We start from the raw sequence: 144,179 nt of genomic DNA, 5'->3' as shown, positions 1-144,179 counted from the left end.
AAAACCCTCAGTATTTTTTTTTCCTCTCTTCGCTTTAGGATCATCTCTTGAGCCTCAAAATGTTGTCTCAGCACCACTTGAGTTGCTTTGTTTTCTCTTAAGTATCCATTCACTATTCCCCTCCCTCTTCTTCCCTTCTTATCCCACCCTCTCATCCCTGCGTTGCCCTCCTCTCAGCATCGTGCCGCGAATCTGAGACAGTGACAAACTCTGACAAGAAAGCCAGCGATCTTGATACCTCTCTGCATCTCAATAATGGAGCAACTTGATATGAAAGCCTTGTTATCAGGGCCCTCTTGGCTCACTGCGTGTTGCATCCCATCCGTCAATAGAGAAACAGGGGGGAAAGGAGTGGGGAGACACAAGGGGGAGAAGGAAGGAGGGAGGGGGCTATGGTTCGGTTATCACAGCAATGGGATTAATGGATGTGTGGGGTTTAAATTGGCTCTCGATGACAGTGGAGGCCTCACCGTGTTTCTATCAGTTATCGGCAGGTTTCCCCCCATTACTCAGTCTCTTTCTCTCTGTCTCTCTCTCCCCTTCCTTACTTCTTCTCCCTCTCCCTGTAGCTGCAATTTATTTCTAAACCTCTTAACATTTCTGTCTGAACCCCCCACACATCAATCTCCTCCCCCCTCTTCTTCGCTCTTTGAATCCAATACTCCAGACAGCATGATGTCCAAATTAAAGAATGTGATGGAAGCCAGTAAAAGTACATAGTCTGGTGCAGTAAGTCAACTGCATAAATGGACTAAATGAGCTTTTTCAATATTTGATAACATCACATTTGATAATATTCTGTTGAGCAGAGCCAGGGAAAATATATTAGGATAGTGGTTCCCAACGTGTTTTGTCAGATGTATTGCCACATCCCTGTCAGATGAACTTAAGTAGATACCCCTTCACCCCCTGACACCACCTGGCATGTTCCAAATGTGTAAAGTCCAATAGTGGATATTGTTACACCATTTTTTGTTTCATACAGGTGGATTGTCAGTTAACAGTTACTCCATTACTTTTAGCTATCAGTCAGCTGTTTATCCTTCCTAGCTTAGCTCAGCATTTGAACTGTTAGTCTGCTACATCTTGCCTGTTCTTTCAGTTGTTTATACATAACTTTTAGATGACTTTAAATTGTTTATAGATTGATTGTAGCCAACTATTTCCATTGTTTACAAATTACTGTTAGTCAACTATTTCAGTTGTTTAGACAACAGTAGCTATTTCAAGAATTTTCTGTTACTTTCACCTCACCATGTCAATTGTTACTTTTACCTATCAATTTCAACTACTTAATTTTAGGTATTCAACTGTCTATGCATTACTCTCAGCCAACAAGTTCGACTGTTTACATATTACTTTTAGCTAGCTATTTTAACTCTTTCTATATTAATTTAAGCTATTTTGTGCCTTTCTGCATTATTGGTAACACTAGCCATTGGTTTATCCATTATATTTTCAACTTTTGATGATTTCAAATCTTTATCATTTACGTTTTACTAAATATTTCAGTGACATTGCTTTTCTTGCTAACCTGATCTCATGCTATGTCTTTGGCAAAACATGGCTTTAACTGTGCAACTAACTTATCGTAGCTGGTAAATTTGAAATTCTAATCTGATGTTGAATTTCATATGATATAGTATATTCCTAATCAAATCACAATTCCTTAGGTTTTTTGTTTTTTTTCATTAGTTGAGCTACTCCACAGTGTTTCCACATACCCCTGCTGAAGTATCCCTTAGGGGTACAAGTACCCCTGGTTGGGAATCACTGAGCTTGGGCATATATGGCTTCAACAACGGCTGAGTAGACACACACCACCAGGTGCAGTGCCATATTATTTAATTTTAAACTCTTCTACTAAAGCCAGTCTTACACTTCTAAGAGTGCTTGCTGTATCAGTTAGTAAGAAGGACTTTGACAGAGATGTTTATTCACTACTCACTTTGGTTCAAAAGGCTTATTCATCTGAAAGAAACTTATGCTCATGGCACCAGATGGGCTCGGAAGGAAGAAACACTACTATCAAAAAACTCCTTCCAACAGCCTAATTACTCTTCACTCTTGTCACTGTCAGTGTTTTACATTGAGAGAAATGGAGGAAGAGGCTTTAACATGGTAAAACCAAACTCCATTTGGGGAGAAAAGAAAGACCCAAATACAGCCATTTTGCTGCTACAGACTTGGCTCACAGTTATAGACTCTGCAAACTATGAGACATCCTCAGTCTTCATAGTGGGGCCTGTGTTGATCAGCTCAGTCCTCCTTTTGTGTGCTTTTTTTCTTTATGTCCCACATCCTCTCCATCGCAAAAGTCCCCTGTAGGTCTCTATTATCCTTTGCGAATCCTATCAGTTCCAAAACACACACAGGGTATTGCGAAGATGTTTGGAAGTGGTTGATTCAATTTGCTTGTTTTTGTGGCAAATAATGCGAGCAGGGTACGCCATTCAGACATCCACGTGGATTCACAAACATCTGCTGCTGATGGAAAAGATACCAAAAAGATTGACGGAATATGGAGAGAAGGTTACCTGGTGTGAGCAATTTACTGCTGTCAGTTACAATGCTGACTTTCAGGAAAATGGCTGTATTCTAAGAAATAAAAAGCATAGTTGTCTTTTTTTCCTTTTAAAAACTATACAGGTGTTCATTATCTAAGTCTTTCATGCTAGAATGATATTTTAGTTTCCCTCAGGCCATTCTGCTCAAGTAAAAAAAAGAAAAGAAAAAAAAATCTAAGTTACAAAGCCTCTATCTGACAACAGTGCAACAACATGTGTCATATCTTCATTGAAGAGTGTTTGCAGGCTTTCAAGATTGCGGCACATTTTGACACGTAATAGAGCTGAGTGCATGGCAGTGGAAGCCAGTGTTTGCTCTTTGTGTTGTGTGTCTTGTTGTGGGAATGGGGTGAGCTGCATCTTTACACATGGCTTCTCCTCAGTGAAGGCGAAATGAAGGGGAGCCCTCGGGGCACCCACAAAGACAGCAGGATCTGGAAGAGTTTTAGATGAGCATAAACACACAGACACACAACAAACACACAAATAAACAATGAGCACTTGAGGAAACGATAAATTCACATTCACACACACAGGCACAGAAATAATGAGTGTCTTCAGTTGAAGCACATGGGTAGCTGTCCGGGCCTTTTCAGCACCACGGACAGCTGCCACACGTGTTCAGTGGAGGCCACTGTTACAATGTCTTCAGCACCATGGACAGCAGCCAACCCGCATGTATAGCACAGCATATTCAGTGGAGGCTGCTGTCCAAATGTGTTCAGCACCATGGACAGCTCCCTTCCCTTCAAATACAATATGTAGGCTATATACAGTTTAAACAAACTTAAAGGGAAACTAAGGGTAATAATAATTGTCTTTCTTATTTCTGTCTCTGCTCATTTGTTCCTCTGACTGACATTCTTGCCAGTATTACTTATCATTATTGCTTATTATTATTATTATTATACAACAGAGCTGCTTCAAAAATGTGGAAGCAGTAAGTATCAGAATCTTCTCTATTAATAGTTTTTTAAAAAAAAAAAATCATATGTAGTGGCTTATTACGTTGCTTATTTTAGGTATTTTGTGTGTGTTTATGTGTTTTTTTGTTTTAATATGTGGATGCATCTTGGTTGACTATGTTATGACTACTAGTATTAATAATGGTTTACGGGATTTAACACATTTTCTTTGAATTGTGATGCCCAAGTCCAAAAGACATTATTCTTAATACTTGCTATGATTTTAATTTCTGGAGTAGGGATGTGTCTGGAACACCATTGGAAAATATTTATTTATTAGGATTTGTTTGTCTAAAAATCTGCTAGTCTGCATATGTCTAGTTAGGGTTGCATCTTGCCACTATAAAGAACGAACTCAGGCACCACCAGATTTCTCCAGACACAGAGAAGGGAGAGCCCTCTCTTATCTATTTTCCTCTGAGCAAAAAGTTGCAAGTAAATTATCTAAACTTTCCCCCATAGCAAACAGAAGAAAATGTACTTTATCTGCTCTATCATTATTTTTGTTTGTGGATTTATTTCTCTCTGTCACCCCTTCATCCCTCTGCTGATGATTTGTTGCGATTTCAAGAGACAAAACATGGAAATTGCACAGAGGGGATCAGGAATTTACTTCTTGATAACATCTGTTACTAACTATTCTGCTCAGCATGCAGAATCAGTTTTCCCTGTAGACCCATTTTCCCCCTTTATCTTATTTATTTGTAGAAAGGCTTATATTGTCTCATACACCACAAGGTGCACCTAGGAACCTCTGTGCATGGCTAAACGGGAACTTTTATAGCCGTCCCTACCCAGAATGGCAATTAGCTGCGGTAGACTGGGGAAAAACACAGAGCGGAGTTGGTATGCAGAGAGCTCTGCAAAGTTAATGGACTTTTAAATCGACACTGTGAGCCAAATTCCCTCATTAATGCCATCCCTGGTCCCTGCCTACGCGACCGTTTGATTTCAAAGGTCAACTCTCAAATGTCAACATAGGAACGGTAAATAGAGTACACTTTTATGATGCATGCACTGGGTGTTGAATGTATGTGAAGTAAAGGAGTGGTGGGGTGAAGAGGGGCCCTACTGACATGTTTTTATTTTACTATTTTACCTTTATTTATCTTGCTATATATGGGGAATTCAGCCCTGAACTACTTTACATTTGGAGGGTTCACACATTATGGTTGTGTCACCACAAGCCTCCTCTGTCTTTACTTGTTACTTTTTTATATCCACTTGCCAGATTCTTTTAGCCAATTTACGGATGTGGATTGGTTTGCTATTCATATATGCATTACTAAAGCTGAGTCCCACATCTAAACTACACACCAGAAGAATTGACTAAATATGGTATACATGGCATGCTTACCCAAAAAACTTGATTTATAGACACTATTCTACAATAAAATGCACAAAAGTAATAGAAGAAAAACTAATTGTGACTAGTGGAGAAACAGTCCAAACTTCAGTAATATCTCAATAAACAATTCCATTTTTGTAAAGTGTAAAATTGGACTGATGTGGCACACATATTGTATCATTTTCTGTTAGTTAAGTGCAAGTTAAAAGCAATTCATATGTTCTCAATAACTAGCTACTTTAAAACCAAATTGTTAGCTAGCACCATGAGGGAAATGTCTTAATATGCTAATCTAATATCATTTGGTTTGTTACTAGCATACCATTGCATACTTTGACTTACTGTCATATTTTTGTCAGCTCTTTGTAGTTCCTACATCATTATTAACCACCTATTTTACAGTCTAAACAGATCAAAAATTAACTAGCTAACTAGCTAGCAAGCTAACATCAGTTTTGTCCTTGGTTTAATTAGCCATGCAAAAGTTACACACGTTACATGCTGGATGTTAAAGTGTTGGAACGACGGATTTCTGTTCAAGTGCTAGTTTGTGTGGTGAGACCGGTTTTAATTAAGTAATGTGTAATTTCTGTTTATTTACACTTACACTATAACCAGATAAGTTTGAACTTATGAAAAACTTGGGCAAATAAGTACATAAAACTATATCCTACCAATCCCAGTAGTCCCAGACCCACATGTACTATAATGAATTTAGGTTTGACTGTTCTCAAAGGGGCTTAGGAACTATATATCTCATCTCTGTTGGGTAGCACTACTTAAGTGTGCTGACAAGCACATATAGCTAAAACTTCAGTGGACATATTTCCATGTTATTATTTCACATTACTTATTCATGAACACAGTTCTTTGTCAGTGAAAATTCAAATGAGTGTGATATAAGATTTCAAAGTGTGATCTGATGTCACTCAAATATCATTAAATGCCTGTGGTAGCTATTACTGAAGCATAATTGCACAAAAACATCCAGCAAAGTATAGGCAGCTGACACTCAAATCACAAGTGCTTCACTTTGGGCGCCTTACAAGATTTCATATAAAATAGAACAAATATCAGTCTTGGGAGAAAATCACTTTACCTATGAGCAATTTGGTCCAACATGGAACACAAAATGTTCCATGCACAGTTAAGATTGGTTTTAGAAAGACTTCCATATTTCTATTCTTGATTGTATTTTTCTTACTGTTTTAAACCGGGGATCAGTTGAAGAAAGGTGATGTCACATGAGTCGGTGGCAAGTCACTGTCAAATAAAATTTGACCAAACTAAAGTCACGCAGTCCTGCTGAAGCTGATCATTTTTGAATGTAGGTAATAAATAATGACTAACATAATTTATACTTTGATTTAGTCATTAATGTTTCATACCATGCAGATATTTAAAGCTATTTTAATGACAGCCCAGCATAACTAGTTTTATCTGTCTGTAGCTTTTTTAGATGGTTATTTTACAGCTTTACTGAAGAAATTGAGCCACAGAAGTCTGAATATACTGCCAGTTTATGACCCTGAAGACTAAAAAAAAGGTTGAATATGTGAATACAAAGTGCAGGGGTGCTGCACTAAAGCCCCATCAGTGGCGGTGTATTTGAATAGACAGATATATTTCTGTCTTTTTCTTAATTCAGTTGATGTGGACTTAAAAAGGCAAACTGTACAGGACTGTGGGATTCAGTTGCAGGCCAGTGGAGGTGATCCAGAGGAAGAGAACCAGCTAGTCACAGAGATTTCATGAATGATGATGGACAATAATAGTAAAGGTCGCCATGAAGAGATACAGTAGGAGTCATGATGATGGACATCTCATTATGGAGACTGATACAGTGCCCTGGGTCTGGCTCCGCTGGGTTTGGAGCTGGAAGGAAGAGTATATGCCATACTGCAAATCTTTACGTCTAGCCTGAGGCTACGAGCTGTGAGATTTGACCCTGTGACTTTGACGGACCGCGGAGCAAATAACGCCACGGGCCACAGTGGCTGGACAGAGACGTGTGTAGTATAATGGAAACCACATCATTTTGGCTCGTGCACACACACACAAAAAAATCCTCATAGACACAGATCCATTAATCTGTTGAAGTAAAGATGTGCCATGAAAACGTGCCTCGGTATTGATTACACTGGTGTTGCTTGAGGTGTAGAGGGACACAGGAACAGAGTTAACAGAGTAAAAAGAATAAGAAATAGAGGAAGGGAAGGGGGGGCAGGCGGAATTTAAACATGGCCTCCAGCAAGCAGACTGTATCTGTCTATTTTAATTTGCTTTCATAATTATCTGATTACTGCCTGTGCCTGTGGATTCATTCCCTTCTCTAAATATAGGCCCAGATTGTTCCAAAGCTCTGCTCACAAATTCTCTTTGATTGTTTGGTGGTTAAAAAAAAAAAAAAACCTTCCACACAGTGAAGCTGGGGCGGGGGGGCTCCAATTCTAGAGCCCCCTCCTCAATAAAAAATGGGCTTCTCTAAGATTTTTTAAAGCATTTGTTAATATGCCCGGAAGGCAGAGGAGTTTTCATCTCCTGGCCCACTTGAAAGGCCCTCATCAGACTTTCCAGATGTTTCCCTCTGCCCTTTCATCCGCTCGCTTTGTTCTCAACAAAACAGCAAAAGTTTTGTTTCATTAATTATTGTTTGCTCTCCGCCTTTGTGTTCATGTGTCTCAAATGCCATGTTTGGCGCTCCATAATGGGAGCTATGTTGTGCATTCATCTGGGCTTAACGTGGAGGGAAAGTACAAAAAAAGAGAGAGGGGAAAATGGAGGAAGGGAAGTGTCAGGGTGTGGCGAGAGAGGGAAATACGGAGAGACAGAGGGAGAAAAAGAGGGATATTAAGAATGCAACCTGCTGGTTATCAGGTTGAGGGTGACAGGGGTGAGTGTGTAAGTGGCAGCTGAGAACGCTTGTCAGAGGAAATTTGGGTCAACATGCCGCTATCTCCCCGGGACATCACTGCAGCCGGGAAAAGAAGGAAATCCACGCAGCTTAGATTATACATACGTGTCAGATTCCTCCAAACATTCGCCCGCGCATCGATTTTCCCGTTCTTCCCGCTTGATTGATAAGCCGGGCCACATTCATCTATTAGTTTTGGTCCTCTAAAGCAACTACTCAAGATGAAAGGGATGGAATGCAGCGAGAGTCTGCATGTGTGCGCTGAAGTGTCTGTGTGCTCGGAGGCAGCTGCCTGTCTACCATTGTCTAGACAGAATCATGTGCCTGCATACTGAGAGAGGAGGTGACATGCTGAAAGCTGCCTGTGTTGATAATTCTCCACGACACTCATTTGCTGTGACAGAGACCTAAAACTTAGTTGCTGCAGAACTTAAAAAAAAAAAAAAAAAAATTAAAGCAGTTCAGGGATTTGAAGTGAAGATCAGCTTTTCAGCATAAAACACTCAACAAACATAACAGCAATGAGTTAAGGGGATTATGATTATAACGCTCGCAAAGTATTCAATACAATACTATCAACTGTATGCATACCCCACTGTGTCTTCTTTGGGTGTTTTCCACCACGCCAGGCAGAACTGATGTCATAAACTGCTCATTATTCACTGTGTAAAAAAAACATACAGTAGAAATACTTTCAGTTTCTCTGCATGAAAAGTCCGACACACTCCCTGCCGCAGCTTCTGAATCCTCTGCATCTCCTCTCCATCTTAAATGGAATCACCACACACACCATTCCCCAATCAGCCCCCATAACGCCTTAGCTGTCTGTATGCCCCCCGGTTATGGCTGTGCCACGCTATAATGGCTCCCCCCCACCCCTTATCTGACACACAGTTATGCAAATATTAGGTTCCACCCGAATATCTGGTGACAGGAGTTTCTCTCGCTCTCTCCCTTCTCCTCCTGATTATGCAGCGATAGGCCCCGCTCGGCCTGGAATAGACTACTCGCGTATAATCGTGATTAGTCATATCTCGTGTTCGCAGTGATGTAAAACCCATCACCGCCTGGGCTTTATTGTCGACGTGCGTGTTTCTGTTTGTGTGCAAGACATACTGATGGACAGCCAGAGACAGATGGAAAATTCTTTTCATGCCACTGGTTTGGATATAGTATGTAATTTGCTATGCTCCTTGTTTGCTAATGATGACTTGTTGATGCTAAAAAGCTCAACAAGCAGTCAGCCATTTCTATCCTCTCCAGCTGATCTACTTCTCAACCAGAAAGCCAGGCTCACATTCAGGTAAAGTGATAATTAATTAGCTTTATAGGGCATTTCCCTGAATGCATAATTGAACTTTAAAGGCACTGCTTTAGCTTTTGCTTGCCTGCTCTGGTGAGAGCCATAATGTAAAATGAAAAGACACTCACCCACAGTATGACACAAACCCACACAGTCAGAGCTGCAGTTATAGAATGCCATGGTAAAGAAAACTTAACCATTAGTTTTAACCCATGGCTCAGTGGGGCTTCAACTTCTCTGACAGCAGTCAGCAGTCAGGTTATAATGCACAGTGACATGTCATGTCATGGAGACTGACTGCAACCCAAATGAAAATTAAAGACAATGCCCAAAAAAAGAAAAAATCATTCAGGATGTTGCTGCCTTCGACTTCATGACATTAAGTGACAGAAAGTGACATCTCTAAAGTCTAGATATGTTAACTGTAAAACATGTATAATGGTCTATAGCTCAAATTCCCATGGGTCATGTAATTATATATTGTATGTTTATACTTCAGCAGGTGAGTCTAATCAAGACACCGAAGCCATTGTATATTTTGACTTGGTTACCAACATGATTTATTGAAGCTATAGATAAAAAATATTCAGCAAATAAATGCTAAAGCTGCATAAATGGGTTTGCCAGCTACTTTGGGGAACTTTGGCAAAACAGGCTATGAACACAACAATCACACTGTAAGGTTTAGCAAGCCTGTTAACAAACATAGACCAACATCAGCATTCATTTAGAGTCAAGTTCAATATTACTTTTAGCTCTGTTTTGGTCTCCACCAACCTAAATGTCCCAATATGCCCACTAGAAGCTAACTTTCCTATTCCTGCCATTTGTTGTTGGGCAGGTCACCTACTGGGAGTTTATTTTCACTATAAAAATCTGCCTACTGTGGCTGTAAATGAAGAGGGCCAGAAAACCAAAACAAGCCGCTAAAGGACACTGAAACGCTGTGTGTTGCCCAGGGAAACTTCAGAGTCGGGTGATAATTCTATGTGGCTTTGTCACTACTAGCAACACCTTTTACTTTACACATAATTATTTGATCCAGTGTTTAAATAAGAATATTGGTAAGTGCAGCTTTAAAGTTTATTGGTAACTTACAACTAAAAACAGATCCTATCTATGGACAAAAGGGGCACAGAGCAATATGAACAGTATGTGTTAACATGTTGCCTGTAACTGGCTTTATATATTCAGGTAATGTGCTTATGTGACTTTAGTTGGTCAGATGAAGCACTCATATGGCTTGAGTTGAGCAGATAATAGTGCCAAGCGAGGCCGTTGACAGCAAGACTGAAGGAAGTAGGTGAGAAGTACGTGAGTAGTAAGTAAAATAACAACCAGCTCCTTCCTCTCTCACATACACAAACACACACACACACACACACTCCAAGCTCTCTCTCACACACAAACTCCATCTCCCCGAGGGGTAGTGATCTGTGACTCCTCAATGTTCTGTGCACATCTGAGATGACAGCACACGCAACACGGCCAGCGCTCCAGTCTGGGTTCCACGTGATCACCCACAGCAGTACTGTACAGCAAACAAGATACAACCACAGTGTGTAGAGACAAGGAAACAGGCCAGGACTTCCACTGAATCCAACAGTGCCCCATTCAGAATGGGCCACACAGTTTGTACAAACATGGTTTGTGGTTTGCCTTGGCCTTCTTTGGAGGCAGATGCATAAGCTTTGCTGCATAGTAAAATGAAACAGCTGTTTGTCATTCACATATGAGTTTATGTCTTCAGGCAAGACTCTTATTCTCTTATCTTATTCTGCATGAGCTTTCCAAGATCCTTTTGACCAAAATTCAACCCCGTTACTGTTGAAAATATGAAGGAAGTACATGGGCTAAATTAAGCAAGGGGAGAAATTTGCTTCCAGTTTTTGATCTAAGAGACAAACTACTGCGATGATCAAGGGGATTCGGTTAAAAGAACAAAAGTCTACAATATTATTATTTTAAAGAATGCAGCAAATCAAAATATAAATGCAGCATTTGGTTTTTGGATAAAAACTGTAATTTATGTCAGTTTTTTAAATTTATCAGAGAGAATCAGTGTAACCTGAAGATTCTGGCACTGAGATCAATTTTTCATAAACCACCACTTTGGCTCAGATTTGATGGTGAGAATAAATTTGTGTCAGAATGCTTCTATAAAAGAGTCCCTGTGATACTCATTACAATGTATGAAAAATGCTGCGATGCTGACTGCTAAAGGAGATGTGAATTTACACTTAATTCTGGCTAATTGTATGGAAGCACTGGGAGAAGCTATTCTCCACAGATATGATCAAGTGTTTCATGAAACATGTGTATCGTCTGCGATTTCAGTCGTGCCCCAGATGTAAATGTGTACATTTATATCTCTATAATTTAAAACCTGAGACATCCCCCTCCCACCCCCTTATTATCAGCTGAGGAAGGAGCAGACCAGATTCAATTTGAGGAGAGGTAGTGGATCATGAAGGCATTTCACCATTCGGGAACAAATTTGATATCCGTCTGGAAGTCAGGACCCAGAACGGTAGTGTTGTCAGAAAAAGTAAAATGTTGCTTTATTTGCCATTCCAACTCCGATTTCACATCACTGCTCAAACTTTTCTGATCTTATCACTTTCTCTGACTTTTTCTTACATTTTTACTCCCACCTCGCTTTTCGCCGCTTACCAGTAAATCCTCAATGGATCTGCTTAAATTTCATCTTATGAAACTCAGACCAATTGCACTTACAGAATTTTTTACAGTATAGTAGATGTCCAGTGATGAAGACTCAAGAAAAGGGCAAACTCTGATCTTATTTCATCTTCTCTTTTTATAAGATGACAAGACAAGTTTTTGGCATAATAACAGCCTCTGCAATACTGTCCTGCTGGTATTTCATTACTTTTTTCACTGCAGCTTGCTGCAAACAGTGAATGGGTGAAACTGAATAATATTGATAGGGTCTGTTTCATCTTGGTCATCAATAACGGAATTGTGTTATTCGATGTCCAGCTTCCGTTGCTGATAATAATTGCTGCCAATGCGAGCGCTGGCTGCAATAAAGACAGTATTGAATTTCCCCACAAGTTTTTCCAAATTATGTTTTTTCCCATATTCACAAGTGAGGAGAATGAAATAAAAAAGTTGACTTTTATTTTTTTTATCCAGGCTTATGGCTTGTCACTTACTTCTCAAATTTATGAAGCATCAGCTATTACACAGTGGCTTTAGAATTACTACTCTTTCTCAGCTGTGCACTTTTGCTAAAGCTCTTTGGATAAAAAGCCAAAAATTAATGAATAAAAAGATACCTTTGACCCATGGATTGTCTAGACAATATGAGTTGCTTACGAGGCATAATTTTTATTAGACGATTGCAATGCTGGAATTGCAGGCCACATCTTAGAAAGAAACTAAACAGGGGCTCCCTCCTGCTCTTAAAGACATCCCTTTGTTCTTTTAGTCAATTGATGTTTGCTCGAAGACTTTTTTGCTCTCCCGTGTAATGAATAACCTGTCTCTCTCTGTAGACCTGTAAGTTAACTCTGTATTCTCTTATTCAGCTTTTTATTAATAACCTCACTTACTTAAACACACCACAAATTAAAGTTTGGATTTTCAATTCTTTTTTTATTTAAGGAAATAAAACTATAACAATATTGTGACATTATATTTATTACTCTGATATCCTGCATATACTGATGTCTGTAGTGTTTGCACCATTAGTGATTAATAAGTGTTTTGGTTTAAACTGTCCTTTATAATACTTAAGAGATATACAGTCCTGTTACTCTGATAAGTTTGTATTTCATCTGGAAGTGGAAGTTAGCAGGTTAGCTGGAGGAAACATTGTAACTTAGCATCAACTTCATTTGTGTACTCGCGAGAGCTGTCTCTAGAGGGAAAACACAAAGAAAATGTTAACTCATTATCCAGTCTGCTCTCAGTCCAATGAAGAAATAGCGCTCCAAGAAGGTGTATTGTATCCTATTGCTTTGTAACACAACAATGGCTGAAGCTCCTGGTAAGTAAACATCTGTTAATGCTAACACTGCTATGTAGTGATAGAAAAACTTATATAGCACGCATATAGCACCTTTAAGTTACAGAACAAAATCCATGTCCTAAACACTGTGGGGAGATGTTACTGCAGAAAAATAACTAAATTTCTTCATTATGATAATTACATTTTGACAATGTATGTAATCTATGTACACAATACATCAGAGCCATTACCAAGGATAAATACATCGATTTCTTAGAAAACTTTGGACCTGTGTGGCTACTTTCCCCTCTTTTCCCCCAACAACAGGCCTTTTAAATCTGTCTTTGTACCTGCCTGCCTGCATACCCTCTGTAAAAACTTGTGAAACCCATGAATTGTAAGAGTTGGAGTGGAGCATCAGGTTGGCACAATGCCTGGGAAACAGAGAAGTAGAGAAAAGATGGAGTGAGAAGAGACAAGGACGAGTGAAAAATGTGATACCAGTGAAGGTACCAGTGGGAGTCCGATGATGCAAAATGAAAGCCTAACAACAGGACAGAAAGCAAGGGAAGGAAGAAGGAGCGAGTGAGTAAGATGCGTTTAACTGCAGGAGTTTGTGTAGGAGTGATGGGAGACCCCACGGGGCCCTGAGGTAATCTGCAGGTTTGTGCGCTAGCTCTCCAGGACCTCGCAGGTGTGCTGCAGTGGAGATGTCACAACTGTTGTTTTTTATTTTTTTTTTACACACACACACACACACACACACACACACACACACACACACACGTATAAACACGTGGGCCTAAAGTTCCACTGCAGACTGTAACCCTGCGGTCAGCTCCTCACCTTGTCATCTCAAAATTTACCTATTTCAATGAAAAACAAGCAATAAAAGCTCATTCTTTTCTCATTTTCCTCCTTTTCCTCTCTGCTCCTCACATCCATTTTTTGTCTCTGGCTGTGCTGGCTAGCAATATTAATGAAATATCTTTGTAGCAGTGTCATAAGCAGAGACCTGTAAACACCATCTCTCATTAAGATAAACAATACGTACTGTACAGGCAGCAAGCGCCAGCCAAATGTCCTTGGCTGTCTGTCTTCATGCAGTTTAGACTATTTCATCAGACGCTGCTGTGTGAACTGACTGACTGTGTTTTTGTTTACCCTGATAGTCACACACACTTCACTTGCAATCTCTAACAAACTTCTATGGAAAAGACTAACATTTTTATATACATTCCTGCACTGTGATGGGTCCTCATTCTCTCTCTCCCTCTCTCTCTTGTCTCTTTCTATTGCTCTGAGAGAGATGAAAAACAATGAGATTTAATCATCCCATTCTCCTTTTGCAAACAATTAGATTATGGCTTTGTTTTCTTTCAATTTGATAAGAGAATCTGACACCATTCTTCCCTGCAATCCGCAGTCATACATTATGGAGACGGCGGAGCGTGCTTCTGTTAATAGGAATTGACAGGAGCTACTGCAGAAATAACAAGAGCAGACTTCTCTGGAGTCTCGGGCCCCACCCAAAACACTGCGCTTCCACACACACACACGCTGACGTGCACATGCACACACACCACCATCATTGCACAACAGCAGTGGGACATCCACAAGACATCCTCATCAATTATGAAGGAGCTCTGAGTACCATCCATTACACCCAATCAGCTGGAGAAATCACTGTTTTACCACCATTAGCATTCCTCTATTCATTAGGAAACCACACACACATACACACACACACATATGCACACGCATGCAGACAATGCGCCCGATAAGCCGGGATGAATATGGAGGAACTAAACAGTTCTCAGAATGCAAAAGAAACCAGTTCCAGTCCCTAGTTTATTCATGACCTGAATAGCATGCCTGCACAAACAAGCCCCGACTAATGTTAATTAAGCAGAAAAGAGGCTCGTTAGAAAGGGGGAGAGAAAATGGATTAATCCAAGGACGGCTGGAAGGAAATGTTCGATTGGAGTTGGAAGTTATAAAAAAAAACATTGGTGAACTTTCATGCTTCAAAGAAAAGGCAAGTTTTGAGGAAACAAAAGGGTAAAAATCAGCCGATGGGAGGATTTAGTTTTCAATGAGCCACGGTCAGGAAACGAGCAACACTAGACAGCTTGCTACTGTTTGATTAGTGCACCTTTAAGCAGGGATTCCCAACTTTGGGACTCAGGACCCTCAAAAAGTATTGGACAAAGACAAATCAACAGAGAAGATTAAGGCAACAGGAGAGAATGAAAAACTGCATAGTTTCAATTTCAGGCCTCTAAAACTAAACTAAATAATGAAAGAATAATAACAAAACACTGTTTATCTAACACTAGCCACCATAAGATACCGGTCATACCCAGTGTTGGGTAATGTTTCTTTTAAAATCTTGCCATATCGCCAGTGAGCGTGCACTGACACACTGTAGGACAGGATACCTTCCACTGATATGCTAGCAGTTGGAAAGAAACAACTGTGCAAATGCGAATGAATTAGCAGCGTGTTACATTCAACAAAAAAGTAATCCAAGTACTCTAACGCATTCATTTGTAGGGCACTATCCCCACCACTGGTCATACCAGACCAAGCAAGCCTGTAGCTGCAAAACCCCTGATTGGATTGAACTGAGAAATGGTGTGCTCTGTTGCTTATGAATTCTGCTTTTCAGTTGTAAGGGGATGACTGTGTTACTTCTACTTTTAAAATGTAATGCCTAGCTATAAGGAAACAGAAGCCAGCAAGGTTAAGAACCACAGAACTAAAGCATACACAACACCAAGACAGGATCCATTTGGAAGTCTGATAACATGGACAGATGTTTGGCAACCGCTCTATCTCTAACTGTTTTCCACTGTCTAATCCAATTCCCTCCAAGGCATCCCTATCAGATACTCACTTGTAAACTGGTCAGAAAAATAGAGGATCAATTAAAGAGGAGAGTCGGAGCTAAAGGTAAAGCAGCGGGAGCAAAGATGAAAAGATACCAGATGGGAGGGAGTTCATTTTATAGATGTTCCTCGAAGCAGAATTGAAGGCCAATCTACAGGTGTGCATCAACTCCTCTGGTGAGCTGTCAGGCTGCATTTTTGATGCCGCTGCATTGTGCTTCATTATGCATGCCATATTGAACCAAACCAATAGGTAATCAAGGTGAATCAAATATTCATTGGGACACATTTCGCTGGAGGCCACGCAGATCCCCGGTCAGAGTGATGGGGACACATCAAAGGCAGCAACTCCTGTCAGTGTATGGGAAGCAGAGCACAGACAGAAGATTTAGTTTAGCCTGAGAAACATGGATTCAGAGGGCAATGGGCTCAGTAGGCATTACACTGCAGTGCAAATGACAGCAATTCTAAGATTTTTGTAACTTTACTCAAAAGTCTGAGGAGAGAAACATTTACTGTAACAACCTTTTCGTCTGAGAAACTCATTCCCCTTTTAGCAACTCTTTGCATCTCCTAGCAACAGTGAAAATACTGCTTTGTGTGGTTTTGTATTACGCTATGCTTTTTGACTATAATGTTGCTGTGTCAGATGTGCTTTTTTCCTTTCCTTCTTTTGCCAGACCAAGATCTGTAATACAGACATCCACTGGTCAGGCTAGTCAAGGAAGGTGTCTCTCTGCTAAATGAGTCAATGCTGGGTTGATAAAAGAAAAACTGTTGATGCCTATGAGCTGGAACGACTCTATCATCGCTGCCTTTGTTTTCATCCGTCCCTTCTGTCTCTTTCCTTCTCTAACTATGTCTCACTAGAGCACTTGCCCCTCACCCTTGGTCTTTCTCGATCTCTTTTATATCCTCTAGTGGGAAATCAACCACATGAACGTAAACAAAGCTACGAGCTTCGCACACACAGGTGCTCGCGCGCGCACACACAGGTGCTCGCGCGCGCACACACACACACACACACACACACACACACCATTTTGCAGCACCATGGGGCTGAAAGAAACTTCTATCAGCACAGCTTTGTCTTTCAGGTGGTAATTAGCAGTCATTGTTGTTGTTCTGCTAATCAGAAATCTCACACACCAATGAGGGTCATTATCTCGCCATCAAGAAAAAAAGACCAGCCTGGCTCAGGCAAGATGCAGAAAGATGTTTCTGTGTATGTGTGTGTGTATGTGTGTGTGTGTGTGCTATGTGATATGTATTATAGCGTTCAGAGCCTTATCAAATAAAATGGTGAGATTGGATCTTTTTCAATCATTTGGATATAGAAGGGCTTAATATCAATTATGAGATGGGGTTCTGTGATTGTTTCTTCCTCTGGCTAATTGCACCTTGAGATTTACAGGCACATTACTGTGAAAAGGCTTTGAGGCTAGCTACAGAGTGAACAAAGAAGTGCTGAAAATGACGTAGTTCAAATGGTTTAACAAAGCTGAATACAGTTGGAAATGAAAAGGTGTATAAATAATCCAATGGCCTCCAACAGCCAAAGAGAACAAACAAATTCAGTCAGTTCTGAAAAGGGCGATGTTAAAAATCAAGCTGAGATGGAAATTGATAGCAGCCAAAAGAAATTTTTAAAAATGGTTTTAAGGCTGCTATACATGAACGGGCTGAAAGCAACACATACTCTGCACCAAATTTCACCTGGAGTGTCTCTTTCATTTCCTCTTAAACAAACAAAACCCCATGCTGCAAGATAACATGAAGGACATAATAACACAAAACTTCTGCATCATTATTATGATTATGTAACTTTGGCTGAATAGTGGCCATTGTAGCCACCACAAAACTGTGAAAATAGTAAAGACTAAAACAGATAAATGCTAACACTGCAACAAAAGTAGACAAGTTATAAAGTCACTAAATTATAAGTAACTAAAGTTTGCAAACATTACCCACCACAACAGTCATGACAGAGAGCAAAACCCCTCATTGTACTGATAGAGTAAAAAGAGGAAAAATATCCCTTCTCTTTTTTTAAGAGTTAAACGGTGTCCATCTTTAAGATTATGCAACTTTCTGTGGCAGCATTTGTCATTTCTGAAAAAATGGTAAATGCTAAAATTTAGTGTAGCACAAGTAGAGGTCAGTCTTAAAGTCAGAGAACATTCTAACTAATGTAACTTACACAGCAATATCTGTCTGATGTTTGCTAACATTGGCTAACATTAGCCTCCACGGGCTACTGGTCATACTAGACCATGAAAGGGTGTAGCAACAAAACTGCTGAGTAAACTGACTTAAGCAAGAGCATGTTTCATTTCGTTTGAATTCAGATAGTCGTTTCAAAGAGGAAAATGGTTCTTTATTCTCTCAAAAGTTACATGGTCCCACTTTAAATTGGCAACCAAAACAAGTTTTTTTCACAGCTATGGAAATAAGTCAAATAATAAAGTGTGGTGTGCCAGTGTTTTGTATGAGAAGTACTATACAAATAAAGTCTTGATTGATTGATTGATATTGACTCACTAAAACCATGCAATTACTTTAATGCAATAATGATGAGATGTCTGAACTCTGTGATTGGTGGCTTGGACTGTGTATATAGACAGTAAGTCTGATATTAAGTATATCAAACACAGACCAAGGACACCTAAACTTCAGAGGACGACTACCCTGCAACTCTATAGAAACTCTATGCATCTTTAACAAGCAAACGTTAAATCCCTTCCAGTTTGCCAGTTCTGTACCCCCCTGTGTTGATAACGTAATTTAGAACAAACAATCTTGAGATGAAGGTTACGGTGGAAAGACTGGCATTCTAGATTAGAAAAGGATAAATAAATAATGGACTCAGAATGAGGCTACAAATTATGCTAGTCTCCCCAATTCAAATCAATGGTGTTCAATCTATATCTGTGTCCTTGGGATGGTGTGGTTTGGAGTGCTGGGGGGCATGATGGTGCACAACAAATTGCTGACTGTCTTATGTGGTGTGCTGCTGGTCACTCAAGGGAGCCCGCCGCCTGCTTTAATAGGGTGGTCAAGGTCCTACACATGAACAGAAAGCCAATACAGGAACTCTGAATTCAGGGGTCAGGAGATCGTCAAGCAGTACCTCTCTCTTGCTAATGCACTTTCTTTCTTGCTGTGTTAAATGCTCAGGTATGCAATCTTGCCATTTCCATTAGGCACATTATTCTCACTCATTTCCTTCTACCTTGTTCTTCTTCTGCTTACGCCTGCCCACTCCTGCACTCGCCCCCTCACTAGTGAAATACGCCAGCCCATTGGACGGCGGTATGCAGGGGTCGGCTCGGCCTCGCTTCTCATTCCACCTCTGGAGTGGATTACTAAATGGAAATGACCGCAGGGTTCACAGGCCCACCCTGATCAGCTCACAGCCCCTTTCCTCTCGCTCTGGCTGCCTCAAACCCTCTCTCTTTCTCAGCATACTGAACCTTCACCAGGTCCCAAAGACCCACATATACAGCTTTCCAGCCTGTGGTTGTTTGAATCTGCCAACTATAGTTCTATCAATATTAGAATCATTCTCTTCCACTGCAGTGCACAGTATTCACAGTGGAGAGACAGCATTTCTATGTGCAGAGATTAAACCTCAGGATTTATTTTTCATCTTAAAGGGCTACTCCAGAGGTTTAGTATTGGACTTATAGAAAGTCAGGGGACCTGCAAGAGACAGTTTTCTAATATAGAATGGTCAAAAGCTGTGTAGCAAAGGCTGACATGTCCTGACTTGTAGTCCCTAGACTGAGTCAAGCTCTTAAAATACTGGATCCTACAATTTCCATACTGCAACTACTGCAGGCAATGTATTTCATACCCAGTAAACACCCTCTTTCAAACACAGCACCAGCTTGTAATGCAGGCTTTCCATTAAAAATTGAAGTCCACATATACAAAAGTCGAGATATCCCAGATGACATCACAAAGGTTATTTCTGTATAGATTCCTCCAGAGTCACAAAAGATACTGAACAACTGTTTTCACAGGCTGAGTTCAATGATCCATGACAAGCAAACCGATTTTCCTGCATAAAATCAGGAGTCTGATTCCAGACACATTTCACATCTCAGATTCAAACAGATCTGGTGTTGTGTTAATTGACAGCTGCTACCACAGAAGGAAAAACAACCAAACCAGTCGCAGGTTTGTAGGTAGAATTAAGAGGACATCACCTTCTTTCCTGTGGCAGGAGCAAAAAAAAAAAAAAATACAGACAAAAAAGAAGCCTTTTTACAAATTACAACCCTTAAAGGGGAACTCCACCAATCTTACACATCAAAGTGTGTATACTGGTCTCAGGGAGTACTGCTACATACATCTCTGCTTGAGGATATATTAGTAGCATAGCACAACCAACCAAAACATCTCAGACAGAACTGTTGGCTTTTGAGTTGAATTGTGGGTAATGTAGGCACCAGGTTTTGACAAGTAAGAAGAATTCCTGGGAGTAAAAACAGTAACCTTTTAACAATTACCTTCTAAAAAACACATTACATCTTGCTGCTCTGTCTTCTGAGTTGACTGGAGCCACAAGTGGTGTGTTATCACTTTAAGCCCATGAGCAAGACTTCTGTGGAAATGGTGTGTGTATGTGCTGGTGTGTTTGGCTCAGAGTTACTAATAACTCGACACTACGCCCACAGTCATATGCAAATATGTAAAACAATTTGGGAATAGGCTTCAGTTACAGACAGTGAGGTTACCACTCAAACAAACACAGCGTTATCACTGAGGTGACCATCTGGCAACATTCCCATAATTCCAATAATGGAAAAATATGAAAATGATCTACAGCCTTATTCTTCCGCAGTGTTTAATTGGAATGTTTAACATTCACTTCTTTATTAGCTCTGCGGTGACTTGCTCCCTCCCTCAACTGGGGTGGGAAAAAACTGATTGAGGTTTTAAAGACTCAATCCCAGTTGAATTGCAATTGCAGAGGCTTTTAATTAGATAAAGCCTGGCTGGTTTGAACATATACTTTACAGCCGTGTCAGGCTAAAAGGGTCCATGTGTCGTAAATATCACCCGAGACATTAATAGAATTGAGATTAGAGGGCAGAATGTGTGGATCAGCGTAAAAAGGCAGCCGGCAGTGGGACGAGTTCATGCGGTGAGCTATTTATAGCACCTAAAATGGACGGCTCCATTAATATAAGGCTTACCCTTTCTGGAAATGTAAATCACCGGGGCCATGGCTCGATGTGCATGTTATACAGCTGCAGTATGTCAGAGTTAACAGTACTGTCTCCCTGATTTACAGAGGTCTGGGATAAAGCAAAGAAGATAGCTTCATTTTTGTGTATTATCCTCATGGACATCTGGTGTGCTTTAAGTCAATATGGTATCTTAGCAATTTTTTCCTCTCTGCCTCAAAATATGAGTAAGCATCTAAGATAAGGCATATGGCTGCAAAGGATAATTGCATGCCTGTTTCTGAAAGGAAGCGCGAGGACAAGCTACTATTCCTCAGCAGACTGGAATATAGATGTAAAAAGTAGTATTAGAGCCATGTTGAGACCTGTCACTCAGCTGCTTTCTTTCATTCCTGCCCTTGATGTTTATATTATTCACAGATGGAGACAAAGCGAGCAAACACCAAAGATGGAGAGAGAAACGGGGAGAGATCAGACCACTGCCTCAGTGGACACTTCCGCAAGGCCGAGGGCTGATCAATAACCTCCACATTTCAAAACTGCATCAGATTGAGTCCAACACCCCTTGTGTTAAACAAACAAATAAATAAATAAATAAACACAGACTCTGGGTTTAATTGAGAGGCATCTCACGTCGAATCAGAGGGCTCATGTCTGTTCTTTTGAAATAACTTGTCATTTTCTCTCTCGCTCTTTCTCCAGCATATCAGCTCGCTCCTTTTTCTCTCTAATCCCCCTCCTCCTCTCTGTCTGCCATCACTGCCTATGTGAACACTACATAACAGCTCAGGTGCTCTGCTACTGTACACCTCTGCATGCATGTACTATATGACTCAAGGCACACAGCTAACCACTGCTGGAAGATTTCTTTTTTTTTTACTTACTCTAAGTAGCAATGTAGCAATAACACAATGTAGAAGACTCCATTGCTAGTAAAGGTAATGTGCTTTACGTCAGTATTATCAGCCAAATATATTTAAAGAACCATACCCATGTGTTTTCAAGGTTCAGCCTCCTAACTGCAAACCACGTACGGTTTGTATTTTTGACAATTAATTTTCGAATACATGCTGCACAGTTTTAGATTTTGTTGATCCCGACTGTTCCCAGCATCTGTTTCTGTATTGTGTGGAAATCAATTAGCTTCCTCTTAAAACTTGTTTGAGTTATTTATTCCATCAAGTTTATACCGACTTTGGTCAAAGTTCAGTTATTGCTGCCTGGCACCAAAGTTCAAGAGTTGATTGAATCGAAAAAGTCTGCAGGGAATTACCATAGAATAATAATTAGAATGTAACTTACACAAAAACAGACAAAAATATATGCCGACCTGATGTTCTCTGTGATGGATTCCACAACTCAAGCATTTTCAAGAGTCTGCTAGGTCAATTTATTACTTTACAGAAATGAATGGAAGCAAAACAGATGCTTAGACAGGGGAAAAATACACTCAAATGTCATACTGCCAGAGAGTTTATGCTTAGTATAGTGTAGTCACTGGTGTTGTGCTGGCCTGAGCTATACTAAGAGGTGTTTCTAATGTTTTGTCAACCCCTTTTACATAACGTACAAGAGGGTAAGAGTCAATATAAAATTCCACCTTTCAGTTTACTGCACTCAGCTAAAGCTTGAATAACTTCACCTTCAATAATAAACGTACAGTATAGTTCAAATAAAACTGCCAGTTTCAACAAAACTCAACATTACAAGCTTTGTAGAGGTAAAAGTTTCTGTAGTAGTTCCTGTAGTTCTGTTATATACAGTCCAGACAATGAGTATTTTTGTTCTTCAGGCTCTGAGCTTCGGCACATTCAATTTGAAATAAAATAATGGATACCACATTAAAGTGCCAAGTCTCAGCTTTAATTCGAGTGGATTTGCATCAATATTGAAAGAACTGTGTGGGAGATAAAGCCCTTTTATCGCATAATACACAAAACTTATGGGTTCAAAAGTAATTGGACGGAGACACATTTAGTCAAACAAAATCATCATATTTAATTTAAGTTAGAAAATCCTTTGCTGTCAGTGACTGCCTGAGGTCTTCAACCCACAGACATGAGCAGATGCTTTGTATTTTGCCTGGTGGTGCTCTCCCAGGCCTTCACTGCAGCCACCTTCAGCCCTCGCTTGTGGGGGTGTCTCTCCCCTTAATCTGGCCTTCAGCAAACAGAGATTAGGCCACTGGCTCAGCTGGTCAAAGACATTCCACCTCTGCTCCCTTTGGTTGTTTGGGCTGTGTGTTTAGGACTGTTGTCCTGCTGGATGATGAAATGTCGTCCATTGAGTTTTGATGGATTTGGTTGAGTTCACAGTATGCTCCTGTACAACTCTAAATTCATCCTGTTGCTTCCAACAGTGGTGAAATCATCAATATAAGCCAGTTCCATTGGCAGCCATACATGCCCAGGCCAGAATGAAACCAGCACCATGTTTGACTGATGAGGCGGTTTACTTTGGGTCATGAGCTGTTCCTTTTTTCTCCACACTTTCCTCTTTCCATCATTTTGACAGATGTTGATTTTTCTTTCATCAGTCCATAGAACTTTGTTCCAAGAACTCTGCTGGTTTCTTTTTGTATGTTTTTGTGAACTTCAACCAGGCCTTTCTGTTTTTGAGGCTTACCAGGGATTTGCATCTTGTGGTGAACCCCTCTGAGGTTGCGGTCATAAAGTCTTCTCTTGATCGTTGACAAAGAAACGTGTTTTCCTACATCTTGGAGAGCATCTTTGGCTTGCTGTGTAGTCATAAAAGGGTTTTTCTTCACCATGCAAATAATTTTCCGCTCATCCTCAAGACTTGTGCTCCTCAGGCAAACAACCTGGTTGTTGTTTGACATTTTATAGTCTTGCTCTGCCAATCTGCTTTTTCAGAACGTTACCCAACTGTGGAAAACCAACTACGTTTGATATCTCTGACAGATTCTTCCTTTTTTTTTGGAGCCTCATTATCATCTTCTTCACTTGCAAGGCCACCTCTTTACTCCTCACATTGACATACAACTCCACCTCAATATAAATGGCAATTTTCAATCAGCTCTAGTCCACATGTGAGCTCTGTTGTTGAAACAGCACAGAGCTGCCTCAGAAACATTCAGAAGCCAAGTGTCCAATTACTTCTGAACCCTTGAAATTTGAGCACTATGTGTTAAAATGGCTATATTTCCCACACAGTTCTTTCTATACTGATGAAAACCTACTCAAATTAAAGCTGAGACATGGCACTTTAATGTGGTATCGATTGTCCCTTTATTTTAAATTGAAAGTGCTGAAGCACAGAACATGAAGAACAAAAATCCAAATACAGTCTGGACTGTAGCTGTATTGGATGGACAAAGATTATAACTTATGTATGGAATTAATAATTATATATATATATATATATATATATACACTGGATGACATCATTAAATTGTTAATAGTGATGCATCAGTGTGTAAGCAGCATTTAACTGTTGTGGCTGGTTGAGGTGGAGCTAGTTTTACCTACTTTATATGAAGTTGGGGAGGGGATTTGACCTCTACAAAGGGTCACAAGATAATTCTGAGGGGCCATGAGGTGATTAAGAAGGTAGAAAATAATAAAGTTCTGCTATATAAATTTGTATTCAGCTTTCAGACTTTCTCTAGTCTTTGTTTTTTATGTGAAATATTGGGTAATTTTACCTCTTTGTGCCTCAGTTACTTAAATGACACCAAACTGACATCTGAAGCATGACACTGAATGCATGCTTTTTTTGTCCCAGGTCAACATGATTGGAAACCAATGTTTTAATTTTTAAAAATGTATTGTGCTTTTTAATTTGTACATCTTATCTGTAAAGTAGTAAATAATTCTGCCTGTCAACTTATTGTAGTGGATAAAAAAGTACTAAACTCCTTCTGAGAGATTAAGAATAATAGCTGAAGATGGAAGTAAATAAATATACATTTCACTATTGAATCAGTGAATGTGAAATGTAATGTACTCACCACTGCAGCCATTCTTGCTTGTAAAGACATGGTGAATGTTGACGCATATAATAATCTTCATGACTTTGCAGAGCTTCTCACTGAACTCTCTTACACCATATGGTGACCCTCATACACTGTAGGCCTCAGAGGGGATGGCAAAAATGCTGGGTTATAGAAACGCAGAGGACAACAGAGGTAAATATACATTCCATGGAAAGATACAGAGGACATAAAAGGTGGTACAGCATTAGTACAAGTCAATTTGGTGAAGAATTTTAAAAAGGTTGTTATCTTCACTATCCTCAAGCAAGTAATAATGTGATTTTGAAAGGAAAGAGATGTTCAGAACAGTCAAAGGCACATATACTGTATTATCACATGTCAGATCCAAGAGGATATACTGAAGTCTGTTACTGGTAGAAGCCAAGCTGTTTGGAATAAAAAGGACTCTCAACAGGCCAATTAGGTAGGAACGTATTCATTTCTACTAGTGCTGTGAACATAGTAATATAATTAATACAGGCGTTAGAAGAAAATACATATTTGTACAGTGCAAACAAAGCCTTAATAAGATATGCTCAGACCATGGGTGCACAAATGTGGCAGCTCCATGATTAGAATATAAGGACATGAAACAAAGGACAAGCAGCTGGTGTATGAGGCATAATGAAAATAAAATGTTAATATGAATTTTTCATGGAGGAACCTGTGTGACAATTGCCTACGTGTGCATTTTCCGACTGCTATACATTATTCAACAAGAGCGTGTGACTTGAGATTGGGGGTTTTCTTCTTACATTTCACTCGAGAAAAAAGCAGAACTGGATGAAATCGATGAATAAAATAATGACATAATTATATACAAATAAGTCAAAGATGGAAGACAAAGTCTTTTTCAAGTTGAAATCCACAGCAGAGCTAAAGCTGCTCAATGAGGACTCCATCTCTGAAATCTTGCAGATATGTTCACAGAACACAACAGAGTGTACAGAAGAAAATCTATTCAATAGAATATAAAATCCCTATATACTGAGCAGATTTACCTGGTGGGGAAAAAAGCCTGTGAGTACATTATTAACTATATCATATACAGCTGCGGAGAGCAGATGCAGCATTAAAATAGAAATAAAACACAGATTAAGAGAGCTCTTAGCAGTCTTACAGAAAAAAATCCAATCATGATGATAATAAACCTGAAGGGGATGGTGGTAATTATCATTAAGCAACACTGACGTTTATCACTTTTTGGTTTACCACATTTCCATCATAATATAAGGAATTCTTCATTTCCATGTTATTTGAATGGTTTTACAATATTTTCACAAACTGTAATTATCTGATGCATCCAGTGTGTAGTTGTAGTTTCATTGCTATAAAAAGTATAAAACTTACAATTTCCCCAGAAAATCAATTTTCTGTGTGTATCTATCTTTCTGTTACACACTCCCACACTGACACCTCTACCATCTTCCCACCCTCTGCATTTTCCTGTGAAGGCACAAGAAAGGTAATTTTTAGCATATTTTCAGAATGTTTGGCAAAGATAGAACATTTTTAATTTGCACTACACATTGGATGCACCAGTAAGTTTCTTCTCAATTCATCAATGATTTTTAAGTGAAAGCCTTCAATTAAGTACTGACAGAGCCCAAACATGCCTTTAAATTTAAGGTTTTTCATGAAATATTACATATATAGTTAAACACAGTGTATACTTAATTACATTTCAAAGGGGTGTGAGGTGGCAGACAAACTATATTGTTGATGAACACTTTCTTTCAGTAATAATCCTAAATATCATCCATTTTAGTGGATATGGTGACACCTGTGGTAACCTGCAGTCATTTCAAGTCTGTTAAATAATGTACATTTAAAATTTTCAATCAAAAAGAAAATGTTTTTTCCCTTGTTAATTTTTATGTATTTCTGGTAAGGATATTTTGTTGCTTCACTGTCTTCAGTGTCTGATGACAGCAACAATGCTGATCAACCAACAAAAACATTTCTTTAAAAAGGGACATTAAGTAGAAATCTCAACACTGTGAGTCTTCGGGAAATTATCACTTACTCCTGCTTATATTGTGGGGTGTACTTTTACCAATAGTATGCAAAAAAGCCTACCAAACAGAGGAACTAGCTAAATTTGGATACTGGCTAATGTTTAGCATAAATAGTTTTATTATTGTGACTGAACTAAACATGAAGGTACAACATGCACTAAAATGTTAGGCAAACAGAATTAATGTATCATTAAAGATTTACCTGTTAAGTAAGACAGCATGTTAAAGCATTTTGCAATCTTTATTAATATATTCATACTGTTCATTAAAATTAAATTTGGTGGCAGCCAGTGCAATGTCTAAGATGGTGTGCCACAGGGTGATATGCTAAAAAAAACACTGTTAGTGGCCATACAGATTAAGGTCACAATGATAACTGCTACAAAAAAATTAACAAATAATTACAAATAAATACTTACACATGAGACTGCCCACTATCTCATGTCTATGAACATATATATTAACCACTTTGGTTAGTGGGCCCTAAACTTGCTCCTCTCTTTTTTGTATTGGGTATGCACATATGCATAATTTTCTTTGCATTCTTGCATATGACTATTTTAATTCTTTGTGTAAATGGCGGACCCCATCACTGACAATTAATAACGTAAGGGGGATAGCTATTCATTCATTCATTATCCCTCCGCTTATCCGTTAAGGGTTGTAGTGGAAGGAGGGGGGCTGGAGCATATCCCAGCTGACATTGTGCAAGAGGAGGGGTACACACTGGACAGCTCGCCAGTCCATCGCAGGGCCAACACATTTAGACAAACAACCATTCACACTCACATTCACACCCACGGGAAATTTAGAGCCACCAAGTAACCTAATGTACATGTCTTTGGACTGTGGGAGGAAGCCGGAGTACCTGGAGAGAAGAGGGAGAAGCCCTGGGCGAACTGAGGCTCGAATCCAGAACCTTTTTGCTGTGGGATGACAGTGCTACCCACTGCACCACTGTGCCACCCAGACTGCTACTCAATGTGTGCAAAATTGAACAGCTTTTGTAGTAAAAGTGCTACCAAGGAAACAGCTAAATGTTACACTGAAGATTGAAATAACCACAGTACTTTCAGATGTGGACATAACAGCCTTTTCAAAGTAACTGGAAACATAAAAGCATGAAGCAAGCAGTTTGGAGTATTTCTGGAAATTTCTGGGGTTTGACAGCTGGAAATATTTTTGTAACATTCTCGGACTTTAGAAGAGCGGTATATAAATCATTTTGTAGTGCTTGGGTCAGCGCCATGTCCAGCTGAGGTCTGCATGACCTCCAGTGTCTCCTGCACCTGTTTTCCACATCCCCTTGTGCATCGGCATTGCTTTATATATCCAAGTTCAAAAGCAGTCTTCAGGCTGTGATTCCCCCTCATGAAAGCAACTTACTTAGTCTTCATCTGCATTGTGTGGTCTTTCATTGTCAGCCTCCACACTTCTCATCACTCAACCCTGTGATGTTTCGCTTACCGCTCCAGTTGACCGCTCTGAATACCTTTCTTTCTCCTGCTTACTTCTCTTCCTGCCAGTCATTTTTCTTGGCACTGCGACCAGTCTTGCTCAGCACCAAGTTCAGTTCATTCAGCAGATTAGGTGGCATCATACCCTCGCTGCCCAGGGCAGGTTTCTTGTTGGTGGTTTTGCAGCCACTCTTGGGAGGAACAGGCAAAGGCATGGGCTGTGAGTGTCTGGACGGGGACGGGCAAGGGAGCCGTGGAGGTTGGCTAACATCCAGAGAAGGTCTTCTGAATGGGACCTCTGGGGCCCTGAGCAGGTTGTTGTTCTTTGGGAAGCTGCCTATGGTGTTGGTCTTAGGGACGCCAACATCCATGTTGGTCCCCTGGTTGCCACCACCAAGAGAAGCCCTCTTGTTGGTCAGCTGTGGGCAAACCTGGCAGATTAAGATGAATTGCAGTAGATTGAATTCAAGTCAACTACAAAAGCACAGGGGCCAGATTAAACAAATTTGCCATCTTTGTGTTCTGAATGTAGCATTTAAAACCATAAGGCATTTGGAAAACTGATCCACTGCTTCCTCAAATGTAACATTAACTACAGCAGAAACACAAAAAGAAGAAGCCAAAATAAGCAGAAACTAATACTGCCACTGCTTTCCTCACCTGTTTGCTGGAATTATGGTTGTGTGGTGGAATCTTGGGGACCTCAGTCACAGCTCCCCTTCTGGAGGATTTGTGATCTGCAGCTTCTTTTAAGTTATCGGTGTTTGAACAGAGGTCAGAACCGTACTGAAGACACACAGCCAACAGCAGACATTAGGAGTAGTGTAATAATAAACCAATTTGTGATGGATAATGAATGTGGCTCATGCTGATTATTTATTTATTTTCTCCCCACTTAACCAGAAACAAACATGTAGACAGTAGATGAGGGGAACATAAAGTATCCAGTAGTCAGCATTACAAAAAATAATAACTACTATAAAGAAGAAGCAGTGAAGCATAGGATGTGTAGGTATAAACTGCTGTTTTTGGTCAGACTAACACAAGCATCTTTTAAAATGAAGGAAAGTCAGAGGGTGACGCATTTGTATTCCATCGCAGCGGTCCAACTGAGTTCTGATCTCTGGCTAAACTTTCTCTTTAACAATGTCTCCTTTTATATCACTGTGACCCCCCACCCCCCAGACCTATAGAACTGTCTCTTTTTAACAAATCCTTATTTCATCACTGCCACGACCTGTCCTTGGGACCTTTACACCCTCCAACACCACCACCACCACCCCATTCCACCTTGTTTCAAAATGAGGCCCTCCATTGCTAGTTGCTATGGAAACTGTTGGAGCACAATGTGCGCTAACAGGTAAGAGAAAGGAAATCAAGAACACTGAAGTGCTCTCTCTCTACTTTCTCATCTGCACTTTCTCTCTGCCCTTCCCACAATTCTTGTGTCCTTCCCACAAGCCCCCGTGTTGGAAGCTGACAATCCTGATATTTAGCAGATTTGGGAGGAGAATCCTAATATTTTTAGCCGGCTCCAGTCTGCTATAGATTTAGTCGCTGCAGAGCTGAGGGCTTCTCCAAAGAGGCGAGAAAAGCCACTGAGCCTGCTGAAATAAACACCTTGAAACACATAGAAACAACAGACAAAAATTGGCTTCCACTTCAGATCAATCTCTCCCTGACAATGTTGCCCTTTTTACTTGCTAAACCAAACTAAGGCACTAAAAGGCTTTTACAGTAAGCACCCGTGATAAACAACACTGTGCTGCAGACGGGTTCCCACAAAGGAAGACGAGCAGCAGGCTAATACTGATGAAATGTGCTGAGCATACAATACAGAGCTGGGAAATGTTTGTTTGATCTTTTGGTTTAAGATGAGCGCGATGTTCAAGTTATATTCATTTACTTGAAATGAGCAGAACACATGTATTAAGTCTAATGAGGAAACTAAGAAACTAAAAGAAAGCAGCAATGAATGTGAGAGTGAAAAATAATACAAAAATATGACACATCCATTGTTGCTCTCCCTGTGTTTGCTTTGTCTTGCATTATTTATGTCACATGCTGTGTCAGCGACTGACAGTGACAACACTTAGCTGTATCTGGGGGCTAAGTACCACAATGCGATTGTTACAGTCGCCTTGACCTTATTCTCACAGCTTTTCCACATAAAATGATTTATGTTATTGCTGAGTGACCTCGAAAACTTTACAGTTCTTTCCCTGTTTATGTATTTCATCTGCCTAACAGCACAATGGAAATGGATGATTGGAGAAAATATGATTTATCATATCTCCTTGTTCTGAGATATGGATTGTAAAAGATGATTTATTCTGGCTGTAATCGAGCATATTTTTCATCCAAATAAGGAGAGAAGGATGTATCCACAATGTGCATGTCACATTCACTGATATTTTCGGTTTTGCAACACAAAGGTGAAAGGGTTAGAGGAAGGAGACGCATACTTTTCCTCCACTCCCAAAGTCACCGCATGCTTGAGCTTCTACTTATTAAACTACTTCACTGCATGAGTGGATTCCTCACTCCTGCTCCAACATCTCCGTTGCACATCACCTTACCTTCATCCTGATTATGTCCGTCACCCAGCTGACCTGCGCCTCCTTCTTTTCACAGCACAAATGCCTGAGGAAGGAGAGCTCGCTCACATCAGTCACTGATTTCCACCTTGTTATTTCCACACTAATTTTAAACAGGTGACAGGATTTGGTGACACTGCACTGGACACAGTTTCTTCTGTGGGGACAGTTCATTAAGCACTGTAAATTGAGTTGACAATAGGTGGGCTGGCTGCCATTACCTATGATTACATGAATCTGCAGGGATAAAGTAACAATCTAGTATGATGGTTTAAATAATACCTGTCATCTATTCAGGTTTGGTTTGAGCTATTTCTGGTGTCTGCTAATGTGGTCATGTATGATACTGTATTGTACTGTAGGTATGCTATCATTAAAGCCCCTTGATGAAAAGCTGTTATTTGTGAATTTGCGCTACATAAATAAAAAGAACTAAAACTGACAATGTAGCAAGTTATTTTTTTCTTTAGCATATACTAGGCACTTGTAGGCACTTGTTAAGTAAAAAATATTCTGTCAGAAGACATCAGCACCATATTGTAAACATAGATTAAAAAGTGACTACATTTAAGCTAATGAGATTAAGAGTCTACAGCTATGCTAGCAGCCCTGTGAGGCTGTATTTAGCCACAGCAGTGTTTACAGCTAAAACATCAATAATGCTAACATGCAGATATTTAACAAGTACAATGTCTACCCTGGTCACTATCTTAGCTTGTCCGCAAACATTAGCTAATTACATTTAACCAAAGTAGCAAACTGATCAACCAAGGGCCTTGTTGCTAGCATGGCTAAACAGATAAACCTAAGCATTCTCTTAACATTGTTTTCAGTGGTGTTGTTCCCTGAACATTTTTTTTATCAGAAGAGTTCCCATCCTATTCAGAAAGGTCTAACTTTAAAATAAATTTCAATAAGTTTATACTGATATCCGTGATACATGTTTGCAAGGTATACAGTATGAGTAGCTAGCTAACCTTCACCAAGGAACTGAATTTGCCACCTTGGAGGGTAGCTCTTTATGTGCGACACCGGATAATTGGTTTAGGGCAGCTGAAAATAGAACCTGAATAAAAAAGAGCAAATTATTGTATATTATTATTTCCTGACTGTCGACCCGACAGCAGCCTCTCACCATGTGACCATCATTAATATTTTTCAACTGCACTGATGCTCCCATCAGTAACCCACTTGGATCACTACAAAGTGTATTAATGTCAACTTTTTAACTCTCTGCCACTTGATTCTAGAGATATTTTAAGTGGAAAGTGTAAAAGTCACACTCATCAATGATTGAACTGCAGAGCTTCTGCACGGTACTCACCACTGTTGTTTATCAGCGTAGACTGTGAAGCCCCAACTGTTGAAACAAGAAGGACATGGGTGAGATTTTGCTTCTGCAAACTGAAACTTATCATGTCTCGCGCGGTGATTTCTTTTGGAGACGGAGGTGATAAACATGTTTTTGTGAAAAGGACGTGGAATTCTTAATTATCCAACTTGGTGAGAAAGTAGTGTTAAAGATAGCAGCAGGTCAAAACCTTTTCATTAAAATGCAAAGAAGTTCACTACAAATGCTAGGTGCTAAACAGTGGAATTAATTAAGGTAATCAGTGCAGTTCCAGCTCACATGTTTATGCATGGGCATACCTCAATATGCTCTGATCTTAAGTACACAACAAACTGGGCACATGCTGTTTACCTATAAGGCTTAAAGCTCAGTTTGTAGCAAAAGATGCAAGAGATACTGAATCTCTAATATGTAGATTCGCAAGTGAAAGAATTCACCTACTGCAACATTAACTTGCATACATAGTAAATGATGACATATGATGCTGCAAGCTCTTCCCACACTCCAAGATTTTTGCTTGTTTAAAAGCGTATGTATACACATATACTGTGTATGTGTGTGTTTGTGTGAATTAACCTGCGCAGAGGTAGAATAAGGTGAAAAGACCACCTTCCTGGAGAATATACCTTCACTGAAACCCTTCACAGCTGTGGCTGAACAGGAGCAGAGAAGTGGGGGAAGAACAAAGCGAAAGAGGGGGCAGAGATAGAGAGCCCGCTGCCTGAAGCACCACTCCTGTGAGTTAAGGCAGCCAATCCAACCCCGCAGTAGGCCGCTCACAGATAGACCTCTGCCTAATGAGGTACTGGAGCACTGCCTCTCCTAACCCTCTCACTATGACTCCCTCCGTTCTCCTCAGCACTCTGTCTTTATTTCTTTATTCACTGTATCACTTCTCCCACAGCCCACTCAACAGTATATCTATGATACCGCGCTGTATCATTCTTTCCTTCTGTCCCTCTTTCCCTCTCGTGCTTCATCTTCCACTTCTTCTCCCTTATCCAGTTTTTCTCCCCTGAAGGACTGCGTAATGCAGACAATTGCTTGCTGGACTCATTTTTCACGCTTCCCCAGACTCGAAATTCCGACATGGGGAAAATTATGAGGAATTATAATTGGGTAATGTGAAATATAGGTTTTGGTTCTCAAAAAAATCTCCTCTTTGTTTGACCAACAAGAGCTGCTGCTGGTTTGGCATGTGTCATAAATTATAATAATAGAAAATCATTAAAAGAAAACAGTGGCAGCAATGTTTCCTACCCCCAGAGGCAGAGTTTGATAATTTGTATTTGTTAAAATGCAATTACATTTAATCAGATTCATTACAATGAAAAATAAGATGGGGTCAGGAGTGGCGTGAGTATCCCCCTGGTATGGCAAAACTTTGAGGGAAGAGAAGGGGCAATATATCTTTCATAGCTTAGACACAAACTGTTGAGTATGTGCACACGGTTAAGAAAAAATACACCCAAGAAGATGGCAGCAATACTAAATAATCACAAGTTCATATTAATAACACATAGCTAAGCATTTGCTAAGAATGTGCAGCTGCTGTTTTGTCTTAATGCAGTATTTACTACACCACAAAATATGCAAGGAGGGAATGGAAGTAGCCAAAAAAACTGGGCCATAATTGTTGATTGACCACTGAGCCGGAGGCAGTTGCATCAGTGATTTAACTTCTACGAGAAGCAGATGTAAAATTTGTAGCGTTGTCGAAACAAATGTGTATTTCAAGTGTGGGAAAGTTCAATATTGTCCATGGGAGCAGTCGTTTTACATGAAAAACACACAACCTCTTCCAGAGCATTTAACTGCATCTCACTGTCTCCCACCGCACACTGAGTTTGCTTAGTTGCCAAGGTGATAATGTGACAAAAAAGCTGATAAATGAACCTAGAATTTTATCACCTTACTGTTTACACATATATATATATATATATTTCACTCCTGATGTGTAAAAAAATAACAAAACCTTCCTTGATTGATTTTTCAGGATTTAAGAAGGCCTTTTTAATTCTGTCAGTGACCTTCATGTTGAGCTGAAAGCATATTTTTTACAGTCTTTTCTTCTTACAGTGAAAAGAGTGCACAGTTGATATTTGCAGATGCCTGACGTTTATTATTTTCTTTCTTTTTAACTTATGGTCTGCAGTACATTTAAAATGAAACAAATGTGCTCGTTTACATCAACACTATTAGTGAAAACTTAAATGTGGAAATGCAGGAAGTGGCTAAGATGATTAATTTGGATAGTTTTATTAAATCTACTGCAGAGATTTGAATCCCTCTCTCATTCATGTACACTCATAGATTTATGGAAGATGTTTTTAAAGAAAACACTGGAGATTTATAATGCATGTGAGTGCAGTTTACCTGGTTGGAGGTTTGAGCTTTCTCTTCAGGCCTAGGTAACATTTCACAGACTTGAGCTGGATCGCTTTCTCTGCTTTAGTGCTCTGAAATAAAAAAAACAAATTGAATATTTTGGATGAATAAATGAAGGAAGTGCGAAAACACATTAAATTCAACTTAACTAAATAAACCAAAATAAAACAAAAATGCCAACAAATGATCTGTGCCATTTCACACCATCACAACACAACAATCAATTTGAATCATTATCAGCAAACCTGCTCTTCCAAGCAACAAAGAACAAAGTAGGAGAGAACAAAGCGAACAAAATCAAAGTTATAGCTTGCCTCTGACACCTACACATCACAACTCACCACCCATTCCCTGTTTCTTCTGAGATAATTTGCACTAAGTATAGACCTGGCAATAATTGCAGAGGCCAAAGAATATCAATTAAATTTCAGTAACACTTCTAATTTCCTTTGCATTCACACAGTAATTAGCCGCATTCTTGTGCAACCTGATATTTTAAAAAAAGCTTTCAGTGAAAGCCCCCCCCCCCCCCCAAAACACACCCCCTCTGTACTGCCAGAACTACTGCACCGCCATCAATTATTAACACTTCTTCTCACTCCTTTACGATTCCCATGTTTCAGCTGCAGAAATGTGCTGAGAAGAAAAGCCCTCCAGGGAGTAACCTGTATTTTTCATTTTCAAGCCAGTGTGGGAAGTCCACTGCCATGAGTATGTTTTAAATTCCTCCTTAATTTGAAGATTTGGAAGCCAGAGATGGACATGTCGCCAGGGATATGAAGCAGAGAGAGTTTGGGTGGAGTTCGAGCTATGCAGTTGAGGTCACGTAGGCTCTATTTTGACGCATTTTGGTTCTTAAGCAGCTCTACATGTGTTACAAGGCACGCTCTGCTCTGTTCGCCAGTTTGCATGCAAAAACCCATGGCACCAAGTGTTTACAGTTGATGTAGCAGTAGATCAAGCTGAAAATAAAAGTATACTGACTTTGATATCTCTGTAGAGCAGCAGCTTCTCTGCACGTAGTACAACATATTTGTCCTGGAATTTGTGCCCCGACAGCAGTTTGGAGGATCCATCGCTGAATTTCAGATAGTCACCTTTTATAAACTGCCTGTGGTGTGCTGTAAAACAACAATGAAATCGATTAAAAGGGAATGTTTCCTATCAGCCCAAAACAGAAGCACTAGACTATCAACTGGTGCTGAAACAATTCGTCAGTCTAATCAATGCTTTGATCAACATCAGTTTTGATAATTGATAAATCATCACAAGTTATTTATGAAGTAAAAATGCTAAGAAACAGCTGCTTTCAGATTTGTAATGGTTGCAATGGTTTAGCTAGTTATTTAATTTTATGTTTTCTGCTGTTGTTTCAGCTTTAGAACATCTGAAGTTATCATCATCACTGGTTCTTGAAGCTTGTGATGGGCAACTACCACAGTTTTCTCACATTATTCACACAGTGGCCTCAACCTTTTTTCTTTCTTTCTTTCTTTTTTTTGGTCCACACAAACTCCAAGGACTGGCTAATGAATTCGAGTACCACTTCCATCAACACCACCAATCATGCTAATTTGCTAATTTGAATTGATTGTACTGATGTTATCTAACGCTATTCATTCAATTGTCACAGTATGTTTTTTTTCACACACAACTTAACCAGTGCTTAGGCTGGTTTGGTCAGGTTTGCGGTTGTTACTACTCAAAGTCACAGAATTTGGACGTTTTGTTTCATCGATTTCTTTAAAAAAAAAAAAAATCTGCCCAGAAATAGTTTAGCTCTCTATTTCAACTATTCATCCATTATATTTAGATAATTAAACTGTTTATGTTTATTTATTTTGCTTTTAGCAAAAAGCAGCTTTTTCAACTGTTTATTCATTACGGTTTACTCAAACCATAAGCTAATCCAACTGTTTACACTATCCATTGCTTTTAGCTATCCATCTCTTTTAGTTAACTCTTTTAACTACTTATCCACCACTTTTAGCTAACTATTTCAACAGCTACTTTGAGCTAATGGCAGCTATTTCAAACTTTTATCCATCCATCAACTTTTATCTATTTCAACTATTTACAGTCCCTTTTGACATACTATTTCAACCACTCAACTTGCTACACAGATTTCATGCACACTCAGTCACAACACATGGTATTCAGGTGTTATAGCTGATTCAATATGGTAGCACTTTTAGCAATACATGTTTTTTTTCAATCATTTTTGTTCAACAATCTTTCCATGTACCACTTTTGCCCCTAGGGTAAAAGTTAATTGGGAATTGCTGATACACACTAATCAATATTTTAACAACAATTGAACATATAATGACAAAAACAGTTGCAATCCAACCATGAACAATGACATCCAACCAGTACACATACAAACATGCTGTATAAAAATTAAATACTGGCTTTGTACCATCAGCAGCATTCTTTACCTCCCCCATGTGCTCTTTTGGCCCCTGCAAATTTCTTTATAACAAGAAAAGCAGAGCTAGGGCAGTCCAAGGTACTCCACTCCAACACCTGCTCAAGAATCTTCTCACTGTGGTGTAATGGTCGTTCTGTTAAAAATAAAAGACATTGAGTCAAGGGTAGGGGGATGATTAGTGGGTAAATCTACCTGGAAACAGCAATGGTCAAATAAAAATCAGAAAAGTCAACCACCCACAACAAAGCCACTCTGTCTCCTGGTTTTACATGAAGAATAAATGCATAAAACAAAATCACAACCTCATATCATTAAATCCATGGCTAATTCTGCTTAACCAAATAACAAAAGTATGTTGTTGTCTCCCCATTTTCATCACAGAGTAGTTTAAATTATCTCCAGCATATCAGGACCTGATTATAAAAACACACTCATGTGCAAAATAGACCTATTATCTCTTCCTAATTGGTGAACAGGGTACATGCTATCAGCCAAAAAAAAAAAAAAAAAGGCGGATAATTTGTGTACCACCACCCCTGCTCTGATGCCTCCATCTCTACACTCCCCTGTTTTTCATAACCGAAGGAGGTAAAAAGAGCCACAATGGCATAACTTATTCATAGCAGTGGGCTTATCTTCTCTCTGGAATCTCTGCAGACCCAGGCCATGGAATTAGTTCCTCATTTCCCAGCAAATATTAGCTCCCCTTTTCTGCCTATTGTCCTCGATAACGGTGTTTATCTGTAGCTATCCCCCAAAATGGCTAATTAACGCACTTTCTCTCCCTTCTTTATGGTTTTATGAGCAAAACCTGTCACGCTACCGCCTTCAAAATAGCTTGACTGTTTACTCTTCCACAGACATATTGTCTTGGCATAAAAAATATGCTGAACCGTCAGCAAATATATTCAGTATTCAACACACCTTCATTTTTAGAAGAGGACGGCGTGTCCTCTGTAACTTTGTGAGGAGACAAACAAACATAAGAGCGTGGTGTAAACTCTCAGTGAACTGATGAAAAGTGCACAGGGACCGCCAGCTAAGCAACTTCGCGACAAAGCTCAACTTTGACTTCCCCTTGCTCGCTGCTTCCCGAGGTATGTTCAAATGCGGGTGGGTGAGGCAAGCTGCGCCATCAGCGCATATTAATGCAAGATGAGGTGGGTCAGCTCCCTAGGTCGATCATGCAAGGGAAGATGAAGGCAATTCATGACATGTAATGGTAAAGATGATTAATTAATGTGCATATCATCAAACCGACGATGCTTGTCTAATTTCTCAGTGTGCTTCCATGTTCACAGAGACTGGTTCATTAGAGAGATAGCATAATCTTCTAATCACAGGGTCCTCCGATGAGAGGAAGTGTGATCTTTGTATATGCCCTGCATGAGAATAGCCATTTCAATGGTGATGTGACACATCAATCACTAACTGGATGTACTTTAGATGTCAGTGGAAAGTTTAGAGCAGTTTAGAGCAGAGTTTTGACTCACAACTCCTTTAAACTAATCTACAGAAAACTTCATTTAGTTGTAATCATCCAACAGGTGTCTAATGATGAGAAAAAAAATATTCAGTAGGCTTAAAATGAGCAGAGGTCTTTCAGAAGTGTTCATCCAATGGTTGGGTTTTCCCATAATGGAGTTAGAGCCACAGCTAATAATAGTCGATTGAAATAGAGACTAAAACATATGTAAAAATATATGTAAAAACAAGAACATTACTTATCATGATAATAGTATGATAATGTTTGAAAATATGAGCTAATTGTATATACTGCGAAGATTCTCCTGTAGGTCATTTGAAACAAAATGCTTGTTTGATATCTTCAAATCAACTCTAAGAAAGGATAATGATGTTTATTTTGCAGATTATGGTTACAAATTGACATTTTAATGTTATGTTTATATATAATGTCATCATTAGCTGTGTCTGCAAAATATAAAAGAGTTACTCTTAAAAAGGGCAAGTGCCAATAATGACAAAGAAATACTTCCATATCAACTGCCAGTTTCTAATGCAAAGCAGCTGCATATGAACATACTCTTTAAAAGGTTGGCACCAGCCACAAAAACGCCAGCAGAAAACTTTATCAGTTTGTGAACCTTTGAAGCAAAGTAATTTACTTTTAAGGTTTGAAGTAAAGTAAGCAGTGTAACCAAAGAGTGATGTTCCTCTCTCTGATTTTGGAGGCATGAAAGAGAGATAAAACTAACCATCCAGTATTTGGCAATGAAAAAGCAAAGATTAGAGAAAAGTTGGGATAAAAATCAACATAATATGTGTAGCAGAGATATATTTCTTCCATTCCTGTCTTGTTAATCATCTCTAAGAATTATCTTAGAGGTCTGTGACCTCCAAGGGGATAACTATTGGTTCTGTTCTATCCAACACAGGTCTTTGAATCTTTTCGGTGATTGAACGCCGGGGTCATCGCTGTTTGAAATGTAGTGTTTTCAGGGATGCTTTTGTGATTTGAATCAATATCATGAGGCGGATGGTGGGAGGAGGTGAGTCTTTAACTGGGAAATCCTGCATACCCAGCTCTCCGTTCTCAATGACTTCAAAGGTGGTCCAGAAGTCATCGGCAGTTAAAGGCGACGTTCCTCATGCTCAGCGCAGTTTCTGCGAGCTCCGTCGACCTCATGCTGGGAGAGACCTGCCGCAAACACAACAACAGAAAGAATTTTAAAAAAAGAGAGACAATCAAACATCCTGAATATAAAAGCTCAGATCGTAAGCTCTCTGGGTCGATACAGCTGCCTTCAACCATCTCTCCCTTTGAAGAGCCATTTAATATTTAACATGTAACATTTATTGCGCAGATATTTGACTTGCAGCCATGTACACGGAGCGCTGATTAAATACTTGCTTCTTTGTCAAGTTATTAGATGTACCTGAACAGGATTGAACTAAGCAAATCTGCTACCTTATTCCAGAGAGAGAGAGAGTGGGTATTAAAGTCGAACTGTGCTGCTGAGCATTCCTCTTTAACCCCATCCCTTTTCTACCGACCTGTGAAAGGAATCCGTAACCTACGGCAGCCTGCGTGCCTCGTAAAACGCAATTACTCACACAATTAAATCAGACATTTCTTTGATTAGTTCGCTTTTGATTTATTTCGGTGGCGGTAATCCCATCAGGTTAAACCACCAATGTCTCGGCCCTATTCTATCAACCTCTCCACCTCTCATTCTACCCAACCTCATCCCTCATTCTTTCTCCTCCCTCACCTGCCTTCGTCTCTCTCTCCCCCTCCTTCCCTCTTATTTCACCTTAACCACTGTGGGGCCCACGGGAAAGCAAGTGTACACACAGATGCACATGACCTCATGCTGAAAAGTACAAGATGAACACATGAACACACACATACACACTCTTATACCTTGATTAAACAGCAGTTCTCCGGCTGTCTCTTTTCCAGATACACCTCGAAGATCAAGTCCCCAGCTGGAGAGAACTGAGGAGGGAGAGAAAAGGGGAGAAAAAAATTTGGAGTGAGACAGAGAGATCAGTTGAATTACAAAAACAATGCAGCTGAATTAATTGGCTTTTCTGCTAAATTCCTTGCTCCAGTGTGGCATGAATCTAAATGGAGAAAAGTGAGAGAAATGGTTGAAGGATTTACGAAAACCAAAGGTTTTTCAGAGCTGAAGGCAAAATGAACCCAACAGTGATAATAGAATGCAAAAACCAGGCTAAATAAAGAGAACATGTGTGAGACAGACACATTCGTAAAGGTGGAAGCACAGGGTGCATGTTTCACCCTCCCTTAAAACTGAAATGCCTTCATCAAGTGTTAACCTTGTGTGATGTCAGTTTAAAAATGTTTTTCAGACGCAGCTAGAAAAATGTCCAGGGTTTATCGTGGCACTGGAGGAAAACTTAAAGCAAAGTGCCAGAATGAACCCAGTGGAGACGCCAAAAGAGCAATATGGGTTCACTGTAACAGTATTAGAAGACACACATAAGACTACACTGCAGAGAAGGAAAGATTTTCTTCCAGAGTTAAAACTTTTTAAAAATGTTGCTTTTCTGTAAATGAAATTTGAAATTTTAAAACCATAAGGGCTTTGATTTCTGGTCGTCTACTGTTTTAACATTGTGAGCTAATCTGTGTAAGCCCTTTAGTAAAACAAAAATGTTCCATGACTTCCTGAGGTTTCTAAACCTTTGTGACAGTAAACCATTAATACGCTAAATTGTTCTCTTGAGAATTGTATGAGAAAATTGATACCACTTTTATATCTGTCCAACAAGTATGATGCTAGAGACAGGAGGCAACTAGCTTAGCCTAGCACTAAGACTGGAAGTAGAGGGAAACAGTTACCTTTGTCCTTCCCACGAAATAATGAATAAACTTATGGGTTAATCCATGAACAAACAAAAATGTAAAAAAAGGATTTGTCTAGTTTAGAGTACTTCTTGTATATTTATCAAATAAAAACGATTTAACATTAGTGCCAACTAGTGCCAAGCTTTAGATGTGTTAAGCCAAGCTAAACTTTTAACCTAAACACAGGCGGGCTAGCTATTTCCCCTGCTTCTAATCTTCACGCTAAGATAAATTAAATTAAGCTAAATTAAGCTGAACTTAAGCTAACACTTCCTTGATAAGCTCCATGCTTAACACAAAGATACAAAAGTGCTAACAATCATCTTGTTTAACTCTCACAAGGAAGGAAAAATAAAGAAATGAAGCCATCATTAGAATCGGACTGAAGGTGAATGATGGGGGTTATAATCATAAGTCAAGATAATTCTACAGCTGCTATTTGAACTTTTCACTTGCAAATCAACAGACGATGTCAGAGAAAACAGAATTTTCTATCTAAAGGTAACCTTTGTGAAATTAAAACGAAGACTTTTAAGTGGCCTTTCTGTCTGACATTCAGGAGGTCAAGTTCCCTAATAATATTCCTTGTGTCAATGCAAATCATGGCACCTTTCTCCATGTGTTGGAGCAGTAATCCTCTCTACTCCCAATTAAAAACTTGACTTTTTTTGGTGTGAAAAACCAGAGAAGTTAAGTGAGAGAGTGAAAATGTAACTTTTTTTTTTTTTTAAAGCTTATTCAAGGCACTAAATCCAGATTTCAGGAAGTCCAAGGGCAGTGGTAATCTAGCTCTAGAAAATGAGCAACTGTGTGAGCACGAAGAGGTTTCTTTTCCTTTGGCTATCTGGAAATTACAGTTACTTTTTCTTTGTCATTTTAATGTGTAGGTGAACTGAGGTCCATTATTGGCTTGAGCTGGGAGAACTATCACAATGATAAAAGGGAGGAAGCCACTTCTGACTCCTGTGGCCCTAAAATGACACAGAAATTACAGTCATTCAAACCAATGGAGCGAAAGCTGTAATTGTGAAAATGTCACACACAGATAGTGCAGTATAGGGCCACGGTTTGCTCATTACACTCCCCCTCCCTCCCTTTCACTGTTACGTGATGGGAGGAAAACCTGGCACGCTTTTGTCGCGTTTGTCGAGTCAAAAATAAAGACAGGAAATAAAGATTTGACAACTTCCTGGAGAAACAGGCAAATACAACAAAAATAAGCGTTCAATTGTTTTACAACCACCAAAGTCATACTCTCTCTGCACTCACCCTGGCTGTAAATGCAAGTATTGATTTTGAAGTGTCACTTCTAACTTAGAAGGCATGACATTGCCTTGCACCTCATTATATCACTGATTTACTTACTCCCTAAGTCTAGCCATACTCTCCGCTCGCAGGCTGCAGGCCTCCTTGTCATTCTCTGCCTTTAAAAGGAAACAGATGAGGTCAGAACCTTCACCTGCAGCGGCTGAGCCCTCTGAGACAAGCTTCCTGCAAATGTCAAAAGCGCATATTGTCTTGGTATTCAAGTGCAGACCCGAGAACTGTTTGTTCAGCAAAGCCTGCACCTCCTGTAACTTAACTCCTGCCTCACTCTCTGTTTGGAAATGGATAGTTCAATAGTTCGACTGGAAATATTTTTGTGTTAAATGCACCACTTTAGATATTTTAGCTTTACTAAAGTTATGGCTCCAGGGATGGTAGTGTCAGTGTCAATTTTATTATAATTATTTATTTATTTTTGTGGCTTTAGTTGGCACACACACTGAGTCCAAAAAAACATTTTCTCTGGAGAGCCAAGCCGTATATTTCTTCTGAACATAGCATAAAAAGAAACAGAGTTGTGTACTTTGTCAACACGTTAACACGCTAATATTAAATGCTAAACATGAGCATGCTGGCAGTTATTGTGAGCATGCTAGCATGTGGACTCTTGGCCTTATTTAACAGTACCAACCCAAATGAGTTTGCTTAATTTCGCACAGCGATGGAAGCGGAAGTAACTGACATTCTTGACTCTTCTCTAAGAGGCAAACATCTACAGGTTGAATGTTGATGAGTTCAGAAATGGTTTCACAACCATCCAGTATCAAGATCTCAAGACTGAGTGTTAGTGAAAACATGTTGAAAAGGAAATATATTTTTGCTCTGTCTCCAACAACCTAGACTATTGAAACCTGTACTTTACATCAGTCTAATAATCCACTGAATGAAAAACCACTTATGTAGCTTTTTTACATGACAGCTTATATAAACCTGTGCCATACACCACTATAAATAAACAGCATGCATATATAAGCACCTCAAGTGCAGCATTTATGAATATGTGGTGTTTATTCTTCATATTTCTGACTGAATATGGCAGACATTTCAGGTTTCTATTTTACCTTGCACTTCCAAATCAGTAATTACCATGACTGGGTTCAGCTGCTCTGTTGCTTAATAATGTTTTCAAATGATGATTTTAAATCATCCTTAAAATAAGCGCACCCATTATCTCAAGGGAGAAGTCTTCCCCATGCTGAGTCGTAATTACGCCAACTGATTGTTTTAAATGAAAAAAACTAATAACTTTCTTTTTGTCGACCACAATTTTCCTCGGTGCAAGCCATAAAACCCTCAAATTTGTATCCATAACCAAAATGTTGTCCCAGTTTTCACCTTCGACAGCTTTATAATAGCACTGGCTTTCCACTGAGTAACCCTCCTGCCCCACAGCAGCAGACCTGTTCTAAAAGTCTCTGGACAAGTGGTGGAAGGGAGGTGGGTGATGAGGGGGAGCAGAAAGGAACGAGCATAAACAACTTACTTCATATTCCAACAACAGCAGCGGCGTGCAACTTAATTCCCCACCCCCCAAGTTATCTGAACCAAATATTTTTCTCGGCTGAGGCACCCAGGCATAAAGTACCCGCTGTAAAGGTTAACAGGAACAAAGCCCTTTTTTTCTCACCCGCCTCCCCTTAACTCCCTACTCCCACCCCCTTCATTTTTGCCAGAAAAACAGGAAATCTGTTCAAATGAATCCCTGATTTTTAGAGACTTTGACAAATCAATACAAACACACACACACACGCACACACACACAAACAAACACAACACCCGTTGGTGATTTCCATTTGGGTTCTGCGGGTCGACTTACTGTGGTGTCCTTCTTTTCGTTCCAGCGTGTGATGAAACTATTCTCTCTCTCCATCTGTTGCACCTGGTCTTCATTGACCTATTGGAAACATCACAAAAGCACACACAGGTACACACCAACTCAGACTCTGGATAAAGAGAAACTTTCTGATGGAGTAAACTGCACCGGAGGAGCATAAAATTGCTCGCTAGAATCATAAAACCATTTTCAATACTGATATTAATTTCAGCACTTAAGCACAACACACAGAAGACCAGATTAAAGCAGGAGAAAGGTATCATACGCAAACTGGTATCATACGTCGTTCAGCTGACACTTCTGAAACTAATTTCGAAGGAGGAAGTTAGCTGCGAGTGTTTGACACAGCTCAGCACCGAGTGAATACTCTTTTCTTTCGCAGAGCTCTGTGTGGGAAATGACATCTTTTATTCCAACTTTTTTTTAACATCATTATCATTTTCAGAGAACAATTTGCTTTGTTAGAGTCATACAAATGGCAGAGAAGATTGGTGGAGGGAGAGAGAGGGAGAGTAAAAAAAAAAAAACTCACAAACTCATCGTGTGTGTGTGTTTAGGCCTGATAATGGGCCCCGTCAACGACATCCAGCACAGAAACTGGCGCTTTAATTAGCGAGACGTCTCACTCGTTTTGTGTCACAGCGTGTGCATTCGCCGCTATTGGGCTCATGATTGGCTGAGCTTAATGGCTATTTGTCATGCGAACAGCGGCGTCCCGAACCGATTTGGAGTGAATGCTCCTCCTTTAGCGTCAGAACAAGAGGGATCCTAGGCGTTCCGCTGGGAATTAGCAGTCGCTCGGCGCCGCGTATCCCATAAGCCAGGCGGCTCTCCAAGGGTAACATTGATCCCAAACCCACCAACCCCACCCCACCCCATCCACACATCAGCAAAGTCAAGCCTATTGTGGAGATTTGGCAACAACAGTTCTACTCCCCAGATGGCTGAAGTAAGAGAGTGTAAATAAAGTCATGCCTGCAGCCTGGTTTAGATATGCAATATGGTAATATCTGACTGTTTTTTTCATCAGTCATTGATCAGTGATTGGAGAGCCATTCAAATCCAGTGGGCCCAGTACATGAGATTGGCCATAGTACCTCATTCCTATAGTTGCATATAAGCATAAATATCATGTGGGTAACTTGGCCAATACTGATAGGAGTTACATAAAACAATTTATCTTTAATTTTGGATGGTATTTGTTTAAAATATAACATGTATCTCTTGATGTTCTTTTTACATCAATACAGTATTGAGAAGAAACCAGAAATCCTATACTCACTTTGGTAGTAGTAGAAGTAGTTTTAGTGATGACGTTTACCAGTTTACTTGGCCCCAAGGGCATAACTCAGCCTGTGAAAACACTTGTATAATGTCTTTTCTGGGTCTGAAGGGAACTTTCTGAAGTTGAAAAAACAGAAAGTAAGCCCTTATGATTTTACCCTGGTTAGCCCAAATGGTTCCTGAGACTTGAAATGTTGAACAGCCTACACACAAGTGACAAAGTTGCAGTCACCACATCTCAATACAACTAAACACCTGTAGGAGATCTTGGACCCAAATGAGGGAATATACTTTGGGAGAATGGTCAAGAGTCATCAATGAAAGGAGCACTGAGGCCTTTGTGGTGGCTCGTGGTGGCCCAACACCTTATTAAGACACTAAATGTTGACTTTTTCTTTAGATATATAGATAGGTAGAAGTTTTTATATGCCATTGTTGTTTTGTACAGTACTTACAGTAGATGTACTTTATCGAAGCTAACATTTGTTTAATATTAAGGCAACAAACAAATAAAGACAAGGATACAGCTCAGTCACATGGAGGAAAAAAAATCTGATTTTTCCATCACTATATCCTTCTGCTATCAAAATGGCCCCTCACATATAGAACAGTGTTATAAGTCTGGTCTCCTTTCGCCTCAAGCTAAAGATGTCCTGGACACGAATCTGCTGTTATTTTTTGTTCTAGGTGACCTGTTTTTTTTTTTTAATATAATCTCTGTGTTTTCTGGAGATGTGAGCCGTCTGTGTGTGCAGAGCAAAGTCGGCGAAGACACCGGTTTCCATATTTGGCTGTTAATTCTACCAGCAATAACCTGAGCAGAACAGTACCAAGTATACTGACTTTTTTTCTTTTTCTTTTTTTTTTTTAACAAATTATGTAATGTGTGTTTATGCAATAAAATTCGGATGTTATCTAACTTACAGGTGGAGGATATCATGTAACCACGCTCAGCTCAGCCTTTTATCAACTTCACTGTTTCCCAGTCAGCTCCTCTCCACTCTCAGCACTGTAAAATGGCAAAAGGGAAAAAAAACAGCATTTTTGACTTACACTGAAGAGTGTAATGTAGTTGTTGATGAGGTCGTGGACCACGTTAATTTCCTGTGGGGTTTGTCCGCGGGTCTGGAACAAGCAGGAGGAGAAGACCGAGGCCAGTTTTTCGCTCGGCATGTGGTTGAGGTGGGAGCACTGCTGAATCCTGAATCGCAGGGACAGTGACGTTTAGAGAGAGAGAAAGAGACACAGAGAGAGAGAGAGAAAAAAAACTCAGTCTCTCATGCCCACACGTACAGTACATTGAGTACACAAACATGCACAGGACTTAATGAAATGCTAGGCCTCGGTCCAAATTCAGCAAAGGGACAATTAAGTCCTCTCCAAACAATTTACATCATTAACATAATGCAGCTAAATTGCAACTATCCACCGCAGGTTTCTGAGGGAATGAGGTGTAATGTGAGTCTCGGTGAAGGAGCCATCAAGACAGCAGTGTCTGTATCCGAATGCAATTGCAGGTAAGAGACGGCTTGTGCACCATGCTGGCTACATACTATTGTAGTTGAGTATGTCAAGGGTTTCACTTACATCTTGAGACAACTGTGTCTTTGCTAATTGCCTGAGTTTTCAGGCCACTTGATTTGTCTTGCTTGGAAAATTCCAGCAGGAGGTGTAAATAATACGTAATTGAGTCATCCTTTTCAACCCAAGGGCGCTGCTGCTTCACTGACAAAAAAATGGCCTTTTCCTTTTCTGCCAGGAATCTGAAGGACCTGCCACCATCTTCACTCCACGTGTGAACACAGAATCCCTGACTAAAGCTAATTTGACTGATCAGAAGAAAGAAAAAAAAATTGCACAAATAGCAGAGGGCAAAGCGGGTCACTGAATAAACAGAGGGGGCAACAGGCTAAACAGCAGGCGACAGCAACATGAGGGCTTCTCAGGGCGCAGGACCTTTGAGTCTCTGAACTTGTTGCGTCTGTGATCCAGTGTGGCATCTGTAGAGCTACACCTGTTACACCAGTCCAAAAACACGATGAAGGCAAAGACTAGTTAACACTTCTGCTGCTGTTTTAATAGTCACAAAGGCTGAGGCTGTGTGTAAATAAAGCAATCTGTTGGATCTTAGAATCTCATTGAGTGCTGTCAGGTTGCTGGAGAAGCGTCCAGTGGCTGCAAACATTAGGTTAGTTTTCAGATGGATCACAGTTAGCCCTGGTGTAGCAATGGGCAAAGGACCAGAAAAATGTTATTTCCTGGTTACAGCAGAACAAAAAAGAGGCATAAGAAGAGAAGAGAATTAATGCTACACACAGGTACAACATAAATGCAGGAAAGTATACAGTAAATAGAAAGACAACAGTACAATCAATCAAATTAGACAGCTGTACCCAAGGTTTTAGAATAAAAGATTAGTCAAGGATCTGTTGTGTTGTCTGCATAATTTATCGTGTTGCCCATTTATTCATATACAGTTCATCATGTGAACTACACGTTGTTTTGGCATTTTTATGTCCTGTTTTTAACATTTTAAACACACTTCACAACATGAGTGCCACTTTCAGAATATTAAAGTTTACCTCGCCAGGGACCTTGACCTTGAAGTAGCCTCACTACTAAAGCTCTAAAGCTCTAAATGCGTCTCAAGGTGGAAGCTTGTGTGTGTGTGCGCATGTGCGTACCTGTACAGATGTTGCAGCAGAGCTTCGAGGGTAGACCTGTTAATCTTTGGCAAACTCTCGATGAAAGTGGAGTACTTCTTCACTCGCTGCCTCTCGTCCTTCTCATCTGCAAAACCACACAGATGAGAACTACTTCAAATAATGCCGAATACAACAAACGACGACACGGCTGTGGACGCGATGAAGGAGGTCAGGGTCACACTGTACTTTTGAAGTTATTTGTAAAGCAAAGGTGGATATATTTTTTTTCATCTGTGATTATAAAATCATGTCTCTACTAAAAGACCTTAAATCTAATTTTACAAAGCATAAAACATGGACCACATTACTTGACTATCACCATAGTTGACTTAGTGTTTCTATATCTTTAACACTGGCTCACTGTGACCCCACCTAGAGCCGACACCCAGTACGGATAGAGTTCCTTGGTCAGCAGCGCGTCCTCTGCTTGGGATAAGAAGCTCTTCAGGGTGTCCGTCACGTCCTCCAGCTGGTGCTCCTTCTCCCTTAGCTTCACGTTGCGGGCGTTGTGGGTGAAATCCTGAAGAAGCAGGGAGACTCGACCAGGGTCCCCAGGCCTCTGGTAGACCCCCTCCTGGCACAAACCTGGTGGAAAAAGACAGATGGGTGATTCAAAACTCTGGCATCTGGCATCTGAATATTTTTTTTTGTCACAGTCTGATGATTAACACCCTCTAATGTGTAGTGTCTGCAACAGCAAATAAAAGTACATAGATTTCTATATGACTAAATACAATTATAGGGCAATAACCAACCTTATGGACACTTTGAGTTGTGGGATTTAACAACGTTACATAAGCACATTTGAATCTAAATTGCAGGTAGAATAAAATTGTCAGTGCAAAGTATATTAACCTTCTGTACCACTTTACAGTTGCATTCAAAGTTAACTTTAATGCAGTCCTCATTACACTGCACACTATACTTATCATGGTGTAAGTCCACTTTGTGCATTTATGAAATATTTCAAAGGCAACAGGCTCTATGTGATAGATTTTCTGTGGTGTTTCTGTTTTTTTGGAGCAATCCCCCAGTCGTAGCACTGAAAAGTCAGACTCCCATTTAAAAAGAGCGATAGGATAATGTCACAGGCATTACGCTAGACAACATTAGAAAGCATGAAATTCTCATCACGACGCAGCAAGCTGGATGAATCAGCTCCTCAAGGGGACAACATAATAACAGTCCTGTGGAACTTTTAAAAAAATGAATAAATATAAATAAAACTTTTCAACCCATAAGTTTAATGTAACTCACCATACTGAGTGACAAAAGCAATGCAACTGTCGACTATAATGGGGACTCCATTTTTAGTCAGCTGTTGGTCACTTAGGGCCTTGCCATCTGTGCCGGCAGCCAGAGTGATGGCGGAGTGCCACAGTGTGAAGTCAGTCTTGGTGAAGCCATGGATGTAAACTGTTCTGTTTAAAAGAGTAAGTAAGACTGGTAAGTCACTACATAAACAACCAACAAGATTAAAGGAATTGGAAAGAGCTTCTACAGAACACACATCCATAAACAACCAGCCTGTTTCCCACGAGGTTTGATCAAAAACACACAAACGAAGAGCAATTAATGGAGTAAGCACAAAGTCTTGTTGCATTACTCTAAAAAGGGAGGCCAAAAACTGTCAGCTTGTGTGAGGGCTGCGACGTGTTACGTGCCATCTCACCTCAGCTCCCTCTCACTGAGGAAGGCAGTGTAGAGGGACTTTAATTACCACGGATGGTTACAGTAGGTAAAGTGCATTCGGACTAACAAGACAAAGGCAGAATCAAAGCTAACAGAGCTGCATAATGCATAGACTTGCTGTATCACAAATACGTTGCCAATTAGCACCCTTTTTTTTTTTACTCTCAAAGACTGACATACCTTCCACCCTCCACCATCAGCAGGACCTGGATCTTGTCCTCACCCTCGGTATGCGTGGAGACAGCTAAAAGGGGGGAAAGAAAGGGGGGGGGGGGGGGGGGCAACAAGCTGTGGTAAATGCAGCCTTGGAAACTGTGTACATTCAAAGCAGCAACACGTTCCGCACTAATGCACTGTAATGTGTTGGGAACAGTTTAGATTTGACATTTGCAGTTGTTCAGTCTCCGTCAAAAGCACGAACACTTAGAAGCTTTCGCCATTGCAACCTGGAAGTCGATGCATCCATTACCTGTCACTGAAAAGGTCCCCGCGCTCTTAAGCATTCATTTATGTTTTAGGGGCAATCACGGCAAATAATACACTGCACAATATGTCTAGACATGTCTTACTATTCTTTTCAAATGAGCAGACATACAGTGGGAAGAGAAGTGAGTGAGCAGTGAGGGAGTGGAAAATGCCAAATGCATCCTGTTGGACTTAATAGCATTTTCTTGTTGTTATGGGAAACATGAATCCAGTTTTTGTGTTAGTGGCTGACTAAAGGTGGTTTAAACAAGAGAGGGAAGTAGGGCATAAACACTATTGTCATTAGTCATCAAGCTTTACATAAAGTTAGTTTAAATACAACCAAATAAGACTGCACTGAAGGTAGTATTTAATACACAGTAGAAAAAAAGGCAGTCTTTTCAAAACGAAACAACGGTGCACAGATACAGACGAACTGGGCTGAGGGACTTGAAGGCTCTGCCATAATCTCATCTGTGGGTTCAAACAGCTGCTTGGATCACGGCAACAATCTCACACACACACACACACACACACACACACACACAGGAGGAAAATATAAAAAAAAGATATGAGGCTCTGTAGTTCAAGTCACAAATCTCCTTGTCTGGTACTTTCATCACACTCAAGTTCCCACTGGTTAAGCTCAAATACTGGATGTACATTTAAAAAAAACAGGACTTTTTAGAGATTGTTAGCTCACTGAATAACTACCTGTACAGTATAAAATGACTACACAATGCTAGGTTTAATAAGCAGGGTTAGGAGTGGTTTACCATTTTTAGAAATGCTTTCTTTCCAAGAAACAAGTGAGCAGATTATGTCTGCATGGTAGCTGGTTAGCTCAACTTAAACTACAGTATGTCTTTTTCACACTGTTTCCTTTGCCTGCGTTAAAGAAAGAAAATATAACATGTTAATTTGTGAGTTTTAGATGTACGTTCACAGTTTTTATGCTAAGCTAAGCTAACCGGCTCCTGGCGGTAGCTTCATATTTTCATTTCCCCAGATCCCATGATGTGATTAAGTGGAAGGACACTGTATATCTTAAACAGACCATTTCACAATTATTAGATCTCAGAAAAACAACCTTTTCTGTTTCTTCTACCAAAGACCACAATCTCTGCATCCAGGTCTTTAGTAAACACGCTGATAATCTCCACTGACAGAGAAATATTTGATTGTTGTTTGAAGAGGAGAAGTGGACTGGTAAAAACATTTCACACAAGAGTGTTATTTTGGTTAGTGGACCCTTTGTATAGGCCTTTGAATGTTGAGTTAAACAGCAAAAACAATTAATTCACCAAAGTCTCTCTTAACAAATTATTTGCTTTTTACTTTCTTTGGCAGATTTTCAAGGGCACAGTATTTCATTCTGATATTAACAACAAGAGAAAAACGCGGAGAACTTCAGAGATTGATATTGACATGAGAGAGGTTTATTAACAGTGTTATCAGGTAAATGCAACACATTTGTCATCGTTTGTTCAAACAAACACACAGCAATCCTCTTTTATCCATCTTGCAGCTCCGTGGGATTTTTTTTATTACTTAATATGTTTGTGCGATAAGGAACGAAGTCTGCGGCTTTGTTTTCTTCAGAATTTGTACTGGGCGTCCTATAAGAGATTTTCATTATGTTTTTTCCTTCTAAAAATCAGGGGGGATTTAGGTTGCTGGTGCATATTTTCAGTGGACAGGTACTGAGGTGATAAACTCCCAATACAACCAGACCTGTTGCCTGTGCAGAGACCTAGGTTCAGTTACCAGCATGGATCTCCAATGAGCACAACTAGCCCCGTTCATGGGTGGGAAGCAGTTGAGGGATCCAGCGTTTTTTCTCCCAGGGTAAGGAATGTAAATACGATGTGCTGCCACAGAAACACTAATGCTCAACAAATACTGATACTGACATAACAATTTATCAGCTGATAATCGCTTTTTAACATAAATGCAGACATACACATTTATGATAAGGATGCCTTTAATTTTGTTATTTAAAAATATGACTGAGATATATAACGAATGGGAAATGTTACCATAGAAAAATGTCTGTCCTCTTTGCTGGACAAACTATATATTGGAAAATAATTAAATAAATAAAATAAAATCATTGTTACTTATCTTCTGAGATACATGCTGATATTGATGTATCTGTAATATGATGATATGATGATCATCCAGAAGCTTTATGCAGGCTTCCAAATACTATGCGGGGTGTACACCATACTGAAAACTAAATATCCCATAATGTCTCTGTCCTGTGAAAACTACGAATCTCCAAAATATCATCTTTTTATGAGCTAGGAAAAACAATCATATTCATCTTTCAGGTAATCCAGAGGGTTTTAAAAGCTTACAGCCCACATAGGAACACTTAGTCCCTAATTTTCCACCAAAAGTGGAAATACATGGAAATACCACTGTTGTCTCCCAGGGTAACAACTAAAAAACTAAGGCTACCTGAAAGGAGCTGGAACACTCAGCAGAGTTATTGTTTAATGCAGACGACTATAGGACTCTATTTAAAGTGCAAGTTGAGCTCTTTGATAATCAGTCATAAAATATCTTAGCAACAGTGGGATAGTTTTATCAACTTTACTGCACTCAGAGTGTGTACTCTGCAGCTGTGGACTATCACAAAAAGTTGGAAAATATCAATCAGATCGGGATTGGGCGTTGGAAGTTACTCCTCTTGCTGTGTTAGCTGTGATATCTGAGCTATGTATCTAAAAAAAAAAAAAATCTAATTTTGACTTTAAATGAACCTCTGTGTGGACACTGAAATTTGACTGCTAAATATGCTGGACTGCAGTCTTGTGCTGACGCCTATCATAATTTTCAGATGACTGAGCAGAGCAATGGGATTAACTTTTTTTTCCCTCTCTATTTAGCCACTGCCTTAAGAGAAATCCACTGAGAAAATTGCACTGAATGAGTTCAAAGTTAATGTGCTTATCTTGTTTGAAAACCTTTCATTTTGGAAAGTTCTGGGTGGGAGGGCTGATTTGTGCACAGTGACAGGTTAATGATTATCCAACTGTATCTGTCATTTTCCACTCATTTTACTTTGGTTCTAGTTATTTGTGTGGCAGACATCTTGACACGCGACATCACAAAAAGATCAATCCTCTCTCAAGTACACAGCTAAGCGCCCGAGAAGCCATTTTGGGAGGTAGTGCACTCTCTTTGGAGATAGGATTCCTTCTTTTGTTGTTTGTTTGTTTTTTTTATTTTTTTATTTGTGAATTATTTTATTTATTTAGCACTTTCCAAAAACAAAGTTGAAAAGTGCTTCATAGTCAAGAGAAATTAATATTGAGCAATTGACACAGATCAATAAAACATTTTGAATGATTAGCTTCAGGCAATAAAAATTGTCTTAGTCACAGGGTGGAGACAAATGGAGATTAAATGATAGACAAGGCAATTAAGGATAAAATGAATAAAAGCTAAAGATCAGAGCTGCCACTTTACCTTCAATAAGAAAACCCTTTTGTAGAGTTTTGAGAAAATATTTTGAAATGATCAGCCTGAGGCCGAAAAACCAGCAACAGACTGCATCACACTCACAATGAACTCCTGATGCAGTACGAAGTGCTGCATGTTGGAAACGTGTAGCGATTTTAATTGAAAAGTGTATTTATTTAATCCCTCGGTGCTACACGGGGCCACTTTTCATGTGGCGGTGTCACTGTTAGAGAAAATAACAGTTAATCCCATGTCACAGACTGTGATTCCTAAAGGAATCCTTTCAGTGCACCAGAACCCACCATCCCCTGACAAAACACAGTCCCTCGTGGCACTGACGGCTCCCCGGCTGTGACAAATATGGTTTGAGAAAGCCAGGAATAAAAATGAGCACCGCTGCAGTTCTTTATCCCGCCCGAGGTGAGTGTATGGGGCGGCACTTTGCGCAATTTGATCCACGTCGAGCTGTAAATGGATTAAAAAGATCCAATGATTCTCCCCTCCTTCTGTTCGCGCACATCACACTGGCGCAATCAATTGAAATGTTCCAAAATCTTTATTACCTGCCAAAGTGTGAGTGAACTTTTGAGCCTTCAATCTCTACTGGCCGCCTCCCCCCATTTACTGTCCTTTAAGTAACTCCTATTTGCCATGTCAAGTGGAGACATTGGCAAAACTCATGAAAACATATATCCAGGTGTCATTTAGCACCGTTTACACTGCCCGCTAACATAACAGACTGAGTGAAACCTGAGTATTATCCTGACTGATGCTCACTTGTTGATGTATTATGTAATATTGACTTTTACTGACTTCATATTAATAGATCTTCTCACTTACTGGCCCATGGCACATCTTTTCTCTCCTCCAGTCCCCTCCAAGCATGGCTTTTATAATGGAAGACTAAGCTAGCCAATTAGCAACTGAACCAAAGTGTGTAATGGTGTGAGACGCTAAAATGTCTTTAGACAGCAGCCGCTTGCATGCATCCTCCAACATCATTAAGCAGTTATAAATGCAAGTAGTAGAAGGGTGTTATGGATTGGTAGCTTTTTGCAAATTACAGAGAGTATAGGAAACTAATGGGAATACATTTTAAAAAGCCAGAAATTACTGCAGCTGACCACTGACACTATCAACTATAAACATGGTAACTTTCTGCTGTGGGTTTATAGAAATATGATTTATTGTCGATTAAAGCTCCACTAAAGCAATTTAAGATTGGGACAGTTTGGTCATTTAAACTGTGGCAATTTGGGGCAGAGCTATGGTAAATGTATTAACCAAAAACTGCATTAAAATTAGTTTAATGTGTTTCTTTTATGTATATTTTAATAGAATAGATCCGTATCTGAAGAAAATAACTAATTTCAATGAATATGGCACAATCAATAGAATATGCTCACAGAGGTAAAGTACTGCATGGTATAAAACATCTTAAAGTACAAAAGTATTACATTTGAAAAAATGGGGACCATAATATATATATATTCAAGGATTAGCATTCATGTCTTCACAGCACTCTTCGAATGTTACACAATGGGTTTTTTGTAGTAGTGCAAGACTATGGAGTTTCTTTGCCTGTTCAGAATGTGGATGTTTTTTAAAAATTAGCCCTAAAGGTTTTTTAGGAAGCGCTAACCTTCAGGGGTTTTCTGATGGGTTGTGTAACTTGTTTTGCAGTAACTTTAGACTTTAGACAGAATCATCTGTCAAGCACCCAAAAATCTTAAGTCAAGGACTGTCATGATGAGGAGGAAAGAACAATCAGAGAAAAGCATTTCACCCACTACTAAGAGGAGTGGAGAGTCCACAAGTACATGACTCAAAACATAATATAACAAATTAGCCGCTCTTGAAAAAAAATACTTGGTTACACAAATGTGAGATTGTCTTGTGTTTCAGTGTCAGTGCAAGTGTCATGTTTCACTTAAACTTAGGAAAAACAGAGGTTTTGTAAGATGAGACAAAAAGTATATTGAGGAAATGTTTCCAACAGGACTTAGTTAAAGGTGCTTTATGTACGTTTTTGCAATTGCTACATACCCAATGTTAACATTAACAGCTTTTTACTTACCAAAAGCATCAGCCATCATTGTATTTACAAGAAAAGAGGTTAGAGTACACCCTTGGTACAGCAATACCTCTTCATCCTCTTATATTGGACTGAGGGCAGACTGGACGCTAAGTGGAATTATATGACAGGATAGGCCGGGCCTAGCTGGTTAGCATGCTAACTTCAGAAGAAGAAAAGAAGTGATAGAAATAGAGGCAAAACAAGAACATTAACATTGGGTTTGCTTTCCAGACAGCTCTTGGCAAGTAAAGGAATAAAGTTTATATGCCAAACATTTCTTCTTGACTGGTAAGTAGCACTAGCAAAAACTAACAAATAGCACCTTTAAAGTGTTAATAAAAGACAAATATAGTAAGTTTAATTTTGTTGAACTGAGCTCCCAGAACTAAGATAGTTAGAAATGGAAAATAATAATGCAAATAAGCAGCATTCTTACTGAGCTCCTGTAGCTGTTTAAGTTGAAGGACTTCCTCCTCTCCCTCCTCTTCTCCCGAGCTGAAGTGCAGGGCAGAGCCTTCCAGCATAAACCAGCCCATCCTCCAGTGGTACAGGTCATGGCCCTCTTTGTAGTGGAGTCTGCCAATCAGCTCGCTGTCTTTCTGCACCAGTCCCTCGACTTTAGACGGGACGAAACACTGCAAGTCAGACAAAGCGAGAGCAGGCTTGCAAGTTAAAAACTTTCACAATTAATGGTGTGAAACTTCACATCGTGGTGTGTCACCTCAAAAACAACACAAGCAACACAACATCTTCTTGAAGGGATAAACCTTTGCACAGTGTCTAGTCCTCAGCTGAATTATTTTCCAAGTACATATCCCTCCCTCCTGCTCGGCTCTGCCTGGCCACTGTTCTGTGATTCAAATTGAAATACGGAGGTGTGGAAGGGCCTATGGTACCAGATGAAGAGACATATGAACTAATGCTGCTACACCTCGCACTATCTATGACTGGGTTGCCTGGGATTAAAGAGATAAAAAAGGGAATTGCGGACATATTTATGTAGGGTGTTAATACAAGATCCTGTCAGCATATGGGGGAAAAGATAGCAAGACTACTTGTCTTGTTGAAAAAAGCACAAGCACCAAGGGGCTCACTGAGGACAATGAGTGCAGCTGTGTGTGTGTTGCAAAGCAGCAGAGTGAATGAAAAAGTATGAGGTGGATGTGCTGTAGTTCTGCAGGCACATTCACAGTTACTTCTTTGTAAGTTAAGTGAAAAACAAACTTATAAAAGGAAACAATGACAATAAGTGTGTTTTTGCTTGTGTGTGTGTGTGTTGTATGCAAAGTGTGTCACCTTTGTTAGTGCCTGGATCCAGTCATGCTGCGTTTCCTGTGTTTCAGCTCCGACAATCAGCACTCGCTCTGTCTGCAGGTACAGCTCTACAGTAAACACAGCCCTGCCACAGATGCACAGCTCACTATTAGATATCTGGAATGGAAAATGTCCTTATGCACAAACAGGAAACAGGCAAAGAAACATCTATCTGTCTACATTTGCAAACACAGAATAAAAACACACATTCAGTTTACACCTTAAAAACAGTTTACACCTTAGTTTCACTAAGAGCTTTAGCTATCATTGTGTTTACAATACAAGAGGTTAGAGTTCTGGACGTTACAGTTAGTCACCATTCAAAAGCAATGAGACAGGCCGGCGAGGCTGGGGCTGGCTGGTTAGCATGCTAACTTCAGTAGAAGAAAAGAGGTGATAGAACTAGAAGCAAAGCACCTGCATCGCTTTCCTCCACTGGAGAAAACACTTGGCAAGTAAAGGAGGAGGTCTGGTGATGTGTAGTGACTTACATAGCCAAGAACTTGAGTAGCACTGCATTTTGGAAAATTACTTTACTACAGTACAGAGAATATAACCAGTTGAACATTTTAAATAACATTTATTATTAAAATGTATTTCTTTGTTGAACAAAAAGCATACCTTTCATTTTTCAATACATCTGTGTATGAAATTTAAGTGAGAGGCAATGGTTCTAGTTCACCATTTAAAAAAAAAAAAGATTAATTAGAGCAGCAAAGTAGGCTTTGTTTATCAATATACAGTAGCTTTGTTCACAGCATTTTAGAAGGTAATGCCGTTCAGATGTACAGACTTAAAATTGTCATGCTTGCGAATTTCAACAATGTGTCAGTCAGTCAGTGAAGGACTTGCACCCACCAGGGTTTGTATTTGAACATTAAACTGTATGCATTTACAGTATGAAACCCATAATCCTTCAAAAAGAAACGGATCACACGTTTACTCCCACACTCATTCATCTGCACACACACACAGACACACACTTGCAGGCAAAATCCTTGCTGTCAGAACTGAAAAGGCAGCTATTAATCTTTGTTGGTCTGTCTCCTCCCGTCGTCTCAGCCTCCACCCTCTCTCTATGTCTCTCTCTCTGTCTCTCTCTCACTCTCAGAGAAGGTACAGAGGTCAGAGTATCACTATCTTAATGGTTTGAACACACTGCCAAGCGGTAGCTCCTTTTTCCATCAGCGCGCTACGGCGAGGGAGGCTCTAAATGCTACAGCGATGGGTGTTTAAGGTGCCGTGTCACCAGGGGTCACGGCAGCGCTGAGTCGCTTCTCTTCTCACGCGTGTCAGGGGAACAGTCGAGACACGGGTGTTTGTGTGCCCTCGCGTGACCCCCGCCTCCCCTCCCCTCCCCTCCTCTCCTCGCGAAACCCCTCTCCCACTACCTTCTCGTTGGCAGGTGTGCGGGAGCTTGTTAAAAGGTGTGGGGGTCCCGGAGGAAGAGATCGAAGGAGGGAGTAGCGGAAGGGTACGGCAACATGCTGGGCAAATGGTATCATAATAAAGGAAGGACAAGAGGAATAGACAGAGGAATAAGAGATGAACGCTGCATTATGAGCATCCCAGAGGGAGGGAGTGGCTGGAGAGAGGTGGGGGAGAGAGAGAGAGAAAGTGAGCTAGAAAGACAGAGAAAGAGTGAAAGGTGTTGAAATAATAACATCAAATTAAAAAAGACAGATCACAGAGCCATCATCACACAGTCGCATTTATGAGATTCTATACATCTACTTTGTATTCACCAGCTCTTGTCTTGCTTTCTCTTGTTTATCCTATCCAACATTACACTCCTGCTCTACGCAAGCAAAAACACAGCTTACTGGGGGGAAGTAGGCAAGACCAGAAGGTGGTTACTGCAAAACCTGCATCAATATGCAACTGGTCAGGGATCAGACTTCTCCCCTACCACTACGCTACTGGACCACTGAACCAAACAGGTGTATTTTAGCTGCGTCAGAGATGAATACTCATGGTGCAGTGAGAGAGCAGGTTCTGTTGTGAGAGAGCACACCGGTTTACCTGTGTGTGTGTTTGTTTAATCTTACGTTTAAATAGCTTTATCAATCCATGCACAGCAACAAGAAGTCAGACAGTTCACACAAGTCAAATGCAAGACTTTTCAAAACCATTTAGAAGAAAATGTAAAACATTTTTCATGATCATTGTGGCCAAAGTATAAATCTGTGATGGAAAACCAATGGGCACAATATGGTTGACACTTTTCTTCATATGACACTTATTCAGTACTTCTCAGGATGGCAATGATTCTTAATGATATAATTTATTAAATTAGTCACACCTGGACCTGGTTAAGTGGCAGAACATAAATGGATGGATTCATCAATTAAAAATGATTAATTTATTTAAGTTTTGGTCAAATCAACACCTGAGACCATGAGTTTCCTAGCTACTACAGGTCTGATGATGCCGACTGAATCTCCACAATAAAAGTATTAAGCAGCCTCTCGCGTGCACAATCCACTGTCACAACAATCACAGTTTTTAGTTTATGGCTGTGTAACATCTTCTTTTCCTTTTTTTTTTTGGATTAAGGAAACTGAATTCAGTGCTTTTTAAGGACTGTAGATACCTTGCTATTAGAAACTGTTGGAAACAATGTTACAACAACAACAATGTTTTTGGTAGATGAGAGAATTTTCTAACTGTTTTGCAGCACTTCCTAAAATCTGTCATTTTCTTTTCTATTGCCTGGTATTAATTTTATGTTGGGGAAAAAAAAAAGAAAAAAAAAGACCAAAGCAGCACTAGTCATTTGCAACCAGATGTACTCTCTACAGTTCACACCAACATTGTTGACATGGGCAGAACACAACACGCAGTGGACTTGATACTGGCTGAGAAAGAGGAAAAGAGGTTAATTACTGCAGACAAGATTAAAGTTTCCAATTTAAGTACGCTTAAATTGTGCGCTTGTGCACTTATTCGAGTGTGCTAGAAAAGTACTTTTTGTTGCTGAGTAAAATTTGACAGAGCTTACAGACACTTTTCCTTGTGGAGGAGTCTGCTGCACAAGATTCACCTGTGGTTTCAACATGCATTAGTTATCTATAGTATTTCTGCAGCTTTTTATATTCTCCTTAAGGCTTTTGTGTGCTCAGAGAAAGTCTTAATTCCCCAGCCCTCATATATATAAAGCCCATCTCACTGGCAAAGTTAGCACCTGAAAGTCTTTAAAAAACTGCTATTTTTGTTGCATGTGAGAGAGGAAGACAGTGAGAAAGAGAGTGACAAGAGCGAGTGAAATGGTGCAAAAAGCAGCCAAAAAAGGCAAAAAAAAAAGAAAAACAGGGAAAGAGCAAAAAGGTTTGTTTCCAAGGTTTTTTGTTGAATTTGAAGGTCAGAATTGACTTGGAAATATTCCTGTTGAAACAGGCAGATGAGTCAAAAAAAAGTCCCTAGAAAACCCCAACTTATCACCAGCCAACATACTGCCTTTGCATTAATTCCTTAGGAGAGGGTTTGTAATATTCATACAACTTTAGCGAACGTATGTGTCGGGGCCACACTATAATTCACGGTGTCCTCTGCCACGGTGAAATTACCCAAATGCTGTGTTTAATGGAAACGACACCTACAGCCTCCTGTAGAGCAGCGATAGGCTGCTGGTGGGAGTGTGTCATCTGCATACGTTAATATTCATGAGCGGCAGACAGTCAAAAGGTGAGGCGTCCCCGCTCTCTTGGTGCGCGCGGGCATGCTGGGAACGCTGGGAGTTGCAAAGAGGGAGAGGGAGCGAGGCAGAGTTTAATCTAGTGAAACGCACGGGCATTATGAGCGTTGGCGACAGAGAAATAATAGCGTTTCCGGGGGCGATGGCCTGACCTGTAACTGGGATGTACGTGCTAAGTTAAAAATGGTACATGTCACTGTTGGTTTGTAGAGATAGAGCACACGCAATGGTATCATTGTCGCCTGTCACGGCAGTGTCTATGTGTTCACCTCATTAGAAAGGTCATAGTTTTAGCTGGCCAGATGTGTTTCTAATAGCTGTATAAATAACATTTACAAATAAAAGCATTGTTCCCACTTCATAACATCTGCTGCTGTCATTAAGGACCAGGCTTATGCTTTAATCATAAGCTATTACCAGACTCCTCACTAAGGAGCTGGAGCATACACACACACATACACAAACACACATACAGTACGCTCCAGTGGGAGCAGGGGGGGGTAGAGAGGGTGAAGAGGAAAGGATCGAGACATCTGCTTCTTCTTTGTGTGTTTGTAACAGTTCCAGAAGAAATAAAGAAAAGTTTGTCGCCAGAGCAACTTTTTTTTTTTTTAATGCCGAATCATAATCGGAGAGAAGAGCGAGGTGGAAGCGATACGGGAGGTGGCACCAGCACTGCGAGCGGAGGGAGGGCAGTTAAAGACATGTCGTTCGCCCCACGTCTCTGCCTAAGTAAACAGGAAATATAGCGCTCATAAAGCCTTGAAAGGTTCTGTTAAATTGAATAATGCTCAAATTCAGATTATGCTAATGAGACATATGACAAGGAAGAAAAACAACTCCTGAGTTTACACATGTGTGTTTATGTCCTTAAACCAGGTTGACACTGTAATATATGAATTACATGAGCACGACATTGTAATTTAGTCAAATAAAAGAGAATAAATCATTTAAAAGGGGGTTTGTGTGTTTATGGCACACGTGTCCTTAAAGCAGGTTCAGCAGTCACATATAAATTATGATTTAGCAGAGGGGATGCAAATTAAGTATTTCAAATGAGTGTGTGTGTGTGTGGGTGTGTGTGTGAGTTTGAGAGCAAATTTCAATGCTGTGAGATGCAATGAGTTCCCTATAACCTGGCTGAACAGCTGTAAAGTTTGATTTATATGTAAATTACTGTTTAATGCACTGGATTTAGATTAATATTAAATGTTATCTATTAATATTCATACTCTAAAACCCACTGTAGGTTTAATTTTGGTGATTTTAAAGGTTTCACTTCAATTTTGTAATTCTGTAGTTTATTTGATATCTCAAAGTTTAGGTGAAGGAAATATTTTTATGAAATAACTACAAAAACAAACCTTTTCTGATCTTGCCTCAAAGATTTAGAGTCGATTTTGGAGATACAAGGTTTTCACTAAACGACGGCAATATATGCATAGTGTGTTAGTGCATTTATATCTGTGTGTTCATACCCAGCTCCAGTCATTGTCTCTGTGTTGCTGACAGCCAGGCTAACCACCATGGCAACATCCACCCTGCCGATGGCCGATGGACTTCGCTCGCTCTCATAGTAACTCAGGAAGCCGCCCTCCAAGGTACACCACCGACGTACCATGTCTGAAATACACACATAATCACCCATTCATTAGAAATATACAGAGATTACACACATTCTGTATACTTACTCTTACAAAAGATGAAATTTATCAGTATATTCAAAAACATACCTGTCCATTCACCTCAGTCATTCAACAAATGTTTGTGGTGTCAGCTAATGGTTGTGCTCCTTTTTGTTTAGCTAGAGGACTGGTATGTAGCCTGTATTAAGTTGTCCCTACACAAGATTTAATATGTTAATCACTTTGTTGAGGTGCTAGTAGGTAGGTTTTGTTACCTTTGGACAGAGCCAGGTTTGCTGTATCTTCCTGTCTCTAGTCTTGCTGAACTTTAACTATACTGATCTAAGATCTGTCTTTTCATCTAGCACTTAGCAAAAAAGCAAATGAGCACCCTTCCCATAATGTTAAACTATTCCTTTCACATTATTAAAGGGCTAGTTCAGAGCAGCTGATGATACATTTTAGCTTAAAGCACCACTGTGCCTGAAGACTCGTTTTGTCATAAACCCAGTGAAATGTCATGCTGTGATGTGCTAAAATGTTGTAAACAGTAGCATAAAAATAGAGAAGAATTATAAAAACAGAAAATTGACAGCAATATCTATCTAAAGTTGGCTACCATTAGCTAAAATTAACCACCAAAGGATACTGGACATACCAGATCTAGTAAGGTTATAGCAGCAAAAAAAACCCACATCATACTGAAATGAGCAAAGGTGTCTTTATTACTTATAGATCTAACATTTCAAGTGTGTTATTTCCTATTTCAGAAGTCAGAAGGCCCCACTTTAAGTGCCATGTAGACAGTCTGCTATTTTTTTTTTTTTTTGCAACTTGATCTGATGTTAACTTCACACAATTTGTTGCTCATTTCCTTATGTACTTAGAACCCTCCAATAAGTCTGGTGCCACTATTGGATTACTACTGTGGAACCGCACATTTGCATACTGATAAAATTGAACAAATTGGCTATTGTTTGTGGAGTCAGAAAAAGAAATTAATTAGAGCCTGCAATGTTAGTGATTGGTCTGTGAACAATTAGCACCACTCCAACCCCATTTAACACAGCTAATGACTCTCTACAAGCTAACACAGCACAACCAAGAAATCGTTTAAAAGTTCGGAGATAAGACACTGTGCATTCAGCTGTCACACATGGATGGATGTATGGAAATGCAGCAGCGTCAGCAGCCTCTACTTTTCTTCTTCTTAAGGGTGAAGTTGACTCAAAAATCAAGTTTTTTTATGTGACACCAAACCAGGTGAATGTAAAAGATCATACCACCTGAAGGCCAGTATTTCAAGCTAACATCCCTCCAAAATCAACATCCAAGACACAACACTTTAGAAAAACAACATCTGTACTCTGAAAATACAGTCTAAAGATGACAAGTCATAGCATGCACCAAACAAAAATTAAAACTTTTCTGCTGAGGATCACAAGATTTTGTTTGCATCCACATTGAAATTAAAGCATTCTGAATAAGTACTTCATCTTTTTAGTCCATTAGAGGACAACTGAGTCAAGCAAACTGTATGTGAGGGCACATGCAAAGAATTAAACAGAGTTAAGAGACTCCAAGTACTGAACAGATTTCAATCAACAAACATGATCTCAGTGGAAAAGCTGGAAAACACACAGCATTGTCTTTCATGACTGTCTGACTGTGCGATTTACATAGCCAATGAGCATGAAGTTCATGAAAACATACCTAATTTTGGATTTTCAAAGTCACCGTGCCATCTGCTTTTTTGTTCCGCAACAAACACACAAACACGCACACAAACACACAAACAGCCCCCCACCCCACCCCCTGTCGCTTGCGACTCCAAAGTTTCCACTGTATTCATCTCATGAATATGCTAATTGCGCATTCCTCTGCCAACTGTGTGATGTTTCTGAAGGAACAGATATAGTTCCAATAAAAAAGGAAGTGTCTACAACTGGCTGTTAAAAGAAAAAAGATGTGATAAGCATAGGAAAGGAGGATGTCAGTTTCGCTCTATTCACCCTTGCGCTGCCTCTCTGTATGGCTCTTTATGACTTTTTCTTTGTCTTTATTCTGAAAAAAAAAACAAAAAAAAACAATTTGGACATGATTCTCCAAACAGCTTTAAAACTGCAAAATGACTAATATCTAGTTGCTTACTGTGGCATTTAAAAATAATGTTCTTTTGACCCCACTTCTCTTCAACAAAAGAATTATTCCAGCAGCTGAAGAATCATCATCATCCCTATCTGAGACCAACCATGCATGTAGCAAGATTGTGTGAGTGTGTGAGAGTGTGTGTGTGTGTGTATGTGTGTGTGTGTGGGTGGGGGGCTCACTCTGGTATTTAAAGTCATTACCAGTCCAATCTATCGGACAGGACGCAGTGTTGTCTAGGTGACAGAAAAGAATGTAATGCACTTCACTTCCGCTGCAAATGTGTTAGTGGATTGCTGAGGTTTTTGCAGAAAATGTCATGTCCATCATTTCCCACCGGAGGATAGTTAAATTCTTGTTTTGTGCCATATTTTCCAGTAATTTTGCCTTTCTTCCCCGCGTCCGACCTCTAATAGGGTAATAACTGAACAGTTTCATTTGCACAATCTGAAACCCTCACACAATCATCTTCTTAAGAGGCACACTTGATTTCCTGGCTGAAGTCAATTGCCACCATAAGCTGCTAGAACGCCGTAATGTCATTGATTATCTAGACGTTTTGCTTTATAATGGTTCCTGTGGTTGCAGAGGTTATTAGGCTGTTTAGCTTATGTGTCAACTGATGTAATGGCAAGTACAAACAGATATTGTCTGGGGCCAATGGATCCCAAGCAGGGGCCACAAGATAAACAGGACAGAGAGGCGGAAAAAATGTAATCTCCCACGCATGCTTATGTTGTTTTAAATGTGTTTCTTTAATCTTTTTTCAGCCAACCTAGAGGCACTGCTCTATGGATGGCAATGTCACTGAGCCAGTTAATCCAGACTGTGCAACTGTTGGATACATTGCAAGGAAATCTTATACAGACATTCATGCCCCCCTGGAGGATAAAGGTTACCAACTTTCGTGATCACTTGACTTTTGACTTTTGTTGGCATTTTGAGTGAAACATCTCTACAATTATTGGACGTATTGCTATTAAGTTTGATATAAACATTCATGGTGCCCAGAGGCAGAATCGCAATGGCTGACTTTAAGTGATCCAGCACCTCCAGAAGGTTAAATTTATTTCAAGTATCCAGTGAAATATCTCAATATCTACTGAATGGATTTGTTGGCACAAATTTTGCTAAAGCCAATCATGCTACCCAGAGGATGGCACTTAATGACTTTGGTGATGCCCTGACTTTGCCTCTAATCTCACCATGAGGATCATATTTGTGGTTCACAGACTTTTGAATGGATGGCCATTAAACTTGGTACAGTCATTCATAGTGTTTGGGAATTTTCATGACTCCTCTGACTTTTCATCAAGCACCATTGTTGTACAAAACTTTTGTTAACCTAGCTAACAGTTTGGTTTTCCTTACAAAGACCATTTCAGCCTCTCAGAACCTTCAGCCTGGCTGCAGTTAATGGTTAAGTTTCTTTTCAAACAAAAAAATCGACATTCTTTTGTGTCAGTTTCTCAATTTTGAAGATTTGGAGCATTTCTTTGTTTGTGATGGTAAAATAAATATCTTTGGATTTTGGACTTTTGATTGGACAAAACAAGGACTTTGAAGGTGTTACCTTGGGCTTTAAGAAATTGTAAAGGACGTTTTTCACTTTTTTTTTTTTTTTTTTTTTTTTTTTAGAGAAGAAAAAAGTTGTACTAGATTAATCTATCCCTAAAAATTGTCTACATAAAACAAAGATTTTAAAGCAATAGACATATACAACCATTGACATGGAGCGGGCAGGACACAGGGTTTCATTTTGAGGGGTCATGGGTCAAAACTGTTGGGAACTGCTGGTCAAGGGCGTGTAAAGTCCCAAACGGTACAGACCTTGAAATATGTATATGAGGGGACTCTTATGTCCTAATACATCAAAAATATTAATAGATTTCATTCTCATCAGGATCCTGTCTCCTTGAACGAATAGTGTCTGACAAAATCTTTCATCTACACTGTAGAAAAGGAGAAAAAAATGTTTTTAATCTGCTCTCCATTCCAAGGACAAAGACACTAAAAATCCCACTGCGAATCCAGGAAGCAAATTGCTGCGGGATCCTGGGTCCAGACTGCATGGACACATGAATGGGCTCACTTCTCAGCCAACCAATTTTTTGAGGAATTATCCTAATAATGGCCTGCACACCCACAGGTACAGATGCCCACATAAGGCCAGAGGGTTAGGAAAGGACAGGGAATTAAACAGGGGGCAAAAGGTGAAGAAATGTTTGACAAATGTAATTTCAGATACAGTTATCTCCCTCGGGTTTCAATTGTGAATTAATAAAAGGGATTTGGTAGATTAAGGAGAGGACAGAAGGAGCTATGAGAGGAATTACACATTTTCATGGAGGCCTGAAGGTAAAAGAACATCTCAAACCAGAAAAAAAAGTACTAATATGACCCTAGATATAACCAGTACCAGTGGTATGACAGCCATTTCAGTACCATCATGACTACAGTGTAAATGTGGAATAGCTGTAATGTGTTTTACTCTGTTGAATGTCACTATTATTTTGTTATGTTGCAATCTGTGGCACAAGTTGCTTCCTCGTGCAGCAGTGAATGCCTTTCCATTCCTTCAAGATATTCCACCAGGAAACTGGCTTTATCAAAAACCTGCACATCACCGAATCTCAAGCATCCTTCTTCCGTCTTTGTTTGTGGTTCAACATTTCCTTAGCGAATGGGATACCACTAGCTTCTACACAAGCACCAGTGCAATGGGGGGAACAATAGTGCTTGATTTACAATCAAGCAGCTGCGTCCATTGCCAGCTGTTCCCCACACACAGCAACGGCCCCGTGGCCCAGCCGTTCTCCACGGGAGTCCGCAACCAGCCGCCAGAGACAACGCTAGCGGAAGCCAACCGTGGTACATGCCTCCACCAGCTAAATTAGGCCAATTAGCTCGTATGCCAAGAGTGCTTCCCGTGTAGCATTTTCCAGAGGAAAAAAGGCCTTTAAATTTACAATGTGGACTTTCTGTCTCTCTTTTTCTGCCTTTTTCCCCTCACCTCCTCTCTCACTTCTGCAATTTGTGAAACACGCTAAATGCTCCAAGTATGCAAGATGAGCAGGTTGATTAGACTAATCAAGTCATCAATGAGGCAATTAAACTGACTTATTGTTCATCAACTGAATGGACAAAGTTATAGAAACATATTTACTCAAAAGTTTTGACTGATTGTGTCTCAATCTTTCATTTTAACTGCATTCTTCCACATTTACCCAATGTCCCCCTAAACTCTTTATCGACATGGCACAGACACCCATTTCAGTATGCATTGAAAACAGCAGGCTGTGCCCCTTTCCACTGAATCACCCTCGCTCACTCTCCCACCTCTCCCCCCTTTCCGCCAATCTTCTGCCTATCTCGCCATCAGACTAAAATATCTGTGATGAAGACATCTGCTGGACAGCTTGTCAGGGGGGCTGGAAATGGAAATCGAGAAACTGAAGGGATCTGAACGATCTGTCTGTGCCAGAATTACAGCCCACTTCATTACAGGGAGGAATGAACAGATATGGCATACGATAAAGAAAAAAAAACCTCTATCTGCCATGTATTTTTGGCTTTAGCAACAGCACTACTCACACATTTAGACAAGTGAAGGCGCAGTAATATGAACAAAGAAAAGCTCTGAAAAGCATATTAGATTAAGACAAATTGTTTAAATAGGCTCTGTGTACTTCTCATAAAATATAAAACAGAATAACATAAATGTGACTACTTAGAAATTCCAATGATTTAACATTCTTTGACAACTAATTCTCAATGTACACCAGAAAGAAGATTGGGTTTATTATCAAAAACTTGACTCCAGCTTTGTAGCTGCAAATAATTGAATTGTTCATATGGGCTCAGATTTGTGTCCTCAATAAAACTGTTAACACAATTCTACTTCTCTGCCCGCCCACCCCCCCACACTCTCTCTCTGGCAGTGTGTGAGTTACTGTCGTGGGTGAAAAAAAAAAAAGCACCGCTGATGAGGAAAAGATAAAACTAATCAGAAATTAGGGGTGCCATTTCCCTGCTGCCACTCACCATTTCAGACAGTAACTGCCTACTGTCGCCCTTCTCCTCCCAAAGTCTCCCGCGAGCACACAGAAACACAACAGGGGGAAATGCACAAAGCAAGTACACACTCTTTAATGTGAGTGTAGCATGAGTCACTCCTCTGAGGGTCGGGTGGGGGTGGGGGTGTGGATGGGGATGGTGGTGGTGGGGTGACTTCATTTACGCTGGAATCAACTGTGTAAACCGGATATGGAGAGGCGCTCCACAGAACAGCAAATAAAGTGGAGAATAAACCAGTTCAACCTTGATTTAAGCACAAATAAAACAAGGAATATTGTTTTTGGAAGCCTAATCTACATTCCCATCTAGACAGGAGCACAGTGTTCCTAAACGCACAGCAGCACTGGATTTTGTGTCATTATGGTGGACCAGGACAATGGTCCCCCCATGCCACCTCCATCAAGGCCATTACCAAAATTGCTTGCCAAATTAATTTATGTCATACTCCGAATTTAGTTCCCATCAGTGGAAGTATAAAGGTCTATTGGAGTTGGTCTCAAAAAAAAAAAGGCGAAGTTTAAGAAACTGTGGCAGAGTGCTTTTATTAAGCCCTGAGCACAACCTATGAATTATTAAGAACTTGGGTGTATCTATAGACCATCAAACCATTAGCCTGGGAGCGAAAGGCATCCTGGAGTACATTCAAAAATACCTCATCCCTGCGTGCTCACAAAGTCCTGACAGCATTTCCTCATGATTGAAGAAGTTGGAACGCATTGAGTTTTAAACCCAACCCCTCTGAATTTTTCAATAGCTGCAGCTGCAGTTAAAGCGCCATTAAAGCACAAAAGCCAAACTCTCCATAATAGATGAAATAAAAAGGTATTTATCGGCCGAAATATTACGAGCACTCACCCGAGGGGAGATGACTTTGGAACTGCGTGGTGTCTATAAGCGGTACAAAATGTAGAACAGTGGATAAAATGGACCCATACAAAATGGACACCTGTTGTGTTACTCCATCTGAAGTCAAGAACTCACTGCGCTGTGGGTAGAACAAACCACTCATTGTACTACCAATTGGCTTCTGTAAGAACAGCAGCAGGGCTCTTTTTCTGCAGTTACTATAGCATAAGGAGTCATGCTTACCTGAACAATGGTTATTTAAAGCTGCTCTTAAATCTTTTGCAATGTGAAAGCTGAACCCACAGAGAATTCTCACCAGATTCTTCAGTTCTTTTCAGCTCTAAAGACCATTTTAGAGTCATTGCTGTGGTTTTGAATCCTGCAGCATTATTGTTTTGGTTGACTCTCTCAGCTCTCATCAACATCGTTACGTGTCCAGTTCTAAACATCAAACAAAGTTATTGGCTGAACAAAGTGTAGCATTTAGCAGGAAGATGAATTTATAAGATGACATTATGTCAGTGTTGATGTAGCATTAAACTTCAGAATGACATATGTTTATTTCAGAAATTAATGTTGCCATTATAGTCAATTAATGTATTCATACAGTCATGTCACATAGTCATGTCTTTAGCAGTTGTATTCTGTAAAATATTTTCTGTTTAGGGAGGTGAAGGATAAAGTGACATTAAGTAACATTTCATTTATTTCCAAACAACTTTACTAAGTAATAAAATGTCAGTCTTGGATAATTAGATTTATTAAAATGTGGGTCTCTCCTTTTATAGTTTACTTTTATAGTTGCCTAATAGTTTTCTGTTTAAACAGTAAAAATAATACTCTAATCACCAGGCTAATTGGTGGGAACATGGTAACATTTCTAAAAACAAGTAAGATGGGGCAAGAAACTCAAACTACTTTACAGGCTTTGAGAGAAGACAACAATGGTGAACATAATTTGTCAAGGATTCATTAGCTGCATTTCAGGTACACTCACTTTCAGGTTTACCAAAGTATTAAGTGGTGTAGATAATTACAACTTATTCTAAACCCAGCTGATTGTCTGACCACTTGACCCATTAGACTTCATGTTCCCTGAACTCAGCAATTACTTTGGTGGGTGCAGTATTTTCATAACCAAAAGAAATTATGCACAAGAACTATGAAATTAAGACAAGGGTTGAACTATATTGGGATTATCCTTTAACAGATGAAATGAAAATGAATTCCATTTGTACAGATAATGAGAATTCCAATTGACACTCATATAAATTTCCCCCCTATCTCCTCTAAGGGGCAATTTCCCAGACCTCAGTCCTGTTCATTAGCCAGCATGTACAAGCACCAATGAGAGTCCAGCATGTGTGGGGTGATGGAAATGGAGATGGATGTCTTGCCCAAGATGTACGAGATTCAGCCTATTCAAGTGGCAGGTAGCTACAAGCTGTCAGCCCCCCACCGAATTCCTCCTCCATCCTCCCCCTCCCCATCCTCCATCCTACTCCTCCACCTTCCCAATAACCCCATTCCCCCAGGGGAAGCATCCAAAGCCGGCTCTTTCTCCTAATTACCCATGGGCCCCTGAAACGCTCCAGCTGTTTGGAGAAGTGGGACCATTGCAGAGCAGGAGGTGCAGCAGCAGCTGAGGAGTCTGGGTGCGAAATGGAGCCTGATTAAAAGTTTCAAAGTGCCGTGGAAGACAAAAGAGGGAGAACTCAGAAGTTTTGGAGGAAGCTTCTCTCAGGTAGATTGAGAGAGAACTTGTACCAAAATTATAATATTTATTTTTATTTCTTATCCTGACCCTAATTTACCCTGTGCTTCCGAAGTGCATTCACTGCTGGGTCATCTACGAACATGCTTCTGTCTGACAAGTATTCCCAGAGGACTGATGCAGAATGCATTTGAAAGACAGATTCATTGATCGTTTTGACTGGACTGTTTGGTGTAGGGATTAAACGATTGGCAGTTTGACAACTGACAAACTGACACTGATTGATCGATCAGCGCTTAACTGGAGTAGACCTCTGACAAACATGCAGTTTAAATTGCTTACAAACGGATTGACTGATTGATTGGCCTTGCCGGGGGTTTCGCAAAGCGGCATTTACACTCACCATCTCTTCCGCGGCGGTCCAATGTCGACTTGGCGGGGCCAGAGGAGATGTAGAGGAAGCCATCCATGAAGAGGGAAGCATCAGACAGGGAGGGGTTCTCCGACCACTGCTCGAGTCGGGGGAAATCTACAAAGGGGGACAGAGACACAGTCGATGAGCAAGGAAATGGTTTTCCCCAAAGAATATAATGGTGGCCGTGTACCATTCTGTTCCTTTACTTGCATGCCTGTGTAACCATTTTATCTCCACCTGCATATTTTTAAATACAATTTTTACTGTCCTCGGCCTCCAGTGAATCCTGGTATAAGCACTATCCAATGGCAACCATTCTGGTTGGTGATGTAGACAATTTCAAATAAACTTAAAGATTATTTGTCCCATTATCAGTTGAGACAATTCTCATACCTCTTCATCTCTTAACTTAAATAAACCATTTAAGAACCCATTGGATTATCTGAAAAACGCATCATCACATGGCTCAAAACAGATCTGTTATCATTAACAATGTTTTGGAGATACATGGGTTTCACAGGACAGAAGAGTTATATACCTTTAAGGCAACATAATAGGTATACTAATTATATTTAGGGCTGAAATTATTATTACTATTAACTATTTTTCTGATGTCAGGATCTGAGGAGTTTGGAGTCCAAGTCAACACCTTGGGCTCTTTGTCATGTTCCTCAAACCATTTTGCAGTTTCTTGGTGCGGTGGGAGCATTGCTCTGCTGAGGGAGGCCCCTGCCATTGGGGAGTGCTGTTGCCATTGGTCTACAACAACATTAAGGTGGGTGGTATGTGTTAAGTAACAGCCAGAACAATGTCAGGACACAAGGTTTCCCAGAACAACATTCCATTGTAACAAGATAGTCAACGTTATTCACTTCATCTGTTGGTGGTTTTAATTTTCTGTCTGATCAATGTATGCACTCAGTAGCGAGTTTATTAGGTACACTTAGACAAAACTAATCCAGTTGAATATAGTCCTGCAATAAATCATGCAAACACGAAGGTTATGGTCAGTTTTTGTAGAAGCACGATTTATGTATTTATAGGAGGATAGGCTAAATAACAGAAACATCTCTCTCTAAAATGTAATGTAGTTCAACAGCACCTCAAACTACACCCTCCAAAATGGTTGTAAATTTCAATCAACTCTTATTTAGTTTCAAACTTTGCCGGACAGAATATTATGCCTGTATTACTGCAACAACTGCACATATTTTCTAGATATTATCTCTCAAGTTATCCAGCTTCTATCACATGCCTATACTATGAAAAACAGGTCTGGATTTGGAATGTGGGAATGTTCCCAGATTAAGATAGCGCTAATCCCAGATGTGATTCTATGTTTGTCTCCCATCCATATTCACGGAAAATCCCTGACTACAGAGATTGTCCTTCAACCAGAAAACATGCATTCATGGCCTAGTGTTGGCATGCTGCTGCGCTGTTGAAGTGTCCCTAAGCAAGACACTCAATCCCCACCAGCTACATGATTGCTCTTCTTCAACCTGCACTCTGACCTCCATGTGGAGAGTATTTCTCCCTGTGGGCATCAATAAAGAAGCACGGTATTATCCTTTTTTCCCCACAAGCAGCATAAAACATGATTATACAAACTCCTGTTTATTTGGTCATGACTTTGTCACATGGTCATTGTCTTGCAAAGTCAAGGAGATAAGGTGTTTTGAGAGTATTTCAGTGCAGCAACCTTCATGTACTGTATCTGTTTAAATGAGCTTTACGCTCTGTCCTCTCCTCATCTTTGTCCATTTAAATTAGAAGCTTTCCTCGCTCATTTTCCCCCATTTTTCCTCTAAACTCCCTCTACTCATCCTTTCTTGCTAGCTCTAAGAGCTCCCCACATTCAACCTTATCGTTCTCAAATTCAATTAGCCTCAATTCTGGGGTTCAATTTTCTGCCAGAGCCTTGGCAATATCTTGGAGATTTTATCTTCACTACCTCCAGCTCTCTCATCAAGCAAGGTAAAATAACTTTAATTGAAACCACTTTTAATTGAAGCAACATTTCCACCCTTTACTGACACCACTGACGCTTCATCTCAAGGCCACATACCATTCCACAGAGAGAAAAACAATAAGTTAATTTAAGAAAACAACTTATTCTGAATATGTGTGAGCATTATTTCTGTGGATGACCTCTATCACATGCAAGCAGCTAAATGAAATGTTTTTTGAATTCTTATCTCACAAAATGACAATGACATGAAAGTAAAGTCCATTTTGGATACATTTTAATGCATCTAAGAACTTGTATTATACTTGTAAATCAAGTATGCTTCTATAGCATCATCATTTTTAAATGATATTTCCATCAATGATGTTAAGTACCTTGACTTACTTACAGCGTCTCGAGATAACTTCTGTGTGAATTGCGCTATATAAATAAAATTTGACTTGACTTGACTTGACTTGACTTGTCAGATACTTAATTCAAAGACATTTGTGTGTGGTTATTTATTCATTAACCATTTATTCATTCAACAGACAAACCTAAATCAAACCCTATGTAATCCCTTAAGAACATTGCCTACAAGATATTTATGTTTTTGAGGATGGGATCTAATGTCATTTTAAAATGTGCAGCTAAATTTCAACTAATAAATATTTTGTAAATGTAATTCGAATCCTTTTGTCTCACATGGACCAGGCTGAGTCATATCAGCATAGTTAGGTCAGCTTTAAAAGTTCCCCATACCAACTTTCATCTCAGGAAGTCTGGTTTCCAGTGTTACTATATGCACTTTACTACTGGAATGAACTTCAAAACATATTGTAATTAGGGACACTAATTCCTCTGAGCAACTTTATTTTTAGTAATACTTATGAATGTTTCAATTAGCGTTTGTGATGACTGTTTTGTTGTGATGCTGTATATGTAATTTGTTTTCAGGTCTCTTTGATCTCAGTGATACTATTTGATTAAATGACAAAATGAAAATGGATCTCCAACAGGGTTATTATAAATGAAGTCTGTAAGTGATAACAAAATGAAAAACTACCTAACAAAAGCCCCATCATCCATGGTCCATTAGCAGTCTAGCTAGTAGCATGTAGCCATAAAATCAACAACAACATTATGTCTGGCATGAATAAAGGCATTTTAATGCACTGCAGCCATTCTAACAAATGAAATATATTTCTGATGTGGTGCCAAGGATGCAGAGCCAATCACAATCAAGGTGGGATACAGTAAAGCGGGGGTGATGTTTAGTAGCAACATCTGTAATCTAGCTTTGAATCTAGCACAGAGAATGTGTCTGCCAATAGCAGCATCATAAATACATGGATTCTGACATAGACTTTAATCAGCAAACTGCAGGGAAGCGAGTCTAACACACACACATAAACAAGCACACACATTTGTCCAACCACTCAGGTTGAGAGAATGTAAATAAGCCAGTGGCTTGATGCTGTATCAGTTGTAACAAGGCTCTCTCTGTGAGCCTTCTAAACAGTCCCTCTGGGCCCCTAAAGCTGGACTCTGTTAAGATGGGACTGTGATGTCTGTGGGGGCGGCAGTTGAGAAGTCTGGCCTGTGCTGATTGGCTCAGTCCCCAGTGAAGGGAGGTGACATGACAGAGTGCTCAATTAGCCATCTGGTCGCCCACGGCAACGGTCACAAAGTGGTGCCCGACAAGCAGTGGACAGTGGGATAATCAGAGGCACTCGCATGCACACACACACACACACACACACACACACACACACACACACACACACACACACACACACACACATACATACACGCACACTGAAATACAGCTACACATAGTAAATGATAACACAAAGGGCTAACATATGCAAGGCAAGCAAAGATATCATGCACAAGTCAGTTAAAGATAAAAGGAGCCAGAGGGCTAAATTTCTAAGTGTAAAAACATACAGTCATTCAGACGATAGCAGTAATGAAACCAATTTATTTACTGAGATATGTAGCCAGAGGGAACCTGTACTCACAGACACTTTTTAGCCAATAACACTTCAACTAACAACTAATTCTTTAACATCCACATGTAGACACCATCGGGGGAAAAACCTTTAATTTTCTCAAACTCTCAGCAACTGTTTGTGACCTCCTGACCCTTTAACAGTCCTGTGTCCAGCCCTGTGTATTGGCTAAAAACATAAACAACGTCAACAAGCGCCAAAAAAACCTGACATAGCTTTGTGATGTTGCTAACAACAGGGTGGAATGGAGACCTGAGATGAAACAGGCCCTCTGATTTAGTGTTTGTGTATATGTGTGTGCTCTCTCTCTCTTTGTGTGTACATGTGTATGTGTCTTCATCTTTTTATTATCCACACAGACAGCCTGCTGGATAAATTTTTAATGTACCGCAAGATTCAGAGATCCGAGGCATCAGGGATGCTAGGGTGGCAACAATAAAACTTCTTTGCCTCCAAATCCATGGTGTGTCATTTAAGAAGAAGTGGAATGATGTCAACACTAAGAAGCATTGCTGTTTAGCTTGGTTTTACAATACAATGGCCCCCTGGGTGGAGTGAAGAGCCGCCATAAAACGCAATTTACATGCTTATATCGCTCTGTTTACAGTTTAGGCATTAGCTGATGCTTTTATCCAGAGATTTACAGTGAAATAGCTGGCAGGGGTTCAATGTCTTGCTTCAAGAAATACAAGTTGTTTAGGACAGAAATCAAAATTGCAACCACTATTTGTAGAATTTTCATGAGTTAAGCATCTTACAAATACTTGAGAGCATGAGTTTCTGTTTGTAGAAAAGTATGACAATCCAGTGAAACAATGGCAAAGCTTTTGCCACTGTCTGTAGTGGTATTATCACCGGGATTTGGGATTCTACACAAAGCAGTTTTTAAACTCAAATTGCTATGTTGATGAAAGTTATAGCTTATACAAATTTGCAAATTACTATCACCTGACTGCAGTTCCTCCAAACTCTATGGAGCTTTTTAGCACCTTCACATCACTGTTTTAGTTTTCGGGCCTGCAGCTTCACTTTTTTCTTTCAGTCTTAGGGCTCTCATCGGCGTCATTTTCAGATGCTTTCAGTTTTTTCAGGTCTGATGAACTCACTGTACACTACCTGCCCAGCACCCTGCAGTAAACAATCTTGGCAGCTAGATAATGACCATATTGGAGCATTTATCAACTAAACAGCCATATATTTCCTTCAGGGGCTGGTGGACCAAAGCAGGGCTAGACGGAGACTAAATACTGGACTTACATTCGCAAGGTGGACACAAACACTACTCCAAATCAAAGCTGATGCTGCTATGTTTCTGCTGGATGTGTCAACAAGCAACTGTGTGCTAAGACATTTGCCATAGCAACTTTATAAGGCAATAATGTCAATGTTTTGTTTACAGCTTACATCATACTGCCCAAAGTGGCCACTGTGACTAGCAACTTATGTCATTAATACCATATTTGACATTGTACAGTGTATACATAGCTGAAAATAACATTTTGTTAAAGAGGTGATTTTTCTTTTTGTGTCATGTGACTCACCCTACATGGGATTACACGCCACCATTGAAGGTCAAAGTGAAGAAAAGACATAACACATCTTCTAGTAACATGTATTTAAAGCAAAAGGTACGTCAAACATAAAAAATTATATCCATCTACCAGATGGATACTATGTAAATGCCTAGCCCCAAAACTCTGTTGATGCTCTAATGGCAATCTCCCAGATTTGTTACCCTGGCTTGTTGGGGAATGATGAAAATCCTGGGTACCATTTTCTTAGGATTCTCACAGTATGGCAATAAAGGGAAAAAATGAAAGGCTAGGTGTGTACTCTGTGTATGAACTGATGCATCCAAACAAGCGTGGAGCAGTAAGTTGGCAAGGAGGCTAAGCAGCAGGTGGAGCTCAGTTGCTAATGTCGTGCACCTGCAGGATTTAAGAACCAATTACCGACTTGTGGCTCCAGTTGAGTGCCAAGTCCAAGGACCAAGACTTTGGGGCGTTTGCCAAACTGGTCCGTTGTGCCATCCAATGAAACCACAGACCTGGATGCTAGAGCAACACTACCAATACCATCAGTGATCTAGAAATGTTACAGAGAACTTGCATCTTTAGACCATCAGCTGAATCAAGTTATCAAGAATGATTTCCAATTGAGCATAGAGGCTAATTATTGGGAGAATTTCAAGCCCACAAAAGTCCACTTACAGATTTGTTTCCGTAAGCACGGAAATTTTAAATTAGCATTCAAAAGTAGTATAAACAAAGATCAAAGTACTGTATCCACAGTATCTGGTGTCTGGCATTATATCCATCACCATCTTCTTGCTGGCAAGTGACAGGACAGACGCTAGTGCCAGCACAGTTAGACATGAGCCGTGCCAAAATAGATTATCCTAAAAAAATATTTGACGTTGACAGGGTGTGTCTATTTTGTCTTTTTTCATTCTTTCAATTCCATTTTTAAAAACGTAGCTTAAACGGTGCCAAAAATGTTTTCTTTGACATCTTCTTATTTGCCACAAGTTGACACCAAATGGAAAATCATTTAAATTTTCCTGTGATCTCCAGAGTTTTAAAAGCTTTTTATTTGTTCCAGTGATGAAAACAAAACTTGACAAACGGCCGCATGTTTCTGATGGTTCATTTTATATATGTGGTCTAGGTGGCCTCCTGAGTTTAACATATGGGAATACAATGGACATAAAAAAATGATACAGCAACCTAAAAATATACAAGAAGCCACCGCAGTGGAAGCCTTTGACTATAAGGGATAGAGCCATCATTGAAGCTGCCCACAGGGGTTACTAAAGTACGAAGAAATGCTGCCTCTGAGAGCCACCACTGGCTTTTTTTAATGCAATCTGGGATGGGGATATGTAAATTAACATGCTCCTACAGTATCCCAGGGTGCTTTGGGGGCGAGCAGGTGCGAGCAGGAGAACAAGGTCCGTTGAGGCCCAGGCACATGCACTCAGATATACACAGAGAGAAGGAGCTAATGAAGTGGCAATGCTCCACATCAGTGGATGTCCTAACACTCGAGCTACAAATGAGCCGCTGTGGAGGGAAGGGGCCAGTGGAGAGGTTGGGGGAGAGGCAGGCTGACAGCTTTGTTTTGATTCACTATATCCACGGGGGAAAAATGGAGGGTTTTCCTATTTTTATTTCTACAAACTGGGAGCATTATTCACGCTGTGAAGTGACGTAGCGCGCTAAGAGCTCCTCCAATTTAGACTTTGGTTGTCAAGATTGAGAATTGTTCAGGTTGGTGATTGTTTATTGCCGGCTTATTCCAGCCTCCCACCAGGTGAGCGGTGAATTTGGAACCATGTTTTCCATCATTTCATTCAGTATGGTGTCTGGCTTTACAGCATCATGTGGTGGCTGAATGAGGGCCTGAAGTGCACCCTTGTTGTGGATGTGTTCTTTATAAGACAAACAAAAGGGAAAAAACAAGCACACAGGCGCAGCAGGTGTGCACATGGTGGCACACTGCTGCAAACAAATGAAATTCCTATATCTGTCCTCGCGTTACCTCGCATGTGTGCAACTGTTGTCCTGTTGGAACTTCAGCTGTAACCCAAAACTGAGGTCTTTAAAACTCCACAACAACCCTAAACTCTTGTTTTGTCCTCGATGCTGGCTGCTATGTGGCTCCTTTTATTCTTCCCTCTATCTTCTCTCTGTCAACACCACGCGATACAGTAGGGATGGAGCCATGCGGGTATTGAATTGTTCCCGGTTTCTGCCAGCCACAACACTGCGCGCAGCAACTGAGAAAAAAGTTCAATTTCTGTTTAATCAGAATTTTCACAAGTTTCTCTCTGCAAACTCAGGGGGCCACATGCACAGAAAAACAATGCAGATGCCACTTTCCACAGCTTTGTGCTATGTGACAATGTGTCCAGCAGTAGGAAAATGTCAAAGAGGGAATTTGGACAGTATTTTGTGTGGAGCCTTAATCTTGTCCGCACACCATAACAGGCTGTTTCTTCAATGCAGTTTCACAAATTATATATATATATGTTTCTATATTAATTTTAGCTGGCAGTATTCTTCACATGGGATTTAAGGAGAAGCACAGCCTGCTCTTCTAATTCATAACTAAATATTGTCACCTGTGCTTTAGTGTTTAAAGAGCACATTCTATCATGCTGTTAATTACACATACTTTTGGGATCAGTCAGTACTGAATGGCTAAGTGTAGTGCTTTAATGCAAAAAAGGACACCACCTTTATTGTGGCATGTGGCCCTGGGTGGACACTGTGTCTTTTTTAGGAAGAGGCTCCACTCTGCCATACACTCCCAACTTGCCCAAGTGTTACACTGTCTGTTGTCCCTGAGGCAAGATCTCCATTGCAGCCGAGGAACACTGTAAATTGCTAAGAGTGTCATTTGGGGTTCTCTGTAACCCCTCCCCCCTCGACCTAGGTCCTTCTTGCCTGCAGTAGTTGGTCTGTTTAGTTGGACATCCATCACTACAGGAAGAGTCTGGCTAGCTCCATGTTTGTCTGTTTGTTAATGATGAAGCCCTATAACTTCCAGACACATAATGAGCATACACAGGCTGCCTGTACGCTGCACATTTCAGATGGACAATACCACACGTGTGAATGTGTGTGCGTCCATGCAAGTGAGTCTTCTAGCGCACCTCCGAGTAATGGCCATCACCATGGCGACCAGGTGACCCCGTGCTAGCAATTAGGAGTCCCTAACAGGCTCGGTACCGGCAAGTGTGCACAGACGCATTGCATACATTATGTAAAACACAGTCCCAGAGAAAGTCTCCCCCGGACCCAACCGCCACCCTCTCTCGCTCCTTTAATCTGATACGTTCTTATCATCAGCCCCATGTGGAACCATACAAACAAAACACACCCGTCATGAGGAAGCCACACGACACAGCACATCTGTGCCGTGCCTCCAATGCCGGTAACTTCAGATGGGTAACACAAAGGAGAGTTGGGGGGGAAAGTAGGAGAGAAAGAGAGATAAAGAAAAAGAAAGAGAGAGAGAGAGAGAGAATTTTTTATGTAAAACTCGCTGGCTTCAAATTGTGGGTTTTTCTATCTTCATTTCCTATTCATGGCAGTGGAAAAAAAAAACCTCCCACTGTGCTTTTATCAACGTGGCGGCACAGCGGTGAGTGTGAGTTTTAAACATGATTGGCTTGTTAAAGTATAAAGACAATGGGCTGAATATATGTGGCGCCGATGGTTGTAAAAGTCCAACTCGCACACCTAGTTTAAAGGCCTTTTTTATATGAGCATGTCAGCCCTTTTTTTTTTTTTCTTTTTAGGTCCGACCAGGAGAATATATGAGTTATTCTGTTTCACAGCAGCTTTCTGTGGTCCAGGACCTCACCTAGGGTTGAACATCAGCCATGGAAAACTTTCTTTTTTCCTTTGTTTTTGAATGAAAGAGTACAGTAATTATGAATAAAAATATATGCTCAGATGCCCTAGACAGAATACACAGAGGGTAGAAAGTAGTGTCCTTTTTTAATTGCCTCTCCAAACCAAAAGCACAAGAGCAAAAAAAGTGTATCTGATTTAACAGTGTGTTTTTCTTTCTAATGTAGACTGCTAAAGTTAGCATAGACGACAGACTAGCTTCCAACCTACAGCATTATTTCCAAAGCCAGGGAGCATATTGTTAACTAGCTACAACTCCGTGTTAACTGACAGCATCCCAAAGTAATCAGAGTTTACATCTTAGTTTACATCTGTGTGACCTATGTGAATAATTAACATGGATTTTAAGTGTTAAATCTGCCACTGTTACGTGTAAAGTGCACATGTGTTGTGCAACGTGCAGCTTGACGGGAGCGAGCACCCACAGTTGCTTACCAGATAGTTTATTCTGATGCAGGAACTCCATCTGTAGCTTCTGTCCAGCACGTTGAGCCAAGAGATAGGGGGTGGAGTAGGTTGGATCTCCAGTGGCACACATAACATCTGCCCCGCTGAAGACCAGCGCCATGGTCTGCAGCACGATCAGGCGACACCGCAGCTGCGCACAGCCCCTGTACAAGCATAAAACAAGATAGAAGAGCACATGACGACTTTCTCTGTGCTGTGCCTTCTCTCGGCCCATTATGGGTCCCATGAGGGCTCAACGTCATTTATAGAATTCTTCAATAATGTACATGTGGGATAATACTGCATTTGTAATTTTAATGTGTTTGTAAATCAGACTCTTGAGGCTGATTTTTAGTGGTCACAACTCTTATTTATGCAAGTCCACCTGTCGCTTAACATTTCCTGGTGTGATAGACTAATAAAAGACTGAATAAGTGCAGTCGCAGCTCATTTCATTTCTAAGTAGCTTTCTATGGCTGGATTAATACCTTTAAAAATTTCACATCCCAGACAATGAACCAGTGAAAATCCCTGGAAATGTGAGAATGGTCTCACTTCCCTGTGTAGGAGGAGCAGCCTGGTGTCGCTCCGTGTGTCTATGTGTGTATGCCAGGTTGATAGAGGACAAAGAGTCTATAAAGTGGCGTCAGAAAACCATATAAAGTTTAGAATTGAGTTCCGCCCGCTGATCTCAAAAGAGAAGTTAAAATAAGATCAAACTTTAATACTCCCTGTGGAAATCATTAAACCGCTAATCCCTGTGAAAAAGGGAATGTAGCAAATAAGAACAGGACAAATGGGCCATATTAAATATAATGAAACTAACAATTCTGAAGAAGAGAAATGTAGGAATAAAGACATGAAAAACAATGAAGTGAGCAAAATAACAGCAGTAGAGAATACTGAGCCAAAGGGAAACACATACAGTGAACACGCTCTAGGGAAACAAATCAAGTATGCAAGACTTATACAGTGCTATATGCTATGTAACATACGTTACATGCTATACAACAAACATGATACATTAAGAAATGAAGAGAGGACAGAGTTACTAGTTCACCATTTGTAAACCTAGAAAAGCCTGCAAGAATTATTTTATGAAGAATGTAAGAATAAAGTCTTGTAAACACAACAACGGCTGATGTTCTTGGTAAGTAAACAGTTGTTAATGCTAATGTTTTTATGTAGAAAACGTACATATAACACTTTTAAATGCTTTCATGCAACATGAACTATATGACATATAACACAAATAATGTATTAAACTCTAAACAGCCAGGTGCACAGTATATATCACAATGTATGAAATCGACACTTAAGTGCCTTTAATCATACAGTGTGTCACTGCCAATTTCCAACAAATGAAAATCTGCAGCATCAACTTAGTCTCACACTTATTTTCAACTTGAAGGGCACTTTTCCTGAAGTCGAGAGACAGATTTCAAAAGAACGATCAAAATCAGCGCAGCAAAAGCTGATGAGTCAAGCTTGGATCCTGCAATTTCCATAATGCAACTTAATAGAATCTTTCATTAGACCGTCTCTGTCTGTGAAATGCCCTCGTCTCTTAAACTCCATGCCCCCAGTTTATAATGCAGTCTCTCTCTCAAAAATTTAAAGTCTCAGGATATTCTCTTAGACTTTAGAAAGCTCTCCCAGTTTGACAGAAAACATTTTACAACTGTTTTCACATGTTAAGTAGCGCTCTACATGAGAAACAAGCTGATCTCTCTGTGTAAGAGAGGCTGTTTTAAAGATTAAAAAATGCAGACTATGATGGGCTGAGACACATATCAATCAATCAAAATCTTTCAAACATTTCTATCAAGAAACAGGAAGAAGAGAAATACCCAAGACCTCAACTAACTAACTTTGTATTTTCTTACTTTCTTACTTTGTACTTTCCCTTTCACTGTCTGTCACTTCCATTTTCTCTGTCTTTCTTCTATATATAAGTGCTTTAGCCTTTACTTCAGCACAGACTGAATCTTAGTTAGTGCCAGCATCCTGTGGTCATTAAAGGAACTGCTGCTTTAAGCCACCTCTGCACTGACTTCAGCACTCAGTCAAGGAAGAAGACACTTGCTCTCCAGAGACAGTTAAACAAACCTTTGCTTCTATAAATACATGACGCTAAAATCCTCCTTTAATAGGGGCAGAAAACTTTCTTTGTGTACTTAGTGTTTAGCCATGCAGACATGTTTTGTTAAAGCTATTCACCTGGTTCACACAGTGAGTCAGCTAAGAGATGGGAGATAAAAGAGTCAGAAGAATACAGTCTGACCCAGGAAAACATTTTCTCTCTGTGTCTGTCTCTTCCTATCAGTCCAGTCAACTGATGTGACATTGCACACGGTGACCCGCAACAAAGTGGAGCAACAGAGGAGTCGAGTGGCAAATAGCGGAATTTCAACGAGCAACTTCTCCTTTCATTGGACTTGGACCGAGTCAGTAAGCTGCATCGATCCGCCACAAACAAGCCAGAGCCATCTGAAAAGTGAGGCATGGTGAGGCTTAACATATACACACAGGCAAAGCACACATACACACACACGCACACAAAGAGAGTACCTGTCAATATAACCTGCCCACCCACACAAAGGGACCTGCACTGAGATAAAGATGTTTAAGCATGTGTTTGTTCCAAGCCCACGGGTTCTTTTATTTCTATTTAGGTGCGCAGTTTCTGCACAAACTAATTCATTGTCATCGAGAGAAAATGAATTTTGTGGAAAGATATGATTATTCACTCCTTGTCTTTTTCTCTCACACATGCTCACACACGAGCACCGGGGTCAGATTATGGCAAAATAGTCCCATGCAACCTGGCCTTATTCTGTATCGTCTCTGGAAATGACCTTCCGTGTCATAGCAATTACTGCAGCCACTAGAGGGTTTATGTGTGTTAGTGTGTGAGTGTGTGTAATGATATAAGAGGGTCCTTTGACACCCCCCTCTCTAGGTCATGTGGCCTGCGGAGACTCTGTGGAGGTCACTGGGATATGAGCTTCTAATGGGGAACATGGGACTAGGAAACAGAGAAAGCGGGGATGGAGAGAGGGCACGGAATAAAGAAAGCGGACGCAGAATGAAAACACCTTATACAGAATAAGCACACAAGGTTGATATTATGTAAGGTACCAAGTATAAATCACTTCACCACCTTTTTATTTTTATTTCATTACTTGAATTGACACTTTAAACTGTGATTTACTGTATGTGTCGAGCGAGATTCATGACCCCGGGGCCCATAAAACCGCTTAAAATGCCATTGCATGATTTCAAAATTGCATGAATGTCAATGAGGAAATTGCTAGTATTATTGTCTCTGTTCAAGAGAAGACTCCCAAAGGAATAGGTTTTCTATAGCTTTTATTTTTTCATATTCATACTTGTGTTATTGTAAGTAACTGTGACACAGAAGTGGAACAACGTGTCCAATGAGATTAGACTCAGTGTCCTTGTTTATGTTAAAAATACTTTTTTTGAATTTTTGGATTTTTTTTTTTTTTTTTTTACAGGTTGCTTGTGATTTATTAGTTTATGATAAGATTTGTGGAGCCTTTTTGAAGAGTGTCTATTATTTTAGCAAACATACACACACACACATATGTTGAGTCATGGTGTGTATAATGCCTCTATGACACACTGATCCCTATCAAATCTGTTGAGCCCATTTATAAAAGCAGACTAGACAGCGAGAAAGCAAACACAACCGCCTACTTGCACTTTTTTCTCCTCCTATCTTCCTCTCTCTCACACATACACACAAACACACGCACACACATACACACTTCTCTGCTAGCAAAACCCTTTTAGGCAGCCACAGGCTGAATCCAAATGTCCGGACCTTACCGCACTTGTAGACTGGCAAACTTAAAGGGCGTGTGCCCAGGAAGTCCGTGAGTGCTTCAGGCTGTCCTAATCCACAATTTATCAAGTCCACAAGGGGCTCAAGTAGACTGATTGCAGGACTTTCAGAGGGTCTACTTGGAATGCAGATTTCACTGGACTTCCCATACTGCCCATTTATAGCAATATGGATGTGGCAATGCATTAACTAAATTCTGTTCTGTTCTCTTCATTATCATTATAATAATGATGCCATATTTATTTTTGATGCCTTTTTCCATTTTTGATGTGAGTTTAATGATGTTGTAAAGTTTCACATCGCCCATACAGATGATGAACAGGCTGAATTATTTGGATTCAGAATAATCTGTAGGTTTATTTTTTGTCCACCCATGGAATGACAATCTCAATTGAGGGGTATAAAGGGGCTATTTGTAAGTTTTGTCTGCCGCTGACTGTGGTTCCTTGCTGGGAGCAGGTGGTGGTGATGGTCCCCTGCCAAGAGCTTCGGCCATTGTTGTGTTCACAAAACAAGAGGTTAAAATATGCCTTCTGAGCAGCACTACTTCTTGAGGAAAATCTCTGCTCTACAGTGAGCTGCTATCGGAAAGTGACAGGACGGCCGGACCGGGGCTAGCTGATTAGCGTGCTAACTTAAGTAGAAGAAAAGAAGTAATAGACCTAGAGGCAAAACACTGATGTTGCTTTCCACCACTGGAGGAAGCTCTTGGCACGTAAAGAAATTAAGTTTGACGCTAAACTCTTAGGGTTTCTTGACCGCTAAGTAAGCGACTGTTAATGTTGGCTATGTAGAGATAGTAAAAAGACCTGCACATATCATGTGTTAGGTGCCTTAAGAAATCCTTTGAAATGAGTAAAATGGTTAGAAATTTCAGTTAATCTCCATGGAAATACAAAAGGTTTTAAAATCCTATTTTATAGCTCATTTCAACCCTTACATATAATTGACTTGAGGACAGGGAAGGCATCACTGTATAAATGACACAAAGTCTGTGAAGGCTCAGTCCACAAGTCAGTAGGGTGGACATTTGGATTCAGCCACACTCTCTCTGTCTGTCACACTTCCTCTCCCACACTGCCCTGCAAACAACTCCCACTTTAACAGCAAATTCACACATCTCTAGTGGAGCAGCACACATGTTCACACGCATGTACACACCACACACTCCCACAGACATACACACTCACACACACACATACACTCAAAAAGCCAGCAAAGCCGCAATAAAACCAACCCAAGCGTTTCTGTTGTGGATCCTAATCCACTTTTCCACTCAGCCAGCTAGTATATCTCTTCCTTACTTTCCCCCTTCATTCCCTCCCTCTCTCTACATCTCCATTCCTCTCTTTCTACTCAGGAAAACAATACAAGGGGGCTGATCTGCGTATATGCTGACGCAGGTGGAAACTTAGAGGCTCAGAGCACCACTGCTTTTAAGACCCTCTTTTTAGAGGCAATTTTTTGCCGCAGCAATAAACCTCAGACCACAAACTGGCAGAGAAGGCCTTCGTGCCAACTTGCTTATACTCTAGATCGATAAGATGCCCCCTTTGGCATCTGTAGACTTATAGTGTAGTTTTACTGGCAGTCAAAAGGTCAGGAAAATATTGGCTATTTCAGGTTCAGTGGATTTAGTTAATGGACTATGACGTACTATGGTTCTTTGAAGTACAGATGAGGCTATTGTAGGTACCCACTTGGGACTGCAAGCTTGGTTAACTTCAACTGCACTTTGCCTTCTTCATAACAGACAATTAGTTAGGTAACTAGAGATAGAAAAACAGATACAGAGTCTAAAGGTGAGACATCTCATGAGGTTTTATGTTTACGCTATGCTGCTATCAGGATATAACACTGCTAAGTCTTGCAAAAGTCATCTTCTCCAGATGCCACGGTCTAAATGACAAGCTAGTACACCTGAGGATATGCTAGCTGTTTGTTGCTAAACAATGGTATGCTAGCAACAATGGATATTTTGAATTTATACCTTCAAAAGACAACCAAGTATGACGTAACAACAATGGCTGACCTACCAGCAGATAGAAGTACAATGTATCACTTTGATATTGATGCAGTGAGAGTGATACTCCATGGCTAGTGAAACAACACAGTGACAGCTCCAAAGTGTTAATGTGTAAATAAAGGCAAACTGCAAAATTAATACTTGACCATGTTAGCAAAATACTGGGTGAATACCTCATAACATCATTTCTATGACATCAAGCTCTAGTGTTGTAACTTCTGCTCATGTGCCTTAATGAAAACCGTACCTGGTTGAGCTGCTCCAGGTCATGAAAGCCCTCCAGGACCCTGCGGTACTTCCTCTCCCTGTACTTCCTGCGGATGAATGTGGCACGCTGCTCTGCCGACGCCCCACTGTGCAGGTCCTCCTCCAAGGGAAGATTAGCCGCCCAGAAACTGTTAGCATTCTTGTTCCCCACCTCCAAGAAGAGCTGAGGGGTTGAAAAAAATACACAGGGGAAAAACTCAGGTGAGAATCACCTGTAGGCCCATTAGTAGGATTTGAAATTAACATCTGCCGCTCACCTCCACTAGCTCGTTGCTCCAGATGCTGCTGTCCAACTTCAAGCTCCGCACCTTGGAAATACTTGGGCCGAGGGAGCGGTGCTGTCCTGGAGTCACACAGGAAGACACAGTCATCGGTGTGATTGCACGGATACACACAGAAACGCACATACACTTAGATATTCATACAACCCTTGGGTTTATGAATCCTTTCTTAATTAAATATATTCAAAAAAACATGGCTGTCAGGCTACGCTTTTACTTCCTGAAAAGTTGTACATATATGCACAGAAATCTCCTCTCATACATATGCACGTACACACTAAATGTTGGTGATGGAATAAACTATAAACAGGCATTAACAAGATGGAGAAACAGAGCATGACTGCAAGCTCATTCTCTCACTCACAACAGACATATTTAGTCCCCTCAGCTCTCCTAATTGGAAATGAAAGCACAGAACGAGGGCCATTAATTGCTAATGAATCATGAGTAATTCATTGTGTTTGTTGGTCGGCCTGTTTATTTGGGTGAACGAGAGGCTTCTGGGGTTGCTTATGGCCAAAGACAGAGCATACATGCATAATACATTAGGCAGAAACATGCTGTATGTGTGAATGTGAATTATTGTCCTGTGTGTAACGGCGGATAATTTTAGATTTGGATTTGGCATGATCTCATTACTGTCTTTTATGCTCAAGTAGAGCAGCTGTGAATGAAAACGCGGGGCCATGAGCTGTGAAAGGCCATCTCGACACAGATCTAGAAGGCACGGGCGCCAGAAATCTCTGAATTATTTGTCACCTAAGACATCAAAGAGAGAGTCTAACTAGTGATGATTATTTACTCCACTAAGTTTAAGAATGCAATTGTTTCATCATGTCTTTACTGATCAGAGCAAACCATTAAAAGGGGATCTTAGAAGAGGATTATACATCACATGTAATTGGTGTAAATGAGGGGTACCCAAACTTTACACAGCATAACACACTATTCATCATAAACTTTTGAGATCTTCATAAACATCTTAAAGGATAACATTTTAACCTAAGACTTATTACCCCATGTCTCTGGGTGAGAATGATCAACAGGGACAAAAATCTTTGGAATTGGTGCAGACTCCATTGACAAAAATAGTAATTTTACCTTCCAGAAGTGGTATGTATGTCTGTTAAATGATTTAACAGTCGTGCATTGTCTGAATTCCTATGAAAATTTACAGTGCTGTACAATTTGGCTAAACAGTATGTATAAGGAAAAACCGAGTACTGAACCCTGTGGAACACCATATGGAATATGATGCACAACAAGCTCACCAATATTTACAAAAAACCTTTCATTAAATAGGTAAAGCACCAGTTGAGGGCCTTTCTAGAAATTCAAACCACGTTTCAACTTATTAGTATTGGAAAGGAGACATCATCTACATCAGCACTTTGTCTGAAGTTGTTCAAGACTTAAGAATAATTGTGTATAGGTAATGTGATGCACAATCTCAAGTAGAGAATGTATACATATGTGTGAATTATTATTTCAACAAGCTCTGAATTATCTAGTTTGTTAAAAACATTAAAAGTCTGTCTAGGCAGAGAAATGCTATACTCCTGTTGCACACCAGATGTTATGCCTGAACACATTTTCTCATTTTCTAATAAAACAATTTAGGAAACTCTTCACATTTTAACAAAGACCCAGGAGCGATTGAGTCTGCAGTTCAGATTCAGTGGTTGTTCAGTTGTTGTAAACAAAAATCTGGGGTTATTAGCATGTTTTTTGTTACAAAGGACCAAACATGTTTCAGCTGAGCCCTGAGGCTACAAATAAAAAGGATTCCTTTCTCCAACAAGGTTGATTTAACTATTTTACTGAAAATATTCACATTAAAGTGTGTCAAGTATGGACGCATTAGTGCAGTCAGATGTGTTTAGATATAACAATAATCACTGCCTTCGAGACCACGAGTCCAGTCTTGACAAATAAAGGCCAAAGAGCCAAATTCTGTCACTTTTGCCAGTGAAGGAGTGAAAATATTTCACTCTGGGTGCCTGCTGCAGTGCTACAGCCAAGCTCCAACCACTGAGCCATACAGCACCACAGGACCATTTTCACTTGTGTAAGGGTAATGAAGCTGAAAAAAGTGTGCATGCCCACATGCCACTGGGTGCATGGTGAAATCTTCACATATAAATAGCCTGTTGTAAATGTCTTTATCTTTCCTGTGCGACCAAAACAACACACAAAAGGGCATTCCCGTCACAGCAGCTTTCACAAAAAAATTGCCCAGCCCGCCAAGGATTTCACCTCCAATTAAAAACTTTCCCGGTGACTCCAGCGACAGGTCATGGAGCATGTTTCCAGCCCTCCGTACTTGTGGCATTTTCCCCTCACTCAATGACGAGTCAGACGGGAAACAAAGCAAAGCAATGAGTGCTGCATTTTTGTGTTACCATGGCAACTGTTGTCAGCGGACGTGTCTAGATACATCCTGGTTTAAAGGAGCTTATAGCAATTATATGTGTGGAGAAGGGCCTCTCAGGCTCTGGAGTAATGTCATTTCCTCTGGTGGTTGTTTCAGATAGTGGGGGAAAAGGGCAAAGAGAGTGAACAAAAATAAGTGTAGAAAGATGGACAGCTTCTGTTATTAGGGAAGTAAAATTACTGAGGAATGTGGGTTTAACCAGTTAAGGGCCCAGGACAGTCATGAATGTAAGAGGTTTCCCTCAAAATGGCAGCACCAAAGTGCAGATAGACTATGTAACCATCTAGCTAAGGAACATACAGTAGTGAGGGATCTATAGGTATTCCAGCCAGAAGTTGCTGGAGACCAAAACAGAGTGTAAACTGGAATAAATATTCGACTTGCATCCATCAGGTGACAAGACCCACGACCCTAAATTAATGCTAATGTTTCTCTGCATCAGTTAAATGTGTAAATAGGCAGTTTTTTGCTAGCTAGATCAACTACATGAGGTCATGATACAGTATGTATGGTGTGTTTTTTGCAGTGTCCTCCTCAAAAAAAAATCAATTAATGTAGGTTTACTGCCCACCAGTTTCTATTTTTTACTCATTTTACCAAAAAGTACCCAGGTTATTTCTGAGAGTATTAGTTTAAACTGATTATCTGCAGCAATTGCACCTGTTGTATCCAGGACAACGCTGCAGTTCCTGGAAATAAAAGTGTCTTGTGGCAAGGACAGCTCAAAATATACTTCTGTGATAAAAACTTTTTTTGTGCTTTCTTTCTTTCTAATAAAAACTAAAGGGAAAAAAGTGGCAAAACTTTAATGCGGAGCTGAGGGGAATGCTGTGTCTCTCAGTGTAATTAGAAAAACCACGAGTGTGCAGAGTCGTGCTACATATAGTATAAAAATATTTGCATGTTTCATGTTTTTTTATTACTGAGGTTTTGATCAGATTCACAGTGTTTTCTAATGTGAGGTTGTATTTTTAATAAAACTGAAAACAATGGACCCTAACATTCTTTCAGGTCTATGCAAACAAAGACAAAATATTATAGTATAAAACTGCTCCACATCAGAGAGTGAAGCCTAAGACTATTAAAATTCATTCTATCTTGGCAAGAAAAGAGGAAAGCCAGTCTGGGATCATTTTTACCATTAGCCTTCTCATTACTTCTTTCCTCTTCCTCTTGTTCAGCATTTCTCTTTATTGTCCATGACATGAGAGTGCTAATTAAAAGCGTGAGCAGTCATTGGTATTCCAAATGGACCACCGCCTAATTTAAGAAGAGCACAGTGTGAGGACAGCTTCCTCATTGCAGATATTCACCCTCTCTCCCCCAGCGCGTCGACAAAATGTAATATTAAACACCCCTGCAAATGAAATCATTTAAGGGTGTTTGAAAAGGGATGTTGGATATCTGATGCGTACCAATTACATGGGCTTTGCAGAGGTGAGGTGAAGAATCGCATTAAAACTTATGACTCTGGGAGAAAATCTTAAGCTCGGAGGAGATATGGAGGGGGAAGGAGGAGTGTATGGGAGCATGGAAGAAGGGGGTGGGGGGGTAATACTACACAGCAACCAGAAATCCCTTCACATCAAGCATGGCTGCTGCTTCTCTCTAATCATGTTTAGCGGGTCAAGAAGCAGTTTGGGATTCCCCAAGTTCTCGCCCGTAGCTTAATCTTTGTTGTCATTTCATCTGAGCCATCCAGCATTGCCAAATAGATTAGAGGGAGTCCAGAGGCCAGACGCCAACTCCCATAAGTGGCTTATCACCTGAGATCTTATTCAAAAACAGCCTCTAGGTCATACTCACAAACAAACACCAGACCACACATACGGATTAAGAATAGAGTACTAAGATGCTTTTTTTACTATGGCACATTTTTGCTTTTATCTTTTCATACGCAGCAGGGCCGTTCTTTTTGTTTCTCTATATACATGAAATAAGAGTAATAATATGAGCAAGAGAATGGTGTGTGTTGGCCTTTCCAACTGGTTCCCAACATTTTTGGTGTGTGACCCTTTATAGCCAGGCAGTGCTTACTCATGACCCCCTGTCACAGGTTATATGCTTGTCTGTGAGCAGTAGAATAATATTCATTCTTCTCCAGAATGTCTTATTTTAAGACACTTTAGAGGTCCTGGAGAAATAAAACTCTCCAAGAAAAGTGCAAGGATTTTAGAAAAGTTCAGCATAACTTTGAGTACAACTTTTTCTTCCCAGTGAGACATTATTTTATAGGCCTGTAATTCATTAATAATTTCCTAGAAAGTTTACTGTAAGGAACTATGTGATTAATTCCAATAGGCACAAATCAACTAGCACATTCCAATAATTCATTCCAATAAGTTGCTACCATATTGTAGAGGGTCTTTTAGCCAGTGCACAAGTCAGTTGAACATTTATGTGAAATTTGTTAACAGGCAAATATATGAAGAACAAAGTTTTAAGTGACAAATATATAATCAATACCAATTAATTATTTGAGTTTCAGTTCCACTAAAACTAAAAACTTCATCTAAACCAAACATAACTAACTAAATCCTATACAAAATAATTTCAATTTGTCTGAGTTTTTTATGTAATTAGTGCCAGATTTAGTGGTTTTTTTTGACATTAGGAAATATGGATCCATGACATAGAGTGTTACAGTTTTTTTTCCCTCTTTTTTCCTCTCGTTTATCATCAACTGACTCCTGGAACCTGTGGGACCCCACTCATAGGTGGCCAAAGGAGACCAAGAGTAAAGCTGTGCGCGTGTGCCCCCTTACCTGCACATTTCTTACAGATGACCACACCCAGATTGACGGAGGCCCACTCCGGCCGCGGGGCGTGACAGTCGGCACAGCTCCTGTTGGCCTCGTTGAACCAGATCTTCTCTGCCACTTCATAGTCGGAGAGTGTCTCTGCGATCGATTCTTGGACCGCTTCAATCCACTTCTCCTTCTCCCGTTCTGACTCGGCCGTGAAGCTGCAACAATTGATTTTTTTTTTTTTTTACCCCCACCCCCCAACACATGCCTCACTGTTATTGATTTGATTTGAGAGAGCAATTAAACAGCATAGTATCGCTTGGCAGGGTTATGGGGGTGTGCTGTATTTGGAGTAGTTTTGGGGTGGGGGGTGGGGGTCTGCTGAGTGTGTATGCCTATGTGTGATTGCAATAGATTTGGTGAAATTGATAGAGGGGTGGAGAGAGGGGCAACAGGGCAGGTAAATCAATGTCTCACCTTCCACCACTAAAATCTATAAAGTGCTAATGCAGGATATTTTTTCAGGGTATTACTTCTATATTAGACTGAGGAAAGTTGAGAAATGGTGATGGAAAACGAGCATAAACATAATCCATTTACAGTTTCAACATACATTTTGAAAAAAGAAAAAATCATGTCTAACACTGTTGTTCCATCAGGACCTGCATTAAGAGCTCTGTCAATTTGAAAGTGAGAAAATGAAACAAGTAAAGCTCTGAGAAAAGCTGAGTAATCTCGGTGGCGCTGCTTCTTCTGGGTGCACTTACAGACTTAAAGATTCCAATGCAGTGTATGTCTATAAGCATCGCTACATGAAGGTAATTTACTGGAGATTATAAAGTAGATCTGCAAGCAAATATCATTAATAGTGACTGTGACCTCACTTTCATGTCAGCTATAACTCACTCTGGCCACAATTACATGGACACTTTGTCCAATTAAGGTAGAATCTTTACATGGGCGCAAGAAATCAGGACACTCAGGAATTTGAAGGACGTGTTTACATGTGCTATAGTGACCTGTTTACTGTAAATCCACACATACATGGAGCAGGTCAGGAATAAGCGGTCTCCTCTGACAGGCTCTGCAGTGAAAGCGAGCTTCTCCTCACTGCATGAAGTGGTAGAAACCAACTTGTACACTACTTTGTCTGTGTTTAAATTCTCACTGCTGTCACTGCAATACTTTCCCTGTCTTAAGTATTTTTCATTCACATGCGTGCATGTGAAAAGTCGATTACAAAACTGATGACACATATACATAATACATGTATGTAAATCATCCTCCTCTGGGATAAATCTAGCCAGGTTTCAAGGTTTCTCTTTAACGCCGACTGTAACCAGGTTACGGCAAATACACTGAATGATATTTTTGGACAATAGTGTGCTTCCAACTGTGTGATAACTCTTTCAAGAAGGGTATTTCCCACTTCAAAAGTGACTGTGCCCCTATCCAATAGCAAGGTCTATTAAGTCACAGAGTCTGGTGTGAACGAATTTAAGAGCCCTGATCTTAACCCCATCCAACACCTTTGGGATGAACTGGAACAATGACTGAGAGTCAGGCCTTATCGCCCAACATTGAGAACCCTTCCTCACTAAAGCTCTTGTGGCTGAACGGCAGCAAATCTCTGCGGCCAGCTTCCAAAATCTTGAGTAAAGCCCTCATAGAAGAGTGGAGGCAGTAACATTTGCTGGCCACATAGTTTCTGCCGTATAGCATGTAAAGGCAGAGGTTTAAATTATGTAAAATTTATCTCATTAATAATATTACCACAGAAGTCAAATCAGCCATATTTCAACACAGAATTCACAAGTATACATGCATCCAAAACATGAAAACATAAAATATATATGCACAAGCTACACATGTAAATGCATGAATGGTCCCAAATTGGATGTCTTTCAGAGGCCTTTTTGTATAAGTGTGTGTGTGTGTTTGTGTGCGTGTGTTTGTGTGTGTGTGTGTGTGTGTGTGTGTGTGTCTGTGTGTGGGTGTGTGTGTAAGGCCTTGCACACACTCATTCACCTGTCATTCAATCCATCTATATCTCACTCATTAGTTTTCCAGAGTGAAGAGATCTCTCGCACACTGACTGGATATTACTCTCTAACGAGCACTTATAAGATACCTCGTAGGGACAGAAGAGAGTGTGTGTGTGTGTGTGTGTGTGGATTTTAAAGAAATTGCTGAGTGTACTGAATAACTAAAAATTAGCTAAAGGTATGCAGAAGAGCATATAACAAGAAACGTGTGTGCATGTGTGAGCTTAAGTGAGAGCGAGCAGGAAACAGAGAGCAGGAACGACAGAAATCAAAACATATATATCATTGAGAGGAAAGAGAGAGCGAGAAATGGAGAGAGAGTGAGCGAGCGAGCGAGCGAGCGAGAGAGAGAGACAGAGAGACAGAGAGAGACCTAGCGTGACTGAAAGAAACACTTAGAAAGGAGCAATGGGACCTCTGGTCTCCATGGCAACCTGGCGACCGGTGTAAAGGAAGACGGAAGACAAGGCAGGAAGGAGACGGCGAGGGGAGGTGGTGGGGGGGCTTTCGCCCCCGAGCAGAGGATGTGCACCAGGCTGGCTTCACCCAAGTAACCCGGCCAAGATCAATAGGTTGATTGGGTTCAGCAGTTCTGTGCCCATCGGTCTCTGCCTGGGGCCCCCCCTTCTAAAGAGATGACTGCGCACATCGTTCGCTGAACTACAATGTGGCCTCCAAAAAACCACAGAGGAGCAAAGGCGGCACAGAAGTCAGGAGGCAGGAGGCCGCGCAAGTGTATATGGAGGGTCCCAAGGTGCAGAGTTTTAGATTTGAAGTGAGCACCCGTGTCAGATTAGGCCACAAAATACACTCCAGCTTTAAGGACAACAGGAGGTAAAGAGGAAAATATTAAATCAAAGACAAACTCAAATTTGCCTTCAAAACTATTGTCAAATGAACACAAACCTGATGGAGAAGAGGTCTAATTACTATGTTTCATAAGCTAACAATAACTAAATTGTTGCCTTTGCTCTGAGTATAAATTTTGTTATGACTATGTGCAAGTTTTCACTAAAATTACAACTTTCAAGCAATCTCGTACATTGTTGAAATGTGCCAATCATCCTCAAAACTACAGGCTTCAAGCTTCCATCATCTCCCTCCCAGCAACTAAATCTACAATCATAGAGCTCTCATGTTATTCCACACTGCTCCCATATAATTATCTGTAAAGTTATCAAAGCTGAAAGTAAACTAAGGGTGCAATGAATAGTGTAATCCACAGATATGAGGAACGCTTAAGTCCCACCCAAGTTTCTATTGTTTTTTTAAAGTCAAACAACAGAGGTACAACCATTTATAAAATAGTAGTCTGTCAGTGAATATAAGCCAAGAGACAGTGACAGAGCCACGGTAGCCATTTCCAGGCTTTATGCTAAGGTAAGGTAAGCTAAGCTAAGCTAAGCTACGCGTGGCTCTAGCTCCATATTTCATGGACAGACATGAGAGTGGTATCAATCTTCACATCTAACTCCCACCAAGAAGTCAAATTAGTGCATTCCCCAACATGTCAAACTATTTCATTTTTAAAAAAGCATATCTAACATTCCATTTCAATTGGCCTACATGACCTTCATGGTCTGGAGTTTGAAAAAACACTCTTTACAGCCAGCTTCAGGGTTTCCAATTCACCCAAAGGACCTTGTATCAGTCCCGATTCATGAAAATGTATTTTTTTTTTAATGTAAAATGACAGTAATCCAATTTTGATGTGCAGTAGCTTGACATTCTTTTGGAAAGTCTCAGTTATGTTGAGGCATTAAATCTCAAGTTTGCTCCCACTGGTGTTTTTTATCCTATTTGCTGTTTAAGGCTTTTATGCTCTGCTACCCTACATACTACATGTGAGTGAAGAAATCTAATTCCTCCCTATGAATGATAAATGGGCGTACAGTTCCTTTTGCATGTATGCATAATGTACATAATGGTAAGAAAGACACATATAAAGTGGTTTGTGTTATTAAATAGAAGTTGTTGTAGCTGTTAAATGTAGTGGAGGAGCATCGTTTAGAATCAGGTGACATAGCCTAGTCATTCCCAATAGCATTCGTGACTGAGGATGAAGGATGAAGAGCTTGGATATGAGAATAATCAATACAGCTTCTATACCAACCTTGAATTGCATTTCTAAAAACCCGACTCATCATCATCTAAAAAGAGAGTTACATTTAGTCAATTCAACATGGTCAAACGTAGCTAAAAATGGGCCTTCACAGCTACAGCCACAAAAATAAAAAAGAAATGAGTTATTTCAATCCAAAGTTAAAATAGAATCAGTCATTCTGACAAAAAAAATATACAAGGTGGAACTGTTAGATAAGATGAAAAAAAGAACACTTTGAGGAAACACTGGCAGATACTCAGAGAAGATAAATCAATCACACATTTTACCCAAAGTGGGATTTAGCCTACTTACAGAATCAAGAAATCGTGAAGTAAATTCAGTTCATACCAGATTTTCTCCAAAATACTTAAGACACTTTTACACTCCGCTTCGTGAGGAGTACCACTCAGAAGATGTTACGAAACCTCCTTTGAGAGCTGTGTCTCGAGAAGCTGAAGTTTATTAAGTCTGCAAAATGACCCCGATGGTGTCATCAGGGGTATTTTGGCTCAGGTCTGAGGAACTTGGAAAGTTTATAACATATACCCTACATTACAAACTGTGGGACTTCGCCAAAGACTTAGCTATTTACCAGACACAGAGGGTCAAGCTAAAATAACACTACCAGCTGTATCATGGGAAATGTAGGATCCAGTGTTTCCAGAGCTTTAACCATACTTGGGACTATAAATCAGGTTCTCAACCTCTGCTGCTTGGATTTTAACCACCATTTCTTTTCTTTATCTGTCTCTTGTGAGCCTCCCACTGTTCCTGAAGTGCAGTACCAAATAGCTGAAGTGCCCTCTCTTCAGCATATCTACATATGTTGAAAGATTTATTGGTCAGTGTAATCATTCCTCCTGTCCACACTGGCTGTGAAGAGATCGCTCTCTAACTGATTTCAGTGTAACTAAAGGGACACAAAATCCAGACTAAAAAGACTATAAATGTTGAAAATACCCTCTTGACTTGTTCAACTCAGACTGCTAAAGCCTCATATTAGCTTCAGCTTTACAGACAGGAGCTACTGCTAATTCTTTCAATGTACATATGGGGATTTGAATAGTGTGAATTTGTAAAATGTGAACCTATACTTTAAAGGGTAATTTTATCCAAAATACACAATCTTAGCCTAGTCACATCTACCAATGCAGACAGAGAAATTTGGGGGTTTTATCTGTCAAGTTTTTCAACTACCCACCTGTGAGAATAATTAAATGCAATGAGCCAATGCATTTGTGCTGCTCAAAATTAAATCTGAAATATTCTGCAGATTGATTGAAAACACATCCTTCCAAAAACAATGCTCAGCTTAGGATAATCCAAAGACCTTGCTGTCACAAGTTGTCATTAGGAAATATTTTCAGTCGAAGCTAAAAACAAAAAGAAAAGAAAAACAGTCAAACTGTCCACAGGTTTCAATAAAGAAACCAGACAAACATGGATTTTCTCCAATATGGCCTTGAGCTATAGGCATTTATCTGCAGCTTTACTTTGGTAAAAGTGTTTTCTGATCAAGAGCACAAAGTTTTTCTTCACTCCAAACTTGAGTGTCTTTGCCTGGTAACATCTCCTCTCCTCTCAGCCTCATTGTCATTCTCTGTACTCATAAAAGTCTGCGATTGTATCCACCACGGCGGACTGAACGCTCTGTCCATTTAACAGCAGCAAAACAATGGAAAAGCCAAAGTGAGTCTCCACAGCTTAAAGTGATTAGATGAGTTTCTCACTAATCCCCACCTTGAGCAGGTAGGAGACCGCTCCCAGGGCTACCAATCGATTTGATACACACACACACACACACACACACACACACACACACACACTAAAACCCTTTCAGCAATCACCTCATCAAAACAATTCGGGAGACCTCAGCTCATTTTAATTCCACCTCTTTTTTGTTGCACACAAAATGGCAATTACGTCCAGTGTATTAACGAAGCTGCCAAACGATGGGACCATTAAGGGAGCTGACACAAACAGATCGATCGGACATACAACAGACAGGTAGAGGAATGAGGGGGAAAAAAGTCTTTACACAAGGCAACGGGCAAAAAAAGGAAGGGTTGAAAAAAGAAAGAGGAGAAAGCAGTGAACAAGCGCATACAAACAAACAAGCCATGCTTTGTCCAGGCAGCTGTGGCGGTTGTATTCTAAATGGGCCATTACAGCACAAACAAGCAGTGCGCTCATTGATTGTAGGCCCTCAGGGGACTGGAGTCACCTGAAAGGCTTTGTGCCCTACAGAGGCAGAGATACCTGCACAGAACTCCCAAGGGGAAACTGCATAAAAAATAAAATCCTGATCAATAATTAGTGATTTTTGTACAGAAATCTGTTCACATGTAGTGTGTGTACTGCAATGACCAATAAGTCAGTGAGATGTGTGGAGGGTACTGTGGTCGACAAAGTGGTTTGTGAAAGAGATCTGACACGACTGGAAGAGAGTGCGACTAAAATTCAGTGAAAACAAACTCACAGTATAAGAGGATTCTCTTTGTCTCATTAGAGCTGAGTCTTAACTGTGTGACACGCCTGCTCATTAGTCTCACAACTTACATCTCAGAGGGAAACATGCACTAAGTTTCGTATTGGAAAGGGTGCAAGTGAATATATTTGGCTTAACTAAACCTGAGTAATTTAAAATAATTCAAATTTATCTTTGTTTGTGACATTGGAAGCATGTTCACAACTGCAGTTCCGTTCACCTGGTCCAAAGTTATTTATCACTTATTGTCCAAGTCTATTGTGTGTGGAAGACTATTTCTGTGATGAAAAAAGATCCTATGAACCATTATGATGAGAGAATTTACTTACTATGTAAAAATAAAGACTTTCTCCAAAATAATGACTTAGCATCTGACAATAAAGTTTCTCCTCAAGTCATTATTTTGACATACAAAACCATTATTTTGATACTAAGTTATTTGGAGAGATTAAGTCACTGTTTTGAGAGACTAAGTCATTGTTTTGAAATACTAAGTCATTACTTTAAGATAGTAGGTCACTGTTTCTCATAATAACTTTCTAATAATAACTAGACTTGATTTTTCCGATCACATTCTAGTTTGAATGAATTCTCCAACTCCCCAAGTAAGAAGAAAAGGTTGTGAAAAATGGCAATGAGGCCAAATCTGATATGACTATGTGAATATTCTTTCACTACAAGTACCCTAAACTCTTATCACGCTGTGAGACTCTTAATACCTTACACATATAAGAGCAGATTAACCAAAATGCCTGCCTTCGCCTTTTAGCTATGAATCTGGATGCTTTAGGAGATATGATTATTGAGATTAAAATACAGTGAAGCAAGAGGCTTAGAGTATGTGAAGGACATTCCTCAAACTATATGGTTGAGATGAGATGATAATGCAGTGTGATTTGTTTCAGAAGGAATATGAATGAAATCTTGACACCCTGCTGCTTCCTGAGGTAAGATTTTAAACAAATGCGGGGGTTTACCACGATGTCAACCTGTTGAGTACATCATTCTGAGGGCTGTGTATTCAAGGAGAGATTCCTTCACTTAACATCCCTCTTTTAGATGATGAGGAAAGCAATAACAAACAGAGTATGTGTTAAGGAAAAAGCTGTGAGATCAAACAGAGCGAGAGCACTTTCCTCTCACACGCTCACATAAAAAGACACATCATACATCACACACATTTTAGTATGAATAGCTCTTTGTTGTGGGAGAAGGGACGGGGCATTGAAACACACACACACACACACACAGACACATACACTGAGACACACAGGTACACACACATACACATGCACAAATCCACAAATGGAGTGCACACCCACCAGAAGTTCTTGAATGGTGTGTTGATTTCAAAGCCCCTGCGGTCCATGTCTCTAATATTGGCAGCAGTCAGTTCCACTTCAGCAATAGCCAGTCCCGCTTTATAGTCCTGGAAAAGCACAAACAGAGAGATGGAGATCCTTAAATCTAACTATAATTAAGTGTGAGGTAGTTACAGCTTTTAACAATTTATCACCTTTTTTTCTCCCTTATTCACTTTCTTACCAGGAGTTAGATGAGAGGATTGATACCACTCTCACGCCTGTTGGCTAAGATTGGAGCTAGAGCCAGGAACCGATTAGCCTAGCTAGACTGGAAGCAAGGCAAAACAGCTAGCCTAGCTGTTTTCCAAGAAATAGTTCCAGTATATAATTACCCATAAAACCCCAAACTTGTCTCTTACATTTCTGTTTGTGTGGTGAACGTGTTAAATAGTGAGCTTTAGCAGTGTTGGTAGCCATATTTTGAACTTTGGACAGAGCCAAGCTAGCTGTTCCTCCCATGATAAACTAAGCTAATTGCCTCCTGGATTCAGCCCCAAACATAACACAAAGACATGAGAGTGGTATCAACCATTATATAACTCTTGGCAAGAAAGCAAATGAGTGTATTTTCCCAAAGTATCAAACTACTTTAAGTTAAAGGTAAGAGATGCTGTGGCACTGTACTGAAACATACTGTGGAGCAGGGTTTTTTTTCTTTTAGACTAAAACACTTTTTAATTCACATTTTTATTCTCAGTCAGTTCCAGGTTTGGCTTGGCTTTAAATGTATGTAATTATGTCTTGATTGGAAAGATTGGCTGCGCTGGACAAAATAAATCAAACCTCTATCTCACATCCGTTTGATTCTTTTTGATTGTGTATGACCACTTCCTACACATGTATCAATTTAGTCCTAAACAGTTATAAAATATTCTAACTCGCATCTATGGTCATGAGCTTTGGGTAGTGACTGAAAGAGAGAAATGGAAACACACACAAGAAACCAAAATTAATTTCTTTCACTTTGTATCTGGGTTTTATTTTATTAGTGACAGGCTAGCAAGGGCAGCCATCCAGAGTAGAACCACTGCTCCTTCGCATTGGAGGAATACTTGGACATTTTGGGAATTATATTTATAAAGGAATTAAATGAGAGGATCGATGCCACTTTCATGTCTGTACAGTAAATATGAAGCTGGGGCCAGCAGCCAGTTAGCCTAGCTTAGCACAGACAGAAGGAAACAGCTAGCCTAGCTCTGTCCAAAGGTAACATCTGAAGATTTCTAATCTTGTTTGGTTAATCAGTATGGAAACAAAAGTTTAAAAAAACAAGACAATTCATCATTTTACTATTTTGCTACCACCATGACCATGACCCACCAGTGATAGGACATGGAAAGGTGGATGAATAGCTAACACATCAACTGATCATTCTTATTTGGCTTTAATCATATTCCCATTTTAAAACCCAAACAACATGTATGCAAATATTCAAAACTCTTCAAAACCCTCCAAAAGAAGAAACTGTTAGGGAGATCCAAATTGGAGATCCAACCAAACGGTTTCTCACATGGGGCTTGAATGTCATTTGGCATAATAAACTAACAATAAAGAAGACCTACAATCACCACAGGGACATTCTCAGTCTCAGTCTTTCTTGTGTGGGACTGTTTTTGTTTTTTAGGAAATGGCACTGGATATAGAGTTAGACATGTGAGAGAGGGCGGCTGAAAATAGTATGTGACAGACCAATAACACACCCAACAGTTCATCGGCTTTTTCTCCATCTGACCAATGACGCACAAACCAGGTCTGTGCGTGACGTGTATGTGTGTGAGTGTGTGTACAAGTGTTAAAGAGAGACGGAAAGGGATAGAGAGGTGTGTGCAGTGTGTGTTGTGTTGCATTGAGTGCTCGTGCGTGTATACCTGCATGAATCAGCAAAGCTCTGCGAAAGGCAAAAGGTGCATCTGGGGAATCCAAACCAACTCAAGCTTTCAGCCTCAATGTTTTTCCGAGGCCCATTTCAGAAATAGGGGTTAGAAGCAGACGCACAGTTTTCATAAGCTCCGGTGTAACTCTGCATCGCACCCGCTGCGTCCCTCCCTTCACCACTTCATCCTCAACACTCACAGCAGTTTAGACCATTTTCTATAGCCTAGAGCTCTGAGCTGAGGCGGAAAAACAGACAGGAAGACAGAAGGAGCGCACCTACGCCCACGCACGTATAGGCAAAACATCAAAAGAGAGTGAAAAAAATGCAGGCGTCCAACAGTACAATACAGGAAAATACACACTTTACTCCATTACTGAGGCACATAAGCCAAAAAGCATGAGTCAAAAGATGGGGGAGAGAAAGACAGCATGAAAACAAAGGAAGGGGAATGAGGGAGAAAGTATATGTGAGAGAAGGTCTTGGTAATCCTCACTGAGAGTGGGTGAGATGGGGTGAGGGGTCAGCTGAGCAGTTTGCAGAAAGAAACTGTGTATGTGTGTGTGTGTGTGTGTGTAGAAAGAGCCAGAACAAAACAGGATCTGCGCCAGTACTCCACAAAATACAGCCTTAGCAAGGAGCACTAAACGCCGCCATGCCATGCCAGCTATGGAGCATGTGTGTGTGTGTGTGTGTGTGTGTGTGTGTGTGTGTGTGTGTGTGTGTGTGTGTATTTTGTTTCCTGTGCTAACTGTTCTTCACCAGCAAAAAACAATTTACACTAATTACACCAAACAAAGAGAGGAAAATGAATCGACACCATCTTTGTTGATCAGGCACTTTTTGGGGAATACATGGCCTTACTGTAGCAGTGCAAAGAAGCTGTGTGTGTTCATGTATGAGTGCCACATCTCTTGCAGAATTTTTAAACTAATTAGCAACAAACTTCTCGGAGCAGCCAAATTTTTGCAGATTACAACACGAGGAGGGAGTCACTTAAATATTTGCGTGCTAAGGAATTCCCAACCTGATCTTTTGGTATTGTGTGGGTTGGTTCAATTGAGGCTAATGTTGTCGAAATCTTCATTTGACCATCATTAGCCCCAATTAGACTACTTCAGGCAAATTTAGAGGACCATGGTGGGAAAAACTCAATTATTCTCCTTGCCTAACAGTTCTGCACAATGGTGCTGAGACAGAGCGAGCGGGAATAGAAGTATAGCCAGACGATGACATAAGAGATACAAAGGAAAAGAAAAGAGCAAGAGAGCGTGAGTGAGACAAGTGAATTCACTGTATGGCCAAGTCCTAATTGAGCTAAAAGTTTTGATGTGAGGGCTGTTCGGTGCAGCAGAAACTTGCCTCTCCATCCTATCAATTATAACTACGCGCCGTCATTGCTCTTTTAAGTTCGGTATGTTCTGAGGTTTGAAGACGCATGACGCGGTAATGAGGGCGCAGGGTTTGGTGGAGTATAAACCAACCTCATTCAGAGCTCATCCTCGCTAACCATTCGGTTCAGGTGAGGCTCTCAAAGCAACACGCGGCGGTAATTCAAACACAGAAGGACAAATGGTTTACACGTATTACTGTATAATTGTTCTGTTTCATACCAGGAGGATGTATGGAGGAGGAGAGCATCTGGGCTGTTATGTGCATGCGCACGCGCGCGCGCGCACACACACACACACACACACACACACACACACACACACACACAAGCGTTCCCATTCAGCCTGGATGTATGCGTGTGTGCGCACGACTGTGCTGAGAGGGCAAAGCAGTCACCTATACCTAATGACCCTCATCCCTCTCAGGCAGCCAATTAGAGCGCTGGGTGTTAGCGGCCGTCCAGCCCTCGCCACTCGTTACCTACCCAATATGTGCCGTGGCCTCCTGCCCTCTCCAATTAATTCACCAAGGATGGAGGGAAGGAGGGATGGAGAGAGGAAGGAAAGGCATTAGAGGTAAAAATAACTCACCCAATTACAACAGCCAAGGGGTAGGTGGCGATAATGGCGCTTACAGGGGGGACAGGGGAGAGGGCCCTTAGGCAAATGTTCTCACGCATGCGTGATTTTTTTTTTTTTTTTTTTTTTTGCACTTAGCTACTTTAAGTCTATGAACCAAACTACAAAAAAGCATCTTGAAGAACTTAAAACTCAAACTAAATTGGAAAAGTATCAACTCAAACCAAGTAAACACTTTGAATGTGAGGGAAAAGGATTCCTCTCACAACTAAAATGAATAACCTTAACCTGGTACCACTTCGAACATTCTAGTCGTGCATCCAATTAGAATTTCTGTCAAAGCTTTCCAGCCTTTTATTGTGTGAGTCAGTCACTCCAGAGTGCCGAGCCGCTCTAAAAGAAGCCAGACAAGTAGAGGTGGCCTCTACTTCTATCTCCAATTCCATGTCCACTCAACCACTTAAGCTGCTCTAAAAGCATGTGGGGTAAGACCGTCTCGCTGAGGGGTAGGTGAGTTTAAAAGAGAACACACTCAATGGAGACAAAAGACCTTTGATTATTTTAAACATCAAGCAGAGAGGCCAAGGAGAGTGAGATGCTATGGACAATGATAGTGGATAAAAGAGTTGCTGAAAAAGGTATAAATGTATGGAGAACCACAAAGAGGCAAGAGATAAATGCAATTATAGTAAACCTGAGCAAAAAGCAACTACATTCAATTCAATATTTTAAGCAAAAAAAAGAAATATGTGTATATATCTGAAAATCATGTATTGAAGCAAGGAGAGGTTTTAAACTGCAGCCAGCAGCGAATGAAAGTCACTCCACTGGTCTGTAAGTCACATTTTGGTCAAAAATATTTCATAAAACTTTACTGTGCATGTGGAACACGGCTATAAAGGCTTTATGAGTCTGACTGCTGCTTCAGCATGAGTTAGGCCGAGCTGGTAAAGAGTAGGTTTGGCAAAATAAAAGGTCCCGAGGTTGAGTTTCTAATCCCAAATGAGTCAATTTACACTGTAGCATCAACCACAATGAATGAATCACATGATTGGTCAAGAGATAAAACTTTTGATATCTGACTTAATATTTAAAGACGCAGTAATAAATATTTTTTAGCCATGCCAGCAATGCTAGCTCTAGGGATCTCACTGTCTGTCAGTCTGTTTGGTGAAACAACTTTTGGATGAACTGCCATGAATTTTTCTACAGACCATGATGGTCAGCAGAGGATACATCCCACTGATTTTGGTATTTCTCTGACTTTTCCTCTTTTCAGGGTCCAGTAATTTGGTTTATATCCTTGCGAAACTAATGACATTCCCATTAGCCTCAGCAGTACTTAATGCTAAACTAAGCTAAACTTAAAATGTTAGTATGCTAAGAAGCTAAAGTACTGCGGTGAACATTATAACAGCTAAATATTAGCATGTTAACATGTACAGCTTGTTGTGCTGTCTCCAAAGGTTGCCTGCACTCACAGTATTTTAAAGTTGCTCTCGAAGCTGCATCAGGAATGCGAAAAGAAACAAACTCATTACATAAGGAGAACCTTGGTGGAGGCAAACTTGTTCTTGTGTCACAAATTCACAGCCACACAATGTTGGGATGTTGTTAATTGTTGCAAAGAGTATCTCCAGAAGAGCAAACGAGAAAGAGATTTAATTAAAGCAAAGATTAATTAAATCCTCAGTCTCGCTGTTATTGTACACTCTGAATACCTTTTCCACCAGAGAAGGCTCTACTCTATGTGTAACTTTTGCTAAGTAGGAATTAAAGCGCAAGAGAAAGACATCTGGTGCGCGGTTCTGCTCAGCCAATCACGAGCCAGGATTTTCATTGTAAAAACTGGGTTCAGTTGAGCTTGTAGGAGCTGGTTTACATACGAGACAACAGCGAGACATATGATCATCCAACAAACAATCAATCAGCTACTGGTGTGAAGACAAACCAGATAACACTTGTGATGTATGACGTGATAAGACATGAAACAAGTTGCTCTGGTTGTAACGATCTGCCTATGCAGCCCACGATGGGGAGATCATTCTCAGGGTAAATGTGTGTGCGTGTGTGTGTGACACACTTTGTGCACTGCCTGACTTTCTTTACCTTGGTGTTTAAATGACCTTAAACACTGCTCCATCACAGGGCTTACAGTCCGTTAGAAATGGGGTAGGGGTGGTGAAGGAGGAGCTGGGAGGATGATGTTTCCAATAGCTCGTTCATCATGTTAGATTAAATACTCCACTCCACTGAACTTGAACGGGGCAACGGTCTACCTCTCTCTTGCTCTCTATCACTCTCCTTTTCTTATAAACCACCAACGCTCGTTTCTCACTCATGCGACCCCTGCACCGAAAGCAGCTCCCTCCACCCCCTTTCACTTCATCTCCCTACTTCTGTCTCTTTGTTTCTGGTCTCTTCCTCTCTTGTCTTTTCATTTGCCATCTTGCCTTCCTCCGTGCAAAATGCACTGCCGCTCGCTGCCGCATTTATGCCAGGGATTTAGCTTGTAAGCTGAAATAATACAATTAATTTGTTCTCTCTCAGATTCCCTCTTTCCCTCGGTTTCTCCCGCTGTCTCAGAGCAAGGGAGTGGAAATGTGCTGACATGGAGTGATACCCAAAAGAGAATTCTAACAAAGATGTTTGTTCACGCTAATGAAGAAAATAATGAAAGGCAAACAACAAAACTACAAGAGCGAGCGAAACGAAATGAGAGCCAAGGAGGGATGGAAATGAGTTGAATGCATTCAGCATTATCAAATATGCACACAAAACAAATGTGAGGCACTTTAAGAAATAGTATCACTGCTGCGAGGTATCTTTTCCATCTCAGATAGGATATCTTGCTGCTAGAGACAGGAGTAGGCAGAGAACAGAGTCCTCTGAATGTGAGCAGGGACTATCAGGGCTTAATTGGACTGACATCAAATAAAAAAAGACTCAAGAGAAACTATAAGTAAAAGAAAACTTATCTCTCCTTTATTCCACAGCTTAAAGAGGATGTAAGTTGTGGAAAGGTGTATTAATCTGTAAGATTGTATTTTACAAGTATATAATAATATTAAATGGGCTACTCAAAAGACTCTGCTGACTTTTTGGGCCCTTTGGTCATTTGAAAACAAGAGCCTCCAAAGTAAAATTCCCTCCAGCTAAGCATGCTAATACTTTAGCCATATGTCAAAGAGGAACTCCACTGAATTTACCCAAGAGGAGTACTACCACTCAACTTGTGGAAACGAGCCAGAGAACATTACTTTAAGGAATAGCTGAACATTTTGCAGAGAGTTAGGTGAGATTGATACTACTCTTATGTCTGTGCATTAAGTCTGGAGCTGAAGTCAGGAGGCCAGTAGCTTACAGGCTAGCATAAAGACTGGAAGCACGGGTAAACAGCTAAAACTTGTCTTGGCCAAAGTTAAAAAAAAAAAAAACCTGACCACCATCTCTAAAGCTCACTAATTAGCACATTTTATCTTATTTGTTCATACTGTACACAACAGAAATATAAAACAGACTACCTTGTGTCATGGGGAGTTACGTGCCCTAAACTACATCTTAGCAAACAGTGGCCCGACTGGTTAGCTTAACACCAAGACTACCAAGATCTCTAAATCTCAGTTATGAACATGTGATATCTAATTTCTTTATCAATACACAGACAGAAATGTAAAAATGACACCCATGCTAATGGTGCAAATTCAGCTCCCTGTAAAACCACAATTTCTCATTTTAAACCATGTATGGATTAAACATATGAGATACAATTAGTGAGCTTTTCTTTTGGTGGGTAGATTTTTTTAAAACTTTGGACAGACAGAGCCAGGTGAGCTGTTTTCCTGCTGTTCCCAGTTTTTATGCTAAGATAAGCTAAGCTAAGCTAAGCTAAGCTAAGGTAAGGTAATACCCTCCTGCTTCTAGCTTCAGACTTAATGCACAGACATGAGTGTGGTATCAATCTTCTCATCTAATTCTCGTCAAGACAGCAACAATTTCCTTACATAAAGCCTGTGTTACAAACTAGGGGAATGCAGACAATGGCATTTACAGGCAGGGATAGTTAATAGGGGACACTATGAATGAGTTGCATAATGGGAAGTGTAGGATCAAGGGTTTTTGGAGCTTGATCAATACCAGGTACTAAATATTAGGATATTATGACACTCAGCTTCATCATTCCTGACAATTCATTTCATTCAGATCTTAAAGGTCACTGCAATTTATGTGAGTTATATATTCAGAAGTAGTCGTTTAAAGACTATAAATATTCATCAGTAACCGAAATATTGTGTCCATCTTCCAGAGGCTTTCAAGCCTCCAGGTTTTTCCTAACTTTTAAAACCCCACACATCAGCTTTTTGTTTAGAAACAGCAAAAACAAGACAAGCGTCTAGTACACACAAAGTCAGGGGTAATGGGAATAAAGCCACATAAAGTTTTCAAGGCAGGTGCAGTACTGTCGATATTTGCTGGAAGAGTAACTGAGGATTTCAACCCACAGGCTGAGGTAAACACCAAACTAACCTCTTTTGGACCACATTCAGAGACTTTAGTTTTTATCTTTCCCTTCTTGCAGGTGAGGTTTTGCCATCTAAAGCAGGGGTGGTCACTTAAAAATTTGAGGAGGTCCAGTTACATGAATCTGCCTCATGGTGAAGACAGCTCATCAGAGTAGCTTAAATGTTGTTTAATAAAGTTAAAAAAAAAAAAAACAACTTGATTAATAGTCCAAGAAGTTGCTGCATAAATATTCACTGAAACCACTGGGTATATTTAGACAAATAATATGCTTGTGAATACTTAATAAGTGTTTTGAATCAGAAGATAATTGCACATTTAGCAGAAGGGAAAATATGCAAAAAAATTAATTAAATACAAAAAACATTGAAAAAGGAAGGAACAAAGTGCACATTTTAGTCTTCCCAAAACAAGCTGGTTCTCTCCTATAATATATTCACTCATTGAAGTGATAACAAGTTGCGTGCAAATTTTCTCAATATCTGAGATTCAGTAATGGTGAGTTTAAACAAATGAAAAATCCCACAGTTTTTAAAGGGTCACATTATTTCCTTGTTAGATCCCCTTCCAGTTTCCCATTCAGTGTGAGAAATACTGGTAAATATTTTTGTCCTGACAATGTTTTGGACCTTGACAAACTGAAGTCAGCGCTGCTGTCGTCTTTGAATAGTATGAACTTCTCCTCTTCTTAAACAAACCATCTTTTGCCATCGCTACCTCTCTCTCCCCGCCTTGCTGTTGTGCACTAAGTATCTGCATAAAGATGCGAACGGACGAGGCGCTGCAGTCGGAGGATCCTCGCATACTAATAACATCGTGACACCTGTCTGCTTCTGACAGCTCGCATTCAGTCAGATGAAACTGCCAAGTTGCACAGAGACAAGTGTGGGTTTCGCCTCGCGTCCGCAAAGAAATAACAGAACGCTGACAGCCATCGATAGAAGCCACGCCCGCGTATGGACAGATGTTCAATACTTAACTTTATGAATTTCAGCAGGCAACACACCAGTCTTAGCGCAACTCTCTTTTCTCCCTTTCACATCAATCTCCCTCTTTGTCTCCCTCTTTAAAGGTTTTGCAGAAACTGTCTGCAATAATTGCAGAAGTGTCAATCCAAAGGAATTAGTGAAAACAAAAAGCAGATCATACTTTGAGAGAACAATAAGAAGAATTATATTACTGCATATGTTATTACAATCTATCTGTGACACACACACACACAAAACTTCACTTTGATATACCTATCCTCCAAAAAGCTATCACCCTGTCACTCAAGTGAGGATGGATGTTACAGCTACAGACAGCTGGGAAATAAAATGGAAATGCTCCAAGTCATCTCAGTACAAACAATTCATAGAACAAGTACTACAGTGAATCCAGCACAACAACAGTAAAAGTCTAAAACACAACAACTCTGCTGTCCTATGCTTATTACTAAGCACCTGAAATCTGACCTAAGCTGTTGCTGAAAAGGCAAGGTGGTTGTCTATTAGAGTTGTACTATGGGAAGATTAGGATCCAGAGTTTTGAACATGAAAGTGTTCAAAGTTTTGTGTGGCATTAGCTCCCAAGCTGTGGTGTGCACAGACTCTCTAAAGGGCTGAGGTGAAAATGGAATGAGGGGGGCACCAACGCTGCTCCACAAATCACTGTTTGGGCTCATATTTCCCCATATAGTTCACATAAGAGCAGTAATGATCTAACTAAAGCCAGTTAGGGGAGACATTTTGCCAGCAAAAGTGCAAAAGCGTCTACCAAATGGGCACTAGGCACATCAGAGAATCACTTGAGGTCACTTGGGCTGACCAGTTTTACTGGTCATTCGCTGGGCAACAATGATACTTGAAAGTGTTCCTTTAGAGTTAACCCTGCACCAAGAGCAAAAAGGTCTGGGGCAGTACTGCTGACTGACTCGCCCGAACTGCACTACTTTTAAAGTCAATAATGAGTGGAGTTGGGCGGGATTACCAACTCCAAAGCAAAGTAAAATCTGCCCCATGGCCCCAAACCTTCAAGGGTATCAAAGGCCCTGTATTCATTATGTGTCAGCTGGCTCGTGGTCATTAATGGCAAATGTCACTGGGAACATCCACCACTGAAGCACAATATCAACCCAAAAGATAAATAGATGGATCCTTCATTATTATATGTCTTGTAAAAATTTCAATGGTATGGCTTCCTAAATAAATTTGTGTTTAACAAAGTTGCCATCAAAAGGGACCCAGGGGATCTGACTGGTTTAGCCGTTATTGAGGATCGTCCCAGTAGCTACATATCCACAACACACACATTCTTTTCCAACCTGTTCTGGACCTTGATGGATGTGCTTGAATGTCTGGTCAGTTGTATAAATACACTGGTTACACAATCAGTTCCTGGGTGCTACTATGTGGTTTTACCCACCAAAAATAGCATATGAAATTTTCACATATATATGTATATATATTTATATATATATTTAGTTTTTGCATTCCGCATTCATGAGCACTTCCATCTCGCTCCAACTCTGCTTCCAAATACGCAGTGATTATTATCTTCCTTTTTCAAACAGGAAGCTGTCATGCTGTAGAGAGGAAGTCCCATCGGTGTTAGAAGTACCTGTTCTGTTTTGCAGAGCCTGACTTTACTCCCCGCCAGGGACACCAGCACTCTGCCTTTGTAACCGCGGAGCTCCAGCAAGCCTCGCTTGTTTGTGGAGGAGGGGTAAGAGAGGCTGTCGGAGGGCTTCTGGGAGCCGCAGGCGGGGGGGCGCATGGCCGTCTGAAGAGTTTCCATCCACTCCTGGCGCTCCCCTGTGGACACGTGTATGAGCAAGAGACAGAAAACAGAGAAAAAGAGAGGTGGATGGTGAATGTGGGTACAAGTGCGAGTGTGTAAAGGAAGAGAGAACAAAATCAAGACAAGCCAGGAAGAAAACTAGATAAAGAGAGAACAGGGCATCTTGAAGTCTTTGAATTATCATGTTAATTCATCATTTTTCCATTGGCTCATTGGCTGCTTTACTGCATAGTGATACAGACAAATCTAGCCTAAAACCAAAGTAACTGAAACACAGGAGTCGTCGCGATTGGTGAAAATTAATGTAGCCCCTGGTGAATGAATATCCTGCAAAGCTGTAAAGTGCAAAGTCTAGCACTAGAGATATAGATAGCTGCTTCTCTGAAATTTGCAAGCCTGAAGTAAGATGTGGCAGGAGTAATTTGAGTCAAAGAAAACACCTAATTAAAATATACAATCAAAAAAATATTGCTTTTAATGAGACACATCCACAACTCTTTGAATCCACTAATTTGCAGTTTACAGTGATAACAGTAACAGATTTACCACTCGAAATTCATAGCACATTTTTAAATAAAGGGCCCTTGATTTACCACTTAAAACAAAAACATATGAGTCTTAAATATGCACCTACTGGCTTAACATCATGTATGAAGCCAACAGGCTGAGGCTAAAGATGCATGCCCCAAGCAAAGACTCAGCATCCTGACCACTTTAGCGTCAGTTTGTGTATTTCAGAGAAGGACTAGTCCTGGTACTATAGGTTTGATGAGGAAAAATGTGAGGTCAAACTCTTAAGTTTGGTCCCAGTCTGTTTGGGTGCCTAGCATACATACATATTTTACTTTATTTTTGAACACAAAGCTAAAAGAATATTCAATTTCTAATCATAAGATTAAAAAAACAATTAATTGATTTTCAAAAAAGAGTTTCAATCAAATAACGGACTAATTGTTGCAGCTGTAACAGAGTATTTCCACTACAGCTCCATGCATTATGGAAAAAGCAAAAGCTTGACAGGCCTGCTGCACCTAGTTATGGTTGCTAAGCAATGATTGGACAATCTCTGCTGAGGCGAGGGGTTTAGCAAACTGTCCTATAACAGGCACCTCACTTGTTTGGTGCCTTCAAAAGCTGTTCGTCCTTGAGTAGGACACTGAATCTCTAACTTATTGTAAATCACCCCGGATTACAGCACAGCTAAATGGCTCAAGTGTGGCACAATGCATCATGTTCCAAAACTGGGTTCACATTCAAACGATGTACACTCAAAAGGCCTCTCAGATATTTTCCTCTACTACTTTTCAAACGGACATGAAAAGAAGACACGAAGCCGGTGCTGTAAAGCCCATTCCCTTACCGCCCAAGACATCGTGCTATCAAAGCCAGCAGAGTGGAAACACAAGAGATACCAAAAGACTGTAAACACACAAGCTCGCTCACACACACACACACACACATCACAGGTCCACAGCAGCGCCCACTGGTAACTGCTCAGTACAAGACAGAAAGAGAATAAGAAAAGGAAAAGAAAATCAAAAAAAAAAAAAAACCTACGAGCATATGAAAAGTAAGCCTTCAGTTGGGATGGACTTGCAAATTTGAAAGAAGGCAACAAGGCACCCTTTTTTTTTCTAAGAACAAAATCATAAAGGCACAAAGTTTTTGAAAAGTAAACGCACTTCAATTCAAAACCTGCGCAGCTATCAAGTCATCATCCAAAAACAACAAAAAAAATCAAACAAATCTCTGACAGAATGACAGACACTTTTCTAAAATACACAAAGCGACAAAGCGAGGCTCTCAGAACATGAGTTTGTGTGGTCAGACAAGGGTGCCGCACCCCCACTCCCAACTCCCCCCACCACCCCCACCCCTTTTTCAGGAAATGTATTTTTGGATACCCACGATTTACGAATTCGACCAAAACAACAGGATGGAGGATATTATGAATAATCTCTAAACACAGGACGTGATGTGTGTGTATCCAGATGGCTCTAATGTACTTGTTGTATTCTCTTCTCTGTTTCCTTCTATTATCCATTATTATTCCCACACAAGTAATGTCACCAAAAACAACTGAACTACCGGCTATGTAGGCTAAGGAAGCATAAGGAAATATCCGTAGGAGCTCTGCAAATTATACTGCTGAGGCACGCCAGTTTAGAAATAGAAAGGATGATTGTTATTGTGATACTTTATTGATCCCCCTCATTGGAAAAAATGTGTCTGTGCACTTTCTTCCAACAGTTTATGTACAGAGCAGAAGGCCTTGGAGTAGCTGCAGATTTTGTTTGACACAAATATCAGGAACACCGAGCTAAAACTAATGCACAGTATGTTAAAACCATTTTTATTCCACTATTCCTAATTTTGGAGGATGTAGCCTGTGGTGCTGCTGATATTTAACCTATCCTCATCCATATATCTATATATGGACTACTATTTTCCTCACAAAATAATTGGCTTAGTCATTTTTAAGCAACTTTTTCTGGTTCCAGTGACTCAAACGTTTGGATCAGATGCTTTTCTTTGTCCTAAATAATAATAACCTCAATATCTTTGTGTTCCGGACTGTGGACTAAGGACTTCACAGAGGAAAAAAGGGTATGTATTTGCTGCTCTTCTGGACCATGGGTGCTTGTTAATTGGTGGCTCATCACGCTGCCTCTAAAGTTCTCCCTCTGTTTGGGGCTGGTTCAGGCTGACCACATTTTGTGTAATTATCCTCAGCTCTACCTGGCTCACATCTGACTGTCCTTAGATGTCGTTCCCCCCTTTTTTTTCTGTACTAATTTATCCAAGGGTGGACAGGTTTTCAATGGGTCGTTTCAGGGTGAAAATTTTGGACTGTAAAAAACTTAATCAGAAGTTTCCCAACTTGTTACTTGACAAAGTCAACCGTGAGCTTGTGCTACCCTCTGAGTGACCTGCTACTACGTCCTCAATGAAGGGGGGGCGGGGGGTTCTTGGTGACCTGTCAATCATTTTGGAGCTGCTGTCAAGCTGACGTTGTAAAACTGACCTTAATTAGCCTCTTGACTGTGACCTTCTGACCCTCCTCCAGCCTTTACGGGACGTGTTCCTCTCCTCTTTCTCTGACCTTGCATGCAAACATATCCACCATCATCTCCACTTCTGAGGAAAAGTTCCTCCTCTCTGGGCACCCTACTCCTACAAACACTAACCCCAACCCTGTGCTCCCAAATACTGTATCTGCTGTCTAGTCCCAAACTGAGCACAGGTCTGGCTACCCCCCAGATTCTTATGAATTCATAAAGAGCCAGTATCAATAATGAATAACCTACTCAATTATTGACTGCTCTTTATATCACTAGGCTTTACTGTTCTGTTCCCACCCTGCTTTCTGAGTTCCATTACCTGTCCTGTGCTCACTTATTTGCCTGTTCATTTATTCAGGGCCTCCTTCCTCTCTTCCCTCCCCTCAGTCATTTTTAGGTGAAAAATCTGGACCTGAAATTTTGACATTTTTCACTCCAAACGATGACCCGCCTGTCGTCGACATCAAAATTTTGATGTCAACTTTTTCAAAGAATTCACTCAAAACCTGTCCAAATCCACTTCAAATGTAATAAAACATGCCTCCTTTTCGCCCAGGCTGGGAAAATCTGAGCACAGGAGGGAGGGCTGGAGCGAGGACAGGAGATGTGAGGATTGAGAGAAACTTGGGAGGAAAAAGAGGAGACAGTGGCATGCCCATACGCCCACGTGGTAGCATGTGGGCATCTGACTCGCTCGTCTGAGTTTTCCTTGCATACGTTAAGAGTGTATGTTTTTGTTTGTTTGTGCGCGCAGTCTGTCACACATGAACCTCCTGAGCGCTTGCCAGAATTTTTTTGCAAACATGCAAACATGCCTTCACCCCTGCATGCATATGAAAAGCATATACAGCTACTCTCAGCCACATCTATAGCTCTACAGCTCTGGCGCTTGTTAAGAGATATATGTATAGCCATGTATTTGAAAGACTATTCCACTTTAGAGATGAGGAGAGAGGCAGATAATCCTCACTGAAAAGTGGATGAGATGAGAGCTAGGTCCACTCAGCGCTCGACACAGATCTTAGAAGCCGCCCACACAGTCTCCATCAACGGGAATAAAAAATGAAATAGAGAAAAAAAAACTACACAAAGCAGGGGGATTGTGGTCATTTGCTTTGTTTTCTCTCATTTCAATTGTCTCATGCCAAAATACTCACACAACATAGAATAAGATGTTTACATTAAATGTTAAAATGTTGACATTTCTCTTCAATGTTTTTATCTACATGCGTTTGCCATGTCACGTTGCCATGTTGCCTACATTGTTGGCATTGGCAATTTTTAGCAGATACTTGGCACCTATACATGCAGTTATTAACAAGAAATAGCAGCACAGCAATTAAATATATACTGTATGTTTGAGGTTAATTAGAAAAAGTGTAATATAGCATAGCTTGTTCAACAGAGAGTCCTGGCATTTGTATTTTTAATTGTAAAATGTTGTGCACACACCTGTCAGAACTCTTTAATAAACTGACTTGTGTGAACTTTATCAAAAATGTTAGTTTAAGTTATGAGTTTTGAGGCTAATGCAAGCCTAAAAAATTAAGTACAATTAGTCACGATCTAGAGCTAAAACTTTCATGTTTACTTGTTATACTTTTTATATATCACTGATACAAAGAAATGACTACATGTATGTGAAATATATTGCTCATGGCTCAACTTTCCTTTGTTAGAGACCAAAACAGAGCTTTAAAAAAGTGATTATCAAACAACGGCAGAAAATGCTAATGCTGCTCTGTGTCTGCTATATATATAAATAGGCAACTGTTTACTTGTGTGTTAGCCACAATAACTTCATATGGTGCTAATGTGTTAATGCAGTGCTAACAGCTTGTTGCACTGGCCTCAAGTGGCCTAAAAAATCAATTGTAGATTTAAAGAAAGGGGGTAGGCTAAACGACACCACTAGGTAGTAAAATGTGAAATGATGCCAAGTGAAATATGCAGTACAGTTTATACTCCCACTCTGTGTCCTCCTGACTTTATATTTTTGCCATCGTTTTCTCTCTGGCCTGTTCCCAACCATTTTGTTTTTCTTCCTTACTTCTTTCTCTAACTTTCCCTCCTGTCATCTCAAACAAACTCAACATGTGTCACAGGCAGGCTTGTGGAAAGACAATTGCAAACGCATCAGAATACAAATCATCAACATTAAATCCCATCTTCTCTCTCGTAGCGTGTTTATCTGCATCCTCTCCAACACTCTCCCTCCTTGCCCCGACCATTTTTCGTCACTCGCCGGCGTCTCTTCCTGCCAAAATCTCCTTCCCTCTTGCTTTCCTCTACCCTCCCCCAATCCCTGCCACTGCTCACCACATCACTCCCTCCTTCTCTTTCCTTCTCTCCCTCTCTCCCTCCCTCACTCTCTCTCCCTGCCTGTCTTCCTTCCTTCTTCCATCTCTCCTGTCTCAAGCTGACAGTACCTGAGGGAAGAGGCCACCTGCGGACCAAGTGGAGAATCAGCCAACAGCTGTGTGCACACTCTCTCCAGTGGCCTTCAATTATTCACTCACTTCTCCCTCCCTTTTCCCTTTCTCCATCTTCACTCTGCCCTTTTCATCTCTCCCCACCGTCTCTGCCTTTACCTCTCTGTTGCTTTTTCACACCAAGCTTGCGTGTTTGCCTGTCGCTCTATCCATTCCTGTTATTCCCTCACTTAATCCCTTCCTTCCCTTGTCGCTCCGATCCCCTCTTCTTCTAACCCTTCTGCATGCCTTTTAACAATCTCCCACACTCTTCTGACCATCACTCCATCATTTTCACCCCCCTGTCGCCCCTACTGCATCAGCCCAGCAGCTCCGTAACTCCACTTCACTAACCTACTCCTTCTCTTTCCCTCTGTCTCCTCATGTCTCCCTCTTTCTCATGTGTTTCCCCAAAGATTGATGACTCTCTGCCACAAGGCTAGTGGGCCTGTTTAAAGATGCATGAGGTGATGAGGCCAAGTTTTCTCCTCCTTCTCTCTCTCTCTCCCTCTCTCTTCTCTTTCCCTCCCCGGCCTTTTTCTTCTGATGGCAGCAGCCACCTCCGCGAGAGGCTTCCCACTGATCCCAGGCGGTCAGAGGCCACCTCCAAATCAGACAGCCCTCCCAGCTCTTGTCAAGATGGCTGAGTGTGACGTATGACGATCAACCGGCAGACAGAGTGATAAATGATGCCGCTGAGGACCCACGACTCATAAATGAACAAAAAAAAAAAAAAGCTGGCAGTCATCGATATGATGATGCACTGAATCGACTGGGAGAGGAGGGAGAATCGCTGGTGCTCTGTGCTCAGCGTGGTGAAAATAAATGGAAAAAGTTTGGAGGGCAACCCGTTGGTCATATTGCTTTTTATGAACCAGCGGTGATGCACAACTGTATGAAAATGAGATCCAATGCAATTTCTTTAAACGGATAAAATGATAATAATAAATACATATTGCATCAAGCAATGCTATGAATAGAACATAAGCATGAAATGAGGCCTTCTTGAGCTACAGCAGCAGAAGACCACATCATGTTCCACTCCTGTCAGCCAAGAACAGCAATGTGTGGCTGCAGTGGGCACAGGCTCAACAAAATTGGACAGTTGAAGACTGGAAAAACGTACCGTGGTCTTATGAACCTAGATTTCTGCTGAGGTACGCAGATGGTAGGGTCAGAATTTGGCATCAACAGCATGAATCCACAAATCCAACCTGGCTTCTGTCAACAGTCCAGGCTGGTGGTGGTCGTGTAATGGTGTGGGGAATGTTTTCTTGGCACACTTTGGGCACCTTAATACCAATCAATCATCGTTTGAATGCCACAGCCTATCTGAGCACTGTTGCATGACCGTGTGTATCCCTTAATGGCCACAATCTTCTCATGGCTACTTCCAACCTGATAATGTGCCACAAAGCAAAAGTCATCTCAAACTGGTTTCATGACAATGGCAGTGTGTACTTCAGTGGCCTGCCCAATCCCCAGATCTGAATCCAATAAAACACCTTGGGGATGTGGTGGAACAGGAGATTGGCAGCCCGAGTGTGCAGCTGACAAATCTGTAGAAATTATGTGATGCAATCATGTCAACATGGAGCAGAATCTCAAAGGAATATTTGCAATATCTTGTGAAAGAGTTGCTCTTTAAAGAGTTTTAGTATGGTGAGCTTAATAAAGTGCTTGGTGAATGTATATATTCTGAAATAATCTCCACAGAACAGTAACTTATTCAAATATTTCCACTGCCATCTAAAACTGGCTGTTCTTAACTCAAAGTGTGGTGCAAACACTTAATATTGTATTTAAATATTGTAAATATTGTATTGTAGGTAAGGGTAAGTAACATCTATCTTAAAAGGCTCTATGCGTGGAATTTTTTAAGTGATTATCTGCCACAGTATCTTTCTCAAAACCAGCAACAGTCATTAATTCTCAGATTCTACAAACAATGGCATGTAAGACTTACTTATTTAAAGGTATTTGTGTTTCTTTGACATTTGGTTAAATGTTTCCAGTCTGTTGAACATCTTTAAAGAGTATCTTAAAAACAAACTGATCCTGTTTGATTGAAATCTTCAGTTCTCTTTCATCTCATCAGAAGTGTGCTTTATTTCACGTTCCAACAACTGCCATGAACAGGTGTGACTGTAGCTTTCTTACACTGCCACGACCCTCAAATGACAGCCTGATACAGCCTTTACATTAATAATAACCATGAAAGCCTTTATGAACGGCCATAAGTCATAATTGAAGTATATTCAGAGTGCTTTTGATAGCGTAACCAATATAGCTTCTACATAAGAGCACTAGAGCACTTGACCATTAAGAGCTCAGGAACAATCCAACCATGTCTATATTTAAAAGTATTGTATTTGTCTGCTCACAATCTTGCTTCAATTACCATTTCACTACTGGCTTAAAAGGACAGTGACTGATGAAGAATCATGTCAGAAGTAAGGCCTAATGTATTAGAGTCTACTTAAACAGCTTTAGCATCACAACTATTTCTAACTGACCATTGAGGATTAAACGACCGGTTGAAGTTATCAAGAGTAATAAGCTAATGATCAATACCAGTGGTGAGCAGGTCAAATATTGATTATTCTATTCTTAGCTCAACAGATGTCAATGTGTCAATAACTTCCATTGAGGTCTTAATGATCTGGTCAATAAAGATCTTTCAGTTCAATCTGTTCTCAGATCAAATATTCACACTTTACCACACAATGAGTCAAAAGTACTCTACGCAATAACCACGCAAAACTCAATTTCTCCAATCTCACTTATTCACATGAATCAAAGGGCGGCCAGTATCTGACCTCAGAAACGAACCCTCGATTAGTAAATGAGTCAGTTTGACCTGAGCTGCCTAATAGACTGCCATCAAGCAGGCAGGAGGTAAGGAGCGGAAAGTGTCTCTTTCCCCTCTCATTAAGGCCGACACAGACGAAGCTTCTAGCTGAAAGACGATAAGCAGAGACAACTCTTAGTCCATTTTGTCTGACAGAGGGATGGAGAGAAGAAGGAGGAACAAGACTATTAAAGGACAGTTCCTGGAAGATTTGAGATTTTGTTCATATATTCTAACCTTTTAGATTGACTTCATACCACAGGTTCAGGCAGGGACATGAAATCATTACTGCCAGCAAGATCTCCCTGAGCAGCATCACATAGCTTCATATTCACAGAGCATGCATAGAGAATGAAGACTTATGAATACTTATTTCCTTTCTCTCTGAAAATGAGAAAAGATGATCAATAGCAATCTTATTTTTGTGTGTTAAGTACAGAGCTTGAATCAGGGTGTATTGGCCTAGCTTAGCATAAATACTGGAAGTGGCTAACTGTGGCTACCCTGGGTCTCCTGAAAGTTGAAAAATACACACACCAACTACTGTAAAGCTGCCCCACTTACTTACTTTATAGCTTATTTTTTCAACCCGTACATGAAGAGAAATTAATTAGCTTTAAAAGTGATGTTAGGTGTATATTTTAACTCTGAATAGAGTCAGGCTAGCTGTCTCATTCCAGTTTTCCTCAAGCTTTAGGCTAGGCTACACATGTTCTGCCTATAATGCACAACATTAGATTAAAATAACACGTTGTAAAAAGGATGTAGACCATGTTCATTATGTAGAGGTGCTGGTAGGTGGATTTTGTTTGGTTCAGAGAGAGCCAGGCTAGCTGTTTTCCTGTTCCCAGTCTCTTTGTTTCATGTTCTCATATAACACTGGGAAAGAAAGCAAGTTAATGTTTTTTTCCCAAATTGTTCCTTTAAAGATTCAACATACAGTCACTGTACCCAGCTGTTGTCTGTTAGCTAAAAGTTCAGTACATAAGTGCTACGCTAACTGTTTCTCCTACCTGCAATCTTTATGCTAGACCACACCTCTGTACTTAATGTGCAAATATGAGACCAATACTGATATTTTCATATACACTTTGGAAGAAAAGATAAGCACAGTTTCTCAAAATGTACAACTTTTTCTATGCACAGGGATACCTTGCAAAATGATATTGAGTGATGTAAAATCTCCAGTCAAACTGATAATGCCCTTTAAGGGAAAGCAGCAGGAAATATAAATGGCAGACAGAAAACTGCAGGAGGAGAAAAAGAGACAAAAAGAGAGAAATAGGTGAGACAGAAGCTTACCACAGAGGCATTTAGAGAGCGTGAGGTAAGAATGAGAGAGACAAACAGAAAGGGAGGGGAGGGGGAGAGAGGAAAAGGACAGAGAGAGGCGGGGAGAACGAGAGAGAAAAACAAGGCCAGACAGGGAATCAGACAGTTAGAGCAACTGAGGCAGACTGACAAGCAGAGAGAGCAGAATGAGTAGCTGATAGATGACTGAAAAATACAGCACACAAAAAAGGAAAAGATGCACTTGTACCTTCTCTCTCTGCCCGGAATATGAAAGTCCGAAGGGAGGTGACTACCTCAAACTTGTTGTCACCCAGTCCTCGCACCTGTCTGATAGCACTGGCCAGGATCATACCTTTGGAGTACATCTCCTAAACAGAAACAAACATGAAGACAGATAAGAGTACACACATTAAATAGGTACATAAACACAAGCGGACACACACACGCTGTCATGCATGCTAATAATGTTATTGTATTGTTGCTTATTCCTATTATCTGCATCTGTAGACCCACAATTACTGTTTTCTAGCGCACTGTTTGCATCAATAGATGTGTAATTCTGAGTTGTATTACCATCGGCTGTGATCGCTTTCAATTTGAAACGCCACTGACAGACATCCTCATCAAACTAGAGCCATAACCCATCAATACAGCGTCAAATTTATTTGCAGAAATAGCTTCCCTGTTTCCTTTCAAGCAATAACTTTGATAAATGGCACAGAGCTCTTGGACAAGAAGCATTTGAATCAAGAATCTGCTGCAGGAATATAAACAACCAACACACACTGTATCTCTTCATATGAGCTCCGTGCTATTTACCAAGCCAGTACTCACTTGCATTGATGTGATCTTTGACATTAACATAAAAAACTCTAATTATAGAATTTAAATATGCATAGTTTGGAATGAAGATGCAGGAAATCGTCCAAAAAATAAGCCTACATTGCAAAAAAGAAGACCAAACACAAGAATAACACACATGGTGTTGTCATTTGGGCATTAGGAGACATCATAAAACAAATCTACAAGCAGAAAACAAACTTCTCAAATATTTTAAAAGAGATATGCACGCTGTACTGGGGATTTGGGTAAAGCACAGGAAGTGCTTGTTGGGTAAAGTGGGATTTGGCTGTTTGAGTATTGTCTCATTACCCCCATGTTTCCCCCCAGCAGCTGTAGTGGAGGCATCCAAATAAGGAGGATGTTGCACTGGAGGCTTCGTGACCCTCTTTACAGTCTCCCCTGACAATGGCAATTAAAGTACTGGGTCATTGTCAATGTGAAAGAGAGACAGTCGGTGGCAAAAAGAAAATCAAACCTCAATATTATCACTTCTAAAGAGGAGCTGGGGCGGAACGGAAGCACCATTGGATCAGTATTCGAATCATAATGTGGCAAATGTAACCGAGAAATGCCCTTAAAGTAGTTGGAAAAAGCCAAGAACATCTCAGATTGTAATGTTCTTGCAGTAGAGTGAACTGAGGAGACAGCACATTATGCCTTCTGTAGCGGCGTGAAAATCACTGGGTTATAAAAAAAAAAAGGGGGGGGGGGGAGGGGTCGTTGCAGACACTGCATTATTCATGTCGATAATGTCATTATCATTACAAAGTATGTAAAAAAAATCCACACGTGTCTTTTTATTCTCTCTGTTGCTCTTCAACGGGCTTGACCTGAATTTTGATTCTCTGCACAGTGTCCTGCGCACACTTTGTGGTGACCGCCGTGCCGCTGCGTTCAATACAGTACGTTTTCTCCACTGTATTGCTACCATCACATCCTCTTGCGAAGCTAAGGGGTGCGAAGTAAGTGGAGGAGGGATGAAAAGAGAAAGAAAAATGAAGTGAACTTCTGACTCCTTTCTCGCCATTGTTAATTAAGCCTGTGACCTTGCCGTCCACAAAAAGCCTATTTCTAGAGAGCATATGGCCAAAAATATACCAGCCGGCGCAGTCAGTTCAGAGAAAGAGATGGAGAGAGTGGGGGTGGAGGGGAGGGATGAACGGATGGATGGATGGAGGGAGCATGAAATGAAGAAAAAAAAGAGAAATTAGGCTTGTGTGAGAGGCCAAGGAGAGGAATAAGATACAGTGGCAAAAAAAGACTGATAAAAACACAGAGGAAGAAGCAACAGTGGTCGAGAAGAGACAGAGATGGAGAGGAAAGGAAGGAAGAAAAGCGGGAGGCGTGTGGGAAAGAGAGACATCATGTAGAAATGAAGATGCCTAAGAGGGTCAGGGAGGGGTCCTTCTCATATTAAAGCAGGATGTTAACAATGGCAAGAAGTGGCTCAACCTAATTACCGACAGCCAGCCTTGTGCATTTCTCTCCCCAGGAGTTTCGCACCAATATCTCCCCTCTTTCTCTCTCTAAATTTAGATAGAAGTTAAAGGAAGGTGAGGAAAGGAGAAACTAAGTGTGTGTGTATGTGGATGAATTAGCTTGGTGGCTGATAATTATACCCCAGTATGGGTTAACGGTAATTAATTGTTTTAATTCTAGTTTTGGGGTCATGGAGGAGAGAGTTGTTTAATTGCGAGTTGTGCATCTGTAAATACTCTGACAGCAGAGTCAGCGGAGGGATGATGAAAAGAAGCGGTCAGCGTTTAAGGCGGGCGGATTCAGACACATCGCTGGGCGCTGCACCTGCGCGCGCACACACACATATACATGCGGGTAATGTTTATAGACTAATCTCAAGAGAACGGACTGCCAAGGAAGCAATGAGGCCTAACTATCTCTCTTTCTCCAATAACAGACACACCTGATTCGCCTCCCCCCTGCCAAAGAGCTCCTCCACACTCATTCCTCCCTCCACTCATCCCCTCACTCCTCCTGCTCCTCCCTTCACCTCCCTCCCACCCTCAGCTCTCTCACTCCCACGTCCTCTCGCCTCTTGATCTGGCTATTCCCACATCGCTACCTCTCATTTTTACCCTCCCAACATTTGTCAACCCCATGTCATTTTGCCCATGCCCCCCATCCTTTTTTTTTTTTGCGTTCTGCCTATCCCACATGGATAACTGTGTCTCCTTCCTTTTCAAAAACAAACCAGTAAAAACTTCAGGAAACAATTAAAACGGAGCAGTGGAGCTAAAGCCGACAATAATGGAGGCACCGTGTGGAGAAAGCAGGGAAGGAGGGTAAAGAGGGTGGAGAGTTTTTTGGGGGGGGTTTTTGTTTTGTTTTGTTTTTTTTTACCACCAGCATGGAGTTAAGGGTTCTGGCATCTCCAAAGATTTTCAGTGGAGGCATGAGGACACCAACTGGCTGTGGTGCAAAACTGCACCTTTGGAGGGAAAAAAAATGCTTGTGGGCAAAAATGCAGCCTTGATCAGTGTTTCACTGAGTGGGACGCCTTAAGGATTTTGAAGATGATGCTCTGGGGGCAGAGCTGTCTTAAGGGCATGTCCAAGTCTCAACCCTTGTCAAAGCAAGTCTAAAGCCTCAAGGCATCGAGAGCAAGTCCAAGGTAATTATAGGCAAGTCACCTGAAAACCTTCTTAATGAGCAAACACTATTAAAATGTGAGCAGGTCTAGCGATATAAACATCTGGAAATGTATGAAACCGTGAAAGAAAGTAAGATAAATGCTCATACTGCAGATTTCTGCTGAAGATATCACATATTTTGGGCACAGTTCTGGCGATCAAAATGAAAGCGAGCATAAATAATAGAAAAAAGAAACATTTTGTGTGTTACAGAAAGCGAAGGCGTCTCAGGAAGGCACAGGAGGGAGTAAGTAGAGGAGCTTTCGGGCTTGGCGAGAGAGAGCTTTGCGGCGTCAGGCAGACAGACAGACAGACAATCAGGCAGACTGACAACACTCAGAGACTGATCCGCGATCCTAAAACCTCATCTCCCCTTTGGCCTCCTCTCCAGCCTCACCCACCCTCCTCCCTCCCCCACTCTGTGCTCTCATCCCTTCATCCCCTTGCAGCCGTTCCTCCTCACTTCCTCCTCCTCGCTACCCAAAGCCAGGCTTTGGACTGTTTTTTTCACAAACACACACTCGCAGACACACACATGACAACCACATCAGGATCCCCGAAGACTACATCTCAGGTCCAAAGCGCTCCTCCCCCCCAAGTCAATCCCGGCGTTGACGAAATCGGGCGAAAGGGGGTGATTGATGAGACGGATCGGATACAACGCTGTAGAGAAGGGAGAAGTGAGACTGAGGATCTCGCTACTCTCCCACGCCACCTCCGCTACCCCGATGATGACATCACCACGGCCAGAGACCTTCAAGCTGCGACTGTGATTAAGTGCGATTAGTTCTGTCTGGGGCTGACAGATCCCACAGGATTTCAAACTACAAAAGAGTTTTTTGGGTGTTGAAAGTTTGAGAGAGAGAACAAGCATGGGAATGTTTCAATGTGTAGGCATTTTTTTGCTTTTGTGTACAGGTAGAAAAACAGAGCAGCATGATTAAATGATCAAACCATGCTGACATCAGTCTTTATTTTTTCTGAAAGTCAAGACTACACAAATTTGTCATGTCTTCAACAATTTTTTTTTATCATTTGAGACAAAAGGACCTCAAGTCCAAACAGATTCTACACTTGTGGCCTAAAGCTTGAGCTTGAGACTTGGCTAACTCTATGGTCAGTTTAGTATTATAGTGTATTATCTTTGTAGAGTTAGCTAACATTAGCCACCATAAGCTTCTGGTCATACCAGACCAGTTGGGCTATGAACTCAACTTTTCTTTTAAAAGCAAAAGAATCTATTGTTCCTTTTTAGAGTTAGAGTCTCACCTTAATGTGGTCAATATATGGTTTATGACTGAACATCTGATACATATATAAATTGACATTCATATTATCTTCAGGTGTACTTTAATGTTGTATGTAAACAACAAAGACAGCTCACACTGTAAACAGTAGCATGTAAGCACATTAGCATTTAGCTAAAATGCGTCCAAGTACAGCCTCACTGTGAAATTAGTAGTACATTTAGATGCTTATGGCAGGTTGAGTAATAATAAAAGCTAATGATAAAGCTAGTTAGAGCTAGTCAGTTTTTTTATCTTGATATATGTAAATTAGTAGGTAATGATTTAATAAATATGCAAATTACCTCATGACATCTGGCAACATCTAGTGACATTTTGAGCTACTTTCCATAAAAATTTTTGGTAAAAGTGCTTTCAGAGCACATTAGAGATGAGTCTGTATCCATTTAAGGCGCAACAAGATATTTGGGTTGGGGAAGGGGGGAGGCAGTGTATTCACACACACAGCAAGTGCTTGCTTGTTTTTGTTGAATATCACAGTAATTTGCTCCAGTTGCAGATCTCTCCAGTGGAATAATGTTGCAATCAGTACAACTCCGCTGAGATCAGTCGTGTAGATTTTGAACCCCCGTGTCAACGTGAGAAAATATGAGATACAAAAAGGTTATGTAGTGTGAGAAATACAGCAATTTTTGTGGTCTCTCTCACACACACACACACACACACAAATACATGTCTCTGCACTGTGAGCAAAAGCAAGCCACCGACTCATATTTCAATTTCCGACATAAAGCGGTGCTGAGAGGCGTCCTCGCAATCTTCCTCTACCCCCGCGCTCACCCCGTGGAGGTGGCACTGGGTGGCGCACAGGGTGGTACAGGGCCTCAGCTGGCCACATAAAGCAGGGATGACAGAGAGATTGTACTCGACCTCTCCGCTCACCCGCAACATGATGAAGCCGTCTGCTTTCTCAGAGGGGAGAGTCACATTGGCAGGATGACTTTAAAAAAGTCCAAACAACAATCCCTGTTCCGTCTCACACACACACACACACACACAGAGGCAAACTTTCATCTTTCCAAAAAGTGTCGTGCCTACGCCAACAGTGACACGGACTATAAAGTGCTGACTTGCTGGCCTCCCTGCCGATTCCGACTCTGCTGGCAACAGAGCGTGTCCTGATAAATAAAGCAACAAATGCAATGGAAAGAGAAAACGAGGGGAAAAGAGAGAGAGAGAGACAGAGCGGGCAAGCGAGCATGGCGGGCTATAATTAGTATGTGATTAACGAGCAGGCATCAGACAGGTCCCACATCATTGATTGTGATGTTGTGCAATGCTGCCGCAGCGAAAACGAGCTGGCCCTGGGAGGGGGGCCACCGAGGTCACCGCTCATACACACACACACACACACACACACACACACACACACACACACACACAAACACCACGGCAATGTGTTTGTTCTTAGAGCGAGATACATCCAACGGTCATTAGTGAGGACATGAAGGTAAAGCACATTATGTCAGACAGGGCTGTGGGCACTTTAGGCTCACTTGAGATCACAGAATACATGCTTTGATCATTGTTCTGAAAAAACATCTTAGCTCCTCGAGCAGAAAACAGTTATATTTTACATTTCTGCTCAGCATGTGCAATACTTTTAGCGTTTTGACACGTACTTAAAAGTTTACAACCATATGTACTGTTATTTTTTGTCAGTGCCACAGCGATAATGCAGTTAAAGTGCAAACTGATGAAAGTCTGCACTGCCTGTAGGGCCAGATATCGAGCCGCAGTACTTTATCAATGGCATCAAGTATTGAAGTATCAAAAGATGGCACTGATTATAAGATTCTTATTTACCTACTCTTACTGGAGAGATTAGATATTTTGTAATCTAAATCATAAAACTTAGGTTATATCTTATTCATGTAATTTTTTATGTAATAATGATGCATTGAGCATATTGAAGAAATTATTTAAAACATTTTGGAAACTAAAAAACATTTTGCTGAATGTCAGTATCGCCGGTCTGGTGATTGGGTTGTGGAAAGAAATCAAAGTCATTGCACTGGCACCAGCACCATATTTGAAAGATTTTAGACTTTACCCAGCCCAAAATAAAAATCATACAGATTTGATATGTAATGTAGTGGATTACACAAGGATTAATGAAATGTAATAGAGGCTGCAGTTAGCTGTGATGTTAAGTATGTGTGGTTTGTAGCAAATGGGTTAAAATGTGCAGAATTCAAGTGTTGAGCAGCACATTAGTTCAAAAGGACGGCCAAGCAAGGCAAACAAGCTGCACTTCATCAGTTCCCTTGATAAGCTCAGCTGATAATAAGTGCTGTCTTTATTCAAAGGTGCAGCGAAATCTGTTTATAAATGCTGGTGCGAATTCAACAAGTTTGTGACTTGAAAACGTCAGCGTCCAGTTTAAACAAGTGGAGGTTACACCGCCATCTTGCTCGCATCTGTGTCTGCCACCTCTCCAGTTTCTCCTTCTTCAGCCTCCACTCTGCCCCAGCTCTTTCTCATCCCTCCCCTGCCTCTGATGACGAGGCAGGCAACGCTGAGCGAAATCTCAAGCTCAACTGTCAGACAGGGAGAAGTGCTGAAGGAGGCAAAAAAGAGAGCAGAGTCTTCTCTCTCCCTCCCGCACCTCCCCCACCCTCCACCTCTCCTTTCTTTCTCTGAGAACTGGTCAGGTGCCAACATCAATGTACTTTACTGTATGGCTGGGCGGGCACAGGGAGCGTTGGCCCATCATGCGTGGCGTAATGTCGCTCCGTCCTTGCTCCCATTCTTTAGCCTGCCAAGCTAATGATGATGATGATGACAATGAGAAGAAGGAGGAGGAGGAGGAAGAGAAGGGGGGAGCGCTTAGGAACTTGGCTCAGCTGCTCGCGCTATAGATTTCTTGTAACAGAGGAATGAGATTGACTTCGCCGGCGTGCATGTGGAGGCTGTGAGTGTGTCAGCGGAAACAGGAGGGGAGGCGTGAACACGTGCGTGCAAAGGGTTTCACGGCTTTAGCGACCATTAGCATGTGTTTTTCCTTGTGCTTACCTTGTCATTGTTGTAGTAGGCCAGACTCTCGCCGTCGAAACGCACCCACCTCCGTTGAAAAACACACTTTCTGCAAAGAGAGGTGAAAAGTTGAGGTGAAAATGTGTATAATACACTCTGTAGCTCAATCCATCTGGCTCATTGGCTTGTCAACCAAACAAAGACAGTTTTGAGTGCAATGTGTCACCGCATTGTGAAAAAATAATATCACAAACCATCAAGACAGTAAGCCAGTGACTAAACCTGCTCTGAACAGGTACTCATATTTCATCAAGAGTGCCACTGATTCATTAATGTCAAGAGTTGTATCAACAGCTGCCAATTAGCATAATCAAAACAAATGGCTACTCTCAGTTTGAATATTCAGCAGCCCAAGGGCAGTTTGCCAAACCTATGCAAATCAGGTGATGAAGGAGAATATAAAAAGGAAGTCGGTGATTGATAGTTCTGGTTTCGAGCACCAGTAGCACCAAGAGACTCTAGGAAGAAAATGTAGTTTTGCCAGGAAAGCCGAACTAAGCGAAAGCCAATATAATGTGAATCTCAATGCTACAAGGTTATCTCCCTTCGTTCTTTTCCTATCCCTTCAGTAGTGCTATGCATTATGGAAACATCTCCTTCAGGCCTCTGTATCTAATACCGTTTATCAGTTTTAAATAATCATCAAAAGACAGAGCACACATCAGAGAGTGCAGAATATCTGCAGAGAAACAGGAAGTAGTGGTTGCTGGCTGTAATGCTGTGACAGACAGTGGCATGAGGGATATTTTGGGTTGTTGGGGCGAAAGGTTGTACACTAAGAATGAGTGAGAACATATGCCGATGTTAATAGGAAATTAATATTTATGACCAACAATCTCTATGCAATGTGGTGCTGCAGAAAAACCAGCAGTCATGAGGATTTCATGCAGACCCATGCATCATTACATCAGATAAAGAGGGAATTTCTAATGCCTGATGATCTGAGCTGAATCTCTAATCGCATTTATCAACCTAAGAAGTACTGTAACTTACCCCTGAGGCGACAGTTTGTCCAGCCAGCCTACTTTGAGCACTTGGTGTTTGGGGGCTCCGTAGAAGCACGCATAAGGGGAAATGTCAGGCAAAGCATTTCTGCTCACGCTGCCCAGAGCTTCTGCGGGCTCCGAGTAGAGGTCACACTCCACCATGATCATGGATCCATCCGTGGGGCCGGAGGCAGCTGGGCCGACAGCGAGGGTTTCAGGGGTCGCGGCAAAACTTTGGTCCAAAATGGCTCGCGGTAAAATGCTGGCACACTCATCCACTGTCGAATACTCATCTTTGTAGGGGTCTGGGATAGCTGGAGGAGCTGGTGGAGAATCTTCTTCCTTTGACTCTCTCTGTTTAGGTGTCTTTTTTCTGTATGAGCACAGATGACATAATGTGTTGATAGCTGTTAATACCAGGATGAAAAACAGCATTTTTCTGCCCTTTCTTGCTGAAAATTTCAAGTCTTTCTACAGCAACATTGTTACGTGTGGTTTGACGGTGATTAGAGTGTGCTCTGCTGCACCTGTAGCCACACCCAACAGTGATGTCACAGTGTACTGACACCCTGGGGTGTACTTCTTCATCACTGCACTGAGACGAGAAGTTAAACCACCGCAGGTCAACAAAAACAAGATTTACAGTTGGTTTTAAGTTATAAAGTTAGTTAAATTGTAACCAACAATTTTATTAGTGCTCCTCACTGTGGGCCAAAAACCAGAGATTGAAGACTTATCTGTAATTCTACTGTCAAGATGCATGGCCTAAAGGGTTTTGTTTGTTCAGATTAACTGTACTTTCAAATTGTTACCGTACATATTTTAACTCCCTTTAAAACCACACATTTTTTCATATTTGTTTGTATACTGAGAAAAAATCTGTTGACCAATTCTTCAAAGATGCTAGTACGCATCTAGTCCAGTACGCAGGCTAGTGATTCCGCCATCCTTCCTGTCTTTATGTTAAGCAAAAAACCACCTGATTCAGATGTGAGTGATAAGAGACATGAGTGTGATACTGATCTTCACACCTAACCCTCAACACAGAAGTGAATAAGTACATTTCCTAAAATGTAAAATGACTCATTAATAAGGCCTACTATCGCACCTCTAACACAGGAAATGTATAATCATTCTCCACCTCAAATCATCCTGACCACTTCTCTTATCTTTATGATTTTCAATGCAGCTCAAGAATTGCTTCTATTTTTTGGTGCAAACCTCCTTATTAAGATGTGAATCTTCACTACTAATCTATTTGAAAACATCAAAACTTTAACCTGGAGCTGCATGGTAGTACAGCACTACAGTAGTTCTCTTTCTTAACATTTGAATTTCTATTTATACAGCCAGTGTCAAACGGAAGCATAACATCATCATACCATACCTCTGTTTCTTCTGCTTTATCTTGTCCTTAAATCCTTTCTGTTGCCCTTCTTTAGCACCTTGGTCCTATAGAGCACAAAAGAGATTAGCATCAGATGGGGAAAAAAGTGTCCATCTTTCAGTCAGACACTGTTATCGTGTTGCAGCACTAAGCTATGTTAACTTTAGTGGCTAGGTGACATTTCTATTAACCTCAGGGGGCAAACTGAAACAAGCACATTTTCCACTCTGGTATGTGTCCATGGTGACAACATTAACACAGAGAGGGAAGTTTGGTGTGTAGGCTGTGGCTGAAACAATGCTGATAGCGCTGAAGATCTGAGAAATGTCTGTTCCTCTTTAGTAAGCTGCTACTCACTGTCCGCTAGTGGGAGTGTATGCTCGCTTACCGGAGCGCTTTCAGGGTTGTTGTACAGGAACGTTTCTCCGTAGGGAGCAATAGGCATCAAGGTTCTTTGAAGTGAAGCTAAAAAGGACACAGAGACAACACAATGGTAGTTTTGTCATGGCATTGAAACTTGCAGAACACAGTGTGAAGGCCTAAACATGGTGCATGAAAGTAAGGAGCTTAACGGGATTGTTCCAGTTAAATTTTAAATCACTCAGATGTTATAGTGCCCTTTGATTAAACCCACTCATTGATCTGAATAAATGTGCCAACCCTTGATCCATGCAAGCAGTAAACCAATTAAATTTTGTTTTAGCATGCCTATCTCTCTGCCTCGGCCCCTTTCCTCGCCCAACTGGGAGTACGATCCCACTCAGCCTGTCGCAAGCAGACTGAGCCTCTGCCAAGACCATTTCTCTGTCTTGGTTCCTGCAGGGACCGCGGTCGGTGGAAGACGAAGGAGAAGAGAGGAGAGACTCTGGCCAGACGCTATTAGTCTGGAGACCCGGGGCCACCCTGCGTGGGCTGCTGCCTGTCTCTGTGAAAAATGACACCGCCCTCTCTTGAGGATTGCGATGGGGCCAGAAGACACCGCCACGGGGGGGGGCGCACACATAGACACCGGCAGATAGAACGGGCGCGTACACAAACGGTTGGCGTGCAAACATCGAAATACCCTCAGACACATGAAGATGCCTTGAGAGAAACACAGACATAAAAGGATGGATGGTCAAATAAGGAAAGGCTCGCACTCACGGCCTTACAGATGTGAATGTACTACTTTTCAAACCTTTACAGACACACAGTTTGAAAACAATGCGAGCCATTACAGAAGGGCACAAAGGGCGTGTACTGGGCTTGATACGCTTTATGAAGGGGTCAGTTTATTTGATGATAGAACCCACTCCAACACAGTGGCTCTCTCTATGGGCAGGCTCTGTGGGCAGATGGCAACCATCAATCATCATCTATCAGCCGACCTTCAGGCCACTCGCGATTCTCTCCAAAGGCCTGGACTGGACGCTGCTGTACTCAATTCCTGTCTGATTCCCTCTGTTCTCCTCTCACTGGCTTGCATCTCCAGGGCTCTGCCTTTGTTTCTCTCAGTCGACCACGCCACTTCTTTATCTGCTCCTGACCAGACACGCGCTCAAGTCACAGTCCGGGAAGCGACCTAGATGCAGCCATCAGCTCAGAGTTAGTGAGATTGATTTTGTTCTGAATGAAGCCTCCCTGCTTTTAAGTCAGGGGAGTTACAGGTCAGTTTGTTATTATCACTCCCACACTGAGCACGGAGGACACGAAGCTGCCACCGTCTGAATTCAAAGTAGTCAACAGAAAATGTGTTCAGTCATCGGCTCACCAAGTTTACAAGTGAATAGTGAATAGTCAAGTTTTTTTATTTTCAAATGATTATAATGAGAATAATGACAATAATGGTTGTTATTATTATATTTATCATGTTGTTTAGTTACTTTTTTAACTAATATGTTAAGTTTACAGTAGAAAGAAGTTTGCAGTAGAACACTGAGCAAAATCCATCCTCCTGTGAAAACCATGGGATACAGGTGAAAGCCCCAAAAAAGCTTTTAAGTGGACTTTGAATATGTTTTTTTGTTTTTGTTTTTTTGTTTTTTGTAAGGCTAATACATTCCATATATTTCAAAACTTGTATGAGCAAATATCTACAGTGATATAAAATTTCCATCAGCCCCGTCTATTCTTGTGTTTAGTGCTAATTAGCTAACTTTAGCATGCTAACACTCTAACTAAAGTGGTAATCATAGTAAACATACTGTACCTGGTAACGTCAACATTTTAGCTTTGTCACTATGAGCAAGTTAGCATATTTATGTTAGTATTTGGCTCAAAGCACAGCCTCACAGCACTGCTAGCATGTCATATTTAGCTAACCTAGCTTTTGTTTTGCTTGGTTAAATGGTAAATGGTCTGCATCTACATAGCACTTTACACTATATTCATACAGCACTATATAAATACAGCGCACAACAGTAGGATACCTCAGCACACAGACTGGAGGAGACCGGGATGAAACCACTGACCTTCCAATTAGTGGGTGACCTGCTCTACCTCTTGAGCCACAGCCGCCCCCTGGTTTTGTGTCTTTTTGTGTGCTCTGAGAGCACAAGGTGATGTCTTCCAATGAGTTGTTATGTCTGACCAACAATCTTAAACTCAAAGGTTTTCTATTAATACTAATATATGGCACAAAGAAATTCCCACGTTGCACAGCTGAGAACTAGTATTCTTCCTCTGGCTACTGAGGTTGGCACAAAAAGTCGAGTTCTGCTGCCAGTGGTGTGTGTGGGTGTGTGTGTGTGTGTGTGTGTGTGTGTACAAAGGTCATGCCTGTCATACATCAAAGTCACAGAAACAAGAACAACACACATTTATAACAGAACTGTACACTGTAGTGTATGTACAGAGTCTGCCAGTTGAGATTATGTATGTCACTGCACAATAAAAGGCCCTGCAAAGTAAAACTATTTTAATGATTAGATAATTGAATATTCTGCCCAGTCTGCTGTATTGCCACAGATACTGAAGAAGCAATACATAGAAAACTGTTCTCTCAATGAGATTTGTCTTGTACAAGAAACTTATTTATAAGAGGAAGTGTGAGGGTGTTAATTAAAATTCTGCCAGCCTCCAGTATCAACTTTTGATTGAATACAACAATCACTGTGTGAGACTACACTGCACTTTTTTTTTTTTTTAAAGTTCTGGATCTCATCTCAGAATAAACTCTTCAGATATGCTTGGGTAAAATGATACGTCAAGTAACGCCGTGCTAGACCTTGCCGTGAAGGGAGATTTAGCTTGCTAGTCGAGCTCCCCGTCTCCCTGCACTGGGACCACCTTGCCTCCCTCTCTTGCTCCGTCTCTCAGCCTGTTTTGCATCCATCTCCTCTTCCTTCCTCCCAACCCACTTCACTGTCTCGCCTTTCTCTCTTGTCTCACTCCCTGTCTTGTTCCATACAGAGGAAAAGTTGGCAAAACAGGGCCTACTGAGAGACTGCTGCAGTGAAGGTAAACTGAACAAGGAAGGAGGGGGGAGGAGGGGGGAGGACAGGGGAGGCGTGAGTGGGGCAATAAGTGGGGAAAATGGACAGAACTGTTGATACTTAGCGAGACGTAAAGTCATAATGTGGTCAAATATTGTCTCAAAATGAGTGACGTCTTCACTGGTGTTAACCACGCATTCATGCAGACTGTCGTCACCGAAATGCGTCATATAATCCTAGGAGAACGTGTCTACCTCGGCACAGAAAGCAGCTCACGTAGTATCGCATCAGATGAGACATGAGGGTCGACTAAGCCCAGTAAATACAGCTGGGGAGGAGGCAAAATTCAAAACATATTTGTACTGGTTGTACTACAAGCCTGTGTGTTGTTAGCAAAGTTAAACAACTTCTAAAAAACTTTGGAGAGCCGGGCGACAGGAATACACACCAGGGTCTTGCTGAGGGACAAGATGTGAGAGAGCATATTCCCTGTGAGACGAACGCTTGAAACGAGGGCGACACCGCTTCTCACCACACTGCCGCCGAACGCCACCCCACCCTACCCCCACCCACACGCTACCCTCGTCTCTTCTCCCTCCTTTCATCCGGGCAAACAACAGCACCGCTGACTCTACTGCCGAATGAAATATTCATGGCGGAGATGAAGCGGATGCAGCTGAAAGACTGCGTGTACCTTTCTGTATGCCGTTTGCACCGGTGGGACCTTCGCAGCCAGTTAGGTGTTCAGGGCTGGTTGCTTGCATTGGCAGTGTGCTCCTGTGGAGGAGGAGGGAGAGAAATAAGTGGATTAGAACAACCAATTCAGCACGTGGGTAAAAACAGTAACGTCAGGTAGACGTAAAGGCCTTTCCAAATTGAGATGTGGAACTCTGAAAGTTAGTTTCATGGTTCAAAAGTTCAACAATGTATGAAGGGTAGTGATGCGCTTTGAATGGAGAACTGCATATGAAATTAAAGGCCTCAGGTTCTCCATCAGTGTAGGTATATCTGAATGCAAAGCGAGAGAGCCTTGTTTTCAAATTCATTCATGCCATGGAAGCATTCTCCAGGTGCTTTTTCACCTTGCTCTTTTAACTTGTTTGATGAGTTCTCAGAAACTGCACATCAACTCTTATAAAGTCAAACTTTGTGCTTGAAAGAATACTTTGACAATTTGGGAAACACACATATCACTTTCTAGCCAAGAGTTAGGTGAGAAGATCAATACTACTATAATATCTGTGGGACAAATAAGCTAAAACTAGCAGCCGGTTAAAACAGATTAGCATAAAGACTGAAAACAGGGGACAACAGCTCTGTCCAAATGTAAATCTGCTGACACATTAACTTTTAATCCAGACATAAACCAAAGTGTAAAAACACCAACATGTCTGCACAGTAAATATGAAGCTAGACCCAGAAACCAGTTAGCTTACCTTAGCAGAAGGACTAGAAACAGAATATTAAGCTAGCTTGGCTCTGCCGAAAGGTAACAAAATATATTTACTCACTACTTTGCTGAGAGGTAACACAGGGTGAGAATATTGCTACCACTCTCATATCTTTAACGTCACTCTTTATCTTTAAATATAAAGCCAGAACCAGCAGTTGGTTAGCTTAGCTAAGCACTGAAAAACTAGCAACAGGGGGAAACAGCTAGCCTGAGCTGTTTCTTTTAACATTCAACCTGCCCAGGGACTGAAAGATTTGGAAATTAACATTTTCATTTTGGCAAAATCAGACACACCTGCTTCATATTGATATTAATTTATGTGTGTCTCTGATAAAGTTTTTTACTCGTCATTTTATGTTACCGTTGAACAAAGCCAAGCTAGCTTTGTCTGTGTGCTGAGTTAAGCAAACCAGCAGCTCATAGCTGCTTCACATTTACCAGTCATGTGTGGTATCCATCTTCTCACCTAACTCTCGGCAAGAAAGTGAAAAAGTCTTTTTCTCTAAATGTCAAACTATGCCCCATAAATATGCAAGAAAGTGAAGTCTTTTAGCTTAAACCAGCCTCTTTACCTGTCCAGCAATGGCGGTAAGATCTGAGTCGGGATCTCAGGAACGGGCCGGTGCCTCAGCCTGTAGGAGCGAGTGAGACGTGGACCTGCAGAAGCCTTAAAACAGGGCTGTGCCTCATAGATGGAGTTTTCCACCATTTCACATTGAAGACCCCCATGTTCCTCAGTCACCGTTGGGTGGGGTATTTCAGCAGAACAGGGGAAAGAGTCGGTGCTGGACAGTGACGGGTCCTCTGAGGAAATCTCCCAGTCTGAAGGCATTTCTGAAATGCAGAGGGACTCACTGCTGCTGCTGGAGGTCACAGATGGAGGGATGCAGGTAGGTGCAGACATGCTCGTACGGATGTTCTGGGGATCGCGTGGGGCCGGTTGGGGCGGCCGGATATATCTGTCCTCAGTTTCTGTTCCCAGTCTTGCCCCTGGAGGCAAAGTGTGACTCCCCTCTGAGCCATGCTCCGTCCTCTCCTTTGGCTGATGGTGCTGACATGAAGTCCCCCTCTTTCTGTCCTTTAAGAAGATATGTCTCGGGTGGGGCACCGGCTTCTTCTGGCGTCTCCTGTTCTTTACTCCTCCCTCTTCTTCTTCTTCATCCTCTCCACCACTCTGAGGCTTCACCCCTATAGCTTCCAAACTGCGGAGGATGCGCCTCCGATGGCCTGTTGGGAGCACTTTAAGCTCCAGGAGACGCTCATCTGTGAGGTGCTTGCAGTCTTTCAGAGCTTGGTATCCTCCCTTTCTGAAACATGAGGTATACTGGGACAGGCGGAGGGTGGACAGCCACTCTGCAACCTCCTGGCTGGGCTCTGAGGGCTCCAACATAGTGCTCTAATTCCACATCTGCCACATCGGGAAGACCTTTAGAAGACGTAGTGGTCCAGCCTTGAACCTAAAACATAAAAACAGATGGAAATAAGTGACGGCTGAAGAAATATGCTGTAAACATAGGAAGCTGCAAGCACCATCAAACAGAGTTTAATCTTTTACATGACATCCAAGTTCATGACCCCCGCTCTCGTACCAAAGACATTATTAACCTGTGAAACATCCATTAACTCCAACAGGAACACTTTAAAAAAATTAATTTATTTGGCTCTAATGATGTGCATTTTTCTACAAGCCCAAATCATACAAAATGAATATTGATTTTGTCTTAAAAGTTTTGCAGGTGAAAATTTAAGGGTTGAATTTTAGCTTTAAATATTACATTAATAGCATTAATCATATTTAGCTGTGGAAATATGACCTCATTTAACAGACTGGTTTGACATTTTGGGAAATAAGCTCATTCACTTTCTTACCATGAGTTAGATGAGAAGATTGATACATTTAATCTGACCATTAAATATGAAGCTACAGCCGGGAGACAACTAGCTTACTTTAGCAAAATAGTTCGTATGGTTCTGTACAAAGTTTGCACTGCTGAAGCTAATTAACACGTTTGTTGAAAACGCACAAAAACAAAAATAAAAAAACACGAAGTGGCGGTTTTACAGGGGTTATATTTGTGACTATTTGAATAATAAGATATAAATCAGTAAGCTTTAAGTTTAAGCCTGAAAAACCCATGTTAGCAGTTTCCTCTTGTTTTCAGTTTTTAAGCTAAGCTAAGCGTCTGCCGTGACAGCTGTAGCTCAATAATCACCACACAGACACAAGAGTGGCATTGATATTCTCACGTAGCAGTAAAGCAATAAAGCTCAATTCCCCCCAGTGTTTATTCCTTTAAGCTTACTCTGAGAAGATCTAGATGCATGTAAAGTACATTCAACAATAACAGAGCACACACACTAGCCAACAAAACCACCACCTGTATTTGCAACAGTCACGGATGAAACAGCAGGAAACAGCAACAGCTATGAGGAAACAGACTTCTACCGTCATAGATTGGCTTTATGGTCAGGTTCTGGTAGGAGACCAACCTCAATGTCTAAAAAGAAAAACTTGAAAGGCCAGCTGACATCTTTGTTAGAAAACCTTTTCTTCCTTATTTGCATATACATATCTGTTCAAAAATCCAAGCTGTACCTTGCAGCTCACTGTCTAACATATCATAAACTGCTAACCTTGCTGTTGTTGAAAGTCTGTTTGCTGATGCTTTCACACCAGCTCTTCAAAGTCTAACTCTTCTTTTTCTTTTATCTTTCACAATCTCTCTCTCATGCACACGCGCACACACACACGCGCACACACACACACACACACACACACACACACACGAAACTCACAGGAAGATACATCATCAACATCTTGCCATGTCCACTTCTCCTCTTTTGGGTATAGTACACAGGGGACATGAAGTGTTACTTCTCTTTTCAAGTAAATATAATCTTGCGGCATTTGTAGCCCATACATTTGAGTGTTTTACTGTTCTAGCAACTCACACAATGAACATGAACAGAAACTGTCCTTGTTCCTGTAGCGATTTTAAATTGGAACCTCATGGTAGATCTACAGCATCTCTTCCTCTCTGATATATTTTACAACATGTAAAGATCAAGAAACTGCAGCACTCATGAACAGACGCACGTCAGTTGTGTTCATGCATGCTCAGATGCTCCTATTATTTCACCTTAAGCGCACACACATCACACCTTAGCTGCTACATTTTCTTTGCACCATTAGCACTGAGCATGCAGGGACACAAATTAAAGCCCCTGCTCACAATAGAGGCCTGTACTCTATCAAACCAGCCCAGCTGTGCATTGCAGTGTTAACATGCAGGGACCGGTGTTGGCTAACAGCCAGTGGAGGCACACGCCAAAGCTCTCTCGCTCATTTGACCTGGCCTGCTCCACATCCCTGCCTTTTAGCACTTATAATACACCCACTCACACACACTACTGCAGGCCAGCACAACACTACACACATTCAGCAAACATTATTAAGGGCTGGATATAGGGAGTTTTGATCCACAGCTACTGCCCAGTGTCAAAGCCCACGGTTTGTGCAGATCAATAGCAGAGAGCAAAAAGAGAACTTCACAAGATAAACAACACACATGCCACATGGGCCTGGGTACATATGGGTTGTGCATAGAACCGGAGGCACCACACACCAACACATGAAGCACTCACTGACACACAATAAGACAGCAATTTATTAGAACAATATATTGTTACCTCTACAAAACTAAACAATGCTCTGAAAGTGTGGCCGCCAGTGTAAGAAGAAGTGTGTGTCTGTGTTACACCCACCGTACAGGGCCCTCTACACCACCTCAGGTATGCTTCCACAGGAGTGAGTCACAGCATGCACGCCCATGCATGCACACCAACACACACACCTACTTTATACTTCTGCACATCCCTCAGCCAGCCAAGTTTGATCAAAGTCCAATGTGCATCCCCTTCCTGGTTTGAAAAAATATAACTATTCAGGTTTTGCAATTTATGCTCCCTGTTCATATATTATAAACTCCAATATTAAAATAGAGTTCTGAGGATAACATGACAAAAACATATTTATTAGAGAATTTAATTTTAATCTCTAGTATAAACCGCTTCTGTAAAATGCTTGGTTGTATTCATACTAACCTTACAGCAGCTGTATCGGAGGTCCGCACGTGCGTAATGTGCTCATCAGTGTTTACACATACGGGAAAAGAGTATTACACCACTGTGAATATAATGTAACAGATGCTAATCAAAAGTCTGGTTGGCGCAGTCATATTTCACTTTCCATTTACACTTACTGAAGTGAGTCTGAACTACTGACATCGTGATAAAAAATGCGGATTAAACATTCACCCTGGCTTTAAAAAAAGAAAGATAATTTAACCTGCGCTGATTTATTTCAGCCGCGTGCCCACTTTAGTCGGCTTGTGACGAATAAAACCAACTTTAAGTCAGGGTTTTGACGTAATACGCTGCCGAGCGTCCGGTAGTTCGCCCAAAACTTACCTGCCGGTTAAAAACGGGAGGAAACCTCAGGCATCATCCGCACACCTGTGTCCCCTCTCTGTCATACCACGCTCTGGGTATCTGTCGCCTGTCGCAACTGTCCTCGCAGCGTGCTTTTTACATACTCGTTTGTTTCCGTTCCCCTGCCTACTCAGGCGTTGAGAGTAAACTCCACGCCCATTTCAGTGCAGGGGCCACTAGCTGTGTACCAGCAGCGGCAAGAGTTGCAGAAGTACACAGACTTCACCTCACCTTCGTTGAAAGCTGAGCACTGCAGGATGTGATAGTGTTGATGTTCCACTGGACTTGTTGCACTATCGTCACTATCAATCTCTTTGAGCTCAGGTTCTTCTAAGTTAGCCTGCATCCACTACTTACAAAAAAGTGTGCATGTGATAGGAAAGGGTGAACAGCAAAGTGGAAGCACTTGTGATGTTTTCCTGGGAATAGGAGGCAAGTCCCAGCTTGATGCCCAGGCCCCAGGCTACTCATTCTGCACAGACAGGAATGCAGCGGGTTACCTGGCACGCTTGATGAAGAACATATTTACCAACTTTGCCTTCACCTTGATTGTTTCCAAATTCAGTATACAATGCACTGCCTCTCATCAAGAGGTATATGGGTCCATCAAAACCTTAATCAAACCTAGGTAAACCTTAGTTTTCAGTCCTACCATCAGTAATATAGCATATAAGAATATCTGTAACATATTTTTGACGTTTTACACCTTCATGTTGTGTGTTTCTTCTCTCCCAAACAAACATTATCACTCCTGATTAACTGCTAATTAATAAAGTAGCAGGGTACAGTTTTCAGAGTAAGCCACATGATGGTGACAGAGTGCTGCTGTGCTGTGACTGTAACGTCAGAGCAAAAATACAAGGTCTTTTTTCTACACAGGGGATTTTGACAAGTCACAGCAGGAAAACACAGGTGTGAGTGATAAAATGAACAATGGTTGAGGTCCATTTATCTGCCTCCGTTTCAGATTCCTGGTATTGTGTGTGCTGGCTCATTGTCACGTAACAGAACCATTGACCCATGAATGCACTGGTGTTGCTGGTACTTTCCCGACCATGACAAGTCAAAATCCACCTTCTAAGCCCATATACTGTTGAAATACTGTACTTACTTGTACTGTACAGTATTGAGGTCTTGTGTTGGTTACTACTTTAATTTAATACTTCTACTTTTTTACACGTCAGAGGGAAATATTTACTTTTTGAATCCACTGCAGTTATTTGACTCTAAGAGTTACTAATTACTTTTCCAATTAAGATTTTACATGCAAAACATATGATAAATGTATAAAATATGATGCACTGCTTTACTTTTAAACCATCTAGTAGTGTCTAAAGTACCTAAAATTGACTGTACAATGACCAATTACATCATGATTTGATAATATTCAGTATACAATATATTATTAATAATACAGCTCTCTAAAATGAGTGTTTCTGCATAATGAGTACTTTTACTTTTGGTACCTTAAGGGCATTTTGCTCATAATACTTTTACTTAAGTAACATTTTCAGTGCAGCTTTTACAACTTTTCTTGTAGTGGAGTACTTTTAGACTACAGTATTTGTACTTTTACTTCAGTAAAGGATCTAGGACTTCTTCCCCTCCCTGTCTCAGAACTATAAAATCAGGAATTCCACAGAGAACCCACAAAGTAACACTCCACACGGCGTTGTGTGATAGTGAAGAGCTGACATCTTTTACTGTCTGGACATACAAGCAGTAAAATGAGTGACAGAAGAATAGAGGAGAGGGATGAGATCTCTGGAGGACAGCACTCTTTCTTCCTGTGAATCTTTTGCTCAGTGGCTCCTCTTTTGTGTCCCCCTGCCACGCCTCCAGGGGTCGCCTTGGCAACATGTTTTACTGCTGGCAGCCATATAAATACAGCATTGGCTCCTGTAAACCAGGATAGCTGTACACA

General features: G+C 40.7%; 1 protein-coding gene across 1 annotated transcript; it reads right to left on the bottom strand.

Moving 5' to 3' along the window:
* Positions 1–26,424: 26,424 nt before the first annotated feature.
* arap2 (ArfGAP with RhoGAP domain, ankyrin repeat and PH domain 2) lies at positions 26,425–142,366 on the bottom strand. Its single transcript, XM_051075709.1, is given in 37 exon segments — positions 26,425–29,044; positions 29,286–29,411; positions 31,205–31,268; positions 32,547–32,582; positions 34,950–35,032; positions 35,946–36,082; positions 37,400–37,525; positions 39,933–39,981; positions 39,983–40,051; positions 40,778–40,852; positions 44,871–44,948; positions 47,226–47,373; positions 48,857–48,962; positions 49,250–49,462; positions 50,135–50,298; positions 50,750–50,813; positions 57,019–57,217; positions 57,879–57,981; positions 63,069–63,213; positions 72,404–72,529; positions 82,234–82,378; positions 82,380–82,409; positions 88,390–88,572; positions 88,667–88,752; positions 93,890–94,089; positions 101,831–101,937; positions 112,835–113,028; positions 122,939–123,059; positions 130,505–130,574; positions 131,519–131,884; positions 132,899–132,963; positions 133,287–133,363; positions 137,006–137,088; positions 138,337–139,221; positions 141,530–141,685; positions 141,869–141,950; positions 142,235–142,366. Coding segments are annotated over 34 exon segments (5,025 nt in total). The 5' UTR covers positions 139,155–139,221; positions 141,530–141,685; positions 141,869–141,950; positions 142,235–142,366; the 3' UTR covers positions 26,425–28,675.
* Between the last annotated feature and the right edge of the window lie 1,813 nt (positions 142,367–144,179).

The sequence above is a fragment of the Lates calcarifer genome, linkage group LG14 (genome assembly GCF_001640805.2).
Source record: "Lates calcarifer isolate ASB-BC8 linkage group LG14, TLL_Latcal_v3, whole genome shotgun sequence".
Lineage (NCBI taxonomy): Eukaryota > Metazoa > Chordata > Actinopteri > Centropomidae > Lates > Lates calcarifer.
This window is presented reverse-complemented; position numbering and strand designations above follow the sequence as displayed.